The sequence below is a fragment of the Anolis carolinensis genome, chromosome 2 (assembly GCF_035594765.1).
Source record: "Anolis carolinensis isolate JA03-04 chromosome 2, rAnoCar3.1.pri, whole genome shotgun sequence".
NCBI classification, from domain to species: domain Eukaryota; kingdom Metazoa; phylum Chordata; class Lepidosauria; order Squamata; family Dactyloidae; genus Anolis; species Anolis carolinensis.
The window spans coordinates 279,352,729-279,496,907 of NC_085842.1; the positions used below are offsets into that span (position 1 = coordinate 279,352,729).

Below are 144,179 nucleotides of genomic sequence, written 5' to 3' on the forward strand. Positions count from 1 at the left end.
CGTGTACGGTTATTGGTGCCCAGCAGCCAGGGATCTGACAAAAATAAAGGAAAAAAATACAAGAGAATAAGCAAGTTTGCAAAATGATATACAGTCAGCACTTGTTAAACATGTGAAAAATCAAATTTGGCTGTACAGTTATTATAGTTTAACATTTCTTAGCCCTCTAACTCCACACCCATAAACCCAACCCCCATGACACCCCTCAATATGGATCACATAATTAACTAGCAACTACCCATATATCTTCTTTCACTAAATCCTCTTTGTCAACTCTACCTTGGTCTTCTTTTCCAGATACCCAAGTACCAGCCCCCATTTGTTTACAAATTCTTCATGATTTCCTCCTCTGCTACTATTTGTATTTCTAAGTTAGAAATACTTGACCATTTGTATATAATCTATTAATTTATCTCTCCGATCTTTAATAGTTGACTCTTCCCCCCCCCCCCCGCCATGTTTTAGCTATTATTAGTCTTGCAGAAACAAGGCAATATTGACAAATTTCTTCATCACCTAAACAAATACGTCTTCTAAATAGTTCTAATAGGCACAATTCTGGGTTTTTCTTGACCTTTTAGTTGATCATATTGTTTGTTTCTTTCACCCCTTTTTTCCAAAATTCTTGAACTATATTACAGGTCCACCATACGTGGAAAAAATATCCATTCACCTTATTTCATCTCCAGCAAGTTCCTCGTCCTGTATTTTTTTTTCTTCCTATTTTGGCCAGTAGCTCTGGAGTTATGTAAGTTCTGTAAAACATTTTAAACATATTTTCTCGAATTGAACAAGCCACTGAAAATTTAAACCATTTTTGCAAAGATGTTCCAAATATGTTCCCAATCTAAACCAACTAAAATTTACGGCTTCATAGTAGTATCTGAGATCTGGCAGTGCCAGACCGCCTCTGTCTTTCCCATCAATAAGGTTCCTGTAGGCAATTCTGGCTTTTTTGCCTTTTCATATTAATTTGACCAGATCTCTCTTCCATTTTTCAAATGCCTTTACTCTCTTAATAATCAGTAAATTGTGAAACAGGACCAACATTTTAGGTAATACCATCATTTTTATTACTGCTATTCTCCCAAACCAAGTAATTTGAAGTCTTTGCCAATTGTCAAGATATCCTTTGATCTCCTTCTACATTTTGCCATCAAGATTTTGGTGAAGTTTATGTTAGTTAGCCATAGTCTAAGATATTTTACTTTTGGCACTACCTTGCAGTTAGTTAATTTCTCCAATTTAACAATATTGCTTTAAGTAAGTTCTTAGTTAGAAATACTGATTTCTCCTTGTCAATTTAAAACCTGACACAATGCTAAATTCGTTGATAATCTCCAATAAAGTATGTATGCTTCTTAAAGGGTCCCTTAAGAAACAGACCAAATCTTCTACATATGCCTTCCCTTTAAATTCATACCCTTTAACTTTAATTCCCTTAATTTCACTAGCTTCTCTAGTTCTGCTGTTCAAAATTTCTAATATCCAAATACAGTAGAGGTGACAAGGGACAGCCTTGTCTTGTCCCTTTTTAAATTTGATATTTGGTCATTTATTTTTTATTTGGCCCTTTGTCTTGAATAGATTGCTCCTATGGCCTTTCTAAAGTGTTTAATAGTTACCCACTCCAAAATGGTCCAATACTTTAATCATATAGTCCCACCTCACATTATGAAATGCTTTCTCTGCATCTAGGAATAGTAATTTAATATCTTTGCTTGGTTCTTGTTCAGTGTACTCTATTATATCGATTACAGTTCTCACATTTTGGCTCAGGTGTCTACCTGGGAGGAAGCCTGCTTGATCCCCATGTATTATTTTAACTAAAATTTGTTTCAGCCTGTTTGCTAAAATTTCCACAAACAACTTATAGTTGTTATTGACCAACGAAATTGGTCTATAGTTCTTCACTTGCTCCATGTCTCTGTCCTGTTTGAGTAAGAGAACTAGTGTAGCTTCCTCCCAGGACTCTGGCATCTCTCCTTTTTGGAGCACTTGATTCATCGTATAAAGCAATAATGGGCCTAATTTTTCTTTATACCTTATAAAACAAAGCAGAGAATCCATCTGGATCTCAGGCTTTATTTAATTTGGCTTTATTTATTGCTTTATTCAATTCTGCCCATGTAATTTGTCTGCCCAGGTCTGCTTTCATATCTTCTGAAAGCTTTGTGAACTTCATATCAGCTAGATATTGGTCTATTTATTTAATATCTATCAGAGTGTTTTTTAGAGGTTTCTATAGTAGTCTTCAAACCCTTTTTGAATTCTTCTTATGTTTGTAATTCTCTCTCCTTTGTGCCTTATCTTGGCTATTAAAGGCCTCTTCCTATGACCTTTCACTTGTCATACCAGGAGTATTCTACGTTTATTTACATTTTCAAAGGAATTATGCCTATTATACATAATTATATTATTATATTATTATATTATTATTTTCCTTTCTAATTCATCTGATAAGAATAATTCATATTGTTGCTGCACTTTAGCTAACTCTTGTTATGCTTTTTTCTGTCAACCTTAGGCTTCTCTAATTCTTTCTCTTTCTCTCTGATTTTGGTAATCATCTCTAATTTCATATTGTTTCTTCTTTTATACTAAATAGCATGTTGTTGAATTAGTAAACTTCTTACCACCACATTTCTTGCATCTCAAACTGTCTTTTCCGCTATGTCCTCCTTACTATTCTCTTTAATGTAATTTTCTATTCCTAACCTAATCTTTTCCTTAATTTTGTGGACTTTCAATATATAATAATTTAGTCTCCAAGGATTTCTTTCCTAAACCCGCCTTTTAATTGTAATAGCATTGGATTATGGTTTGCAAACACTCTGGGAAGGAATTCCACCTTCTCTGTTTTGATTACGTACTCCTTAGTTGCAAAGATATAGTCTATTTTGGACAATGATCCATGTCTGTGGGAATAGTATGAATACTCCCTTCTATCTAGCTTTTATATCCTCTGGTCATATAATTCCCAGTGTTTTAAGTCTCCTAGTAGGGTGCCCGGAAGTCTCCCTTTCTTGAAATACTTTTTTCTTTTTAAATTCCTATCTATCTTTGTATCCATTACCCCATTAAAGTCCCCTAACCACGTTTCTTTCTCCTCTACTTCTGCTAGGATATTTAATAACTTTTTATAAAATATTTTTGGATTTGTGTTAGGCACATAAATCCCTACTAACAGAAAATGTTTGTGTTGAAACCTCACTTTAACAATTAGTATCCTGCCTTCTTGATCCTCATATATTTTCTCTGGTTTAAAATCCTTGTTTATATTGAACAGTACCCCATTAATTTTCTTAATATTACATGCCATTAATAACTGTCCTAGTTGATTTTGGACTAATAAGTGTGTATCCTTTGATACAAAGTGGGATTCTTGAATACAAGTTATGTCCACCTTATTTTTATATAAGAAGTGAAAACCCCTTTTCCTTTTTATACAGTGATTCAGCTGGTTCACATTCATAGAGATGATTCTTAATCCATGTGATTCCATCTATTAACAGTCTCCTGCTTCTCCTTCCCCCCTTCCCATCCACAAATGCTCCCCACATCTTATTATCATTTGTTATATACTCCCAAAAAATTAGACAGTATCAGAACCTGACTCTTTTTCTTCTGCTGCTTCATCATCTTCATCATCATCATCAAAGACTGCCTCCTACTGGTGGCTCTGTTCTTCTCCTTCTGTTTGCTGGCTCTGCGATGCAACCGAGGATTCCTGATCCTTCTACATCCTTTTTCTTTGTGGGCATAACTCACAAAATACTCACAATGTACCAAGCTTCTGAGGCCCTATGTAGACTGTAGGCTGCCTACTCATGATTTGGCACATTACTACTATGAATGGCATACCTGCCATGCCAAGTCCCCAAACAGAGTGGGCCTCTCAAAGAGCATTTACTGTATATGGTACATATATAATGCTCAAAACATTTACTCTATATGCTCCATTGTGGCCAATGGAGGCAATAATTTAAGAATTGTCTGCCACTTCTAAATCAAGTGTAGGCAAAGGTCTCAATATTTTTTTGAATCTTTAGCCCCTCCAAAAGTTCTTTTACAAGGAGTCACTTTCAAGCATTGTTTACATTTTTGGCAGAGTTGGTAAAAATATACAAAAATGGCCAAAACATGCACATACACACACACACACAGATATGTATCAGGAGATCCTGATGAGGAAAATCTTCAATTGATGAAATTTCTTACAGTTCAGGACATATTCTGTAAAATATTCACATGAACTCTACATCTGTAAGTTTGTACAAAGAAGAAAACACCACAAATGTAGTATTATATGATTGTTTTCTGTGCAGAAAATTTTGTTTTCTGCAAAAAAAATAAAACAAATTTTGTGCAAAATATGTCCTGAACTATAAATAGTTTTCAGAAACTGCACAGTTTGGAGAGGCCTTCTTGTAATGGGGAGAACATTCCCAAAATTACACATTGGCTCATTTAAGAACAATATTAATAAGAAATTACATCCCTAGTCTGTGGGCAGTTCCACACAGCCCTTTAATCCAAGAGCAACCATGTTTTTTTTTGTAATATTTTTATTCAAATGTTCAGGTAGGTTACATAAAAGGATCAGGGTACAATCATTTAGGAGAGAGAAGTCTAATAAAGGGAAGGGAGTAACTATTGGAATGCTAAAGGTTAATATAGGGAAATAGAAAAGATGAGGGAAAGGAGGGGGGTTTAGGGTTTTGGGTTGATTTTGTCTTCCGTTCTTTGCTCTTCACATTATCATCATTTTGTTTATTCTATATTATTCAGGTTTTCTAGACTCCTCCATATTTTATTTGCAGGAGTTTATTATTATTATTACTTTTTCTAATATTTTCGTTTTTTCCTGTATTCTTCATATCCCTTCCAATCTGTTGTTTTTTGTATTTTCCCGTTGTTTTCCCTTAACAAAAGGGTCAGTCTGTCCATATCATAAATGTCATCTAGTTTTTCTAACCATTGGTCTTTTGATGGTATTTCTTTCAACTTCCATTGTTTTGCAAAGGTCATCCTTGCCGCAGTCGTTATATATGTTAATAAAATGTCATCATTTTGATTCAGATTCGTTATGTTTTCGGTTAAACCTAAAAGATAATACTCTGGTTTCATCGGAAATGTTCTATTCAGTATTTTTTGTGTCTCCTCATGTATTAGTCTCCAAAATTTTGATGTTTCTGGACATGTCCACCAAGCATGATAAAAATGTACGTTCTTGTTTCTTATACTTCCAGCAGAGATTTTGAGCATTTTTATACATTATTCCAATTTTTTTGGTGTTATATACCAATGATAGAACATTTTCAACCAATTCTCTTGAAGATCTGTAGAATATATATATATATATTTAATTTTTTGTTCCATATTGTTTCCCATTCAGTTAATTTGATTGTATGCCCCAAATTTCTTGCCCATTTTACCATACAGTTTTTAATTTCTTCAGTCTTGTTGAAGAAATTTCTTCAGAGCTTGTTGTATATTTTTGTGATGTCTTTTTTGTCGTTTTTTAGGACCTTATCCCTGAGGCTTTCAGCATCGTCGAATCCTATCTAGCAACCATGTTTTTAAAATGTGATTGTGCCCAGGTTAAAGTCCAGAACATGTGTGCTTTTATGGGGCAGGTGTTCAGATGCCCTGCTGGGCCTTCCAGTAGGGGACCAGGACAGAAAGCACCCCCCCCCACACACACACACACACATACACACAAAAGCCCTAAAAAGTAAAAATAACTTACCTGGCACCATTAGGCCTTGCAGCACACTTCCTGGAATGTACCAATTATGTGCGAGGAAACCGGGGATTGCAGGAGCAATTTGGCCCCCCTCGCTTCCTGGACATAATTGGTATATTCCAGAAAGTATACTGCAAGTCCTAAAGGTGGCCGATAAGTTATTTTTACTTTTTAGAGATTTTGGGTGGGGGGTTGAGAAGGGGGTGAGGGCAATCTTGGACCTTTTGGGCTCCAGGAGCCCAGAAGGTGCGAGATGGGTGTGTGGACAGGCTGCAGGGAAGTCCCAAGATTCACAGAGCCATAGCCCATTAGACCTAGACCTTTCACAAAGGTGCAGGTCTGATAGGCTATCTAATTAATTCAGGATAAAGTAGGGTTTTTCTGCTTTGTCTTGAATTAATTCTCTTTTACTGGAGGTGTCATTTGGACACCCTCCATTTTGAACTGGGAGTGCCTGGGATAAAGGTACTGTCTGGATAGATCCTATATTGCCCCCAGAGAGGAAAAGAGGAGGGTACTAGAGAGTACCCAACAGAGTCCACAAGAAAAAGGAGGGAGATATGTCTCCAAGTACTCAGTAAGATAGTCTTTATTTTTATTTTAGAAAATGTTCTAGGTATTTTTGTGCTGAATTGGATTGTTCTCAGGAAAGATCAGTAAATGGTAGTTAAAGCTCAGTAAATGGATTGGTCAATTAAACGAGATTTTCAGCTCCAGGAATTTCTTCTATAAGACTGTATATTGCCCCTGAAGAAGGCCATTGAAATATATACATAAGCCAAAAAACATTGGGATTTTTCTAAACTAAAAAATAAATACAATCCACTAAACACTTGGAGATGTATCTTCCCCTTTCCCCCTGTGAATTGCCCCCTAAGAAGTACTATAGGTAGAAAACTGCCCCTGGTTCCATCCTAGTTGCTTACTACTGTTCTAATGTCAGAGACAGAACGCCAGCAAGTAAAACAAAACTCAGTTTATTGAGGTTACAGAACTAAAAACACCCGTAGGAAACAAAGAACAGGGCAAACACTTGACTTCAGTGTGATAAGTAACAAAAAACAGCTCAGTTTGAGCTTAAACGGTTCAAAGGGATAAACCGGGTTAAACAGAAGTATAATCCGGATTAAATCAAAAGTGCTTACTTCAGCCTGGCAAACAATGCAAACAAAAGAGGATCAACAGGAGTCAGAATGTAAACAACAGACTGGTGGCAGATTCCTCTCTGCTACTCAGAAACAGCAGGAGAATAAACCAGGCTTGTTTATTCCTTCCTGCAGCGAACAAAAAGCGTGGTCGTAGTCAGGATTCAGTTTAAGGTTCAGCGGCCAATGATATCCAGGTCCAGGCACAGCAGTCAGGGTAACGGCAGTCAGCAGGGTCCCAGTCCGGTCCAGAGGTCTATAGCCAAGCGTAGTCGTCAAGAAATCCAAAGGTCTCACCGATAGCCAGCAGAAGGGATAATCCGGAATCGAAGTCAGTCAGTCCAGCGTCAATCCAGTGCGAGTAGGTATTGCCCGTCAAAAAGACGACGGAGGTCCAAGCTATCGAGATTAAACACAAGTTGCACAGAGAAAAATCCCGCACAGTTCCTCCTGCCGTCAATGCCCAGTGTCCTTGGTAAACTTACGTATCCAGTAACGAATCACACCCGTCTTCAGGAAGTTCCCCAACAAAAGCCCAAGCATCCATCCAGATTACCTTGCCCAACGCAATTAGACATTGGTCCCAAACCCCATTTTATCCCAGTTCAAGCTCATCATCGCTGTCAGCTGCCATCCCAATTCCAGGCGCCCCAACATCATCATCCTCATCAGAGCTTAAGCACCTTTGACTACGCCCCACAGCATCCCCAGCTGTGGATCCCGCTCCATCCCTCCAGCCAGTCCATGGGTCTGATCCTGCAACCCGCCAATCACCTCCCATGCTTTCATTGCCTGTTTCCCCAACACCCAAATCCTCCCTCACACGAGTCCATTCCATGTCGTCCTCCTCCGAGCTGGCCATCTCTTCCTCCAAACCCTCAGAAAAACCCTCAAATGAGTCCTCATCTGTCGGGTCTGTAAACAAATCCCGGAGCCGTTTTCTTTCATGCTCCTCGAAAGAGTCTGACTCTCGAGGAGTCTTATGACCCCTTCTTCTATTACCGGAGCCCGAAGGCTCAACCATAACATCTAAACCATTGTCCTACTTCAGAACTATTCTGTAACAAGACAGATAATACTTCAATTTCATTTTCATAGCTTAATATGCTTTGCACAATTTGATAATTACATACCACTCTGCTGAACAATTTTCAGTAACAATAGACCAAAACAAAATCCCTCATACAATATTGTATATTTCATGACAACAGGGCTTTTGACACAATATTTTCAATTGGAGTGAAGCCTAGCTTTTCAGATCCTTCTCTCTGAGTGAAGTATGTTTATAAGTATTAATGAAGCCAGTATTGATTTGTGGAACATGACTTAAAATCTCAGCAATCACTGAACAATCCATGAGGAGCTCTCGAAAACTGAATGTATGTATGTAACTAGACATCTCAATTTAGCAACCAGACATACATTAAACAGCATTAATAGCCAGGCACTTAATGGATCAATTCCCACTGTTTGTGTAATGTGGAAATAAAAAAGGCTTATTAAATGACAAGCTTTCCCTGGTTTGTGCTAATTAATTATACACTGCATCTGACTGCTAATTTAGTGGGAAAATGCAGCCCAAAACCATGGTTTCTGCTTGAACTTTGCCTCAGATCTACCTAATTCAGCACAGAGTGCAGCTGCGACCCGCCACTGAACGACGACAGTATTAAATTAGAGCACAAGGCCATCAATTTAATAAGTACTGTAGCAGGTAATTTGAATAAGGACAGTATTAGTATTCTGCTGGTGCACAACTAAAAGCAGCTGACCTTTCAGACCAGAGAAGATCCTTGAACACATCAAGTGAATCAAAGAATACAGTAATAATCTGACCATGTTAAGAGTGCCAAGAGAGCCTTTTATAGCCCTAGACCTATTAGTGTGTATCAGTTGCTCTATAGTATATAACAATTTATGTACAAAAAAAACACCCCTAACCCCTTAGTGAAGTTATAAATAGAACAAAAGCAATACAAGAAATAATTCCAGTGGTACATTTGGAAATGCTCCTTATTACTTTGATTTATAGCATAAAGAATATAAAATTAATCCATGCTCATAAAGAAGCACTATGAACATCCGCATAACTATTCAATGACTTTTCACCACAAAATTTAGAACTAGGAACATATGTCGGTGTCTACTATATATCTGTACACTACAGGCACAGAGGATGGACAAAATCAGATAATGCTTTTCAGCTAATTGGCAACTTTTTCCAAAGGTTTACAACTGTAATAAATTCTTTACAAAAAGGTTTTCAGTGTGCAGAAATGTGTGTAAACTAATCCCCAGTTGTCAAGCCACCTTCAAATAATCAGAAGCAGCCACTGTCAAAACTACACATTTACCATATCTACACATCTTGTTGAGATTCTTTTGTTCCACTTGCCCTGCACAATCCGCATCTCATCAGTTAAGCAACTTGTTGAACTCAAGAGGCATGTATTCCCATTACAAGGAACAATGCAGCCCTTTAGTCCATAGCTCCTAGTATTCTTCGGCATAGTGGCTATATTTTTAAGGGGCTGCTGGAGCTGATTTAAAATGACAGAATTATAGAGTTGGAATAGGCTTCATGGGCAGTTGAGTTCACCCCTATGCTCAGTGCAGGATCTCCAGCTATAGCATTCCCAGTACCTAGCTGTGCAGCCTCTTTCTGAAGACATCTTGAGAAAGAGACACCACCACCACTTTAGATAATGGATTCCATTGCTGAACTGTTGCTAGTGTCAAGACGTTTCCTCTAATGTTTAATCAAAATCTGCTCTCCTGTAACCATTAGAATGCATCCTACCCTCTGGGGCAACAGATAACAATCCTATACCCTCATCTGTGTTACAACCCTTAAGATATTGAAGGAGGGCAATCATGTCTCCCCTCTTCATCAAACTGAACATACTCAGTTCCTGCTAATGCTTGCCTCTCTGTTGGAATAAAGCAAGGGTCCACAAACTAAGGCCCACAAGCTGGATGTGGCCCTCCAAGATAATTTATCCAGACCCCGCCCTAAACTTTAGACTTAGGGTCTGAAATGACTTGGAGGCACACAACAACAATCCTAATTAACTTTACTATCTCATCAGCCAAAAGCAGGCCTACACTTCCCATTGAAAGATTGGTAAGTTTATGTTGGTTAAAATTGTTCTTTATTCTAAATATTGTATTGTTCTTTCATGTTTTTTGCACTACAAATAAGGTATGTGCAGTGAATTCTTTCATTTTTTTTCAAACTGTAGTCCCCCCTACCACAACAGTCTGAGGGATCATGAACCAGCCCTCTGTTTTAAAAGTTTGAGAACCCCCTAGAGCAGGGGTCCCCAAACCATGGCCCACGGGCCACATGCGGCCCCTCAGAGCCATTTATCCAGCCCCCGCGTCGGTGGCTCCCTCCTCCTCCGCCAAGGAAGGTGAGTGTGGCATAAAGGAGAAGGAGAGAAATGTGTGCAACTTTCTCATCTCACTCGCCCCGTAGGCACCTTCCTCCTTGCCACCGCCACCAAAAAAAAAAAGTGTGCACGGGGCGTGGGAGGAGGAAAAGGCGTGCACATTTCTATCCTCCCTCACCCCGCATGCACCTTTCTTGCTACCACTGCCAAGGAAGCCGTGGGACTGCCGCCTCTGCAGAACTCAGACACAGAGTGAGGGAAAGGCATGCACCTTTCTTCCCTCGCCCCGTGTGTGCCTTTCCCGCTGCCGCCACTGCCGCCACCGAGGAAAGCGCTCATAGGGCGAGGGAAAGGTGTTTGCCTTTCCTCCATCGCTCTGCGTGTGCCTTTCCTGCTGCCACTGCCACCACCAAGGAAAGCGCTCACAGCGCGAGGGAAAGGCATGCGCCTTTCCTCCCTTGCCTAGCGTGCGCCTTTCCCGCTGCCACCACCGCCACCGAGGAAAGCACTCACAGGGCAAGGGAAAGGCGTTCACCTTTCCTCGCTCACCCCACATGCGCCTTTCCCACTGCCACCGCTGCCACCAAGGAAAGCGCTCATGGGGTGAGGGAAAGGCATGCTCCTTTCCTCCCTCACCCCGCGTGCGCCTTTCCCGCTGCCGCCACCCCCGCCACTGAGGAAAGCGCTCACAGGGCGAGGGAAAGGCATTCGCCTTTCCTCTATCACCCCACTTGTGCCTTTCCCGCTGCCACCACCGCCACCGAGGAAGGCACTCACAGGGCAAGGGAAAGGCGTTCACCTTTCCTCCCTTGCCCCACATGCGCCTTTCCCGATGCCACCGCTGCCACCAAGGAAAGTGCTCATGGGGTGACGGAAAGCCGTGCGCCTTTCCTCTCTCGCCCCTGTGCGAGCCTTTCCCACTGCCTCCGCCACCAAGGAAAGCGCACAGCGGGTGAGGGTTAGGTGTGTGCCTTTCTTCCCTCACCCCACTTGAGCCTTTCCCGCTGCCACCGCTGCTGAGGAAAGCGCTCACAGGGTGAGGGAAAGGCATGCGCCCTTCCTTCCTTGCCCCGCAAAAGGCTTTCCAGCTGCTGGCGCATTTATAGCATCAATGGAATGCAGCAGGAGGTTCCCTGGGCTGGTTGCTTTTGGAAGAAGCAAGGGTAATGACTTCTGAAGGGCATTTTTACTCCTTGGAAAGTCAGCGAGTATTTCCAGTGGAGGGAAAACAATGTCCTGTGGCAGCTTTAAAAGCAGAATAATGTATTATAATATGAGCTTTCATGGAACTTATAATCAAATAATTGTTGTGTTGTAGTAGTAGTGTTATTATTATTGTAGTAGAAGTAGTGTTGTTGTTGTTGTTGGTGGTGGTGGTCAGGGGTGCTTTATGTTTTGGTTCACAAAGGCAGAAGGGGATTGAACTATTTGGCCCAAGAAGTCTCTTCCAACCATGTTTATTATGGTATTATTATTATTATTATTATTATTATTATTATTATTATTATTATTAGGTGGCTATCTGTCAGGGGTCCTTTGATTATGGTGTGGTGCACAAAAGAAGAAGGGGGTTGGAGTAGATGGCCCAAGGCGTCTCTTCCAACCCTCTTTATTATTTTGATGATGATGATGATGATGATGATGATTATGATGATGATTAACATTGAGGCTGTGTTTGTTCCCTTTTTTAACTTCAAAATAAGATATGTGCAGTGTGCATACGAATTTGTTCATAGTTTTTTAAAAAGCTATAATCCGGCCCTCCAACGGTCTGAGGGTCCATGAACTGGCCCCCAGTTAAAAAAATTTGGGGACCCCTGCCCTAGACTGTTGATTAATGCTCTTGTCTATGCTTCTGACAGTTCTTCTCCTGTGAACATAGACAAGTTGTCTGCTGTGAGTTAAGAAGCTAGCAAGGTTCAGTGTTAACTTTCCTGTCTAGATATTTAGCTCTTTGAACAGTCTTTTACAACTTGACTCTGGTCCTGTGTTACTGAAGCTCAATTGCTCTACTGCTGGCACTAAAAGTTTCTGATCTGCTATTAATATTCTCGCTGCAACAAAACTCTATTGACAGATTTCTACATCTTCTTTACTAGTTTTTTTTCACCAATCATCCTAAGAGGTACAACTCTGGATTTTTCCTAACCTTTTTAGTGATCATATTATTTGTTTCCTTAATCACTTTTTCCCAAAATGTTTGTGCAAACTTACAGGTCCACCAGGCATGAACAAAGGTACCTTTCTGCACTTTACATCTGCAACACACACATGCGCACACACACCTCCCCCCAGTGAGATTTGTCTATTTTTAGCTATTATCTCAGGTGTTATACAGCTTCTATAAAACATTTTATACATGTTCTCTCTAATAGATCCCGCAACTGAGAATTTAAATCGTCTTTCCCATAAATATTACCAATTTTCTAACTCAATATTTTTCCCCAAAATTTTAGCTCACAAAATTATTGCTGTTTTTATTCGATTGTCTTATTGGTTGTATTCTAATATATATCTATATAATCTGGAAATTAATCCCTTATTTCTCCCCTTTAAAATATTCTCCAATTCTGATTTTCTTTTAATGAATTCTACTTTATTATCCTTTTAAAATATATCATATAATAGGTGGTATCAAAATCAGTCATTTATCTCTAATTCTTCTCTTCCTTTTAGTCTCCAATGCTCTTTTTCTTTAATTAAGTATTCCCCATAGGTTCTTGTTTCCTTATTAAAAATTGGATTTAACGTTGCTTCAAGGGGTCATAGCCATAACGGGGTTTTTTGTTTCATCCCCACTTTATATCTTTTCCAATTACTAATAGACTTTCTCTTGTGGGATGCCTATGGAAATCTTTATTAATTCTATCTTTCTTGTACCATAAATATGCATGCCAGCCAAATCTTAGGTTAAATCCCTTTAGGTTGAGTAAAGCTCAATTTTTTAAAATGTAACCCACTCCTTTGGCCAACTGAAGCTTACCACTTCATAGTAATACCAAGGTCTGGAAGAACTACATCCCCCCTCTTTTGGCATCTATTAGATAGTAAGCAATTATAGTTTTTTTTTTTCTATTTTATATAAATTTAGTCAAATCCTTCTTCAAATATTCAAAAATTCTCACTCCTTTAATTATCGGTTGATTATTACATATGAAATATTCCCATACTTATTAATAACGCATATATTCAAATATAAGCTGGGTTTTTCATCCTTTTTTGGGGGGGTGAAAAAGCCCCCATTGGCTTACATTCGAGTGAAACAGGGTTGAGCTCCAATGCCACTGCCTCTGTTACCAAGTTTTCTGCCGCCTGGCCTTGTCTTCGCCTCCGCAGCCTCATTCTCTGCTACATCTGCTGCGAGGCTGCTGTGAAAAGGAGAAACGGAGGTACATGCGTGCGTGCGGCAAGATAAGCAAGGAGGATGGCATGTGCCTCTGTTTCTCATTCTGTCACCACACACCTCGCTCCCTGCTTGTCTTGCTGAACACGCACCTCCGTTTCTCCTTTTCTTACCACATGCACAGCCTCTCTACTCTCCGCACAGCAATCTATTTTTATTTTTGAAATTTACCAGTAGCTGCTGCATTTCCCACCCTCAGCTTATACGTGAGTCAATAAGTTTTCCCAGTTATTTGTGGTAAAATTAAGTGCCTCAGCTTATATTCAGGTCAGCTTATACTCGAGTATATACAGTATGTAAAAAGCTTTGAATGCTTTTTAATGGGTCTTCTATAATGCATACCATGTCATCAGCATATATTTAACTTTGAATTTTTGTCCTTTTATTTTCATCCCTTTAATACAGGTGTCTTCCTTAATTCTAATATTTAATATTTCTAACATCCATATGAAAAACAAAGGTCACACAGGACACCCTTCTCTTATTCCTTTTTGGAATAATCTCAATATATTTTGACATTTGGTCATTTATTCTTAATTTAGCTTTTTGTTTTAAGTAGAAGGCACTGACCACACTTTAAAATTGCTGACCCACCCTATAGAAAACCAATACTTTCTCTATAAACTCCCAGCTGATGTTATCAGAGGCTTTCTTCACATCTTATTATTAATAGCAAAATCATGGAAAGGAGAAAAAGAGCTATTGCTAAAGGACTGGAGAGAAAAATTATTAGAGTATACTCAAATGGCAAGCTATTCAATGCTATATGGAGCAAAAGCAATGAAGATTTTGTCAAGAAATGGAGGCTTGTATTTGGATATCTAGAAAAAAAGACAGAAATAGATTTCAAAGTAGTCTCAAGGGGAATTTATTAATGTAACATAAGGGTAGGGGTTTTTGAGACACTAGTTTCACATTAAGTGGTGCCAGAAGTCAAGTGTTGTGGTTCATGGGTGTGGGGAGGGGTGGGGTTCAGGGGAATGGCATACTTTTATTATGTGTGATTGATTATCTGTAAATGTTTATTTTTCTTATATTCTGCATGCCATTAATTCACTTAGTAAAAACTTTTTAAAAATTAAAAAATCAAAATTTCTGATATGCTGAACTGCTGTTAATGCTGTTGTTGTTACTTCATTATTTTTGAATGCATTTCCCTTTTTGGAAATTACACACACACCCAAACAGAAGTACATAATCCTTCCAGGTTTCTAGGTGGGTCATAGCACAAGTGGACACACTATCACATCACTTCACACTGACACTAATGGGGTCTGAGAAGGTAGCAATTGAACAGATAGGAATTTGGTAAACATCAGGGGAAGGGAGCAAGGGGCTTAGACAAATTCATGAGGGATAAAGTTATCTGTGACAAGTACCATGATGTTTATATTACACCTCAGAGCCAGCATACCTAAAAAAAAATAGTTTCCAGGGAACAACAATAGGAGAAAGCTATACAGTCATCTCTCCACATTTGCAGTTTTAACTTTTGTGGATTTGATTTTTCATGGAATTGCTCAAAAATGTTTGCTTTAAGAATCTCTTTAGGAATCTTTAGGAATCCTTCAGTGTGACTCTATGGCGGTGGTGGCGTACCTATGGTACAGTTGCCAAAAGAGGCCTTTTTGTGGCACGCCCACTCCCACTCACTGTCCACCCAACTCGCTCCCCACTCAGTCATCCACCCACTCACCTTTTCACTTCCTAAAGGCATGCCATTGTCCAATATAGGAAACTGGATGTTGGATTAGAAAAGTCTTTGTTCTCTTCGAACAGAATTCATTTTAAGCAGGAAAAATAATATTGTTAAAAAAAGAGAAATTCAGCACATTAAAAGCTAAGGGAGTTATATATGCCGAGATCAGAATACCTTTGCTACCTTATTTTGGCCTGTGTAAATCCTAGTCTATGTCCTCCCAAAAATATATATTCTAGAAAAGTTTGTTTTAATCATCATTTGCTGGGTAAAATTATCACCAAAAACAGAATATTTTTTAAAATTAAGTTAATAATGGTGCCCCAGTTTTTGAGTGGCATTTGCCTATGTCTTTAGCATCTTCCAGATTTATCCTCTTCCACACAATTTCTCTTCTTTGACACAAAAGGTTCTTCTCATAAACAGAAGTTGTAGCACAATCCACAGAAAAGACAATGTCTGATCTCTCCATTAAATTTATACCACATAAAAATGGAGGGTAAGTGGGACATGACTCATTCATGAATAGAGCCCTTAGTCTGATTTGTGGCAGTGAGCATGGTGTCATTGGCATACTTATTGCTAGGAATGTATCAAATTACCATTGCTGCAATTATTAAAATTCTTTTTCCACCTTCCAAGTGAACTTAATTTCAAGTGCCAAGAATCTCCCTAGTGAGTTTCCCCCATCAAATATTTCATAACTAAAACATTAAATACATCTGCTAAAAGAAGAAAAGTAATAGTATAATCCATTTTATTTTTAAAAGGCATGCAATTTCAGAAAGCACTAATACTAATAATATAACCACCTACTTTAATAGGACTCTGCATAATACTGCACCTGCCAATCTGCTTATCCATCTAGCACCACAAGACCTTTGTAGAAATACAACTCTGTACAATTGTCACAGCGCTTTGCTAAAGCTTTTCTGTGGTACTGAAAGAATGTTAAACAGCAGCAGAGAGCAGAAAATCATAAACACTGCACAAGATAGCAAGATATGAGAAACTATCTTATTCTGAATCAGACCATTGGTCCATCTAACCTGGCGGTGTTTCTTATGAAAAATGTTGATTACTTGGCAGCATTTCAAAGTCTTGAGAGCCTTTTCTAGCAGAGCTATTGAGACAATGTTAATTAGAAACTACACCTGCAACTGTATACTTGCAAACATATATACCATCTCTATATCTATCCTCTAAAATACAGAGACGGGGGTGGGGGTAGTACATCCAGGGCTTCACCAGATGTTTCACAAATGCACGTATTTGAATCCCAGAGTCTGTTTTTAATAAGGAAAAGCAGTTTCAGGTTATCACAATTTTTTTACGGAGAAGCAGGATGGAAAAGAGGAAGTACTTAACATTTTTCCATGCTGACCATTATTTCAAATTATTCTCCCCTTTTTTTCCCAGGTCTATTCCAGATATATGTATTTTGAACCCTATGTGTGGAAAAACCTATGGAAGAAGATTACTTGGAATAAGAAAAACTGAAGGTGGGTGAAAATGTTAAAAGACTTTCCTTTTCTCCCCTCAAAGCTACACTTACCACACTTGCTTTATATCATTAAAAGCAACTGATGATGTATTAAATATATAAAATGTAACATTTAGTCAAGCCCACAATGGGTTTTGTACCGAGTACTCCAGTGGAAAAGAGGAATTGCAAAAACATCAACTTGCAATGGTCATTTGCTGGTATTTCATATATGGTTTCTCATAATGGAATTGAAGAGTACCCCTTCATGTGCCCAAAGGTCAAGCTACATTTTGTTTTGAAGTTCATCCTTGGAGCCTATTTGGAAGTGCTGTCAATTCCCTACTTTGTAAATGAGGCAAAAAGTTTGCAGTTGCAAAAAAGAAAAATAAAAGAGCAGGGAATTTTATTGGGAACTCCAGCAGAAAGAGCAGTTTGGCCCTAACATTTGAGCCCATCTGTCCATCTAGAAAGAATAAATTAACTAGGCAAAATTACAGCCAAATTTTCAAATTACCTGATTCAAATTGAATCAGGCCTTGCAAATGTCATTCTGAGAGCCACACTGGAACTATATCATGAGTTAGAGAACTATTGATAATTTGCATATTTAATTATTTTAACTTCCAAATATTTTCAGAAATATAACTGATTCCTAATAATTCTATATTAAGATGTTGCTTTTACAGATATCTGATTTCTCACAAACTAGTATGCTATGCCTAAACAGCATGCAGCTATCTATTCAACATAACCAGGGGAAATAATAATACAGTGATACCTGGAGTTAAGAACTGAATTCGTTCCGTGACTGTGCCCTTAACTCAAATGCTCTTATTTCAAAGTGAATCTTCCCATTGAAATGCATTGAAATGCTATTCATCTGTTCCAGTCCCCCAAAAACCTTTTTTGTTACTTGTTTTTAAATAAGAAAGTGTACTTTATAAATAACAAATAATGTATAAATGCACATTCACATGGAACAATAAAAAAGGAAAGATCAACTTTAAAATGGTAGAAGCACAAAGCTGTAGCAAGGAAACACATTTGAGACAACAAAATGTAGACTTGCGAAAAAGCAAAGAAATTTTGGAAAGAAATCCACGAGGTATCACAAAATTTCTAAACATTAAATACCAAATGAGACCAGAACATATATTATTAGGAATTTCAGAAGAAAATCTAAAAGAAAACGACGAACGTCTACTTAACTATATGATGACAGCAGCGGGAATTATCTACGCAAAGAATTGGAGATAAGAAAAGACACCGGACGTAGACCAATGGTTGTTAAAATTAATGGAAATAAAGAATATGGACAGACTATCATATTTATTAACCAAACAACAAGGATTACCAAAGAAAAGTATTGACTGGCAACCCCTACTAAACTTTTTCATAAAAGAAAAGAACATTAAAATAATACAAACATAGAATACTAGTGACACAACAACAAGAAAAATACGGAGTATAGGGAAGCTACAACAACAATGGACAATAAAAAAAAACATTGGGGTAGGCCCCTTTACAGACTACAGCCAATATAGATAAAGATAGAAGTCAACAGACCTCTAACACCTTTTTTTTGTTCTTTTTGTGTTTTTTAAATCTTTTTTGCTATTTTCCCTTTTTTAATTTTTTTTACTGTTTCTCTCCTTCTCTCCTTCGCTCGGCGGCCAGATTAATTACAGGGGCGAGCTACAGGGAGAGATCTACTCCCCTGTTCAAAGAGCTCCACTGGCTGCCGTTCACCTTCCGGTCCCAATTCAAGGTGAATACCATCATTTATAAGGCCCTAAACGGTTTGGGACCCACCTACCTTCGTGACCGTATCTCCTATTATAAACCTGTTCGATCCCTCCGCTCATCCGGGGAGGCCCTTCTTTCGCCACTGCCTTTATCCCAGGCCCGTCTAGTGGGAACGAGAGAGAGGGCCTTTTCTGCTGTGGCCCCCCGACTGTGGAATTCATTGCCCTCTGAGATCAGGCAAGCCCCCACCTTATTGGCTTTTAAGAAAGATCTAAAAACATGGCTTTTTCGATGTGCCTTCGGGGAGTAAATGTTATATACCTTTTTGATTACTCCCCTTGGATTTTATCCTTTGGACTGTTTGGACTGTTCCATCTTATACCCCTGTTCTCTTTATTTATATGCCTCTCTCTCCCGAGTTTTTAATTAAATGTTCATGTGGCCCGCCCTGTCTGCTCTGATTTGTGTTGTAATGTATATGATTATTTTTGTACTATTATATTGTGTTATGATATATTGTTTTATTTTGTTATATTGTATGGTGTCTGGGCATGGCCCCATGTAAGCCGCCCCGAGTCCCCATCGGGGAGATGGTGGCGGGTTATAAATAAAGTTTTATTATTATTATTATTATTATTTCTCTCTTCTCTTCCTTTTTTTATTTCCTACTTTACTATAAACCACAATGTTTCCCACTTTTATTGTATTCTTCAGAAAAATCAAAAAAATGTATATGTCAAAATGAAACCCAGGATGAGCAATTGCTTTTAACTCAAAATGCTCTTAAGTTGGGACACTATTAAGTAGAGTTTCCACTGTAATTAAAACTGCATTTCCACTCTTATTCTATTAGAGTGCATTTACATTGTACAATTAACACAGTTTTAATACCACTTTAACTGCCCTTGCTCAATGCTATGGAATCATGGGATGTTCCAAGGCTTTCAGCCTTCGCTGTCAAAACATTTTGATGCCTCACCAAACTACAAATCCCAGGATACTAGAGCCTTGAGCCATGGCAATTAAGGTAGTATCAAACTGCATTCATTCTACAGTGCAGATGCACCCACCATGGGGCTCTTTTTGAAAAGGGAGTAAGCATAAAGCTGTTACACACACATTTATGCATACCAAGTCCCATAAAATGAAGGGAACCTGCTTCTCAAATGAATACCATTATAAACTAACAATCAGAGTGTTGGACTAGAGCTCAGGAGAACTGTGTTTAAATTCTCATCAAGCCGTCAAACTCACTGGGTAACCTTTTTTAGTAGCTATTTCTCCATCTAACCTAATTCACTGGAAAATGGAATTCACTGGATTACTGTAAGGAAACAATGGGAAGGTCCATCCTGAACTCTTTGGATATAAATGAATAGGATATAAATATAGCAGTGAAAAATAAATTCTTATGTACACACTGAACTGAGAACTAAAACTTAGAAATAAGATCTGAAAGGAGAGCAAAACACTTCTTCATGTATTTGTTATGTTTATCTAAAATGATGTTGGAAACCAGCTACTAAAATACTGGTTCTTGACTTTTAGCTTTGCGATGAGGAAATGCTATTACAAATGTTATAAATAAAAGCTGGTCCACATTCCATTCAGAGACATCGAATGCTCTAATACCAAAAGTCATCAAGTTCTCAACTGCACCTTCTTTTCAATGGGCAAGGGAGTGTAAGAACTCATAAATGTGAAAGATCTTAACAGCTAGGACCTGAAACAAATCATTGTGAAGGATTTCATCCAAAGCTCAGATTATATACCTTGTAGCTGACCTGTGACAGAACCCCTGTTATTCCTCTCCTATAACTCTGCTGAGGAAAGACTGGCAATTGTGACACATACGACAGTCGTTTTCCTGGTGCACACAAATGGGGACATGGATACAATCCAAGTTATTTTTAATTGTAACCTCTGCTTAAAATTGGGCCTTGGAGGTGAGAGGCTAGTGAACTACTGGTACTGATAAGACTTCTACAAGTGTGAATTTATTTCTTACTCAACCGAGATAATGACAGAAGTGCAGGAAAAGAGTATAAGCTCTAGTACACTGTAGAGTTGAGAAAATAACTGCATTATGGGTGCTTAGGACATGATCCTGTCAAAGTTAAAAGTATTTCATCCCTACTGTGTTTAGCAGGATGACTAAGCAGGTGATAAGCTGGTGTTTAACCTGCTCTCACTGGTACCAACAGAGCTGATGTGTTCTCATTTTTGATTGGACCACACTCCTTTAGGCCAGTGAAGACCAGTCAAATGACAAATACATTCTACAGGGTTTAGAGGTTTAAATTATTGCTTGCCTGATTTTTGCATGCAAGAACAAGAAATTCAGAACTGTTCTTCTTGTCAAAGGGACAAGATGTTTTCTTTTAGCCTCAAGAGAGTTTTTACATTTGTCAGAAGGATTTTTTTTTACAGAAATGACATACACTGTATAAATGTTAAGTTAAACTACAGAGAGAGATTTTCCCCAACAAATTTAAAAAATATTAAAAGCTTCAGATGGGAAATTTGCATATTTATAGTAATCAGCCTTCAGAAGTTCTGTAAACACATATTTTTGATGCATGTTTTAGAAACCTCAGTGAAAAGGAATGTGTTCACTGACTCATCCCTGCGCTGGAAGTAAGGACTTTCATGGAGACTGGCAATCTCTCAGCAGACCATCTCGACATATTAAGGCAGGCTCTGTTGTTGAGAATGAGAATTTTTTGCAAAGATCTTCACATTCCTAAGAGTGATAGTGACATATATTATTCTTGGTCCAAACTTAATTTCATCCACACACATACACATACAATATACATTTTATTTATAACAATGTTTAATCACATTCTTCTTTTCTGATACAAAAGTAACAAAATGGCTTCCTACATAATGTAATAAAATATAGTTTAAAGCAAATCACAGCAAATTGAAGAGAATATTCATAAAATTTATGACTAAATTTATGACTAAAATTAGGGGTTAATTAATTTCCATCCAATAAACTGAAGCTGCCTTAGTTCCTTGTGGAGCTTGAAAGAAGCAAAGTGTATCTCATGAAATCAAACTAACGGAGGCGAGGCAATAATTGTCTTGAAGTGCATTAATTATTGTGCAATGCCAACTGAGGAGTCCTGAGCATCAGTATTGAAACCTGTCCAAAACATATTCTGCAGGAGTCTCAATGCCACATCTGAAACACCTCTGTTATTCCTGGTAGAAAATGGCAGATTTCCCATTCCTGTCTCTAAAGAAACCATCCAAGTGAACAGATCCCCTAGATAGGGAATGGATGGATTTCTGTGTGACCCCATCTCCCCAGATCTCACTTGCGTCTGTATTTAAAATTTAACTCATCAGAAATAGGTAAAGAGCACTCACCAGCCAGATCATCATCAGAAATCAGCATGAACACTCAATATTCTGGATAATAGAGAAGTTGAAGTTCACCAACCAGGTGATCAGGAGCAGAAGTTTCAGACCTCAAAAGAAATAATTGGTATACTAATAACAATTGCTAAATTTGTCTGTGTTCGGTTTGGTGACAGTTTTAGAGATTGTTAAAACCAACTTTTAAACTGAAGTGAGCTTTAACTAGTCCTTAAACTTTCTTCCAGCTTAGATCATAAATACAAAATGGTAGATTGATCCATATAACTTACACAAACAGATATATACATGCTTCACTAAGGCTGTTGACATACTGTCTGATTAACAAAAACGCATCCAGAAATCCAGAAACCTGTTCATGAATAACAGTACCCCTCCATCTTTGATATTCTACCTTTCTGAACAAGCAACATCAATCAAAGAGAAACTACCACCCAGATGCTGAATCTTTTGGAGATGTTTCATAATCTATTGCTCCCTCCTACACTACTCAGTTTCCATTGAGTATGGCTGCAAACAACAATAACTATGAAAGAAAATGCCTATTCTTCTTGAAGAGCCTCAGCTGCATAGATAGGAGAATGCATTCATCTGTATGTTACAGAGATATACCAGAACTCATTTTAGACCAAAAATTCACGAGTTTTATTTTTCTCCTGTGACTATCCTTCTTCCTTTTCTTACCCTGCTGCATTCTAGTAATAAAATAATACTCTTCCTTGCGTTATTCCCTGTTTAGAAATATCTAGCTTCAGATATGCCTGAAGAGACTAGGGTGTTTTTTATTTTTAGCCCTTATATCTGAGAAGAACAATCTTAAAACTGTGGAAAACTACAAAATGCTATATAAATGGAAAAAGGGTCTCCTGGTATTACTTGAAGAGAAGGGGCAATTCAAGCAAGAGATGAAGGGAAGGTAAAGAATGACGAATAACCATTTTTTAATTATGAGGTCTATTGGGCTTCCTTTTGGTCCTTCTTCCTGTGTGGATATTCACTATAAAAATGTGATTTTGTTTCTGCTTTTTTCTTCCTGAAATTTCAGCATTCCAATAGATATGGAAAGATGAAGGATTGATTATACTCACAGGAACACCAGTCTTTCACTTGATTATCAGTACAATCTATGCATGTTATTAGAATTATGGCTAGAATTCATTAGGATTCGGTCTCAATTAAATGTGAATAAGATGATAGCATGTAGAGAGAGCAACAATTTTATTTTGGAGTTAGCTTGAGAAAGCTATGCTAGGGTGAGGGGACATTTATTTTCATGGATAATTTCAAAAAACAGACATTACTCTCTGTGCTGAACAGTATTGAACACAAAGTGCTTTATTGAGTAATAAAAAGGAATGGGTACACACACAAAACCACAGTTATATAGTACACAGAGTTTTATGGATAGTTTTTAACATTCTTTTTTAAAAGTAGTAACAGATGAAATTCTGTAGCCAATCTAAAATAAAGAGGTGAAATAATGTCCATGTTATTCACAACCTTGGTGGAAGAATTTATTTTAAAATTTACTCTGCTATATTTTTACATTATGATGATTTTTACACAGTACTTATATTATGCTGGAGGCTTTACCGAACAAATAAAAAAATATAGTTGCTACACCCCTGGGAATTTATGACCTAATTTTAGACATGACATAAGTGAGAGCAAAAGGACAGTGCAAAAAAATTGAAAAGGGGGAAATAATCTAGATCGTATTGCATTCACTTCTCTGAATTGTCTGTGTTTAATAAGTCTAGCACCATATTTATTAAAATCCCATTTGTGTTCTTTCTGTTAAACCAGGTCTCTTGAGAAATACTTTCCTGGTATCCCCAAAATGGCATGCTAGGAAAACAGCACAACATTTTGGATGCCTTTACTTACCATTAGGCAGTCCATAGTGCTACCAGACTTGCTAAAAAAGATATTTATCTGTCATATTTTAAATCTAATTGTGAATCTTCCTAAACAGGTCTTGTAAGTGCTCTTCTTCACGAAAAATAGATAAGTGGAGAATCAATTTGTAATAAGGTAATGTCTCATTCTTTAGGGCAGATCAGGAACTTGTTGTTGGACTGCAATTCCCACCAGATCTTGTCACCTTGGACCTGAGGAGAGCATTTGTGAGTTTAACTTATTTTTGGATCTGATTATTAGCAGATTTGATTTGATTAATATGCTAATGCTTGGAATCCTGAGGACCTCCAATTTGACACGACGGTCAATCTCTGCAGGACACTGACCACAGAGGTGCACTTTTCAAAGTATAAATGTAGCATTTCAAAGGATTCCTTGACATCCCACCAGAGATACTAATGCTGCTGAATTTAGAAGGATGCCAAATGAGGTGGAAAATCACTGTAGCTAAGTGATAATGCTGCTCATAGCAAAAAAGATTTAAATTAATAAACATGAATATATTAATTCACTACACCCTGAGTAATAAGTTGTGTTGATGTTTCTTTTGCATAAAATGCCACTTAATAATGTGACAGAAAATTCAACCACTTGGGAAAGGAAGCTGCAATATTGGAAAGACATAAAGGATTATTCCAGAAGGCTTTCTGCTAAATACTCTGTACAAATGACTGAGCTGGAACGCATCATGAAGCACATACTCAGGTGGAATCGATACATCCCCTATAAAATATTTGTTGACTATTGCAGTCAAAGAAGGACATTTAACCAATATGTCCACCACAGAGTCCACACTTGAGTTTTGGTATTGAGTACTTCAGGGATATTTAATTTAGTTTGATCAAGCTGTTATCCTTCTAATTTCACCCCCATTCACCCCCATGAATTAATTGTGCAAAATTGTATATCTATATGGTGTTTGTTTTTAAATAAACATTTTGCAACTGTCATATGATTTCCTAGCATTTCAGGAAACTGAAACTAATGTAATGATGTTATCAAGTTGTACAATTTACCTGAATGCAGACAGAGCAAGGCACAATTACAAAGCCTTTTGAATGAGAGAACACAGTAAAGAAATAATGAAGAAAATAACAAAATATACTCCACTGAGATTTCTATAGTATGTCATATAACAATTCAATACATTTTGTTACAATAAATCAAACCAATACATAATAAAGTCAGAGAGGCTACTGGGAGACAACTTTCAAATCATATGCTGTATCCATGAATGCCTTCAAGTAATTTTTTGACTTGGATTGACCTAAGACAAATGTCTCACAGGATTTTCTTGGCAAGATTTGTTCAGAGTAGGGATTGCCAATGCCTTCCTTTGAAGCTGAAAGCGGGTGACTTGCCTAAGATCATCCAAGATATATCTACACTGTAAAACTAATGCAGTTTGACATTGTTTTAACTTCCATGGCTCAATGGTACAGAATAATGGAGGTGCCTCACCAAACTATGATTCTCATGAATTAACTGCATTAATTCTACAATGTGATCCGGTATGGGCAAACCCAGGCCCACAAGCTGAATTCGGTCTCTTGGGATCTTTCTTCCAGCCCCAGGCCAGGTGCCAGGTGCATGTCACACCCTCCTCTTTGCAAGAGAATGCAGCAACCTGCCACGTCCTTCTGCTGAGGGGAGGGCCCTGCAGACACATGTGGCTGTGCAGGGCACTGTGCCAATCTACAGCCTCCCTCCACCCCCTCCCTCCTGGCCAGCCCAGCCCACAATGTGACCCCTATGTGAAAAAGTTTGCCCATGCCTGGTGTAGATGCACCCATAGTGGTTTCCACAGCCAAGCAGTCTCCATAGTACAAGTTCAACAGCTAACCACTACGCCATGATGGCTCTATCATATGCTGTGCTGCCCTTAAAATCTTTTTCTCCAAACCAGGTCCCTGAGATACAGTCAAACCTTTCTACAGCAAGCATCTCAATGTATCCAGAAGGGACTACTACATCAAAGAGTATGGATGTTTTGTAGTTGACTGGGCCAAGAATACATTGAGACTGTAACAGCTTCCATATTGTCCCAAACCACTCCAGAAACTACAGCCTAAACAAGTAAATCCCATCATATCAGTGTACATAACTAGAGTTCTCACTGCACTTGGTATGCATAATATACACATAACTTGTGTGCACAATGATGTAAATCATTAAAGAGGAAACTGAAATGGCATTGTCAGATCACACTTTCTTTATTCAAATCCATGGAACAAACACATCTGGAGCACTGTAGAGAGGGTCACTGCATCTAAAAAAGGATATTTTAGATCTGAAAAAGATGCAAAAAAGGAGAAGCAGCATGATAAAATAACTGGAACAACTGCCTTATGAGGAAAACATACAATATTTGAACTGTTTATCTTAGAAAAAAGTGATTAAAGAGAAACATGATAATGATGCATCAAAATGTACATGATGCAGTAAAGGTAGACCGGCTTTTTTCCACCTCCCTTTATATAACACAAAAATCATATTCATCCACTGAAACTAAATGGTGGGAAATTCAGGACAGATTTTTTAAAAAAACATGCTTATTGACACTGCCCAGATCAACCATGGACATACTGCTAAAAGATGTAGAGATGGCTTTCAACGTGGATGGTGTTAGAAGAGGACTGGATAAATTAAGCTATTGGTTTCCAGGGAACACAAGATGAAGGAAGCAGTTGCACTCAAGACTTGTTGCCAAGTTTCCCATGGGCAACTGTCTGACCTCTGTGTGAACAGAATGTCAAACTGGATAGGTCTTTGGTCTGATCTAGTGCAGTTGTTTTGATAATGTTACATTATTAATGAAGAGAACTTTCAGTTTACTACAGAAGAAGTCATCTTCCCTAGGGGCCCTTTCATGCTACACAAGTACAGCACTATGATCCCACTTTTATGTCATGGCTACATCCCATAGAATGATGGAGTTTGTAGTTCAATGAAGCACAGATATTTTTAAACTTGAGAATTCTAAATACCCTTTGCCAAACTGCAAATACCAAGATTTAATAGGATGTAGTCATGGCCATTAAAATTAAATTACAGTGCTATAACTGTGCAGTGTGAAAGGAACCCAGTCTTTAGTACAAGACTTGTACTCACGTTCACACTAAACTATGGCAGTTGCCTACTCTTCACCTGATCTTCCCAGAATTTCCAAATGCTCAAGGCCCAATTTGTAGGGCCTCAATGCCTTTTCAAGACCCTTTTAAAAACTGTTTTTTGGGGTTTTTTTTAAATGGTTACTGTATTTATCCCTATTTACAAGAATGGTCCTAAACATGGCCCTGTTCCATAATTTTTATCCAGTTTTCTCATTATAAAGATCAAGACCTAAATGTTACATAGATTGATTTTGTTTTCTTAATCTTAATCACTTAAGATCATTCTCTGTAAATATTGAATCAACTGGTGCATAATTACACCAAAACCAGTGCTTCCTCCTATCTGACTTGTGGGGCAATGGGGATTTTCTAAATCCTGACTGGTGCCACTTTTTCCCCCATTGCCTTTCTCACTGAAGTTTTATCACCTGTGGTTGAGGTAAAGTTGCACTGAACATCCCCATTTGCTGATGCCTGTTTAGGGGAATTGTTCAAGAGTGACAGAGACAGCTCCATTGCGTTGTGAGAGCTACAATGTTCTTATTGTTCTCATTGTTCTCAAGTCTTGTATGGTAGCTGGTTGGACATCTTGCCTCACTGGACTGACTGACAGGTTGAGAGGAGATCCCAACCAGCTTCTGCTACATCTTTCCTGTCAGCTGACTCCTTCATTTCTCCATGCTGTGTTCAATCCATCAAGCCTTCCTCCTTCTGGGCAATCCCAGTGGTCTTTTGTAGGGTTCATCAGCCCTCTGGCTGTTCCTCCCCATGAGGTTTTCCTACTTCTGGGTAGCCAGTCAAAATTTTAACATCCATCAGTGATGTCAGATGCAACTGAAAACCCCATTGGGATATCTGCAATGGTCATGTGGAGAGATCAAGATGGTACCTGAGTGAAATGAGGCTCCACTACACAGGCAGGACAGAATTTCAGTACCAGAAAGATGCTACCTTTGCAATGATGACAAGGTCTAAATCAGGGGTCCCCAAACTAAGGCCCGGGGGCCGGATGCGGCCCTCCAAGGTCATTTACCTGGCCCCTGCCCTCATTTATAATATAATATTTTTAAATCAGTTTTAATAATATAATATATTGTATATACATATAATATTGATAATAATCTTATGTTATACAATATAATACTAATAGTAATACCATATAATAATATTAATTATATGTTATATATTACATATTATATAATAGTATAGTATAGTTCAATATAGTAATATATGATGCTAATACAGTGTTATGCTAATAATATAATATATTGTATGTACATACAGCTGTTCTGAGTCCCTTTCGGGGTGAGAAGGGTGGGATATAAATATAGTAAATAAATGCAGTAAATAAATAATTAATTTTACACTTAGGCTCGGCCAAAGTCTGACATGACTTAAAGGCACACAACAACAACAACAAACCTAATTAACTTGACTATCTCATTGGCCAGTAGCAGGCCCACACTTTCCATTGAAATCATAATAGGTTTAAGTTGGTTAAAATTGTTTTCATTTTTAAATATTGTATTCTTTCATTGTTGTTGTTGTTGTTGCACTACAAATAAGACATGTGCAGTATGCATAGGAATTTGTTTGTATTTTTTTTCAAATGATAATTTGGCCCCTCAACAGTCTGAAGGATTGTGGACTGGCCCTCTGCTTAAAAAGTTTGGGGACCCCTGGTCTAAATGGTCAGTCATTTTTAAGCATGGTTTTTAATCAGTTGACTAAATAATTTTAAACATACCATATCATGAGATAATTTCCAGAATGCTCTTCTGAGTATGTGGTAGGTATTCTAATGGCTGTTGTGATCACTGTGCCAACAGCAACATTATTAATGTAATATTGCTTAAGTGTACTATGATTATTTAATAATTGTTGTACACCAATTAATATTACTGTGGTATATGAATTGCAATTGTATTATATTTATAATTAGTTAACCATAATAAATATCTATGTATAATATTTCATCAATTTATCATGTTAGTTACACTGACAATATAAAAGCTGAGATTGCAATGCTATACACAGTTACTTGCAAACAGGAACCACTGAACTCCTTGCAATGTATTTCTGAACAGACATGTAAGATTACACATCCTGTATTTTAAGATACATTAAAAACATGTTTGCAAGAAATAGTAGCAATTGTTCTACCTGAATTACCAATATATGTGGTATTTAAAAAGAAAAAGAAGATTCTTTAAGCATGTGTGTGTACAACCCAAAAGAAATAAGTGTGTGTGGGATGACTGCTCATAAAATGACATTGTGGCTTGTCTGAGACACCATAAAACATAAAATTCCTTGACCTCTTCCTCAATATACGAAATTGTAGAACTCAACATCTGAGGACCATATGGAGGTTCACTGAAATGACCCCTTTCTCCCCTCTCTGATAAGAAATATCAAGATTTGTTCACCAGACTTTACATTTTATTTAGAAATGTTAAAAATATTTACTAGATTTTTAGTGGCCCTGCTATAAACTGCTCAATTTATTCTTTTTTCCTCTTTCCTTTGTAAATGTAAAATGTAATGGGAACTTCTGGCAGTCTCAGGATCTAAGTGTTATAAAATCTTCCTTACTTGTACATTATGAAGCTCGGCAGCACCATGCACGCTGTAATAAATGATTAGACAAGAGAGGAAAAAATAAAATATACCTTTGTGATATGTTTCTGAAGTTTATGACAAAAGCTGCTCCTTGCGGTTTATTAAACTCTAATCATTTTTCTTGAAGGATTAGTAGCAATTATCATTAAGGTTCAAGCATTTAACTGTGACTGCTGCAATAAATCTTACTGAAATAACTGAAACATACTTTTTTTTGCATGTGGCAACCTGTCTCTGAATCACAACCATCTGTACATAGTTATTGCCTGGTGCACACAGATGGCAGTAAAATCACTATAAAGCTATACCATTCTTTAATCATAAGTTCTATCAGTTCCAAGCAAAATGAAATCGCAGTCAAGACTATTAGCATTTGAAAGACTATATGATCACTGTAATTAACAAATATGTTTTCAAATCCTGGTACAATACTGTTTCATTTGTTTCCCCATTGAACAGTCCTCCCCCCACACACTCACAGAACACTGCAAACCTCAGAATTACTTATAGTGCGCATCCCCTTGTTTTAATCTCAGACATTTCATTAAAAAATGAATGAAAACACATGTTAGCAATAGAACAACAATCTTTCAACCTTTCACCATGCACATTTCCTTTGCAGTTCTAAAATGATCCTATGTGGTAGCAGGATAATTGATTCCTTCTTGTTCTGGGTGCAGAATCATGAGTACTTGAGGTCAACAGCAAGATGGATATACTAAATCTTTGTCATTTCAATTGTTCACAAAGAAAGCATTTGTTCGTGCTTACCCCCATGAAAACTATAAGAAAGTATATATGTCTAAACAGATCTATTTGTCTATAAAACTTTTAAGAAAATCAATCTGCAGTTCACTTTCAAATGGTACACCACTTTACCACATTATGCAGCTCATTACACAACTCACCATCTCTCCCTTGCCTCCTGTGCATGCATTGCAATTGAGGGCTACTAGTATGGCCCTCATCTTCTCCATGCAGTGCTAGTTTCTAAGGTCCTGAAAGCCAAAGAGAAGTAAAGTTGGGAAAAAACCTATGACAGGGGCAGAACTTTCCACGCATTTGGATTTGTCTTGTATCATCTAATCCCTCCAAAATTAAAACTACTTAACAATAAGTAGGACTACATTTTTAATAGTGAGAAGAACTACTTTTATCATATAGTAGTGAACTCTTGTCAACTCCACAGTTATTGAGGCTGAGTTATTAGTTCTAATCACTGGTCTACATTGTTGTTGTTGTTTATTATTGTTTAGCTCAAGTGTCGGCAGTGGCCAGGAGGGCCTTTGCACAATTAAAACTTGTGTGCCAGCTGCAACCATACCTCGAGAAGTCTAACTTGGTTACAGTGGTCCATGCTACAATGCTCTCTACGTGGGGCTGCCTGCGAAGATGGTCCGGAAATTCCAAGTAGTTCAAAGGTCAGCAGCCAGGTTTCTAACTGGTGCTGGTTATAAGGAGCATACAATGCCCCTATTGAAACAGCTCCATTGGGTACCGATAAACTGCTGGGCCCAATTCAAGGTGCAGGTATTAACCTATAAAGCTCTAAACGGCTCGGGCCCTGCCTATCTCCGTGATTGCATCTCCCCCTATGAATCGGTGCAGGCCTTGAGATCGTCCGGGGAAGCTCTTCTCTCGTTCCCACCTCCATCCCAAGTACGGTTGGGGATAGGGTTTTTTCAGCAGTGCCCCCCCCCCCCCCCCCCGGCTCTGGAATGCATTCCCAAAAGAGATCAGGCAATCCCCTACCTTATCCACCTTTCGTAAGGATCTGAAGACCTGGTGGTTTCGGCAGGTTTTTGAGTAATTTACTCTGTATACCTCCGACCTATGGCCTTGAAACATGTTATATAAAATTTATCCATCCCTAACTAGATTGTTAGGATACTTGGCTAATGATCCCTGTCCTCTCGATTATGGCTGGCTTGTAATTGTTATTTATTGCCTATTTTAATTGTATAGTTGTATCTGTTTGAATATTGTCTCTCAATTGCTGACTATGTAATGTATGTTGTTATTTTGATTGGAAACTGCCCTGAGTCCCCTCGGGGAGATAGGGTGGTATATAAATAAAGTTTATTATTATTATTATTATTATTATTATTATTATTATTATTATTATTATTCATCTAGTTGCTTCCAACTCTTAATGACCTCATCAAGCCCGTAGCCAGGATTTTGATTCGGGAGGGGGGCTGGGATTTTGGTTGGGGGGGGGGGCTGAGTCTGAGTGAGAGAGGATCTACCTTAGCAAACCTTTTGTATTGTTATCCCAATACCCCCATGCATATGGGATATATTGAGCATGGTGATCAGATCATGATATGAATAAACATAACAGTTTAAATAATAAATGTAAGACCTTCTCACGGACCACCCTGAGAATTTCGGGGGACTGAAGCCCCTCAAGCCCCCTCCCCCTCCCAGCTACATGCCTGGACCTCATGGACCAGCCCACGCCAGAGCTCCCTATAGGCTGTCGACACCATCAGCTCCTTCAAGGTCAATATACTTTTTCATGCCTCAATTGTGAGCCCTGTTTCTGGGTATATCTGACCTGCTGATTCCAAAAAAGGCATTAGTTTTCTCCTATCAGTTCTAGTTTTTGGAATACGGAATATAATCACATTTCAGTTGCCATCTGCTTGCCCATAGAAAATCATGATAACCATATCTGAGAAACTAGAGCTGATGGAGTCTATCCAATGCAGTTTTCTGAATCAGTGCCCTGAAATAACCCCAGGAACACGCCTAAAAACCAAGCTACCAATAATTATTTTTAATTGGGCTGTGTAGTCTATATTTTAAAATACAAAAGCTGGTCCTCTCCGATTAGGAAGATTGTTCTCTTTTGTGATACATCAGGTAATTCTCACTGTAGCACTCCTACTCGGAACATTGATATCTTTGTGGCTTGTCATACTGAATGCATACTATTTTGGTTTTCATATGCAAAAATAACTGAGTACATTTCATGTTTCTTATGCTAGCAGTTTCATTATAAAATTATTCACCAAGATATATCTTATGTCTGTGTTTCATGGTTGCTTTTGTTTTATATTAAAATCTGTGACTTTACAACTCAACTCTTCCATCAGTTATGAACACCAAAAAATATGAAACAGATGAGATGAGTGTAACATGAATCTTGCAGAGCATAGCTGTGCTTTTTGATGGGTTTAGGGTAAGCAGTTGCCCTCCCTAGGGCACATGTTAACTGTTTCAGATTCACTGCTGCCAAATGCACAGTTTGCTATCTGCAGGAAAATACAATTGGCAGGGAACAGCTGGTACCAGTCAATAGATGTGCCATTTCTATTTCATCTATAAGAGCTGTAGCACAGCAAATTAGCATAGATCCAGATAGCATATCTGAGTTTGAGCTTCTATTAAAGACCACCAAGCTTCTATTCATATGCATGTATTTAGATTTTAGACCCTCTCACAACCACTCCACCAAAATACAAGATAATTTCTGAATTGATAACTAGTAATTGATACCTAGTAACCATCATATTTTATCATGACATTAAAATATAGCCATATTGGTTTTGTAGCTTTCCTAAACTGCTACAGGTCGAGTATCTCTTATCCAGAACTCAGAAATAAAAAATACAATACTCCAGAAAATCTGAAATTGTCCACATTGGTGGCTACAATACTCCTTTCGGTCCACATGGGATTTGTCAACAGGATGACAGAGACAGGGTCACCTTTGTTTCCTGATGATCTGTTGTACATAAACTTTGTGTCATGCATGAAATTACTTTTTAAATGTTTATATAAAATTACCCTCAGGCTAGAAGGTATATATGAGACATAGATGAATTTCATGTTTAAACTGGGTTCCCTTCTTCAGGATATCTCATTATATAGATATAGATATAGATATGCAAGTATTGCAAAAGAAAAGAAAAACCAAAATCTGAAATAGGAAACACTTAGGGGCCTAAGCATTTTGGATAAGATACTCAATCTGTATATGTGATTCAATAGATCCACATATATATTCATCAAGGTATGAAATACGTAGAAGTACATAAAGCTGTGACGGAGCAAACATACCTTCATGTTGGCTAGCATGAGGGAAATGTTTTTGACAATGATAAAATCAGATCAGCCCACATTTTTTAAAAAAATCTAAATAATCATGCTATATACAAAGTTATATACTGACATAGTTAAAACATGCTAACTGGGAGATGACAGTATCATACAGGATTTTTACATGGCAGGAAGAACTTTTTTTGAATGTTGGCTCCTACTATAGTAATAATAATAAGAGCAACTTTATTTTTATACCCCATCTCCATCTCCCCGAAGGGATTTGGGGCGGCTAACACGGGGCCAAGCCCAGATAATCACAATAAAGCAAGATAAAATACATACATACTATTCTATTGTGCCAGGAGGAGAGACAAATCATGATCACTATTGATATCCCATAATACTACTTTATATCTGAAGGCCTCTTATTAAATATACACACCACCCCATTTATCTGCCAACAGCAGGCTGAAAGGAACAGCTCCTGCATTCTTAAAACAATTTTGAGTGGTGGAATTGGCTAGAAAAAGTTGCTAAGAGACTACTGGCAAACAGTTCTGACTACTGACTTTTAGGAAGTTGGTGAAGTGGGCTGATCATACTTTGCCCTTGACAGATGGCTGGTGTTTAGAAATATATGCCCTGGACTGTACTCACAAGAATCTTGATACTGTCAGTAATAATAGCAACCTTGGGCCCTGTCACATTGCACGATTAGCACACTATGGTTTCACTTTAAATGTCATGGGTGCTTCTTAGCGGGGGGTTGGACTGGATGGCCCATGAGGTCTCTTCCAACTCTACTATTCTATGATTCTATGATTCTATCCTACAGTATCCTCATGTTTGTAATTTGTTCAAGCACTAGAGCTCTTTAGAATTCTAAACACCTTTCTACCCATAAAGTTCAAATTTCAAGATTCCACAGAAAGTTGCCATCATAGTTAATGTAGAATCATAGCACTAGAGATATACCTCATTTAACAAATGGATGTGTTCCCGGGCATTACATCTTTAATAGGAGGTTTAGTACCAAAGATAGGTTCATAAGCCACAAAAAGGAAGAGCAATTCTATTTGTTTCAGCAAACCTATTTTTCAAAACTAACCATATGCACATGTCAAATTAAACAAGCATGTCACGTGAGCCTAGCATGAGCAAACCAAAACACTTTAAGTTTCTAGAAACCACTTGAAGGTTTATTCTCCATAGTGCGCTCAAGGATTGATGTTGTTGTTATCCATTTTCCTGCACTTTTCTTAAGAGTTTGATTTTGTTAACCAAACTTATAGATCTAAGGTGGGCTTTTTAATTGTAGGGCAGCAGGTGAGGGTTTTCCTCTGTTTTGCTATCTATACATGCTCAGTATGGCATTGGGGAGGCAGCCACACTTGGATACTACACCAGAACATGGATCCATTTTAAATCTAGTTTCTGCCTCCTGCAGAATTCTGGGGTTTGTAGTTTAGTGAGGCCCAGGACCTGCCTGGCTGAGCAGTTTAAAGGCCCCTCCCTAAACTGCAAGCCCCAAAATTCTGCAGGATGCAGAAACTGGATTTAAAGTAGATCCATGTGATGAGGTGTAAATTCCTCTCTTTTCAGACAAACTATTACAACCTGGCATTGAAAATCTGTGTTTCTCCACTTCAACCTTCCTTCAAAATCCTTCCAAAGTTGATCCTACTAAAAGTTTCAAGACAGAAAGATGATAAAGAGGAAAAGGGGGCTGGTTGGGTCTAAAATTACTTTGTAAAAAGGAACTTTCTTATTTAACTGAGCTATTGTCGATATAACTGGAAGCGTGAAATGACCCCATCTCTTCTTCAATGTAAAGAAGTAGTTTTGATAGAGCTGTTTTTATCACATATATGTACTGAGGATCCTGTATCTTGGCTAATCTAAAGAAGTAGATAACTATTATGCATACAAGGAGACTCCCAACGGAATACATTATATACCACAAACCAGAGGAGAAAATGGAAGTGAAATTCTCTTCTAGCCCTCAAACAGATGTAAGCTGCTCTTTCACTCCCTCAATGGGCATTCAATCAATGTTTTTTTCCTGTGAGTCAGGTATTTTCATTAGTTTTTGAGAAAAGGGTCATAGCAATTGTTACCTATCCCTGTTTTAAGACTAGCAGTGATAGGTTATGTGCCTGCATTATTGTCTTCTAGCAAATATATTGGTCTCTCTATAAATAAACCAAGAAAGTCACACATTATCTTTAAAACTAATCTTTTAACATTTTCTTGAAATGACCAACTGCTTAGGGAAGCCAGGAGGGTGCTGCATAATAGTGTTTTGAAGAAGGGTTTGGATTTCATGTTAAAAAATATATAAACATATTTTATAACCAAATTTAACATGGAATTAACATCATATTTTAATATTTTAGCCACATACAGAGCCAGGAAAGGAGAGACAAGTGCTTTCAGAAAGCCTTTATGAAACAAGCAGAGTGAATACTGAAATTTCCTATGTGTGCAATGAACTCAAACTGACCAGCTTGCAAATCTGTAAAGACAGTGTTGACCTAGCCTGATTCACAGATTCAGTATCTCTGCATAGCTTTGGCTGAATGAGTAAAATAGTAAAGGTAACTCCACAAAGGATCACAGCAAATTGAAATTCTTTCGACAGGTACCATACATAAAAATTGTTCAGTGCACTAAACAGAATATAACTCCCTTATCCATAGACTCAATGTCCACATACACATGCTCCAAAATATTTCCTCCTCAAAGTGTTTGAGGGTCTCTCTTGGTCCTCCAGTGCTATTCTATTGTATGCTCCAGGCCCAAGTAGAGTCGAAATGTTCACTTTTCAGTTCACTTTATATGTAGTTTCAGGTACTCATGGCAGCTGTTGGAACCAGTTGATCCCCAGTTGATACAAGGTCCATACTGCAAAATACAGGGTGTTTGAAAAAGAACTCCCTATTCACTATTTAATTTAAATGATGAATAGGGAGTTCTTTTTCAAAAACCCTGTATAAAACATCAATTTTCAAACAGTTTTCATTGTATCTATCAAAGCAACACAGATCCGAATTCTATTGGTAGTCCCTTTGAGACAAGAACCATTAAATCAGTTGCTGACTGATGAGTCATCATTTATGTAAATCCTATTGATTTAATAGGTCTACTGTAGTTAGGACCATCCAACAGGATGTTGAGCATTATAATTTAAAATACCTGGTGACATTTCTGTCTCAGAAATAAAAAATAGCACACATGCAAGCAGAAAGAAAGATTTCAACACAAGTACAATGAGGTGATACGGAGTAGATAATCTTTGTTGCATGGTTTCTATTACAGTAGAGTCCCGGTTATCCGAGATAAAGGGGTGGGCCCAATCTTGGATAACCGAACTGCTCGGATAAACTGGCAATCCGGTTTAGGGAAGCACCCTGTGATCACTGCTGCCTAACAATGCTCGCAGGGTCCTTCCCAAGGGGTGAGCCCTCGCCAAGGGACGTCTCCCCAGATCTCCCTTGGCCAGGCCCTTCCTGGAGGAAAGAGTTTCCTCCAGCAAAGGCCTGGCTGAGGGAAACCCGCGGCACACTCCTCATTTCTCAGAGGGACAGGCCCTTGCTGGAGTAAGGGCCTGTCCCTCAGAGAAACGCTGAGCACGCCCCGGATCTCCCTCGGCCAGGCCCTTGCTGGAGGAAAGTTTTTTCCAGCAATGGCCTGGCTGAGGGAGATCCGGGGAGATGTCCCTCAGCAAAGACTTGCCCCTTGGGAAGCACCCCATGAGCGCTGCTCCAGCAGTGATTGCGGGGTGCTTCTGGGGCGCTTCCTCCTCCCTCTCCCTCTCCTTCTCTTGAGCTCCCTTCACTCGAGCTCCCTTCACTTGAGAGAAGAATAGGGAGAGGGATGGGCGCTCCCAGTGGCACCTCGGATAATACGGAGGCTCGGTTAACCGGGACTCGGTTAACTGTGACTCTACTATACTTACTTTTAGATGCTTCCGCTATTGCTTCCACTGTTGCTCATCTTCATGATACCAAAAGACATCATATCATCTTCCGATGTCTAATGATGAAGATGATTAAACAAACAGCACATTGCCATATATCTATTTTACAAGTTATGCTTGATAAATATGAAATGCAAACAGGCTTTGATGCAGTAGGCAAGGAGCTGCCTCTTGCCATAGTCTGAATTCATTGGCAGGGTAGGGCATGATATCTGGAATCCCTTGCCATCTTGAAAGATGTCAGTCCTGGAATTTTCCTTTGAAATCCTTTCCCCTTCTGCTGACAAGGAAAAGATATAATTATTGTATTGAGGACAGCAAGCAGTTAACTGTCTTGTTTACATCTGCTGAATGGGGACTCTGCCAAACTGGTTCAGACTGGTACAGTTTCCAAAGGCTGAGCAATACTGTTTGTATTTGAAAAAAAGCAAGTGTCTATACGTGATTGGTTCTGCCTCATGTGTGCAACTCCATTGTTTTTATCTCCCCAAAATCGATCTAAGAAGTATTATTATTATTATTATTATTATTATTATTATTATTATTATTATTATTATTACCAGCACCCAGAGGCTGACAGCTAGAGATCATATTTAAAAGTGCCCTTTGCACACAAAATTTTTTGCACATAAGGCACAACTTTACACTCATCCCTTTAAGCACATGGGGCCTTTTTTGAATTCTCCACATTAAGGTCAAGTTTTGCCTGACCCAAATGTGTCTCCATCACTCCTGGTGATAGCCTGCAAGTTAGTAATGGGTTAAATATTGGCAAAGGAACTGAGTGAGGAAGAAACTTCAAAGATCCCACATACAAAGAGAGGTAGGATTTCCAAAAGGGAAAAGCAAGAGAAAATCTCCAAAATCCAACAGAAAAAGAGGCAGGATCTCCAAAGGCTCCAAAAACAGAGGTAGAATCTCCAAGGATGCACAGAAAGAGGCAGAATCTCTAAAGGAGCCACAGAGAAAGGGACAGAATCTCCAAAATCTCGACAGAGAGAGGAAGAATCTCCAAAGACTCAACAGAGTCATATTCTCCAAAGACTCAACAGACAGAGGCAGATTCTCCAAAGAACCCATAGAAAAAGAAGCAGAATCTCCAAAGTCTCCATAGAGACACAGTCCCCAAAAGACCCACAGAGAAAGAGGGAGATTTTCAAGGCTCCACAGAGAAAGAGGCAGATTTTCAAGGCTCCACAGAGAGAGGTAGATTCTCCAACGGCTCCACAGAGTCTCCAAAGGACCCACAGAGTGAGGAAGAATCTTCAAAGGACCCACAGAGAAAGAGGCAGAATCTCCAAAGACTCAACAGAGACAGAGGGAGATTCTCCAAAGTCTCTACAGAGATACTGAGTCTCCAAAGGACCCACAGAGAGAGGCAGAGTCTCCAAAGGACCCAAAGAGAAAGAGGCAGATTTGTTAGTCTCCACAGAGACAGGCAGAATCTCCACAGAACCTACAGAGAAAAAGGCAGAATCTCCAAAATCTCTACAGAGAAGCATGTCTCCAAAGGACCCAAAGAAAAAGAGGCAGATTCTCCAGTCTCTACAAAGAGAGGCAGAATCTCCAAAGTCTCCACAGAGAAACACAGTTTCCAACGTCTCCACAGAGGACCCAAAGAGAAAGAATCAGATCCTCTAAAACCTCCACAGAGACACACAGTCTCCAAAGGATTAAAAAAGAAAGAGGCAGAATTTCCAAAGTCTCCACAGAGAATCTAAAGGACCCACAGTGGGAGGTAGAGCCTCCAGAAGGGTCCCCCAAGAGGGAAGGACTCTCCAAAGAGATAGAGTAAGTCCTGGGAATCTTCTTCACATGATCCCCTTCATCAAGAACATATTCCCCTGCTTCTTCAGTTGATATTGCTGTTGCTACATCTTTGTCCATACAGCTTACTGATCTCATCTTTGCATTGGAGGGTGAGAAATATTTGTGTGTACTTAAGGGTACATCTACATTTTGGAATTAAGACAGTTCAACACCACTTTAACTGCCATGACTCAAAGCTATGGAGTCATGGGAGTTGTAGTATTAGAAGATCCCTGCCTAAGAGGACTGGGCCCTCGCCAAACTACAAATTCCAGAATTCCATAGCATTAAACCAAGGCAGCTAAAGGGATGTCAAGTTGCATTCATTCTTCAGTGTAGATGAACCCTTAGTCTGTAGGCCCTTATGCTTAGCTGCACTCTTCTAGCCTCCTTAGATTGGTCAGAAGTAAGGTTTTTAGCACCTGCTTTTTCCTTTGAGAAACAGCTTGCAATGAACACAGAGTGTTTTGTTGGATGTCTACTGCTATTTTTCTGTCTACTTAATAAAGAAATAATTGTTTTTCCTTCCAAATCAGTTTGTCCTTGACCTGATTTTACCTCTTTTGAAACTGCTCCGGTTAATTGCCTGTTTTTAAACCTTTACTCTGTAAGATTCTGCAGAGCCTTGGAGAACTTTATCCCCAAACCGGTAAACCTAGTACATTGCTCCTATCAGCTATGGTTCATACAGCCAGCTCCTTCATTAAATCTGAATAATGTTTCATCTTTCATGGTGTATGGAAGGGGGTTGAATGAAAACATTCCAGCTTCTGATCTCAATGCAAACAATGAATGTGTATAGAGTGACTAAGGCGGATGCTCCATGCATTCCATGAATGTGTATAGGCTAAGGATGGAGACTCCATGCCCTGCTCTTTCATTGAACAAGCCTTGACTAGCACAGAGCTGAAGTCGTCACAGGTCCAGTTGTCTTCAGAATTTGCATGCCATAGCCTGGCTGCACATGTAAAGAAAGCCAGTGCCTTGATTAAAATGGGAAGGTGTTTTCCTTGTAAAAGCACACCTTACAGAAAAGCTATTAAGTAGCATTCCCAAAGGTGCTGGGAATGCTATCCTCCACTTGCTGTATTTAGCTATATATCACAGCTCTTTAGCTTTCTCTGCCAAAGAGTTACAATCCCAGAATTCCAAAGGACAGAGCCATAGCAGTTAAAGTGGTATCAAACTGCATTAACTCCTCAGTGTAGATGCTTTCTCTTTCTCTCTCTCTCTATTTCTATTAGTCATGCTTATTGTGTCTTACAATAGTCTCCAGGTTCACTGTGGAAGCTAGTACTGAAAAAGAAATTGCCATATTATATTCCTTGGAAATGACCCATTTAGGTGTGTGTATATGCAATACATATATATGTGTGTATGTGTATATATATCTTCTCTCATCATACTCGTACCCAGATGGCAACCCTTGATCAGAATGTGCAATTTCAAGAAAACAGATGGAAAGAAAAGCTCCTAAACCTACTGAACTAGGCCCAAATCTGCCATAATTTACAACAGTGAAACAAGCAAAATTCAGAACAGCACACAAAAAGAACATGGGTGAGTCAATGGAGGAATATATTATCAGCCTTGTAAATATGCTAGATGACAGAGGTCTTCAACTATCCCCTCTCTGTCATCTAGTTCCAACACAATAGAAACCAACAAGGAAAAGAAAACTTTTGCTTTCTGTTCCAGATAAAGGGATAGTGCTAAGAGTGAGTCATAAGGAATGAACAGCATGTAAAGTCAGATGTAGAAGTGTCACACGTGTATACAGCCAGGGGTCTGCATGCATTTGGTCCTTCAATTAATAGTGAGTGCTTCGACTCAATGACAGCTACAGCATACAGAGCAGAAAGGAGGAAAGAACTTGGGTATATTCATGACATGATTAAAGAAAAGATTCAACAGATTGACTCTTCTTCAGAATCCTGGTTCAATAACAACATTTTAGTCAATTAAGCATTACAAAGCCATGCGTTCTGGGAGACAACTGTAGTCCATGTCCTAGAAAAAAGATGAGCCTTAAGATACAATTTGGTGATGATTTAATAGTCCATCTAAAGGTGAAGGCACTTCTGGATTAGAAGATATGTACTGCCAGGATTTTAAATTAGCAGCTTTTATGTTAACTTTTGTGTTGTTGTTGTTGTTTTTTTACCAGAATTGTGACTTGACTTTAGGCATACTTCAAGTAACAAAGCCTCTAACCTTTTTTACAAAGTTTTTTTTATGCCTTTTTATGCCTTCCTTTTCCTCATCCATTGTCTCTTACTGAGCATGCAGGGAATGCAAAAGAGGATGACCAGATAAGACTGTCTTATCAGCTCCCCATAAAAAAGAAAGCACAGGTTACAGAGATGATGGCAATGGCCAGGTACTTGGATGGAGATCTATGGCCTGCCAGGAGTGTTGGGAGTGACAGCAAAATGGGCATAATCCATTCTTTTTCCCTGCATTGATCAGCAAACTCTGGATTATCCCCCATCCCGCAACTTTGCCAAAAGCAGGGGAACGTCAATTTAAAGCAAAACAAAAAACAAAGGTAAAGATAAAGCTTTTCCCCAACATTAAGTCTAGTCGTGTCCAACTCTGTGGGTTAGTGCTCATCTCCCTTTCTAAGCTGAAGAGCCAGCGTTGTCTGTAGACAACTCTAAGGTCATGTGGCCAGCATGACTACATGGAGCACCGTTACCTTCCCACTGGAGTTGTACCTATTGATCTATTCACATTTGCATGCTTTTGAACTGCCAGGTTGGCAGAAGCTGGGGCTAACAGCAGGAGCTCACCCAGCCATCATCCTTTCAGTCAGGAAGTTTAGCAGCTCAGAGGTTTAACCCTCTGCACCACTGGGGGCTCTGGGAGAAAACAAAACAAAACAAAACCCAACAACCCTGGGATACTTCTGCTTTTGTCTTGGAGACTCCCAACAGTCAATTAATGTTGAGTGTAGGGTTTTTAGGCCTTATGACACAGGGAAATTGATTCGCACTATAGAAAAAGAGCTTTCTCTTAAACACTAGGAAAAACTTCCAGACAGTAAGATCTGTTTGATAGTGAAACATGGTGCTTTGAACCATGAAGTCTCCTTCTCTGAAGATTTCTAAACAGGCTGGATGGTCATCTGTCAAGAGCGCTTTGATTGTGTATTCCAGCATAGCAGAGGATTGGACAAGATAGCCCTTTTGGTCTCTTCCAACTCTGGGATTCTATGATATAATACATTCAGTTTTTACATTTCCCTATAAGTAAATGTTTAATATGATTTCTCTATAAATCTGCTGAGAGGCCACACTTAGCCCTGCCTACTGATGTGATCATTTCATGTGTTTACAAAGAAATACTTGTCCCATCGGTAAAACGAGTCTTATATCTCCTCCATCACATCTGCCAACAGTCCTAAAATCTGAGACAGACATTTAAATGGAAGGTTCTTTAAAAACACCCGACTTAATCATATTTTCTCTTTTATTTGCTTGAAAGACCAAGGTAGGTAAGCCAGGTGTTACTTAAGTAAAGAAAGACTGTTAAAAAAACAATCAAAAACTCACCCTTCAAAATTTGCCATGCAACATTGTGGCAGTGTAGTCTTGATTCATTTCATAATTCACAACACATTTGCTAGGAATAATTTCACAGATTTTACTCCTTAATTTCCAATGATGGTTGGGTTCTTATACAAACATATGTTGAACATGACACAGACGTAACATTTGGTTCTTATTATATGAATGCCTTATTAATGTCTAATTAGTGTTGATGTCTTTAAAAGTGATTTAGCATAAGAGAAGCAGACCTCTCAAAAATGTGGTGGCAGCCAGAAAGTTAAGCTGGTATTAGAGAAACATAAATACTCTTGGCCTACGATTAACCTCACAACCAACTAAGCGCAAAAATTGACCACTCAGCTTACATGTTGAAATTAAACAGAGTAAGAAAAGAGAGTGAAATGTGTTCGTAGCCACCTTTTCTGGCTTTATTGGCCATGACTGAAATTTAAGATGTATTTCATACACATTTCTAGCTTAAATATGCTTTTTTATTTCATAAAGGATAGAGACAGAGAGACTTTTTTTCTTCTTAGATCATATGTTTGCTTTCCCAGAGATGCCAGCTACCAGACACAAATGATTCAATACCACAAAGTGAAAAAATATTAAACTTTTATATTTTTGAATTCATGCTTCTATTTTTACTTGTGGTTTAAAAGCCGCAGGCCTTTTCTTTGTTTTGTTTTTGCTACCTGCCAGAAATGTACAGACAATAACATTCAACAGCTCTTAAACACCTGCAGCATTAGCAAACTGAAGGGAGAAATATCAAGCAATGCCGGTGATGTTATGTCTAGTCCATTAATATAAATGCTTCTTTACATTGGCCTAATTACTTTTGACCAGAAACATATTATTTTTATTGCTTATACTGCCAGCAGCTCAGCATTATGGGAGGGGATGCCTGGAGCATTAGGCTCCCTGCAGTGAAAGACGGTAGAAGTCCTACCTGTCCCCAGTTTTACCCTGCACATCAAGGGTTCAGAAGAAAATGGTCCTGACACTGACCTCTCAAAGACCCAGCAGCTGAAACAGCCTTAACAAGGTATTAACACAGCAACATGCTCCATAAACTATTACCAGCTGTAGGAGAGGTAGGGGGAGACAGAAAGGAGAGACGGAAAGGGCAAGAGGGAGATTGCAGAGCATAGAAATATGGCAAAGCCAGTTTCACAGCCAGATGATACATAAGAGTCATATCCCAATTAGAAACGAGTACAACCTTCTTTCACAGCCTGTTCCTATGGGAGTTTACTCCCCTCTAGAGGCAATTCCATCTCAGCTAAGTAAGATTTCTTCCCAAGCGTACATAGGATCTTCTTTTTCAGATTTTAGGTATTAGTCTGAGGAACACACAGTCTCCAAAGGACCCACACCAGAAATCGGCAACTGATTTCAATTTCCCTTGTATGGTTGGACTGCTCTGTACAACTTCAAAATAAAAAAAATTAAAACAGCTTTAGGATAATTTTAAACCTTCTCATTGTATCCAAGGATGGCCCTATGTCACAGTGTGTGTTTAGCATGCAGAGAAATATAAACAAATTGTGATCTCAGAGCTAACCGTGCTCTTCACCTTTGGGGCACAGGAGTGGAATCACTACCTGAGTGCATTCCTAATAATTTCTAAATCATGGAAGACTTTGAGGCATAAGGAGCAAGTAAGGTATAGTAGTTTTGAATGCTAGACTGGGAATCCAGAAGACCAAGATTCAAACCTCCACTTGGACATGGAAACCCACTTGGGCACATCATACTTAGCTCAACCTGAGAGGAAGGCAATACCAAACAACCTGTGAACAAATTTTGCTAAGCAAATCCTTTAATAGGATTGCAGTTAGACAGAAATTATTTCAAGACACGTAAGAAGAAAAACAGCTATATATATGTTTGTTGTGTGTTTGCTGGATTACAAAAAGATATTTGCAAACCAAAGATACAAGTATTAGTGGTATAACTGCTATAAGCTATTACCTTCTCTTTGTTTCTTTTTAAAACTAATTAATACAAAACCTACATATAAACATCTAACTAACAAAAATAAAGTTAAAAATACTTTTTTAAGAATAAAACAACATTCAAAGCATCAGAAAACATTCACTACATATAATCTACATTATCTAATCTAAGGGCTTTACTGTCAGGACCCAGGCTGCAGAGCACCAATAACCATACGCAGAGGCCAGAATCTATCTAATATCTTTATTAAAGGAATATATAAAGTCAATAAAAACAAGTGTAGAATATAGTTCAGAAGTAGACCTTTCAGGAAAGGTCAAATATAGTCCAGGAAAACAATGTCCAATATATGATATTAAAGTCCAAAGTTATAATCCACTTCACCGAAACACACACTATTTGGCAAGCAATAGTGTGGGGAACTGTCCATAGTCTTTGAGGCTTAAGGTAAATCTGAAGGAATGGAAAACAAGGCTGGAATCCGAGAAGCAGGGTCCGTGGTTTAAAACGCAAGGCAAGGCAAGACTTGAGACTTGGCAAGGTCCAACTTGAAACAGGGCAATCGTGGAACAAGAACTGAGTCCATAGAAATCCGTGGAACAAGGCAGGGCTGGGAACTTGATTCAGGAGCTGGGAACTGGAGTACGAAGTCTACACACGATCTCACTCCACGAGCTGACGAATTGACTCCGCAAGGGTTCCTTCGAGAGCAAACACCTAAATAGGATCTTGTTTTCCCGCCAAAGAACACTTTCTCTGGGGAACAAGAAACGAAAGCCATTCTGTGTCCAGATGCTTGACTCCTTAAAGTTTCCCAAGGGAAACAGACTTAATCAGCTAATTGTCTGGCAGCTATCCTGGCGCTCCGGCGAGTCGCCTCGCGAGCGCCTCTTTGTTGATTATAATAATCTCGGCGAGAAAATGGGGGAGATTTCTGCTCAAGGCTTGTTTGGCTGACTTCTGGAGGGCAAATATCCTGCAGGTGCAAGGGCTCCAATTCTGGCTGAAACGGTGGGAAATCCCAAGTTTTCCTCTTCATCTGTCACAATAATACTAGGAACAGGACTACATGGCCCATGAGACATCACATTTACATTCTCTGTCTGATGCAGGGCCGTAGCCAGAGAGGGTTGGTTTAAAGTTCACCTCCCCCCCCCCCCCCAAATGTGTCAGGTTTAAAAAAAAACTGGTTTACTCGTAAATTGGTTAACCAGTTAAAATTCATGAGTAAACCAGGTTTGGGGGGGGTTGAACCCTTTTGGGGGGGTAGAACCCTTAACTCCCCCCCTCTGACTATGGCCCTGGTCTGATGGTTATAGTCTCTCAATATTTTACATCCATTAAATGAAAAAGAACCATTGATACATCCTTTCCCCACATAATGACACTCTTCTAGTCCAAAAAAAAAGTGATGGAGGTCTGACCCCATCTCTGCTGGGGTAACGCAATTAAGGTGCTCCAGTTTTTCTCAAAGTTGGTTAGAGATCTCTACTTGATTAACTTAGGGCTATTCCACACAGCCCTATATCCCAGAATATCAAGGCAGAAAATCCCATGTTATCTGCTTTGAACTGGGATATATGGCAGTGTGGACTCAGATAATCCAGTTCAAAGCAGATATTGCGGGATTTTCTGCCTTGATATTCTGGGATATAGGGCTGTGTGGAAGGGCCCATAGTAAGTTTATCCATTTCTGCAAGTTCACTTATTTTCATAAGCAAATCTTCTTGCATTGGAATAATTGAGTCTTTCCATCTTTGAGCGTAGGTAATTCTTGCTGCTGTTGTCATGTATAGCAATAACCTTCCACATTTTCTATCAAGTTGATCATCTAACATCCCAAGGAGATAGGAGTTCAGGTTTCATTTCAAATCATCTGTGTTTGTGCCCTGTGTTTCTGGGCTCTTATACCTGACTACCACTTTTGGTAAAAGGTGCCCACCTTTTCCCCATATTTCCATCAATCATGAGAACTATTTTTATACATCTTAGCAATCCTGATACCTCATCTATACATCATTTTATAGAAATTTTCTTTCAAGTCATTACTTAATGTAAATTTCAAACTCTTTGTCTAGAGCTTTACCCATTGTTCCACTTGTATTTGTTTACCAAAATTTCCTTCTCAAAATTTCCTTCATCATGCAAGTTAGTCCAGTGTAAATCTGACCCAGAGCAGCTCTGGATCCAGCACATACATGTTGAATTCGGGGTAGCACAGATGACCCATTCTAATATAACAAAAGTGGATGTGAAAACCAAATGTTCACAGACAGCTCCATGGCCAGCCAGGCTGGCAGCAACATAGAGACGAGCCATTCCCTTTCCCTGTGTTGGTCAATGCAAGGAAAGAGTGATGGCAGCAGTGTCTATACGTATTGGGATGAAACAGATCCGATCCAGCTGATGAGACTGCCACAAAGACCTCAGGATACTTTAGTATTTCCAGCAATTCCCCTACTTTGCCTAAAGCAGAGCAGATTAAAGCTAAAAAAAAAAAAAAAAAAGATGCCCATTGGAAATCACTAGGTACCATGAAGACTACCCAGAGGTGCAATTTGAGGTTTGGGACCAGTATAGACAATCCCACAGAACTAAATACAGTAGAGTCTCACTTATCCAACATAAACGGGCCGGCAGAATGTTGGATAAGCGAATATGTTGGATAATAAGGAGGCATTAAGGAAATGCCTATTAAACATCAAATTAGGTTATGATTTTACAAATTAAGCACCAAAACATCATGTTATCCAACAAATTTGACAGAAAAAGTAGTTCAATATGCAGTAATGCTATGTAGTAATTACTGTATTTACGAATTTAGCACCAAAATATCATGATGTATTGAAAACATTGACTACAAAAATGAGTTGGATAATCCAGAATGTTGGATAAGCGAGTGTTGGATAAGTGAGACTTTACTGTACATCATTTCTGGCAATGTCCCCCTTCCATTCTCATCTTGTTGAGGTTCAAGAGAGTTTAAAGGCCAAAGTTTATCTATCAATGCTTGAGTGCCAATATTTATTTATTTTTTTCTCTTTTACACAAGAGTAAATGGGTTAGCACTAAGCTGACACTACACATTTCCACACCAAAAACAAGTATGAGTAGCTCATTGATCCACTTTACTTGAATGGAAATACACCACATGTAATTCCTGGCATGCAAAACTACTAAATGGTACAAAAAATACTTTGTACCATTTACTTCTTCAAGACCACTTTATTCTAGTGTTCAGCTGCAAAAATAAAAACAAAAAAGCAAGATGATACTTTGTGCCATTTAATAGATTTTAATAGTAGTTTCAGCCTGTATTATTTGTTCTGTTCAAATGTTTTCAGATATTCAATGTCTCAAGTTGTTTTGTGTCCTTGCAAGTGATAAACCAAAGTAACAAAAAATATTCAGCTAAAATAAACAATTGCAAATCATGTGCTAGGTTTGAGTAAATTGTCCGTCTAGTGCAGAAAGAGTAGATTCAAGACATAATATATAATATTTGTATACATAGCTATATCTTTGTTTAGCACTATCAATGTTTTATTATTATATAGGTACTATTAACTGCAGTAAAGGAAATTGCTAGCGTTTTGGGTGTTGAGGTGATAGCCAATTTGACCAAAAGACAACAGGCTGGCAAACTGTAACATATGGTGGTATTTTTAAAATATTTTTTCTAACATATTGCTTTACATTCTATTTTAGTTATTTAGTTAGTTGTATAGTGGGTTTGAGACAGATAATAGAACTAATGGCTTTATACAAACTTTCAAAGTTCTGAGTACATGGTGAAATATTGTTCATGTGTTTATTGTTGTTGTGTCCTTTCAAATAATTTTAAGTCTACTATCATAGTGTTTTCTTTGCAGGAATTGTTCAAAAGAAGCTTGCTATTGTCTTCAGAAATAAAATCAATTAGATTAAATGAGGGTTTTTTCTTAAGGGAAATACAGTGCAAACAGAATTTGTTGTGTTTCTTCAAGTCACTTCTCACTTATGGAGACCCTAAGGCAAATCTATTATAGGGGTTTATTGACAAGATTTGTTCAGAGATGGTTTGTTTTTGCCTTCCTCTGAGGTTGAGAAACTGTGACTTGTCTAAGGTCACTGGGTGGGTTTTCATGGCCAAGTGGGGATTCAAACCCTGATCTCCAGCACTCCAACCACTATACCATACTGGCTGCAACTTTAATTATTAAGGAGGATATCAAAAATAACCAGTAATAGTATGCATCATGAAGGTATAAATAAGCAATAAATACAAAATAATTCAGCATTGCCAAGAAATAATGAGAGGAATATACCAGAGAAGTCCCTAATTAGCTTTTAAGTATATGCAGCACACTATTTTTCATTGGCCTTAAATTTTAGATATACAGTCCAACCTCACATACGTGTAGAACCAATATATACATGGTTTCACTTATCCAAAGTTTTACTTATTCACTTAGGTCCTCCTATACAAGCTGCACCAGGCATGGGCAAACTTTTGGCATTGGGGCCGCATTGTGAGCCCAGGCTGTGGCGCAGGCAGGAGAGCAAGCCAGCTGCAATTAACTGCAATGAATCACTCTGACCAGGAGGTCATGAGTTCGAGGCCCGCTCGGAGCCTATGTTTGTTTGTCTTTGTTCTATGTTAAAAGGCATTGAATGTTTGCCTATATGTGTAATGTGATCTGCCCTGAGTCCCCTTCGGGGTGAGAAGGGCGGAATATAAATGCTGTAAATAAATAAATAAACCCAAGGACCGGGCTGGGAAAGAGGGTGGCCGGGCATGCACTGGGTGAGACAGGCCTGGGAGAAAGAGGGCTCGTGAGAGAGTGGGGGAGGGACAGGGCTCTGGTCATACTCAGGTTTTCCTCCTGCAGCTTCCCCATCCTTATGCCAGGAGGAAAATGAGAGATGCGATGACTGCCCTGATCTTCCTCCCACAATCTTCAGGCTGTTCTGTTGGCATTATGCTGGGAGGAGGGTGAGACAGGTGATGGCCAAGAGTGCTCTGGGGGCTCTCAGCTGCTTCATGCCTTCTTTGGGCCATCCTCTTGGCATAAAGATGGGGCCGCGTGCATCGTCCTTATGCTGAGAGGAAGACAAGACATGTAGTGGCTGAGAGTGCTCCAGAGGGCTCTCAGCTGTTGCGTGCCTTTCTCCCCCCACTATTCTGCATAAGGATGCGGTGGGCCTCCGTGTCCTTATGCTGAGAGTACAGAGAAAATGCATAGGGCCAGAAGTAAATGCCTTAGTTTGCCCATGCCTGAGCTACACTCTCTTCTTAGTGCCTCTGCCAATTGACCCATTGAAAATAATTGGGTTTAAAATCATCTGTGATTTCACATATTGACACAAAGTCCAGGAATGTATCCTTTATAGATGTGTGGATCATATTTCAGTAAATACTACTGACAACTTAGAAAAACCATATCTTTTTTTAACAAGAACTTTTGAATAATGTGCTGTCTATAATATTTAGAGATTTGTTTTCTGCAAAGAAATTGAAAACAAGGTCCCAATAACTTCATTTCCAGAGTGAACTCATTATAAGTTGCATGTACCTCCTATGACACCCTGATCCTTTTTTTAAAAAACAGAGAAACAAGACAAGATGATCAGATTCAAAAACCCATGTTGTGACAGCTAAACTGAGAGCCTTCTCTTTGTCCTGCAGTGACACCTACTGTCAAGACAGGGGATGTCACCATAAAGGCATTATATAAGATTGATCGTTCTTCAGTGTAAAAGTTTGAAGAGCGAGTTCTCATAAATGTTGGCAAAGATTATGGGGATTTGGGAAGACAGTAAGCTTTCACAACTTAGCACAATGGAGAGTTCCTTAAATCAAGGAAGATATTGAACGAACAGCAAGCTTTTCATGCAAAATAGCTCCCTGAATGCTGTTTTCTTTGGAAGCCTGTATCTTCTGAATCTGTTTTTATTGTACCTATTGTACCTTACGGTATTTTTATTGCCCCTGCTTTTATTGCTTAACTGAAAACTATATAAATGTTTCCTCCCTATCCGTGGATTCTGCATCCAGATTCTACCATCCACAGCTTGAAAATATTCCTCCACTTAAAACAAAATCCCAAATACAAACCTTGCTCTTGCCATTCTATATAGACCACACTATTTTACTATGCCATTGTATATAATGAGTCTTAAGCATCTACAGATTTTGGTATCCATGGGTGGATCCTGGACCCAAATACCAGTAGATACCAAGGATCCACTGTAATTAATTAATCTATTGTGGGCCCTTCCACACAGCCCTATATCCCAGAATATCAAAGCGGAAAATCCCACATTATCTACTTAGAACTAGGATATATGACAGTGTGGATTCAGATAACTCAGTTCAAAGCAGATATTGTGGGATTTTCTGCCTTGATATTCTGGAATATAGGGCTGTGTGGAACGGTCCTGTATCTGTTTAACCACCATGATGATTAATAAGCATATTAAACTCATAATTAAAGTCTGTAGCAACCATAAAATTATCTCTTCTCTTCAAAATAAATAGCTATTTACACTTTAAAAGCAAAGGAAAATCTCCAAATGACCTGCCAGGTCTAATATTTCTCTTGAATAGTCATTATTTAGGCTCCTTCTACACTGCCAAATAATTCAGGTCATCACAGCAGAAAGTCCACATTATTTGATTTGGACTGGGTTATTTTAGGGCCCTTCCACACTGCCATATAACCCATAATATCAAGGAAGACAATCGACAATATCTTCTTTGAACTAGGTTATCTGAGTCCACACTGCCATACAATCCAGTTCAAAGCAGATAATTGGATTTTATACAGCTGAGAAGAAGGTGCCTCAGTGCTGTGAATCCAGAACTCACAGCACTGAAGCTCATACTTAATATGAAGCCTATTTCCAGTCCCTAGAATTGCCTCTACCCTTAGATTTTTCTCATGTTGATTTTTCACCACCCTCTCAAAACAAATGAAAAGTCAGGTGAACAAGGAGAAGGTACAATAACCCCAGCAACTTCAGTAGTTTGGATTGGGATAAAATGGGAAAGCAAGGGAATAGAAAGCCGAGAGTGTGTGGAGATGGCATGGTGGGTAAACCCATGAAAAGGGGAAATGAGAAAGAGTGCCCAAATCCTCCCTCAAAAATAATGGAACTGACATTCACATTAAGGGCATGTGGTCATTTGATACCTCTATCATTTTCACCAGCATTTGAACCAGAAAGCCTATGCTCACAATATTCCAAAAAGAAATGATGAACTTTTTAACTAGACTGATTTTGTTTTTCTGATGTGACATTAAATTAGTTTTTAAAATGTGCCTCTTTGGTCCAATTCTCCTGACGTATGAGGCGACAGCCACCAGGTCCTCCTGTGTTCAACAGGCATGGCTCATAAAGGCCCTCTATTCATTCAAACAATCTGTAACCTTTGATGTCACTGAAGGGGCACGGAGCTACAGAGGGTCATGGGGACTTGACTTTGCACCCACCCTTTCCCATTCATCAGAAATTCATCCAGGCCATGGGAACTTTTTTTAAAAAAAAAATCATTTACAATACGTAGGCCTCGGAGCACCAAATGGCATGGGAAATTTAATAAAAACTGTAATCCTCCTCAGAAGCTATTGAAAGGCTCGAGCAAAGAATTCTGTATGTAAAAATTCTGCATGGAGCTGTTTACCTGGAGCTTCTCTTCCAGTTTTAACTGATCCAGTTTCTTTTTCAAATGGTTGTAATGCTATTAAACAAAATATTTTTCTAGCTACTGAAATGGTTAAAAACACCTTTGCAAATGGGCATTTTTCTTCTAAACCTCCTCATTAACTAGCGTTGTATGATGAGTCTTAGCACATAAGACAAAGGTTGGTTTCTATAACCTTGGCAATACTTTATGACACTAAATAACTCCTGAGCAATTTTCACAGAGTTCAGCTTGTGCTAGTATACGATGTCCTGGCCAATCAACTTGATACTTTTCACAACACAAATATTTTGTCAACATTTTGATAAATGTCTTCAACAATATTTATTATAAAATGCTTATTTGATTGGCTCTTTGTTTATCATCATCATCATCATCATCATCATCATCATCATGTTGTTACTTGTCTCCCCTCACAGCTCGAAGCCAAGTGCAGCGCAGTCAAAACACAATAACATAAAACACATAAAGATACATTTATTAAAACACATTAATATAAAATATGCATATCTATACATATGGTTCTTGTCTTGCTGCCCTCTTCAAGCCAAAATGTCAGATTCACTTAAATTTTTCTTATCCTCTCCTGTTTTAAAAACTAGAATTTGATCCCATGTAACAAATCAAAAATATCTATATATCTTGAGGCAAAACCAAGAGGTAGGGGAGAGAAAGACGATGCATTTCATTGAAGCAACCATTTACTGAGTATTAGTAGCAATAAATGAACAAATCCCCTTTTTTTGAGCTTTTGAAAAATTGGGTGTCACTTTCAGTATGTGGCTCCTGTAGCAAAGCAATTTAGGGTCTCAAAGAAATATCCTATTATACACTTGTGACAACTAAAAGAAATAGCCACTATATTGTGGTTCTAGTTTGCCACAAAATCTATTGTGTATCTAAGCCTCCAAGGAGAACACACACATCCCTGATTCTTTTTGGCTCGCACACAGTGAGATAAAAAGATGGTAACTAGATCAATGTCACGTTAACCTTGTATTATTTGCTAATGCTACAGGCTTATATTTTAGAAGAAACATATATCTTATATTATATTAAGATAGCATTTTTAAAGAAACTGCTCTTCTTGTCTTCTTCCAGCAGACTCAGTCAGTAGGGAATAAACTTCTGAAATTATTTGTACTTTCATGCAAGAAAAAATTGAGATTTACATCTCTACCTCTACCTAAATTAATGCAAAAAAAGAAACCTCCCTGTAGACCAGTTGTGATGATTTCCCATAATTCAATATGTTTTGTGGAACATTTGCTTATGAAAAAAATCACATTTTTGCAGAAAATTATACACACACACACACACACAGTACAACGTTGTTTTCTCCAACAGCAGTTTATGCAAAACCCACATGTTTATTTTAAAAAAACAAAGGTTTTGTTGCAAACAGATTTTTCACCCCAAAACAATCCCAAAGTATGAAAAGCTTTCAGCAAAATAATCACCAACGTTTTTGTAATCTCACACTTCACAGAGAAAACTTTTTGAAGTATTCCTTCCTGCATGCATAAACAAAATAAATGCAGATTTACATCCCTCCCTGTACCTGAATTAGTACAAACATCTCCCTTTTGACCAATCATCCTAGAAGGTACATCCTGCCAAAGAAATTGTGATTTCAGAATCACCTTTTTAAATGTTACTTTTGCAAAACATTGAAACATCCAAAGGGAAATTAGCTATGCAGTAGGAATTTCATTTTAAATAACGAGTTGGCCTGGGAAGACTTGGGAAACAAGACACTAAGATTTCAATATTCTGATATGTCTATAACTTACCCTTATATGTGTTAACTCTTAAAACTGGAGATTTTCTTTTGGGTACAAGCACCACTCTTATAAATCTCACATGCGCTATTGCCACAACCTTATTATAAACATAACCCTAAGCAAAGAAAGTGAACCAAGGGCTAGACCAAAATATACCCCTAAAATAAAATGGTTATTAATTGACCATCCAGACTATATCCTGCTTTCCAGGCAACCACTCACTATACAGTAGGTTAATTGGAAAAGCCAGACATCATAGGTGGCTGATACAGCCAACCAAAACATTTCCCAAATGCAGAGGTGCTTGCCTAAGAACCCCATGAAATGTTTGATTCATCTTCCAGCGTCCGTGTATGTGTGGCTGGGATGGGGCCTTCCCATTAAAATGCAGATCAGAGGTTTGTTTTAAAGGGTGTAAGTGTGCATGCACACTTTACTAAAATAACAAAATGCTGAAGTATTGACTTCACTAAATGTATAATAATTTGCCTCATTCTCTAAATTACTATACTTACTTGTCCTTACTAACTAACTTACTTACTAACTTACTAGTCCATTTTATTAAAGAGGTAAAAGAAGAAACTGTGCAGAGTCCTTTCTCAATTCCTATGCATATCTATTTTGGGGGTTATATAGATGCTGCAAGATTGAATGTGAAAAAAAATCTGATCTGTTGTTGAGATAACTAATGAAAGGGATGCATGGTTATGCGGCCAAATGAGTTAGCATAATTTTAAAATGGTAAAACAGACAGAAATATTTCAGACTGGTGATATTTCATCTTGTTTTAAATACTGCCTCATGTACAAACCATACCGACATACAGTAAAATAAGAATACCAAGAAAAAGTTTTCACATGCTCTATCCTGGCTTACTAACTCATATGCTTTTTTGTAATGTATACAATTCTGAATGATCTGTCTTATTGGAAGTAGTACTTTATCAATCGCAGCCAGTTTATTCTGCTATATGCATAACAATCTGGAGAAAATCTGAGGTAGGAAAGTGATCTATACCACTTGAAGACTACTGTTTAAGAACATCACTTTTTAAACATCTCTGTATGCAAAAAGAAATGTACCAATCTGAAATTTACAAAGCAAGGGAATGGGCAGAGACATAATTCTTTTCCTTGAGATCCTAGAGGAACTAGATTTTGTACAAAGGGAAAACAGGCAGTTTAGAAAACATAAAAACATGTGTTTTTATCCAAAGCTTTGTGTGGCATGAATGTGTAATCCTCCTAATGCCACCATAAAACACCGGAAGTGTATATGTACACATTCTTAAAGTTAATATGGAAAGCCACACAAATGTGTCTTCTGAAGCTCGCTTTGCGTAATAAATAGATGTCCATTACTTTGTTGCTCCAACTAATGCCATAATTTATAAGTTTAACAATGTAACAATACTGAATGCATCCACAGAGAGCAGGCATGACTTTGAGATTAAATGCCAGAAGAATTAACTATTGGGCCGTAAATCACAACTAGGAAACATGATACGCAATCAGCTGTGACCATAATCCACATCCACTATGCTGACCAACTTTTGTACTTAGAGGCATTGTAATATGAGGGCAGCCAGCTAGAAAAGTCAAGAAGATTTATTCTACAATCAAAACCCTAGCATTTTCACAAAGTTTTTAACATTTTAATTAAGAGTGTTAGAATTGTTATAGAAACATCAAGGCAATTTCAGAGGAGGGAAATCACTCAAGTTTTTAAAAGCAGCAGCAAAGATCAGGAACATTTTATCAGAAAGGTTCATGATTCTGATAAATATTTAAGTGTGTAAGGCAGAACCATTGAGAACAGTAAATACTTTATAGCTGGCACTTTGTCAAAACTCTAAGTGGTTCTGCCTTAGAATTTTACATCATCATTGAATTTACAGTCATTTGATAAGTGGCACAAGGTAAGAATTACTTCTTTTTAAATCTAAACCAAGCTATAAATCTAACACAAGAGTTCCTCTCGTTGTCCGTTACCGTCCAATGACAATGCCTTTTACCTTCATTGTCTTGACAGAAATATGATATGTAAAACTGTAATGTCACATCACTCACTGTGATTTAACACCATCCAGCCCAAACCATTTTAATCAATCAACATTGTCGCTTTTTAGTATAATGATTTTGTGGTGGATTCCCGGTGTTTAATATGATATGTAAGTCATATCAGTGACTTGATTTACTGTTTTATTCCAAAGTCTAACAGCTCAGAAGGCCATTTTTGCCTCCTTCAGAAACCTTCAGAATCAGAAAAAGACTAATACCTAATGTACTAAAAAAAAAAGTGCAAACTAATTGTCCCAGAGATAGTCGATTATCAGGAAGGAGAAAATAATGAAATATTTAAAAACTGAAAGAAAAGATAATCAATGAACCTTCTTGTGTAAATGACAACAAACTTAGCCTAAAACTTTATTTCTAACCATATTTTCTCCAGTACGGGCTTCACTGAAATCAATAGAACTAATTTCAAAGTAAACATGCATAGAAGCTGATCCTGACCATAAGCCTGAGTTTTATTGTTGTTGTGTGTCTTCAGGTTTTTGATGACTTATAGGGACCCTAAACTGAAGCTATCACAGGGTTTTTTTTATGGTTTGGTTTGTTCTTAGAGGGTGTCCTTATCTTCCTCTGAGGCTGAGAAAATGTGCCTTACCTAAGGCCACCCATTGAATTTCCAAATGGCCAAGTTGGATTCAAACCCTAGTCTCCAGAGTCATAGTTCAATCCTCAAACCACTGCTCCACATTGGTACAGACTGTTCAATATATAAAACAAACAAATGGCTACACATCAATGACTAAATAAATAAACCAATAAGAATCATAGAAAATATTAGCATGCTCAGTTTACTATCAGATGAGGAAACAGAGTGTGTTAATACAAGTAGTATTTATTCAAATTCTGTCACACCAATCGCATTTGAATTCTGCTCAACATGGATGAAGATAACACTGCCCAGCACACATTTTGTTGCCTCAAATGTTAAACCTGTTCCTGGTTATATTTGACCTGCTGATTCCAAATATGGTACCAGTTTTCCACTTCAGCTCTGGTTTTTGAGATACAGAGCATATGCCATATACCAGACTTCATCTGCTTGCCCAAAGACAGTCATGATAACTCTATCTAAGAAACTAGACCTGATGTGGCCTAGCCAATGCAATTTTCTGAATCAGCGGCCCAAATAACCCTAGGAACAGGCCTAAAAACCAAGACGCCAAGAAAAAAAAATTGAATGTGTAGTCTATCCCATCTTGAGCTGTGATGATACTATCTGTGATGACACTGCCTATGACAACGGTTATGGCTGAACTAGCTGAAAAATATGCAGTTCAATGGGGTATCCTCACTACCGCTTTTAGGCACACTACAACATTGTCATGCTGCAAAGGGGAATTCATTACTCACCATATGTACTTCGCCAGCTCAGTCCTCTCCATTTGACCACTTAAATTAAGATGGGTAAAGGTCAAGTAGACATATGGTAGCTCCCCCTCCTGCATGTATCCTAACCATATAATTTGGGTGGCATAAACTCAAAAACATCCAGTATTGGTTTCATAAACAGGGCTAAACCCTATGTTTGCTGGATATGAACAGCATCCAGGATGAAAGCAATTATCTGCTTTTATGAAAAAATGGGCTATCTCTGCTCATGAGAGAGAATAATAGGCCCATTACGACAATAACTCTGATTCTGAATGACTCTGTACAGTCACAATGGTTGCAGAGACCCTGTTTGCAACAGAGTGGGCCTATTTGGACTTGTTCTGTGTTTTCTGCCAACATCACTCCAATAGCAATCTACATTTTTCATTGCCACCAGTTCCTTAGGAAACCAGAGATTTTGGCTCTGTACTGAGGACTGATTGTGCCTGAACAAAAGCTAATTCCTGCTGCCGGAAGTGAATAGGGACTTTGGCAGAATCAACTGTTGAACAAACAGAAATCTCTAAAAGCCTTTGGAAAAACTATTCAAATCCATTAGCCTTTTGGGGATGGCCAATATAATTGGTTTCCTGCACCTACAAAGGTTTCATATTTTAGTGGGTTTAAAATCCAGGTAGAACCTTCTTCCCTCACATGTCCATTATGTGTGTACACATTCTAACATTGGAACTCACACTCACAGCTTGTCAGGACCCAGGCTGCAGAGCACCAATAACCATGCGCAGAGACCAGAATCTATCTAATATCTTTATTAAAGAAATATATAATGTCAATAAAAACAAGTGAAGAGTATAGTTCAGAAGCAGACCTTCCAGATGAGGTCAAATATAGTCCAGAAATATATTGTCCAATATAAGATATTAAAGTCCAAAGTTATAATCCACTTGACCGAAACACACACCTTGCCAAGCAATGGTGTGGGGAATGACAGGGTCTTTAAAGTCCAAGGAAGCTTGACAACAAGGCTGGAAAATAGGCTTGAATCTTGGCTAGATCAAACTTGAAACAAGGCAAACATGAAACATGAACTGAGTCCATAGAAGTCCGTGAAACAAAGCAAGGCTGGAATCTTGATCCGTGAAACAAGGCTAGGTTGGAAACTTGATCCGTGAAACAAGGCAAGGCTGAGAACTTGATCCGGGAAACAGGGAACTGGGGTACGAAGTCTACACACGATCTCTCTCCTCAAGCTGAACAAATTGACTCCGCAAGGTTCCCCTTGCGGCAAAACCCCTATATAGGGTCTTGTTTTCCCGCCAACAGAACACTTTCCCTGGAGAACAAGAAAGGAAACCCAACTCTGTCCAGATGCATGACTCCTTAGAATTTCCCAAGGGAAGCAGACCTAATCAGCTAATTGTATGGCAGCGATTCTGAGGCTCCGGCGATTAGCCTCCCTGGCTCCTCTATCTCTATTATAATTATCCTTTCGGGAAAACGGGGGAGAATTCTGCCCAAGGCTTGTTTGGTTAACTTCCTGAGGACAAACATCCTCCAGGTGGCGAGGCTCCGATTCAAGCTGGACCGGTGGAAATCCCAAATTTTCCTCCTCATCAGCCACGATAGCACCAGGAACGGGACTACAAGGCCCATGAGACATCACACAGCTTGGTGTGTTTCTGTACAGTAAAAAAATTCTTCCTGGACTCAAGACTTATTATCTCAATTTGTTAATAGAATGAGGTAGCCCAGTACCACAGTTTACTGTTGAAGTGCTATGACATACCATGGAATGCATCAGGTGGAAAGGAGCAGAATTTAGATGCTAGTGGTTGATAATCAAGTAGACTAATGTATTTTCCAGTGCCAATACACACCAAAGTCAATGCGGGCAGATGTCAAGTGGTCAACCTTGGGAGATGTCTTCAATCCAAGCTAGGCAACATATGATGTCATCTCTACCATGTGGGACAACCTATACAAGTAAGCACAATTCTTTTCCCATTTAGTCTGAAGTAAAGTGGTGAGTAAACTAAGCAAACTAGGACATAGTCTGATAAAATAGCCACAATTTGCCACCTATTTATATCTATGTAAGCAAGATCAACCAGCATCAATAGATCTGACAATGAGACATGTTCAACACAAAGATTTTAACCTTTCTAGTTAATTATAATCTGAAAAGCAGGTGTTTAAAGATATAAGTACACTGACAGACTACTGCTGGCTTTATAACACTTTCTTAGCTCTAACATCAGTGACTCACCATCGGCTCAAAACTAATCTGGTACACTGACAGACAATTAAAACTATCCATGTGAAAGCTAGATAGGCTTATTATGGATAAAGGGTGCACCACTGTCACTTTGACGAGAAGGAGCCTTCAAGTCCAAGTTGTATGCTTCTTGAAAACATCTCCACAATGAGATGAAGGAAAATGGATTTGGTGGTTTGATCCAGCAAGATTGTTCTCATATTCTTAATACAAACTTTCTGCAGCTGAGCTTTAGGCCTATTTTCATATTACTCAAATGAAACATTTTTCCTGCCATTGAACATATTAGCATGGTTGTCACTTATGTGTTCCAGCATTGTGTAAAAACTCTTACCTGTGCAAATTGACCATGATGCCTGTATAAAGATCACTTGCAGAGACAACTCATATGTACTCAGAAATCTTACAAGAGCCACATAAACCAACTCTAAAACTCAAGTGGAGATGAGCACCCAACTGAAAGTTAGGTAGTTATACTAGGGATGACAAAAGTGTGGCTCTCCAGATGTTGTAAGGTGGCTCCCAGCTATTGATAAAACAGCCAATAGTGAGAAATAGTGGGATTTGCATTCCAGTGAAATCCAAAAGGCTATAATATACCTATGCCATATTACAACAAGAAAGAACTAGAAGCAGAGAAATGTGGAACAACTTTCTTCAGTATTTTTATTATCGATTGAAGTGACTGATATCTGTTAAGGTCACGTTATGCATCACAAAGGCATCACTGACTCCTTCAATAGGACTGATCAGTCAGCAATAGCTAGAATTGCTGAGCTCAAAACAAAATTGTACTTAACAAAAAAAATCCCATATAGAGTACTAAAGTCAAAAAGCACAAAGAGGGTTTCACCTACTTAGTCAAGATCAGCTTGATAACCATGACAGTTTTATTGGTTTTCAATGCACCCTTACTTGATCAAATTGAACTGCTGGAGACAGAACAGAAAACTGTTTGCTTTCCATAGGATTACAAGTGTCCAAACTAGTTCCTGAGGTTATATTTCTTACTCTTAACTGGTTTGTTCGAATAGTAGCCACAAGGTCATATTTTTAATCAAATTTGATCTTCTTTCATGCCTCTTGGCTTTGTTAAAAGACTGGAACGTGTCTTAGGATCATCAAATGTTACTGTGTCAACTATGGGCAGATTTCAAATGGAAGATTAAACATTAAATTATTCTTTGGCACTAGGAAATTATATCCACAAAGAAGTTAAATATATTTCAGTCATCTGCCTTTTAAAAAAAATTGTAGTTTAAACCCGTTTGCATGAATTGGTGATGTCGATTTGTACAAAATGGAATGTTATTAATGTCTTGTCCAACTAAAGCAACAGCTATGAAAATATTTATATTTCTCTATTGCACTTCCAAGGGCGAGTAAGTTGATTTTGGTAGGAAAGTGGTCTGAAGTCAAAAATTCCACGGTTGATCCATAAAGAGCAACTTCAAATTATGTTTGATCAGGGTTTCTTTTTCTTGGAAAAGTAACAAAAAGTCATTAACTGAGTAGAACATGCTAGATTGTCATACACAAGCCTATAAAGTAGAAACTAAGCAAATTTTGGATGTTGCAAGACACTGTAGCTAAGATGTATACTACCACAAAGTCATCGCTGAGGAACAGTTTATATGTCTTACAAAATTGATCCTCAGTATGGGAAACTGTTAGTGTGAAAACTAAACATTAGCTATGGGATGTAGCCCTTAAGAATTTTAAATAAGCCTGATATATCAGCTAAGCCAGTGGTTCTCAACCTGTGTGTCCCCAGATGTTTTGGCCTGCAACTCCCAGAAATCCCAGCCTGTTTACCAGCTGTTAGGATTTCTGGGAGATAGGTGACAAAGCATCTGGGGACCCACAGGTTGAGAACCACTGAGCTAAGCCTTATATTCATGTAAAACAGTAGTTCTTCTATTCTGGTCTTCCAAATGTTTTGAATTTTCTTTTCCAAAATTCCCAGCCAATATGGGAATTCTAGGAGATGAAGACACTGCTATAGTCATGTAAAGTTGTCAATGACCTCAGTCTAGCATTTGGATCCCTGATATTGATGGCGATTGCAACATATTTATAGTTATGTTGGATTGTGTAGCAAATAAATCAGCTATTTAGAAAGATAGCACACTGAAAGATTTTGGGAAAAAATGATTAGATTTCCCAAAGGGGAACCTAAAAGAACTGTGAACCTGTGGGGGGAAAAAACATATACTGTGTTGAAATATTGCACTAATCACATATATTCCAATACTGACCTTCTAATAATTAAAAATTGATGCTTTGAGCATAATAGCTTGGCAATCATATTTAAACTTAATAACTTCTTGGAAAGAGGAAACTTGTACAGAAAGGTCACAACACACTTTAATTGCATGACAATCTATTTACTCTTTATTCCCAAAGAGAAAAAAGTTTAATTTCTAAAAGACCAAGCCAATAATTACATATTATGAAACTATTTTAGTCAATACCTAATTTCTAGATATCGATTAGTGTTTAGGCATTTAAAAACATACCCCATAGCAACAATAATGTATTTATCAGGCTAGACTTCTCTCCTTACTGCTTCCTGTAAGTATTAATGATATTGATCAGAAGCATATGACGAAAAGGTCAAACTATTGGAATGATTATAACTTTGAGGTATAATTATTTTGTTATTTCAACAACACAGTTATTTTTAAAGAATAAGGCCTCCTTTCAGGCTGTCTGTCTCAAAGAAACATTGCAAAATATACCAGAAGCAGTACTGAGTTAAAGATAGCAAAACTGAAGAAAGAAAAAGAAAAAGTAATAATTGGATATGAAATGTAAAATTGGAACAAAAAGTTGTGCTGGCCTTTTAATTCCAATTTGTGGGGAAACTTCTTCACAACTAAATATGAGCCACTTCAACATTTGTTACCTAACCAATTTCAAGCATAGGAGCTCTTTGTATAAATAACTGTGGACCTTTGGGACAGTATATATCATACCAATCAGGAATATATTGTGAGAGAATGATAGGAATTACTTATTATATTGACAGCACATTGCTTTGCAGCTGCTATTTTAAAAAGCATTGTCAAATCATCAATATAAACAGCATGAAGAAAAACAAATCATACAATGCTCAAATAACCTTTTGCTACATGGGTAGTTTGAGGCTGCTTTCACATGACGAAATACATGACTATTGAATCTTCTCTTCTTCACATACAAAGACATCTCTTAGTGAGGACACCAGCTTCAGTTAAATCGTAGTTCATAGTTGTATGTTTTTAGTCTACGAGTCACAGTTTATTTGTATGAATGTTATATCCTGCCTTTCTGCTTATCAAAGTAACATTGAGGTGCTCTAAAATTGGGGTCTTGGGCACATTCTGGTAGATTTGGGCCAGCATCCTATTGTTGAATCCCACCTAAAGTAAACCCACTGAATCAATTCTTGAATTATGTATGAGTCAACATATAAATACATTCCACTGATTCAATGAGTTCACTCTAATTGTAATTAACCATTTAATGTAGATTTCTGTTACCCAGATGACTTTAGGATTCAGGCCCAGTTACTGCAACAACACCACAAGACTCACTTTAAAAATTAAATAATTTGCAGAGGCTGAAACACTCAAATTCAACTTGCAATGCCAGCAGCTCTCTTTGCCAGTCTTCCTGTTCTGTTCCAGTTTTCAAATAGGATTCCACACATATATCACTTTTTCACACCAACCTGCTACTGCACTGCAATTCTGTTAGTATGAATACATACCACATTGCGCACCTTTGATATTGCATTTTTCTTTAGGAGAACAATTGCACTGATTCACCATTCCATTGTCCCATGACCATAGTTCTGCACACTCTTGTATCTCTTCCTTGCTGCACTACTGAGGTTCCTTATTTTTAAATGTAATATAATACTGGTTTGTCTATCTTGTGTGATAAAGTCCTAAAACTTATTCATTAAAGTGAGCAAGACCCATGGCAATATATAAGAAAAATAAAATTTAAATGAAGAAATGTATAATTGCCCAAAGTTGTCAGATATAAAAAAGACTCCAATTGCTCCTTCAATTTTTGTCTAAACTGAAAGCTATCTTGATATTCCTGCCTCTTCTGAAACTGTCTTTTTAATGAGGAAATGCACAAACATCACATTTCCAGTAACCATTGGTAGAAACAGAAGAGGCATTCTAGATTTCTCTTTCTCTGGAATAGACAGACTGCAGTATTTTTTGATTTGTGGGATTAGTAGTTATTTATGGACCCATCCTTTAACCCAAGGCCTTTAACCCAAGAACTGTCTCACTTTTACCAGAGGCATCCAATGATGCTTCCGGTAAAAGCAAATTAATGGGGAGTAAACTGGGGTTTTGCCAGTTTTCTCCACATGAATTAAATATCTAATTAAATCCGAATCTCAGGGAAAGATCCAAGTCTAATGAGATATTGGGTCTGTGAGGATTGACGTGTCACACATTTCCCGGGGATCAATCTCCACAGCCACTCTGCACCTTTGGGCCCCTGGAGCCCACCCTTCCCCACAGCCCTCAATTTACCCCTAAAACTTACTGAAAAGGGTCCCTGGCAGCCATGGTGTTTTCTCACTCCCAAAATGACCCCAAACTGATGGCAGTTTACATCCCCAAATGGGCATGCAAAAATGACACAATGCCTGAGGCTGATCATCTATCACTAAATTGCTATGTACTTACACCTTCCACATTGGATACATTTATTTATAGCTGGTTTTGGAGGAAGTGTTTAGCAATGCCCCTTAACTCATTTAAATACACCACACAATACTTACGGAGTTCTTTCTAAGTTACTCACTTTCAGAGAATTAAGTTGCCAATTTTCTCTGTGTTCTCCGTATAGTGCAGTGAGCCACATAGGTACAAAGCTGAAATTCTTACGATCATGTCACCCATCTGCAATAAAAAACACTTTGATATTCCCTATGAGTTTTACTTGACAAGAACATTTTATAGTATGACAGATATTTATGTGTAAGTTTGTATAAAAGAGAGAAGTACTTTGTTTGAACTTTGTTGCTGTTGTAAAAATGTTTCATTAACCTTTACAGTTAATGTCAATATGGTTTTACTGCATTCTGCAAATCCCTTTGGTACCAAGTGAAAATTCTTGAGACTCTTTTATAACGTGATGAATAAGGCAGCTTACTTTTGGTTTACTCAATCCTGTCTTCTAAACCAATTACTACCAACTGTGCTTTGTAAAAATATAATTATGTGGTAATTTCTGGTCTTTACATATTAATCTTCTACCCCACTATCAAAACTTCAGTGCTTTAGTTCAAAAGCATAAGGGCAACTGCCTACCTTCCAATATTTCACAGATGAAACCAGGGCACATATGTCTCAGCTGCATCAGAGAGTGGTTAAGATGGCAGAGATGATTAATGAGGAGCAGTGCATGATACAGAAGAAGTTGCAGTGGTTTGCTTTTGCCTGAAACAACTGAGAATGGCAAAAAGGACAGTATAGCATAGTGGCTTAAGTATTGGACTTGGATTTTGGGAAACCAGAGTTCAAATTTTTGCCAGTCATGGAAATCCACTGGGTGACTTTGGGCAAGGAAAACCCAGCAACAGAAGGCAGCAATGCCAAGCTTCCTCTTAACAAATGTTGCTGAGAAAATACCCTGCTAGTTTTGCCTTAAGGCCATCACAAGTTGGAAATGAGTTCAATGCATAAAACAACAACAATAACAACAACAACAACAACACAAAATAATCTTCTGGGCAACCTTCACAGTTTAAATGTTTATTAGGACTATTTTAGATAAGATCTATTAGTATGTTATTAAACTGTGATCTCTAGGATGCCTTTTCTTGTAGCCACTGTGTACTACAAAACGTAGTTAGCAGTAGAAGTAAGTTAAAAAAAAATACAAGTGCATAACACAATAAAATGCATAACTGATAACACTATGTAACACAATTTTGTTCCTGGGTCATAAATGTCATTTCTTAATTAGTTCTATCATAAAAACATGATTTTTTTAAAATTAAACTGCGGGACATTTTGCTATAGTTTTAACTATGTTTACCAATTCAACATTTTTGGCAGCCACAAAAATGAAGTTTCTGGGGTATAACAACTACTTTCAAATTAAGTATTACACGATTAAACAGGAAATAACACTTTCAAACCAGAAACAAACAAAAAAAAATCCAAATTTTGCTACATAGTGTTATGTTCTTTTCACCAGGATTGCAGTATTTAACATTTGTGCCATACTTGGCAGTAGGTTTCTTTGAATGCAATGGCATTGCATCCAAATAAGTATGCATAGTTTTGGGCTACATGCCAATATCCCTTTCTTGGGGAAAAAGTGATAAGATAGATATTCACTCAGAGATGGGTAAAATGTATCATAGACTATGCATGTTCACCAACCTCTTTTTGCACTTCCAAACACTATAGAGATTTTTGAAGACCCAACTAAGTACGGAAAATCTGTGTAGGTTGCTGCTGAAATTCAGAATTCCAGCAGGAAATCAGGGAATTCAAGCTAGGCTGCATCTAGTGCCAAGGGTGTTTTAGCGGCTCTTGAGTTCTCAAGACTTCTTAAACATCCCTATTTTTGGCCTCAAATATTGGTCTTCCTAGGATTCTCCAGATATAATTATCCACCATTTGAAAAGGTGCAAAAAACCCCTGTACTATTTGACATTTTAAAAAATGCAACACATTTTTTCAAAACTGGAAGTAGATTTCTGACCACTTTTGATTTTATCTTCCTTGTTTTGAGGCAGTCCATAAAACTCCTGGAACATTCCAGGGTCAGAAATCCCACTTCTGCCTAAATGCTCTAAAATAGTGCAGTTGACTGTCATAGTAAATGATATTGCCAAATACCAGTCTAAATACAAGGCACACAGGGTGCAACAACACTGTAAAATAAATGCAATTTGATATCGCTTTATCTGCCATGGCTCAGTGATATGGAATCAGGAGAGGCATCAGCACTCTTTGGTAGAGACGGCTAGAGACCTTGTAAAGCCACAGCTCTCAATATTCCATAGTATTGAGCCATGGCAGTTAAAGTGGTATCAAGCTGCCTTCATTTTACAGTATAGATGCACCCATAGTGTAAATGGCCAATCCAGTTAATCGTGCTCTTAGGCCCCATCTACACTGCCATGTCATCCAGTTTCCGGTCGCAGATTTTCTATTTTGAGCTGGATTGTATAGCAATGTAGTCTCATATAATCAAGTTCAAGACAGATAATCTGGGATCAGATACTGGATGATATGGCATTGTAGATCCAGCCTCAGTTACCAGTCTTGTTTTGCAAGAATTTCATAGTGTTTCCAGGGTCAAATGCAATGGGAAGCCTTTAATTTGTTCCTTCTGAAACCATTGATATATTCAGTGCTTTTCTACTATGGCAGGTTAATACAAGTCAATTAAAATTATTTTATAATTCTGTTATTCATTCTAAAATGAAGAAAAAGCACTCTATGATGAAATTAATTTATTCTTTAATGATTTAATGTTCATCCTAAATATGTGGTAATTAATACAAGTAATATAATAAAGTAATCTTTTTTTTCAAATAAAAATTAATTTTTAATGGGTTTAGTGGTATTTTGTGAGTTCACATGAAAATGTATAATATCAAAATTCATATTGTATAATTATATTAAATAAAAAATAACTGGATTTATATGTATTTTGCCAATTTTGTATATGTAAAGTCCTCCTAAACCTTTCTTACTCCTCCTTAGGCTACACCTTAATGGTGTTCAAATGGAAGATTGACCTCAATTGCCTGCCTGGTTTGAATAAACATGTGGCCTTTTTATATCAGACCAGGGTCTGTTCAATTCAGAGCTGGGGAATGTCTGACTCTTCAAATTTCAGGAGGCACATCTCCAAAGCTGTAGCCACCGCTGTCAATTTTGAAGGATCACGGGAGTTGCAGTCCACAACATCCGCACAGCTATGGATATTATTACTGATCTAGTTTGGCATTCTTTCTCCAAAATGAAACAGTCAGATGCCTCTGGGAAACGTGTAACAGAGACATTCCATTTTGCTTTCATACTAAATAGTAACTGACAAACCTATCCCATAAGGTTATTTTCCATTCTGTTTGAAAATGCTCAAAGAACAGCTATGTAGCATAATGCACAGATTGTTTTCATAAGCTATATCTATAGGTGCCCCTCCATCCTTTCTTGAGGAATATTTTAAAGTTTGACTTTCATCACTGAAGACAATCAACTCTTATTTTAGATTAGATAACCTCTGTGCTCCAGAAAAGAACTCTCGAAACCCATCTAATTGATTTTATCACATGACTCTTTAGCACAGGGTAGCTGCTTCTGGTAGCTAATTGAAAAGCATCTGTGGACATGGCTTTGGCAAAGGAACCATTGTTTCATCGTGCATAATGATTTGTAGGCTAAAGCTGAGGCTGTGACAGATGAAGGTTACTCCCTTTATTAATTGTATTTTAAAGGATTCTATTGACATACAATATTAATGTGCAGATTGATAGATGCACTTTACAATTTATAGATGCACTTTTTGGCAGCGCTCATCGTCTTACTAGCTTGCTACAAAATAATCAGTAGCACAGCAAGAAATGCCTGAATTTTATGACATTGCTGGAATTCTCTCTGTCTTGGGAGCTGCAGACTAGATGCACGTGGTAATGCATGCATTGCCACAAATGACTAATGAGGCAAGGTAAAGAAATTTTTTTTAAAAACCCTTTCATTCCCTCAACATACAGCCAGTATACGATGCCAGACATAAAATCATTGATGTTCTTGCCAAGTTCTCAGGATCATGTCATGATTTATTCAGACTGAGATAATCAGGATTAGGCCAATCATTTGAAAATGTCTATATTCAAGGAGACTGGTTAATAAATAGGAAGACATTGTTGTAAATAAAACATGACGCATTAAAAATCACACACAAACACAGATTTTTTTTCCAGATCACAACAGTTCTCCTATGAAGAACCACATAATGATTAATGTTTCTTACTTCCCGCACCCACACAAAAGTATATATAATGATTAAGCTCTAAATTTGTAAACCAATTAACAAAGTAAAATTTGGTAATTTTAGACATAATACATATATAGAGAGAGAGATAGGAAGGTATTCAGTCTACTCTGGGGAAGTCCATAATAAACAGATGTGGATGACTCCTTTTCCTACTGTATCATCAGTCCTCATTTCTTCTCATACCTGATGAAGCTTTCTCCATCCTCTCTTCCTTCATAGCTGTTTTCTTCCCCTACTTTCTCTTTGTAGATGATCACTTTCAAGGGATTTTTAAAGGAATTGTTAGTGTCTGTTCATTTTCTCATTCAAATGACTCATGAGTGGAAGTTTCTCCCCTACACAGAAAAAAAAAATAAGGAAATATACAAACACTTTGACATATCATATTCTTTCATTAAAAGACATACAAAGTGTAGAAGCACTTTTGGGAATGACAGGGAAGAAGTTTATAGCATAAGCTTCACGGACACTGTCTGCTTTTGATTCAAGCATTTGTCAAAGTCACTTCAAATCTGAATGTGTTCTTATTTGGTTACTAAATTATTTCTCTCTTTTTGTTTCCACTGAGGGTTCAAAAGCTAAGAACAGGTGTACATTTGGATACATAAGTGTTACTGGGCCAAAAAATGCTTTATTTCAATTCGAGCATTGGCTGCCATCAGCCAATATCTTTCAGTGTGCTTTTCTGTTTCCCACTGTTCATCTTATTAAAATGTTGTCTGTCCGTCGGTGTTTCTTTGTTAATACATGTAGCTTTTTAGTTCCCTCCATAGGTATGTTGATTAGAATGCTAAAAGTGCATACTCTGGAAGAAAAGGGTTTGGCAAAACCCTGAAAAGCATATCCCATGTGGAAGAAAAGTTTAGGCAGGACATCTCAAAGAACAGCATGGTGTTCTACAGTATGTAAATAATTATCCTGTTCCATTTAATTGGGCAGACAAAAATATGCTTGAATATTATGGCAAAAAAGTGGAGAGACATTTTTCTCTAGTATACGCTATGGCATGTGCTTTCTGTTGCTGATGATATAGTTAGGATGTTTTTTACTCTACCGTGGCATAACACGCACTTCTTTCTTTCCAATGCTAAACTCTTTTTTTCTGTTTAAATAGAGGCGACTGGTGAAATGCACCAAAGAAATCTTAGCATTTTTTCAAATTATAGTTTCCCAGGGAGCAGGGGAGTTTGTCACAGTTACGCTGATACTAAATTGATACACTACAAATGTATAATAGGGACTTAAAAGCCTGGCATTTCTCAAGTTATTATCCCAGGCGACTGTTAAATTGTACTTTGAATGAAGGCAAACCAGTGGGTGTCATAAATACACTATGTGAATGGTCTTGTATCCTGACCGATTTCATGAAAGGTCCCTTCTAACACTTACGGAGTTGTACTTGGCAGCATTCTTCAATGGGTTTCCTTTAACCACCCAGTGGGAGTGCAGCTGTGTGTCTTGCAGCTCCCTTCTGTATATCCAAGGAGCCCTGGCATCTTTCCAGCATCTTCAGCGTTTGTATAATGCTTCACAGCAGGTGTTCCTCTTTCATCTGCAGCTGAAACACTTTCTTCCTGCTACACTACAAGATTATCGCCTGCAAGTGGTGACAGACCTCAAATCACTCTTCTTCAGACTGAAGTCTTGGAGAGGATTTGTTTTGAAATGTTATTGTTGACTTCATTCTAGACAGTCCCGGTTCTGAAAACCGGAAAAAAGAAACGAAGGGCTAAATTACTGATAAAAAATATTTCTGATAGAAATACCTTTCTGATAACTCCATGGATAGAATAAAAGCTACATTTGGCTGGTTTCATCCTATTCAAAGGAAAGCTCAACCTCTCCAGCAACTTTAATTTGGAGAGGGAGACACATAATTTTCCTCACATCTGAATTCATCACATTTTCCACACTCTCCAATTCTTAATAGTAATAATATAGTATATAGTATATAATAATGCCATTTGGATTTTTAGTTGGAGTTAATGTTTTTTGAGCATAAGTATAGCACACATTTCCTTTACCAATCTTTTTACATCACACTTTTTAAGTAAGGAAGTAATTTCTTACTACTTTCAAAGCTACTTGAAGGACCTTGGGGAAAACATAACAGGACTTAACTATAGTGTGCAATTGTTTTTGAAGAGGTTAATACTAATTATTTATGATTTCCTTGCAAACCTAAGAGTGTACGTTATTAGACTGCAAGATAAATGTCCTCAAAGAAGACAGGGTCTGCTTCTGAGAAAAGCCTAACCCCCCCCCCCAAAAAAAAATCATTGAAAAACCATAGGCAGGGTGTTCAGCTTGCTCAAAGACAGGTGAAGCATACAGATACAGACCTCTGTAATCTAATAATACAAGTCCAAAAACACAGCAATAGATAACCAAAATGAAATGAGTTCTCAGTTTTTTCAGAAACATTTTTTAGCTTTCTAAATTCAAAACCCATTATCAACCTCTGAAGCAATTGGAACCAGTTACATTTTTCTACATCTCCCTGTCCTCTTCTCCTCACATCCCCATATATATCTACTAGGGTTGTCCGATGGATGGAAAAATTGTTTCAATTCTCGTTTCTAAAGTAGGGGGTGCCGGCTCTTCGTTGTAGAAATTATTTCTAAATGTTTCACCCAAAATTTTTGGATATTTACAAAAATTCGTAATGTTTCTAAAATGTTTCTAAAATGGCGGACGCGCATGCACAATCGCCAAAAAACAGGAAACCGGGGGGGACTTTTCTGGGGGTCTCCCGCCCTCACTTCTTGAGCTATTCTCATCAAATTTGGTACAGTGGGAGAACACATTCCACACTCTTTGCTCAACAAATTGCAGAATGTTTCCTGTGTTCTATGATTTTTGGCAAATTTTTATAACTTTTTATAATATACTATTTTTTTATATTTTAAGAAACCTGTTCCTGTTTTGAAAGTCTTACTTCCTGTTCAATTGGGTTCTTCACTGTGAAAGTCCCTCTTTTCTATTTGTGTATATTTGTTGGCCGGAAATCAGCGAAAATGGTGGTCATTTGCAGAAACTGGAAACCCCCCGCTCCTATCTAAAAATAAGGTGGTGATATTTCAGCTTCCTAAGACATGGGAGCTCATGTCCCACTCCCTTGTGACCTGAGCCCCACACCACACACCCTGCCCCTATCTAATAAAAAGTGGTGGCCGGGTTTTTTTTTTTTTTTTGTGCAACAAGGAAAAGGGGTGCACACACTCCTTTGCAGGCTTGGAAAGCCTTATATGGGTTTTATTGCTTTCTTCTAGAAAACTTTGCAAAGGAAAGGCAAAAAGTCTACCTCAAAAAGGAAAACCACCCCAAATCTCTGGGGTTACAGGGAAAGAAGCAGTGCACACACTCCTTTGCAGGCTTGGAAAGCCTTATATGGGTTTTATTGCTTTCTTCCAGAAAACTTTGCAAAGGAAAGGCAAAAAGTCTACCTCAAAAAGAAAAAGCACCCCAAAAGCCCCAAAGCTAGCGGTTACAGGGAGGGACGCAGACTCCTTTGGAAAATAAAAATTCCCAACATCCACAGCAAGGACTCTGCCCCAAGCCCCAAGCCAATTTCCCCCCAACACAATATCTAACCGGCAACAACCAGCCACTTTGCCCTCTCAGCTTCACGGCGCGTGCGCGAACCACCCTCTCTCCTCGGTATCTCAACCCAGAGAATGGCTTGGCTCCGTGCGGAGGCGATTTTTATAGCGATTCTACATGTCGACGGGAGGATGCTAGCCCCCACCTTTTTTAGCCATCGTGGAAGACTCTGATTGGCAGGGAGCGGGAGCCATGTTAGGCTGCGCTAGGCTCCCGTTCATGTTAGGTTGCAGAAATATATATATATATATATATATATATATATATATATATATATTTAAAAAATATTTTTTAAAAAATTGGAAGGAAAAAAATTAACGAAAATTTGAAGACACAATTACAGAATGGGCCAACGATGGATCGTATTACATTGCCAGTTGCGCCCAGGGAAAACGTTTCAATACTCGTGTCAAAAAACGGGAACATAACGAAATTATAATGGTATGACAATTTTTACGACGATATGGACAACCCTAATATCTACATAGTAAATACATCTTGAAGATCTTACACAGGGCAGGATCCAGTAGGAACTAGAATAGGGATAATTGTCTTTCCATTGCAGACCCTCCCCCTGTTATCCACTAAACCATTTCTGGCACCGTTTACATGGACAAAAACAAATAATGCTCAACCTCATATTGTCTACTATCCTGCCACACAATGTTTGTGACCACTCACATCTCAACTGGTTCCTTTGCCCTTAAACCAATGGTTCTCAACCTGGGGTCCCCAGATGTTTTTGGCCTACAACTCCCAGAAATCCCAGCCAGTTAACCAGCTGTTAGGATTTCTAGGAGTTGAAGGCCAAAAACATCTGGAAACCCCAAGTTGAGAACCACTGCCTTAAACAGCTTTTAAATGAATTGCCTTGGCTTTTACCCACATTTTGGCTGAATATCCAAATGGGTTCTGGAATATTTTTCTTGAGGCCATACTCAACAAGCAGCTATGCACTGGAGCTAGGGTAGGACTTAGGGGAACCCAAAATGGTTGGTGGGAGTTGACAAGGGCTAACAGATCACACAATCGTCCAGTTATTGCTGAAACTGAAATGGTTTCAATTTTTTTTAAAGAACGTACATGTGGATAACTGCAGATCAATTCCTCATATATCAGTATTAGCACACATCTGTATAGCTGAGTGGCTAAAGAAATCTTGCGTGGAAATACATATATTCCCATGCATGCCGGGAGGAAAAAAAGTAAAGTGACCACTGCCATGCAGCCACCAATAGTGCAAATGGAAGGAGTTTTTCAGAAAGATGCTTAAAGTGTGGTGATTTCACCCAGGAGGTATCTATGGATAAACTCACTACAATATGGTTGCTACATGTGGCACTAATGCGGCAAGCATGGAATCCATGCGGATTTAGAAAATATAATGTGAATAAGGGTTTGCTTGTTTTTTATATATAGAAAGTTCATTAGAAGGCCAGGGGAATATTCTGCCATAGAGTTTTGAGTGAATTACAGGGATATCATTATTACATTTCCATTCCAAACAGCTGTCCTAAACTAAAACTTTCGAGATTTGGAGGAATGTCATATAGTGAGATAAAATCTGTGCAGACAGCTTATAGTGTGTTTTATTTATCTATTTATCTATTTATTTACTCTGCCTTAGCGCACATGGTTTCACTTTGCACATTCTCTAAACAAACCCTCTGCAAACATATTCTCAGCCATCTTTTTTTAAAAAAAGTAATACCAAGAGAGGAATTCACTTTTAACCCATCTTTGATCACATAGTTGACCAGTTGATCTAAAAATCATGGACCTATGAAGCAATCTCAATAACATTTAGCACACCCTCAATAGCAGGAAAACATGCACAATCTAGATATCGCATGATGTATTTGTGTTTTTTGAGAACTGTGTCTGACATTTTCAAAAGTATGTATTTCTGCAGGATTATTTCACCATTCTGGAAGTACAAATGTTGTATGCCAGAGAACTGAAATAGCATAGAAAATATTTCCAAAGGCTTTATTAAAGAAAACTTTTTAAATACTGTAAGAGTTATGCAGACTAGTATGCTTTTGAAAACCATTATGAAGAAACTTTTAAGGAGGTGTTTTGTAGGAATGTATTACCACCATTTGGCTCTGAACAGTCTATGCTGTAAAATCTCTCTTTGGGCAGTCAATTAAAATCCGCCCTTTTCAAAAACTTGAAGAATTTTTAGTATTTTTAGTCTTATGAGAAATGTTAAGTGGGAAAAATTGAGAAAAATCACAGAATGCCACAATACTTAACATTCAGAAAATGAGTCATTTTGAAATAGTTTGCATGGACGATGGGATAAATATTCCAAGGTACTTGAAACCCTTTGGGGAAAACATAACAGGGCTTAGCCATGGTGTGAAATTGCTATTGGAGTGGTGAATACCAATTATTTATGATTTACTGTCATTTACTTGCAAACCCAAGGGCTTACCCTAAAGCAGTGATATATGTATTAAATGAGGCATCAAGGGGTGGAGATATGAAATATACTAGAAGGTGGTAACATCAGAGAGTTAAACCATTTTCACATTTATGCAATGGTTTTATGGGGAATCTAGCATTAACTATTTATTACTGAATGGCTAGGGCGGAAAAATAACTTGGGGAGAGAATGTGGTCAGCATTTTTCTTTTATCCATGAGACTTTACTTTGGCAAAGGTACTAGCATATGTAAATTATTTCAAAGAACTGAAAGAGGAAGGATGCTATATAATAGCTAGAAAGAAAAATTGCGCAGCTGTTGTCTGATCGATGGCCAAACTAGACATGATGCAAGAGATCTACAGATGGGATTTTTAAAATGTTCATAGCAATTGCTGGGCAGGATTTGGATCAGGACCTCAGTTATAGAGCGCTTAGATGTTTTCCCTCCATTATTTTCCCAGTTGCGATTGCACTCCCCTGGCAAAGGTGAAAAATATTAAGCGGGTGACTGTAAGAGAGGAAAATGTTACCAACGTTATAGTTCACATACAACTAGAAACTCAACATAGCTATTACAATTTTGCAATCCTTTTAGATACATCTTGTTCACAGATCTCCTTAGCAGACATGCATAGAATCAATCCGCATGCTAGAAAACACAATTCAAACACATCTAAGGACACGTCCACACTGGTTGCTTAATTTGGGTGCAGACTGACCCTGTGTTGATGGTGGCCACAAGCACTGGGCTGCATTGAGCAGCCTACAGGGAAATGGGCGATCTGTCCTGTGTGCACACGCACAGGGCAGATCGCCCATTTCAACGGAGGCTGCTCAACGCAGAAGCAGATCGGCGGCGATCTGCTTCTGCGTTGAGCAGGCAGGGCGGAAATGGGCGATCTGCCCTGTGTGCACGCGCACAGGGCAGATCACCCATTTTCCCAGAGCCTGCTCAACGGAGGCGCAGATCACCGCCGATCTGCACCTGCCTTGAGCAGGCAGGGCGGAAATTTCCATGGAGGCTGCTCAATGCAGAAGCAGATAGCTGCCAATCTGCGTCTGCGTTGAGCAGCCTCCAGTGAAATGGGCAATCTGTCCTGTGCGCACACGCACAGGGTAGATCGACCATTTCCACGGAGGCTGCTCAACGCAGAAGCAGATCGGCGGCGATCTGCTTCTGCGTTGAGCAGGCAGGGCAGAAATGGGCAATCTGCCCTGTGTGCACGCGCACAGGGCAGATCACCCATTTTCCCGGAGCCTGCTCAACGGAGGCGCAGATCACCGCCGATCTGCACCTGCCTTGAGCAGGCAGGGCGGAAATTTCCATGGAGGCTGCTCAATGCAGAAGCGTCTGCGTCTGCGTCTGCGTTGAGCAGCCTCCAGTGAAATGGGCAATCTGTCCTGTGCGCACACGCACAGGGTAGATCGACCATTTCCACGGAGGCTGCTCAACGCAGAAATCCAGAAAAGAAATTCAGGACCCTTCCACACTGTCATATAATCCAGAATATCAAGTGAGATTATCCACAATATCTGCTTTGAACTGGATTATCTGAATCCACACTGCTGTGAATTTTATACAGATGTGTGGAAGGGGCCTCAATAAAGGTAAGAAAAGAAACTACTTAAACATAGTCAATAGCAAAGCAGCAATAGATTTTTCCAATGTTCCAGTCTTCCCAGTTCTGTGGAAACACATGTGTAGTTCCACTTCATAGGTCCTTGTAAACTACTGAAATGCCAAATTAAGGCATGTCAACACCAGAATTTTTCCCATGAGGTTGTGTATTGGCATTCTTTCAAAGAGCAACCACACAGTAGTGTCTTCATTGCACTCATAAACAGACAGCTCACCAAGCAGCTCCATTCTGGATTTAACCCAACTGCCTTAGCTTTAGCATGGAAGGAAAGAGGTTAATACTCCATTTACAGGTACTGTACATAGTATTTTTTGTATGCATTTGCCCAGTAGATTTATCATCCCATTGCAACGACATCCTGATATTAATCCTTTTCAAGAAGGAGGACATAATCTTGAGTTGTCTTTGTACATTCAATTCCAGCAGGTATAACATTGGAAGAAGGAATCTAGGACAGTCTCCATTTCCTCATCCAAAAATAACATTGAATGAATGTCCTGGTACAAATATAGTTACTGGGAAAATTAGGGTGGCCCAGCACAAAAGAGGGCAGGCTTCTGAAACCTTTATACTTGGAGAAGAGGGAATTTCAGCAGTATCACCTTGTCAGTTAATGCCACACCTGATAAAACTCTATTTTTACAGAACTATTAAAGGCTCAACAACACTATCTTCTTTTTTGTTTTAAGATGAGCAACCTACTAGACACAGATATTTTAAACCTGAAAGCCAAGCACACGGAAGGCACTGCGTGGATTGCATACGATGGTTGCAGAACATCTTGGAACCAAACCCAATTAATAACCCACTGAATCTTATTCATGGACAGTTAACATTAGTAGGCATCTGGGCTCTCTTGAATTCCATGCTATACAAAGTATCTTAACAGGTGGTTTTATTCACATGCAGGGGACAGATTAAAAGGCTACTATTCTTCCAAGGTTTTCATTTGCAATTTTTAACATGTGACTTGAACTATGTATCAAATGAATGATTTTATACATTGTGATTTTAGGTAGTTATTTTGTATGTAAACATTTGTAGTTCAGGGGGTTTCCCCAATTATTACCATTCAACCTTATATTTAGCTAAAACAATAGCTGATCATTCCCTTATTATGCATCTCAAAGCAGAGCATCAGTTGCACTTGTTGAACTATTTCAGAATGGTAGAGGTACTTGGATGAAAGAAGTTAGCAGTTTTTTTATGCTTCAGTTGATACATAGGTAGCATACTATTTTATGCTTTTAATGTATTGTGTTTAATATGTATGATTTTTTGAGTTATATTATGTTTATTTAATTTAATCCTTAGCTAATTTTTGGTTTAGATTTATTGCTTGTCTATATCTTGATTGCTATGTGTCTGTTCTTAGCATTGAATGTTTGTTATTTTTGTTATTCCATGGAAACCACCCTAAGTCCCCTTGGACAGAGAGGGTGAGTTATAAATAAAGTGTTGTTGTTATTACATATTAGTGAAAATCCATGCTCTTAACGTATGCTGAGAAGCACCTGGACCAGAGGATGACTATCAAGACACATCAGGAACACTAAAATATAGACACACATCCAACAGTGCATCAATACCAAAACGAAATGCATAAAATAGTACAAATCAGAAATACCAGTTCATCAAAAGTTACAAATGCTGAAACACACAACTATGGCTTTCCTGGCTGATATTCATAGAAAACATATCAAGCAATTACAAACCTCACATATCTGTTCAGATATTTTATAAGCTATCACACAAATCTTTTCTATTTTTATATTAATTTAAAATGCAAATTTATATCTTCTGGTTGTTTTAGGCCCCTTCTACACAACCATATAAATTCCAGATTATCTTGTTTGAACTGTATTATATTAGTTAATACTGCCATATAATCCAGTTCAAAGCAGATAATCTGGATTTTATATGGCAGTGTAGATGGAGACCTAGAAAGCACTGGCCAACACACATTTGGTGCCTAAAATGTTAACCCTGTTTTAGGGTATGTTTCACCTGCTAATTCCAAAAATGGCACTAGTTTCCCCCTATCAATTCTAGGTTTTGAGATACAGGACATATAGCATATACCAGTCACAGAAACCCACGATAACTATATCTAAGAAACTAGAGCTGATGCGGTTTATCCAAGGCAATTTTCTGAATCAGTGCCCTCAATAACCACAGGAACTGGCCTAAAAACCATGACACCAGAGAACATTTTTTGTTGGGCCATGTAATCTTTTAACTGTAGATGATGGTATTGTCTTTCAAATAAATTATCCTAAAGAAGAACTGGTCATTGATCTTAATAAAAGTTTACTTACTTACTACTTACTTACTTACTATCTTAAAGAAGAAAAACAATCAAATTGACTTTGTTGGTTCCAACTGTAAAAACTATTTACCAGAACCAAATTTAAAACTATTTTTAATTCATGCAACAGATTAGTATGGAGGAGTGAAAGACAAAATAGCTGCATGTGTTTTCATAAAGGCTAATGCTTCATCATTGGGCCTAAGCACCCAAAAGGCATCAATAACCCATCTGATCTTGGAAGCTAGGCAAGGTCAATTATGATTAGTCCTTAGACAGGAGATCACCAGCAAATACCCTGTGATGTAGGATGCATTTCAGAGGAAGGGATTAGTAAAACCACCTCTGAGTATTCTGTGCCTAAGAAATTGTTAGGTACAGTCGCTATAAGTAAATAGGTGACTTAAAGACACACATGCAGTGTTTTGTCAGTAATGGTTAAAAGGAGTGCTCTCTGATTAAGTCTATTTTTCCTGAATATAAGCTTGGCATATCAAATTGTACATAGTGCTTTATTCTTACTGAAATCTAAAATATTGAGTAGAACACAATTTTGCAGCTACAGATTCAACAGACTTAAGGGTATTTTTGTTCTATTTGTTGATGTCCTTATTCTTCAGCTGTGGAACATATTGCACTTAACGTCTTTGGCAGCAACTCTTATTAGTCATATAAAGCATAGTCGGAAGGAAAAAGGAAGAGGGGCCAACCAAGGGCAAGGTGGATGGGTGGTATCCTTGAAGTGATTGGCTTGGCCTTGAAGGAGCTGGAGATGGCGACGGCCGACAGGGAGCTCTGGCGTGGGCTGGTCCATGAGGTCACGAAGAGTTGGAAGTGACTGAACAAATAAACAACATAGCATAGTTGATGTTGTCGGATAATGGCCAACAATATCTGGAAGGTACGGGTGTATTCCATCTTTTGATCTATTCTACAAGGACTCCATACAATTCATAGAGTTTTCTTAGGAACTAATTCTCTGAGGTGATTTTGTCAGTTGCTTCCTCTGAAACAGCCTATAGCACCTGGGATTTATTGTGGTCTCCCATCCAAATACTAACTAGGGTTGATTTTGCTGAGCTTTCAAGATCAGATGGGATCTGGTGCCTTCAGGAGATTTAGGCCCCTGTTTTAAAGTATAATTAATCTAAAACATGTAATGCTTACTTAATTGTTTTAGGCTGACTGATTTAATAGAAGTATTTTCTGAATTCTGCCACTGGGTGGCACTGGATACTAGTTAATGTAGTAGTAGTTCATACTGTTTGGCCTCTCACTGAACATGGAGAAAACCAAAGTGCTCTTTCAGCAGGCACCAGCCAATCCCTCTGCAGTGCCAGAAATACAGCTTAATGGTGTAATGTTATAAAATGTTGACCATTTCTACTAGCTTGGCAATTACCTCTCCACAAAAGTCAACATTGACACTGAAATACAACCATCTGAGTTCTGCGAGTGCCACATTTTTTGGAATGAAGCAGAGAGTGTTTCAGGATCAGGATATTCATAGGGACACCAAGGTGTTTGTTTATAAAACTATTGTCCTCCCAACCCTGTTATACACCGGCAAAATGTGGACTGTCTACAAACGTGACACGAAACTTCTGGAACAATTACATTAGCCCTGCCTCTGAAAAATCCTGCAAGACAATTGGGCAAATGTCAGTGTGCTGGAAGAAGCAAAGACCACCAAAACTGAAGTAATAATCCTCCACCATCAACTTCGCTGGACTAGCCATGTTGTCCAACTGCCCGGTCACCGTCTCCCAAAGCAGTTACTCTACTCCCAACTCAAAAATGGAAAACAATGCTGGTGGACAAGAAAATAAATTTAAAGATGTGCTCAAAGCCAACCTTAAAAACTGTGGCATAGACAGAGAACTGGGAAGCTCTGGCCCTTGAGTGTTCTAACTCGAGGTCAGCTGTGACCAACACTGCTGTGGAATTTGAAGAGGCAAAATGGAGGGCGAAATTTGTCAAGAGGAAGGCACATCAAGCCAACCCTGACTGGGACCACCTTCCACCTGGAAATGTCCTCACTGTGGAAGAACATGCGGATCAAAAACAGGTCTCTACAGTAATCTATAGAGACCACCAAGATGCTACACTTGAAAGGCAATCATGCTCAGACATGAGTGATCACCAATGACTGAGTTCAAACTGCTATTTCTAACAAGAGGATTTGAAATATAAAGTAACCCTATTCACAATTTAGACACACAGCAATGATAATACAGTAGAGTCTTGCTTATCTGACCTCCGCTTATCCGACACTCCGTATTATCCAATGCCATCTTGTGGCGGATCGGAAACATTGCACCCTTTGATAGGTGCTCCTTCATTCAATGCACGGTGAGAGCGGGTGGCTCCCTTTCCCATGCGAAAAAATGGGGAGGAAGAGGAAAGTACATCTCCAAAGAGAAAGGAGGGAAGGGGGTCGGTGAATCATCCCATTGGGGGCCATTTGTATGCAAGGGAGTGAGGAGGGGGGAAAGGAAACGCGATGGCTCTCCTCTCTCTCTTTCTGCTCTTGGCACACGCAGAGCCTTGCTCCCCTGCTTTGGAGGCATATCTCCAAATCAGTGGGGGGGAAAGGCTCATGATTGGAAGGAAGGAATGAGGGGAGAGAAGCCAAGGCAGCAGGCCTGGGCTTGGGAAAGGGAGCCAAGGCTAGTGAGTGGGGTGGGGGGGGGGAGGGCTGGCTGCCTTCTGTTGTCTCCTGACCTGGCCAGGTGGGCAGAGGACCCCCCTTTCTTCCTGCACACACACTTTGCTCCAGATCCTCTCTCTCTCTCCCTTCTCCCTTCCTTTTTCTCCCCTACACACTCTCTCTTCTTCCTCCTCCCCCCTCTTTTACCTCTGACAGCCTTGCAGCAACTTGCATTTCTGGCCTTCTTCTCCTCCTCCTTCTCTTCTAACCCAAGCAAGGATAATTAGAGGCATAGAAACCTAGAAACGCAAGAGACCCCCTCCCTTAAGAGGCTATCCAGTCCAGCCCCATTCTGCTAGGCTGGAAGGCATAAGCCAAGCCTTTCCAACACAGAGCCACCCAACTCCAGATGAGATTTTGAAGACAGTTGACCAATATCAGTGTGTTGGCAAACGTTGGTTTTCCAGTGTTGCCATTCCTCTATGCTCAATACGGGATTCTAGACACGGTTAATCTACAGTATATCAGTGTGTTCCCAACTCTGGCCTTCCAGGTGTTTTGGATTTCAAACATGATGTTTTGGTGCTTAATTTGTAAAACCATAACGTAATTTGACGTTCAATAGGTTTTTCCTAAATTCCTCCTTATTATCTAACATTTTCACTTATCCAGCGTTCTGCTGGCCCGTTTATGTTGGATAAGTGAGAGTCTACTGTACATGAAATCTCTAGCCTATATACAAATATTACAAATAATGGTGGGAATGAAAAAATATATATGGTCATCACTAGTTCCCAAAGAGAAAAAGCCCTGTTATCTTAGATGAAATGAATTGGGAGAAATGAGGGAACTGAATATTTTAGAAAGATCTGCCCTTCCCTGTTACCAAGCCAATGTGAAATGAGACCTGCACCACCACGAAAGGAGATTTTTCAAATCCTCTGAAAATGGCAACATATGACACATAAGGCAAATCCTTGGAACAAATATTCAGTAAGCAACCTTAATTAATTAGTTATTGATTTAACCTAGATCATGCAGAAATCTTTGTTTAAACTTTAATTACGGTTTATTTGCATAAATTGGGTCCTATTTTTTTCTTATAAATAAGCTACAAAAGAATATTCCTAGATACTACTATTTATGGTGCATCCAGACTGCAATTTTATAACATCAGTGCTCATCTCTAATATTTTGTTTAAAATTGGATTACATACTATGAACAGAATAAAGACATTTATAATGAATTATTGTTCACAAGTGCTGCTGCTCAATGAACTTTAGATTTTTTCCCCATGGACCATATTATTTCAACCTATAGCCGGGAAGTGGGAGGGGGAGGGTAACCCTATTTTGCTCATAAGATACAGATCCCTCCCCCTTTTTGGCTTCTGTTGAGTTACGAAAACAAAATACAATGGTTTGAGATTTTTTTTGCCCACTTTCAATTAAAGTTAAACCAAGAGTCTACTATAAAGCTGCAGCCAGTAAAACCACATAACTACAATCAAGCAGAAGTTTCAGCACAGACATTTGCTTACATTGTATATCGATGTTCTCATCATACAAAGGTCTCCCTGTACTGTTTACATTTGCTTAGCAAACAGTAAGGGACATGTTGTAATGCTCAGGCTGTCTCTAATCAACAACACTAATCTCTATTACATTTCTGTTAATACAACCCAATCACACCCAGCAGCAAAAGGAAGAGAAGTACAAACAGGAAGTGAGAGGAATACTTTACTAAGAATGTTGCCTTTTGTATACAATTAAATGCCACTGCTGTGTCTGAAGGGGAGTTGTCTCATTTAATTGTGTCAGAACTTTACTGACATTATTAACATCACTCTTTTTGCTATAGCTAATGCCGATTACTATCAAAAGAGTCATAGAATCATAGAATCATAGAATCATAGAATAGTAGAGTTGGAAGAGACCTCATGGGCCATCCAGTCCAACCCCCTGCCAAGAAGCAGGAAATCGCATTCAAAGCACCCCCGACAGATGGCCATCCAGCCTCTGCTTAAAAGCCTCCAAGGAAGGAGCCTCCACCACAGCCCGGGGGAGAGAGTTCCACTGTCGAACAGCCCTCACAGTGAGGAAGTTCTTCCTGATGTTCAGGTGGAATCTCCTTTCCTGTAGTTTGAAGCCATTGTTCCGTGTCCTAGTCTGCAGGGCAGCAGAAAACAAGCTTGCTTCCTCCTCTCTATGACTTCCCTTCACGTATTTGTACATGGCTATCATGTCTCCTCTCAGCCTTCTCTTCTGCAGTCTTGTGCAACCAATTTGTTGCAGCATAAGCTTTTATGAATTAGAGTCTTTGCTGTATGTTTGTGTGGGATAATTATTTAATAGGGTGGTTCACAGTCTGCAGACCCCACTGCTGTTCTGACACACCCAACAATCCCTCCATTACCAGTTTTTTATAAATTCCACATAGACCGCTATTTCTGGTTTGGAAAGAATAATCCATGTGAGGATATCTTGGGGCAAGAATGATGGAATTTTCTCCATTCTTTCTCAGCAAAAAAGACCACTGAGTTGTTTGCATATGCATTTACAATTCCACAGTCCCGAGGGAGTAGAATATTGTCAACTTGCATATACAGGCAGTCCCCAGATTACAAACAAGAGAGGCTCTGTAGATTTGTTCTTGAGTTGAATTTGTATGTACCATATATACTCGAGTTTAAGCCAACCCGAATATACGCTGAGGCACCTAATTTTACCACAAAAAACTGGGAAAACTTATTGACTCGAGTATAAGCCAAGGGTGGTAAATGCAGCAGCTACTGGTAAAATTTTAAAATAAAAATAGATATCAATAAAATTACATTTATTGCAGTATCAGGAGGTTAAAAGTTTTTTGAATATTTACATAAAAATGTAATTTAAAATAATAAGACTTGAATAAGATAAGACTGTCCAACTCTGATGTATGCACTCGAGTATAAGCCGACCCAAATATAAATCAGCCACGACCCTCACTCAAGTATACAGCCGGGGGGGGGGCTTTTTCAGCCCTAAAAAAGGATGGAAAAACAGCTTATACTGAAATATATATGGTATGTCAAAACAGGTACATTTTTAAGTGTAACATATACATATACATATACAGAGAGAGAGAGAGTGAATGCTTTGGATAGCATTGGGAAGGATTAACGTCTCTGTGGTATTTGTTTTGCTGTCTGTGCTCCTGTTCATATGATTTCACCTCACTTTCTGTCGCTGTGGTAACACTATGTAACAAAATTATGTTCCTGGTTTGAAAGTGTTATTTCTGTTTAATTGTGTGGTACTTACTTTGAAAGTAGTTATTAGTCTTGTGCATTGATATAAAATCGCTACCCGTTTCTGTTTGTTCCATTCGTATGGTCCCGTTTCCATTCCCGCTTCTGAAACCGGCGCTGTTGTAGCCCAGCCTGCACCTCAGCTGTCAGGGGAGCCTGAGGTTGGGTCTGTTCGGCCTGTGATTGTCCCTGCTCCTAACTCTGTGATTGTTCCTGCACTTGACTTGTCAAAGGATTCTGGGTTTGGGCCTGAGGTTCCTATGCAGCTACAGTTGGAGGAAATGGCTATCCCAAGGCTGCCAGAGTTTGGTTTGAAGTATTCTGGGAACAGGCACACAATGGTTTCAAGCCAGCAGCTTGAAACACATTCCTTGAAGGAGTCAAGGTCAGGCCTTCCTTTGTCAGATGGGCATTTTAGTGAGGATTCTAGTTGTGATAAGGGTAATGAGCTTGACAGAAAGAAAGCGATTTATCAGCAGAGAAGAGAAAGGGAGGGTTTCAGGCGCAGTAAGCGATTGCTATTGAGAAAGAATAATGAACAGACTTCCCATGGGAAGAGGCCTTGAGCTTACCCTTAAGAAGAGCTGCTTCTCTGAAAGATTCAGAGGTGGTAACTTTGCTCATCATGAGAGATATCTCTGTTTCAAGAATCTTGTTCTATGTTCCTGTGGATTTTCATGCCAATTCATGCAGCCTTGTGCTTTGAGTCTTGTTCCAGTCATTATTCCTGCTCTTGTGGATTTTTGGATTATCCAGGCATTGTTCCTGTGAGTTTGCAGTTTGAATTTCCTGCTCCAGTCAAGATCCTGTCTGGTGTTCCAGCATTGATCCTGTTCCTTGGACTAATCTTGGTGCTTTGATTCCTGCATTCCAGTTAGATCATGTGCCTTGGACTGCTTTGATACCTTGTTTGGGCTAATTTTAATATCCTGTTTGGACTTTAATCTTTTGTGTGACTTTCGTAGACTCTTGCTTCAAGATTCTCAAGTATTTTGTACCTTGTGGACTGAAGTCTTATTTCATTGACTTTGAACTCTGATTTGCTACTGCTTGCATATAATTGTCAATAAATAGCTTGTTTTGTTTATGTTCTGGAGCTCCAGTGTGGTTTTGAGGTGCCTGCGCAGACTAGGGGTGAAACAGGGGCCCATCCAAATGAGCTCTTTCATTTCACTATCTGAATATACAAATGCATTCAGCCCATTGGCGGCAATGGACATGCTGCCCTAGGCTCCCCTTCTGAAAATACTGTTCTCTTGACACTTCTAAGCCTGAGGCTGCGAGTGGCTTTCTTCTGTGGGTGGCAGTTCATCTGCTAGATCCAGGTGGGAAAGGGCAGGAATAACCACTATAGTTGTAGAGGATCTGACATAGCTACTTGGCTTATGACTCCTTTGTTACATCATGACTGCCCAACTGGCAGGCTGTGAAAATACGGCCACAATGCTCACAGAAAGGTGGTGAGGATTGGAAGGTAACACAATTAGTAAGTCAAGCACAGCTCCAAAATGTCTTGTCCAGCAGCTGTTGAAAGCCTCTCCCACTATTGTCAACTACCATTCTGCTGGCTACTGAATGGGAGGCAGCTATTGAGCCAGACACAGTTCCATCATGTCTTATTTATTGCATCTTATTTATTATTACATCTTATTTAGATTGTAAACCTGAGGGAAAATTAACAATTTCTAACCTGCTGTCAGACCCCTCGTGGCTGAAAAGCAAAATATAAATACTCTAAATAGAAAAGCAAGCAAGCAATATTGATAGCAATGCCAAGATGGAAAAGAGAAAATTCCATCTCTTTTCTTCAGTTGTTTATTTCATAAATGAAAGCTCCCCTGGTGACATCTTGTACTTTGCATTGTTGAATTCTTCCACAACAGGTTGTTTTGTAGAGATTGAGTGTTAACCTTTCCTTCAAATTAGTGCAGCAATGCACACGGAAGCAAAAATTACTGCCTTTATGCTGGCACATAAAGACTTTAAAGATTGGCCTGGCAGCATATTTTTGAGGTGGTTGAGTTTAATGAAAATGTTTACTCAGTGCACAGCTGTGATGACAAATACAAAATGCCATGATAAGCAATGTTAGGGGAAGTGGTTGATTTTTCTTTAATGACATGTAGTATACTTCTGTAAATCTATGTTAGGGCCACATTTGAAACAATGTGTGCCGTCATTGTCAGCCCACACACACAAAAATACTATAGAGCTCGAAAAACTATTGAAATGAAAAGGGGCAAGGAGAGAGGTGGGAAACAAAGATATGGGCATTTTTAATAGTATACAGGCTGTGGGGAAAGATGAAATAATGCTCCATGTTTTTCTATGACATAAAAATAGAATCATCCAACTGACTGCAGAACGTTCAAGACAAACTAAAGAAATCACTTTTTAATGCAATACCTAATTTTAATTGCTGGCTTTTTTTCCTTCCTTGTATAAAGTATTCTACTATATGACCCCATATTCATGGGAAACACATTCCTAAATGTGTTATTTCCTGTTTTGTACTTCTACAAATTGCACAATTTTAAAGAAAAAATACAAAACCCCTATTGACAAAGGAATACTGAGCGGGGTGAAATGGGAGGAGAAAATAACTACCCATGTGATGAAGAATAAAGTACATGGTTTAACTAGAAATTCTGTGTGATGGTGGTGAGAAATTCTCCATGTTCTTTTAAGACTGAATGCAACAGGAAAAAGATATCTCCTGTGCATCCTCCCCTTGTTGGATGAGATCATTAGAGAGGTATCTAGGGTAACTTACTATATTATAACATTGGATGGTACTATACCACAAAATCACTGGAGAACCTAGAAAACTCCTGGAGAGGACATATTTTGTCAGATGCAAGTAGATAAAACTGTGTGTACAGGAGTCATAGTGAACCCACAGTTGTAACTCCTACGTCCCCTCCATGGGAGTAGGGCATCATAGCACTAATAAACCATTGTTTATCAATGAGGTACAATCAATAATTCTCTTCATAATTTTTTTTGTCCCAAAGCATTGCTCAGCTTTGAATGTCCAGTACTGACAATCTCTCTTCTCTAACCAACTTTCTCTGGGCAAGTCTACATAGGGACCATCAAATGCAGCGCCCAAACACAAATCAAGGAACATGGAAGGCACTGCAAATTAACTCAACTAGAGAAGTCAGCCATAGCAGAGCACTTGATGAATCAACCTGGACACAGCATATTATTTGAGAACACAGAAATGCTAGACCACTCAAACATCCATGATGTCAGACTACACAGAGAGGCCATTGAAATCCACAAGCATGTGGACAATTTCAACAGAAAGGAGGAAACAATGAAAATGAATAAAATCTGGTTACCAGTATTAAAAAACCCCCATAAAACCAGGAAATGAAAATGAAGAAAATCTGGCTACCAGTATTTTAAAAACTCTAAAATAGGAGCGTAAATAAGGAAGAACACTCAGAAAACTGAGGAATTCCAGGCATGAAACAATCAGGGCCAGCTAACACCCCCTAACAAAGGATTTCCCCAGGCAGGAAGCAGCCAGGCTTTGAAGCTGAAAGGCCTCTGATGATGCCTGCCCTAGATGTGGGCAAAATGTCAGGAGAGAATGCTTCTGGAACATAGCCATACAGCCCGGAAAACTCACAGCAAGATAAACTTAAGTAAATTTCATAGTCCAACATAAACTACTACACCTTGCTAATGTATGTTCTGGTATATGAGGACTTAAAACTTTAGGAACATTGAATACTAAAGTCATGATCATTCATGCCATATTTTCAGTTTTTCTAGGTGGGGATATGAAAGTTGAACAACAAAGAAGGCTGACAGAAAGAAAAGCAAATTTTAAATGTAGCTCTGAAAGAGTTCTGCAGATACAATGTTGTTTTGTTTATTCATTCAGTAGTTTCCGACTCTTCATGAACCATGGGTTGCTATAAATGTGCCTAAGAGCAAATCCAGCTGGAATTGAGGTCATAATTTGTGGGGGTCTGTCATGACATGACATTGACACAGCTCTGGGTTTGCATTAACAGCTCTCTGAACCAAGTTGTTAATAATAAAGGGGGGGGGGGGGGGTTGAGGTCTCTCATTTCTAGGATTACCATATGTCAAAGCCAACTTAGCAGCATATAACAACAAAACCCACCATTTATCTATTTATTTTGATGATGAGATAAGTGATATAAACAAGTCATCTGTTTTGTTCTATTGCTATAATTATTCTATCATAGGGGATAATAAAATATGTGGTGATATGACTTGAAAACAGTAACACCAGTCTACCACAAGGTGGCATGACAACACTACAATTTTGGAAGAGGAAAACAAATCCCCAAATTATTCAAGATCTGTTATGATGGCATGAATGGAAATAGTATTATGGAAAATTATGTCAATGAGGAACTGTAGAACAGTTGATCCTTCATAGAAATTAGGCACAAATCTTTTGGATTTCATTCCTAGGTATAAATTTTCTACTGGAAAAGTTTAAAACGATAACCTCTTTTGAGGATCAGATTTTAATCTTTTGTGGGCTTCCTTTAAAATGAACATAAATGGATTCCCAATTGAATATTACTTATTGGGTATGGGGCAGTGATGCCCACCATTCCTGGGAGTAACAGATTTTGTTTTTGCGGCAGGAGAAGCCCACTGTGAGGTGTTTGTGGATTACAGCTCCTTGAATGCTTCTGTATTGGCTATACAGTCGTTTTTTGATATTTGCGGTTATGACTTTTGCTGATTTGATTATTCATAGATTTGATTAAAATTTTCTCTCTTGGATTTTCTAGATCCTCCAGTGTGATTCTATGGTCAAATTCCTACAATCATGCTAGGAAATCTAGAGATTCCCAAAAAGAACACCTTTCTGGGAATCTCTAAATCCCCAAGTGCAGTTCTCCATGGTTATTTTCCAACATAAATCAACCACAGTCATGCTGGAAGACCTAGGAATTCCTAGATACTTGTTCTCTTAAGTTAAAAAAAAGTGCAATTTCCGTATTCACGGTTTATCACTTTCACGGGGATCTTATGCCCATAATCCCAGCGAATATGGAGGGCTGACTATACTAGTTATAGCTGATGGGTTGTAGGTTAAAATTATCTGGAGAATCACAGTGACCTACCCCAGTTTAGAAGGTGCAGAACAGACTATGCAGCATATAGCTGTCCTTTAACACAGGCTCATGGTGAGAAGACTACCACTACTGTCCCCCAGCTGCCACTGAAGATAGTTGTCTAGCTCTGTCTAACGAAAGGGGCAGAACTACATCTGACTGAGAGTCAGTGGCCTCCAGGAATACAGATTCAAATGATGGTAAATGCCCACTCTATACATGGATGGGGTTACACTCAAGCCCACAGCATTCTCCCAGATTCAAAGTGATAAGTGAGGGAACACTGTAATGGTTATGACCTACAAAGGCCTATGCATTTTGTATCCTGGCTATCTGAAAGATGAATCACACTACAGAATTACAGTACAGTCCCTGTATCTGCAAGGGATGTGTTCCTGAACATAATGTGGAAACAGGAAACTGGATAATAGTGAACCCTGTTAAAATGAACAACATCTGTTCGAAGTTACAACAGAAGCATCCCAGAGGACGTAGAAAATCACAAACACTCTAAGATGTACTGTTGACTACAAAAGTGATATTTATGATGGGATCTTGCAGCAAATATATATATATATTGAGGCACCTTAAGGCTACAAAGTTTTATTTAAAGTGCAGTTTTTATGGCCTAGACACTACAGCCCAAGGTATTGTAAACTTACTCCCCCCAAAATAAAACAAAATACTATCTGTTGAAGTAAAAACAGCAGAGCCTTAGTCTGTTTTGAGGACTATTACTTTGTCATAAGCTCTCTGAACTACAGCCTGCAACTTCAGGTGGGTCACTTTGCATCTTCAGAAGAGAGCTGCAATCCAGAAAACTTCTGCTCTTCCTCTCAAAGAAACAAGTAAATGCCACCTTGCTATGTTTAAAGATACCACAAGATGTTTCATCCTATGTTCACTAGCATAGTGGGAAGGAGAACAGGCCTTTTATAATGCACTGGAGTTTCATTTAATGTTATTGTTTTGAAATGGTTCATGTTTTAATTGGTTTTAGTTTTGGATGGTTTAATTGTTTTTTTTAACTGATGTATATGCTGGTTTTACAATATGTTTTACCATTTTAACTTTGGGGAAACACAAGAATTTTTGTTATTGTCATTTCTAGCAGTACACATTGACTAGTAAAGTGGAAACCAGTTTGTTTTTCAGTTGTTTAACAGCAAAGGTCAAAACTGGTTTTCTTTGCTTTTTTTTTAGCTGCGCCCTTTGAAAACAAAGATGCCTTTGTTTTTACAACATCCCTATCAAGATTTGTGTGTGTGTGTGTACACACACACACACACACACACACACATGCATATGTTCCATGTGGAACATATATATATGTGTGTTTCCAATACTGTCTAGACCAGGACAAAGAAGGGTTTGCCAAAAAGTCCTCACTAGCTAAATCACTGAGCTGTCAGCCATATTTAAAAGAAATCAGAATATGAATCCATTAACTGCCACCACAGGGAGTGTCAGGAATATCAATTAAATTATTGGAAATGAATGGTTGTCACTAGCCAGAGAGTTCTATTTCCCACTGTGGCATTTTGCCCTTGTCAAACAATGCCTTGTGGTCAGGAAGATCACACCAATAGGGAAGGTCACCTCTGAGACAAGACTGGTCAACCCAATGTTTTTATCTTTTGTTAGTCAAAATATAGCTATAATCTCTCCTCTCTGAACCAGATGAGCCTGAGTTAGCAAAATGTGACACAGTCCAACATTTGTGAAATATGTGAGCCCATTTTTCCCTACCCAAAAAACCACATAAAAAACTTAAGTACTGAAAAGCTTAATGTAATGGTATGTAATGTTCTACCTTACACATTTCAACTGGATATTTACCTTTGCCTCATGCCAAAGTCAACTTGTCAACAATGACTGCACCACCATGGGCAGTTAATGGCCAAAGAGAGCATAGGATGGGCAGGCAACATTCAGCTGGACTTTCTGTAGCTAGGAGGAAATAACAGGTCATTTTTTTTTCATAATACTAGAACCTAAAGTCATCCACTTAAGCTGGATGGTGAAAGATTGGGCACAGATAAAAGGAGATATTTATTCACACAAGATATAGACATACTATGGAACTTAATACCAGAAGTTGTCAAGAAGACAGTCGTAACAGTTGTAAAAGAAAATAAAGAGAAATCATGTTTATACGTACTCTGCATGTATCATTTGAAAGCAATAATACATTACAGACCAATAACATGCATCAGCACATTACAATTTTGTATTTATTGGTTTCGCCACAAGATGGTGCCTAAACATAAAGGGTATCACATAAAAGCACTGGAATTTCCACCAGGTGTCAACCATGAGAAATACACATATTCAAAACAAAACATGCTATGAATCTACCCTATCCTATAGGCTATCTCAAACAAGTTTATTCAGAAACAATTCCAAGTTGGAATGGTGGCAGTACAACAAAGTCTTCAATATATTCACTCAAAAGGCTTAGGGTGCACATGCTTATTTGTAGAGAAGCACCATTGAATTCATCTGTGCTATAGTCAAAGTAAACACTCAATTTTTAATGCAGAGGTGGCAATTGTCTGCTTCTTCAGCAGTGTTTAACTGCTACTCCAAGTATTCTTAATGACAGTGGTGGAAGCTCCTTTCTTGCAGGCTTTTAAAGAGAGGCTGGATGGGATGGCCATCTTTCAGAGGTGCTATGATTTTGCTTTTCCTGCATGGCAGGGGGTTGGACTAGATGGCCCATGTGATCTCTTCCAACTCTATTATGCTATAATGCTATGACTGCCAATGGAGGCTAGGGCTTGCTGGGAGTTATACCACATGAGGGTATCACAATATTCCAAGCCCTGATTTATTAGAACCAGGGCCCAAGCATAATCTTGAGGGATCAGAGCAAATTTGCAAATCATAACAATTCCTGCATACATTGGGCCCATATTATCCACTGCGGTTTGGTTCCAGGACTTTATAGACACCAACATCCGTGAATGCTCAAGTTCAATTGTATTACATACAATGACATAATAAAGGGGTGTTTCTTATATAAAATGGCAAAAACAAGATTTGCTTTTTGGAATTTTGTTTCGAATATTTTCAAGCTGTGAGTGGTGGAATCAGCCATAGATGTGGAGAGCACTTCAAACAACAATTATTTCTCATATAGTTTAATGATGTAAGACTATATACACATTCATATGGTATATGGCTGTGAAGTAGACATTTCCGCACATCTGTTTAGATCTTGTGAATCCTATCAACGGCCATGGTTTTCACCATCCCTAGGAGTAATGTTTTCTTGTGGTTTTTCTGTTTCTTCATGTTCCAATAAATTCAAAAATTAGGCTTTATTGAGGATACATGTCATAAAAAGAAGCATAACCCTTTCAATCAAATTATGCACTTTCTCTTGTTCTAAAGAAGAGCATGGGCAATATGAATGGATGGCCCAGATTCAATTCTATCTACACCAGTTTTCAAGATGACAGATAGTATTTCTTCTGTCCCATTTAGTCCAGAACAGGTTTTTTTTATATAAAATATGTTTCAAATTACTAAAAATATCACAACACAGTATTATACAGCAAGGGTATGAGGTGTGAGAGCTACATTTTTAATGATTCACTTTGAAGTGCTTTTTCCACATGTACTTTGGAACTGGTAGAAAGTACAACAGCAAATATATTGGTTAAAGTAGGACCAAAATGCCCCTTGGAAAGTGATGAGACACAAGAACAGACTGTTTCCTACAGAAACATTTGGGAAAGGGTGAAGATGACTATGTCCCACCTTGCCATGGAAAATCCCATTTCAAGTTTCTCAGCATTTGAATTTGTTTGACAACCACTGCATTTTCTAGTGATTTTTCTAGTTGGGGAAAGGGGTCAGTTTTAAAAGAAATGTTATATGTTATTTATTTATCATGTCAGAATTGAAGCGAGGGTACAGTTGTAATGTATTTAAAAACACAAACACATTTTTTAACTTGGCATTATACTAAATGCCCTTTGACCAATAGCTGGCCACTTGGAGCGCCTCTGATGTTGCTGTAAGAAGGTCCTCCATTCTGCATGTGGCAGGGCTCAGACTGTGTTGTAATAGGTGGCCTGTGGTTTGCTCTTCTCCACACTCACATGTTGTGGATGCCACTTTGTGGCCCTATTTCTTAAGGTTGGCTCTGCATCTCATGGTGCCAGATCGCAGTCTGTATGGACCATTTCAGGCAAGGATATGGATTCTGGAATGGACAATAACATTAATAATGTGAATTAAGTAAGTCTGAAATGTTCTTTCTCACTCCCCATTGCTCTTCTTCCAGAATCCACACTGTTATATGTGCACTTGTTCTGTTTTGAGATTGCATTTTGACTGACAGTAAATCTCACACAATATGGAAAGGAATATATAAATACTGGGATACGTGTTTCTGCAAATACCCCAAGTACCACCTACATTTTAGCCTAGTTGTTTTCACTCATTATTATATGGGACTATTCTACTGAACACAGTTATGAGTTGGCCCTAGGTATCTGTGGATCCTGCATACATGGATTCAACTATCTATGGCTTGATTTTTTTAAAGAATTTCAAAAAAGCAAACCTTGAGTTTGTCATTTTATTGCAAGGGGCACCACTATACTACATTATTGTGTATAATTGGACTTGAGCATCCATAGATTTTATTAACCATGGGAGTCCTGGAATGAAATACTGTACTGCAAGTCCACTTTAACTATTTCGGTAGTTAGGGATTGTAGTTTGATGAGGCACTAGATACCATTGCCTTAATGTATTGACTCTTAGCTCTGCCTACCATTAGCCTCTATCTCAGTAGTTCCCAACCTTTGGGCCTCCAGGTATTTTGGACTTCAACTCCCAGAAATCCCAGCCAGCTTACCAGGTGTTAGGAACTGTGGGAGCTGAAGTCCAAAACACCTGGAGACCCAAAGGTTGGAAACCACTGCTCTATCTATTGTGACTTTGGCTGAGGATAGGGAACTTCCTAGTCTAATTTTGCCCATCGAGAGTCCAACACAATCACTCTGCCATTAAGGAGCCTCTGGTGGCCTAGGGGATAAAAGCCTCATCCTCTTTATGGTATATGCAGATGTCAACAAACCAAAATCAAAATTGTTTCTATTTTTAAACATTTCTTTTGTCATTTTTTTTAAAAAAAATCACTTGTCTTTCTTTGCAATAGGCTACTGCTGGAGGAAAAAAGTGGGGGAGAGACAGAGAAGTGTATTTCCATGTTCTGATGTGGCTCTTCCAATTCTGCTTTGCAGGTTGCTACTGGAACAGAAATATGTGGAACTCGACTCATTCTTATATATTCTGTTGAAGGAACTGCTGCTTGAACAGAATACAAATTTGAAAGAGTACTTTGGGTTTGCTGTATCCATGAGACCTTTTCTTCCCTTTGTACTCACAATCCTAAAGTTATTTGCCATTTGAAGTAACTGTCCATCAGTGGTTGTAGCTGGCTCCCATGGGTGCAACCACACTGCTGAGCTAATACAGTTGACACCACGACCCAATGCTTTGGAACCCTGGGATCTAGTTTGTCAAGAAACCAGCACTTTAAGGCAGAGAATTCAAAAGATCTTGTAAAACTACAATTCCCATAATTCCACAGCATTGAGGCATGGCAGTTAAAGTTGTCAAATGCGATTTGAATGCGATTTCCTGCTTCTTGGCAGGGGGTTGGACTGGATGGCCCATGAGGTCTCTTCCAACTCTATGATTCTATGAAAATGCATTATTTCTACAGTGTAGATGCATCCTATGCCAGTGAAATGGAGAATTTGTTCAGGTTTTACTCTGAATTTTAGAATTGCTGTCAACACCACTGAACCTTATCCCCAAAAAGGTTAAATACCTTGGATGTCTTCTTTAAGATTCAGACTAGAATCCAAAGTGAATTCATAGCCTCACTGACATGAGAGACATCAGCCAGGACTACTTTGCCTATGGATGTTGGGACCACATAACCACTGGCTTTATTGTGACCTACCTTTGACTCAGCTTACTGTACCACTTTGAGAGCCAGTGTGGTGTAGTGGTTTGAGTGTTGGACCAAGACACTGGGAGACCAGGATTCAAATCCCCACTAGAAACCCACTAGGTGACCTTGAGCCTCAAGGAAAGGGAAGGAACCAGTTCTGCCACCCCCACCCCCACCCCATGTTAAGTCCGCCTTGGGGTCTCCATCAGTCAGAAATGACTTGAAGACACACAACAACAAATTGTGACTCTCATCTTCATCAGCCAATTGACACTTAGCTCCACCTATGATTGTCTCCACCTATTGTGACACTTTACTCCACCAACCATTAGCTCTGCCTATTGTGACTCTTGACTTGACGTCCCATTGGCTCCATTTACAAGAAGCAACCTGTAAGTGCCATTGATGGGGCACCAATCACCAATGCAGCAGACAAATCATGATATTGAAAATACAAATCCTGTAAGGTTTGGATTATTTTACAGCAAATGTGATAAACGGTTCTGATGGTTTGAAGAACCTTCCTTCTTTTGGCAGATCCAATAATACCTGCCGTTTGAGTCTGGAAGCTTGTGGTACCAATAAAATTGTTCTGTGCCACAAAACCAATATTTTTTAAACCCAGTGTGTGTTTAATTCTTCAGACAACAACTGGCCTTCTATATTTAAAGAAACAAACAAATTAAGAATTACAGCATCAAATACAGTGGTCCATCAGTATCTGTGGGATTTCATACCAAAATCCATGGATACTCAGGTCCCATAATATACAATGGCAAGGTAAAATTGTGTCTTTGATATAAACAAGCAAGATCAAGGATAGTTAAATCTATGGATATAAAAGCTGTGGTTATCGAGCGCCAGATGTATGCTCTAAAAAGATGGCAAAGCAGAGGAATTTCTCATCGTCTCTTGTCTTGCTCCACCTCCCTTTGGAACAATTGAAATGTTTCCCCAAATCATTTCATTCCTGGTTCTTGAAAGTTTCTTTGAAAAAACCATCACATCTCATGCTTATGGTAATACACTGCATTGCATGGCAATATTCAAAATGGAGGGGATGGAGTTTATTTGTTAGTTTTAGTTGGGGGCGGAGCAGGGATCATGGATTGGGAATGCTGTGGGGTTATTTTTGTATTTGACTCTTCTGTTTATCTTATGATGTAGAATGAATGCAGTTTGACACCACTTTAACTGCCATGGTTCAAGGCTATGGAAGTACGGAAGTTGTAGTTTTACAAGGCCTTGAGCCTTCTCTGCCAAAGAGATCTTTAGCCCTCTCTACCTGCCTGGGGGAATCCTTTGTTGGGAGGTGTTAGCTGGCCCTGATTGTTCACCCAGGCAGGAATTAGTCAGGCCTTGAAGCTGCAAGGCTCTTAAGTGCTAATCAAGGTGATTAATTGCAGCATTCATACTTGCCTCCAACAGACAAAGAGTTTTTTCTCTCACTCTGGACCTTCCACAGATACATAAACCTTCCTTGCTTTGTTTCCCATATATCTCACAACCTCTGAGGATGCCTGCCATAGATGTGGGCAAAACGTCAGGAGAGAATGCTTCTGGAACATGGCCATAGATCCCGGAAAACTCACAGCAACCATGTGTGTGTTTAATTTGTTGGATTTAAATTAGATTTCTGAAAATATAACAAAAATATTTTTTTTAAAAAAGACAGGACAACCCTTGTCAAACCTTCCTTTCAAACCTCATTACAGCTTTGTTTTGGCTAGAGTTTTGTTTTGTTTAGGCCTTTCTACCATGCCTTTTGCGAGCAGTGCTCTTTCTGCTGAGGAATGCAAAACGAGGAAAAGAGGGGGAAATATCCTGGAAGTTAGGGCAGCAAGAAAGCAAGCAAGCAAGCAGCAGAGTAGGGCTGTCTCTTGCTTCTGCAACACACCTTCAGCATGAGAGGAGGCGGGGGAGAGCCAAGGCAGACCCGCGCCTGCGCAGTGGGGTTGTTTTTCACAAAGCTCTCCTTAAAGTGAGCTGGCAGCGGCTGGGCTTTCGTCTTTGTAAGGAGACCAACCGAGCTGCAGAGTCCCTTTGCAGGAGTCCCGATGAAGCGCTCCTAGAGAAACCACGCTGGTCCTGCCTATTTTTCGCAGAGCAAGATAGATCAGTGTCAAGGGAAAGATCTCGTATTTTTTTTTCTATACATATGAGATCTTGACTCTCCCCTCCTCTTTTTTTTCTTCCTAAGAATATATTTTTATAGACTTTGCTATCAAACAAAAACAAAAAATAATAATTTCAACATGGTGCTGGGGAAGGTGAAGAGTTTGACCATCAGCTTCGACTGTCTGAATGACAGCAACGTCCCCGTCTATTCCAGCGGGGATACAGTCTCAGGAAGGGTGAATTTGGAAGTCACGGGGGAAATCCGGGTGAAATCCTTAAAGATCCACGCCAGGGGACACGCCAAAGTCCGCTGGACCGAGTCGAGAAACGCGGGATCCAACACTGCCTACACGCAAAACTACACGGAAGAAGTCGAGTATTTCAACCACAAGGATATCTTGATCGGGCACGAAAGAGGTGAGCCTGGCATTTTCATTCATTTTATTATTTTTATTATTTCCCCGTTTCATATGGCTTTCTGGATTTTATGGCAGTGGGTTGAAAAGATGGTTACTCGGAAATAGGACCCATTGAGTGAAATGGCACCAGTTTCTCCCCAATGAGAGAGTTTGGCGTTGCAGCCTTGTGGTGCATAGCTATTTAAATGGGTTGCAAAGACCATCCACTTTTCGTCTGCAAAGGGAAGACGTTTATTTTCCAGTCTCTTACTGAAAGGCATACTCCAGTTGAGTGCAATGGCACCATTACTTCCCGATAAGTGACTTCAGCATTTATAACCTTGGGGGTGCATAGCTATTTAAACGTCAGTGGGTCGTGATTACCATCTGCAAAAGGGAGACTTCATATTTTTCCGGTCTCTCCTTTTTAAAAGGCACACTTTCACCTAAAAGATGGTGAGTCAGAAACAGGACCCATTGAGTGCAATGGCCACCCATTCTTCCCCAGTGAGCGAGTTGTAGCATTATAGCCTTGGGATGTAATAATAGGCATTTAAAAATAAAAACATGGGTTTCTGTAAAACACGGCCCATTGAGTGCAATGGCACCCATTCGCCCCAATAGGTGAGATTGGGATGTAGCTATTTAAACCTATAACACCATCTGCAAAGGAAATACTTTATTATTTCCCAGTCTCCTTTTCCAAAAGGGACACACAGTTGGTGAGGATTTTCTCTTATTACTCCTTGGTTTTGCAAATTATAGGTACCCATTGAAAACAATAACACCAATTCCCCCAATGAATTAGTTTAGAAAACTGGTAATCGGTCTTTACAATCTATTTACATCTGCAAAGGGAAGACTTTTTTTGATTTCCCAGTCTCTTTCCAAAAGGGACACTTTCACCTGTGCATCCAGTTGGTGAGGAGTATGGCTTAATGCTTTACTTTTAAACTACTTCTCCTTATATCAAGGAGAAATATAGATAGTGACCCCCTCCCCAATATCAATATACCTATATAGTGCCTTATTAAGATCACTTATGGGGCTTTCCGTGGGTGATGTCCTTTGGAGAGGGTTGCTGGGTGAGAAATAGGTTCCCTGCGGTGCGTTTTGACACTTGCTTTCAGCACCCCACGTGTACCTCTTGCATTCCGTATTAAACTCAAGCAAAGTTGCGGGGAAAACGTTGTTCCGGAATATTTCTTCCATAAATGTGGGTGCATAATGGAGGGAGGGGGAGCCCCCCCCCCTCCACTGAATAAGATCAATAATTGAATTATGATCAGCATCCTTTCTAAGTTGGGGCGGTCAATGGAAAGCCCCCATAGAGCTCTGCAAATGATGCGTGATGTTGGCCAAGAGAGTCAAAAATGGATCAAACCTTCCCAAAGGGGTTCCCTATGCTTCTGACTGTTTAATCTGTGGATCGCTATGGCACCCAATGTGGAAGTCTAGGAGAGTCTAAGGTTGTTTTTCTGAAGTTTCCACCCTTTGTTCGAAGCGGTTCAATCCTGTTTGGGACCAGTCCTAGGGAGAAGGGAGGGGGCTGCGCCTGCTCCTCCAAAGCCTATTGGCTGCAGGCGTCAGGTGGTGGCGATGACTTAATTCCTAGCACAAGAAAATGGGGAAACCGGTTATGTAATTGTGGCTTGCCCTTTTATATATATATATATATATATATAGAAAGGAGATATATAGCCCCACAAGCATATATATGAATATATATATTTACACATATACATACATACATATACATCTCTCCTCTCACTATATATATAGACCACCTTTCTCTATCCTCCTTTCTCTGAGTCTCCTCTCTCTATATATATATCTATCTATACTTCCCCCCCTCTCTTTTTCTCTCTCTCTCTCTATATATATATATGCAGGAGATTTATAATAATTATAGTACTTTATTTCTAGACCACCCTCTCCCCGAAAGGACTCAGGGTGGTTTACAGACACAAAACAAAAAGGCAAACATCCAAACGCCTCAAATGAGTACAAAACGCACCAACATAATACAAGATAATGCACAGTAACAACAGTAAACCTACTACAAAAAATTAAGCATCAGAATGAAAAAATCAAAATCCAATAAAACACAGTAAACTACACATTACATTTACCCTAAAAGCAATTAAGATACAATTGCATTAAAATGGCTAATATTGTGAAATAAGTAAGCCCAGTTTTTCCCTACCCTGCGTATATTCACTACATATTTACACAGATTTGCTGCATATATATGAGAATTTAATATAAGCAAGTTGCAAAGTATACATTCCCTTGCTTTCAAGGCAAGTCTTTTCAGCTTCTTTTTTTGCCAAAAGATGGAAGAAGATAATTTCTGCATTGAGATTAAATGGCGTTTTTAAATATCTTGCTATACAAAGTGCACATTCTTCCCCAGGCATTTGTAGTCTTAAAGGGGTGCTTATCCAGAAACCAAAAAAGTGCAAAAGACAATGTCCAAAATTCCTGGTAGGAGACAGGAGTTAGGAGTAAAAGAGCCGACTATTTTTCTCCCTTTTGGACATAGGGGACAAGGCAAAGTGAGGCTTGCACCTGCTAATGTTATAAATTGTGTTGTAAGCCTTGCTTGCCTTTATTTGGAAGAAACAAAAAGCCAAGGGGAGTGAAGTGAGTGGGTGAGCATCTACAACGAATGCAGTTTGCCACTGTAACTGCCATGGCTCAATGCTGTGGAATCATCTTGTAGTTTCCAAGGTCTTTAGCTTTCTCTGTCAGAGTGTTGGTGCCTTGCCAAACTACAACTTTCAGGATTCCATAGCTCTGTGCCAAGGCAATTAAACGGGTGGCATACTGCATTCATTCTACAGTGTGTAGATGCACTCTGGCTTAGATATGAGGGGGCCCTTGTTTGAATGCATGGAGGACTAGAAAGTTTTCCTTTCCAAATGGCTCGGCTCATTCATTTCCCATGGCCACTATCATCCTGTGCCCTGATTCCAATGACTTAGCTAGGGAAGCAAGGCAAGGCAGGCAACCTGCAGCCTAGCGTGCTCCCTGAAACCCCGCCCCTGTGCCCTCATTGGCTTGCTGGAGTTTGTTAGCCTGTTGCTAAGGCAATGCCAGGCCTTGATTGGCAGGTGGATGGATGGGGAGGGGGGTGGAGGTGGAAGAGATAGGGAGAGCCAAGGTCCTAGTTCTCAAGTCTTCCAAGTTCAAGAGTGGAGCTTGCTGTGCGTTTCCTACAGCGGGATTTCCTTTGGCTGTATCTATCTACACTTTAGAAATAATGCATTTTGACACCACTCTTGTTGTTCATCCACCACATTGTTCCAGTTTGATTGCAATGTACAGTTTGACCCCATTCCTGTTAAAAGTCTTTGCTTTTTGGCTGCCTTAGGGTCCTTCAATACAATGTCTTTATTGTTTTACGTCAGACTATGACATATATGTGTGAGGTCTGTGCAGCAGCCCCTTTAAAATCTCACATCCTGCTGCCTTCAGCAGAAGCCACTCATTGGAAGCCTCAGTGATGTCGCAAAGGCATTGGGTTTATGGGTTCAGAATCCCTTCACCAGAAGCATTTTAGATTTTGGAATAATTGCATATACAGTGGACTCTCAGTTAAGCAGAACTCAGCCGGAATTCTCAAATAACCTGCAAAAAATCAAAGAAAGAATACTTTAAAGAAAATAAAATAAAATGCATATATAATACAGTAAACCTGTTAAGTTAAATTATGTCTCGATTTGCTTTTAATTACTGCTTTTCAGTATTGATATCCAGATTTTATAGTATGGTATAGTTTGGGAAATAGTATTAGTTAAAGGTAAAGCTTTCCCCTTGACATTAAGTCTAGTCGTATGCGACAATGGGGAGTGGTGTTTATCTCCATTTCTAAGCCAAAGAGCCTGCGTTGTCCTAGGTCATGTGGCTGGAATGACTGCATGGAGCGCCGTTACATTCCCACCAAAGCAATACCTATTGATCTACTCACATTAATATGTTTTCGAACTGCTAGGTTGGCAGAAGCTGGGGCTAACAATGGGAGCTCATCCCATCCTGCAGATTGGAACTGCTGACCTTCTGGTCAACAAGTTCTCCCGCTTAGTGGTTTAATCACACAACCACAAACTACATTTATCCAGTACCTACCAATCTCCATGGGTCCCGGTTAGCTGAGAGTCTGTTGTATTTTGCATCTACACTGTAGAATTATTGCAATTTGACACCACTGTGACTACCATGGCTCAATGCTATGAAATCCTGGGAGTTGTAGTTTGGTGAGGCACCAGAGGGAGAAGGCTCCAGACTAGGCCTGGGCCAACTTCAGCCCTCCAGATGTTTGGACTTCAATTCCTAACAGCTGATAGGCGAACTTCGGCCCTCCAGGTGTTTTGGACTTCAACTCCCACAATTGGAATTGCGGGAGTTGAAGTCCAAAACACCTGGAGGGCAGAAGTTCACCTATGCTTGTTCCAAACCATGTTAAACTACAGCTGCCATGATTCCATAGCATTGTGCCATTGGCTATAAGAGCCAAGCTTAAACACACAATCCAGTTGTGTCCTACATTGAAGTCAATTTGACACAGTATTGTATAGAATTATGTTCATGGGAGCGAGTTTGACATTCTTTCAAACTGTGTATGTGTGAAACCAACATTGTCTGCGTTGGGCAGTCAGAAAGGGAAGGTGTCACTCTCTCAGCCACTTCTGTGGACAATGTTGAAGAAACTGGGTGTTAAGTTTTCTAGTAAGCCAAGCAGTCATCTTTTTTGCCTTATGTTTCCCCCCCTCCCCGGCCCTTGTTTCTCCCTCCCACCCCTTAATTTAATTAAGATCCTGACCAGAAGCCCGTGCTTGTTGTCACGTTCCCTCTGGCCAGCTTTCAGGGAATTGCCCAAACCGGAAGCTGGGGGAAAGGAACGTCTGTTCTGCTCTTTCCTTCCCTCCCTCCCCCGCTCCTTCTCCCTCTATGACGCCTACGACGAACGGGTTAGGTTGAGCGCCCGAGCGGCTGAGCCAATAGAAAGGCCGGGGCGTGGAATGTATACTGTATGCATATGAGCGGCTGGCTGGAGCAAGCTCAGCTCGCACCGGTTTAGGCCGGTCCTCTCCTGCTCGAGTCGAGTCTGTGATTGACAGCTCAGCAGTTGTTTACCACAGCGCGGCGGCGGCTTCTCTCGCTTGCTAAGGCTGCAGGGAAATTGCTGAGCTGGCAAGAAAGAAAGGAGGAAAGAGAGAGAAGGAGACTTTTCTCCCCTCAGAATGAAATACACAAGAGGCAAAGAAATAAAATGTATAATATCTGAAAGCTAAACACTCTTCACCACACAGATTTTAAAATAATTCCATGAACATCCCTAACCCAAGAATTCTGAAACACTCCCAAATCCAAAATGGCCCAGAAGTGGCTGAGAATATTCTTTTGGAGTACAGTAGAGTCTCACTTATCCAACATACAGGCCAGCAGAATGTTGGATAAGCGAATATGTTGGATAATAAGGAGGGATTAAGGAAAAGCCTATTAAACATCAAATTAGGTTATGATTTTATAAATTAAAGCACCAAAACATCATGTTATACAACAAATTTGACAGAAAAAGTAGTTCCATACGCAGTAATGCTATGTAGTAATTACTGTATTTATGAATTTAGCACCAAAATATCACGATGTATTGAAAACATTGACTACAAAAATGCGTTGGATAATCCAGAACGTTGGATAAGTGAGACTCTACTGTATTTTCACTATTAAAAAAAAAAATAGAAGACACACCATTGCTTTCTGATGTTTTGGTATACACAAGGTTTTATTCATACCCCGAATTAGGAAAAATATTGTGTATCAAATTACCTCAGGTTATATGCACAAGGCATAGAGCAGGCATGGGTAAACTTTGGCCCTTCAGGTGTTTTGGACTTCAACTCCCACAATTCCTAACAGCCTATGGCTGTTAAGATTTGTGGGAGTTGAAGTCCAAAACACCTGAGATTGGGTAGCATGACTTCCCTGGATCTAGACACTATACTCCTATTTATGTACATACATTTTTTAAAAATCGGGAATCCCAAACATTTCTGGGCCCAAATGTTTCTGATAAGAAATACGTGACCTATATGTATGTGTATGTGAGCATATACAGCATATGTGCGCAGATATACAGGTTGAGTGTTGTCTATTATTCTCCTGTTTCACTCCTGTAATGATTGTGAAGACAATTATGTCAGCGAGATACAGATCAAACCAAGCTCTTTGTCATTTAATGAAGGCTGTCTTCTGGAATCAAGGCTTCTTTGCCTTTATGAAGGAAGGGCTGTATTTATTTGCACCTCCAAACTTCAGGCTTAGGGCCCTTCCACGCAGCCCTATAACCAGAATATCAAGGCAGATTGTCCACAATGTCTGCTTTGAACTGGATTATCTTAGTCCACTCCCATATAACCCAGTTCAATGTGGATTTTATACAGCTGTGTGGAAGGGGCCTTAGTCATTGCCACAAAGTGTAGGGTATTGTTTGGTTTTAAATTTTCCCTTACCACCCTCAGTGAAATGCATTTGAATTTTATAGGACTTTGATCTAAGGGGGGCCCTTCCACACAGCTGAATAAAATTCCACATCTTCTGCTTTGAACTGAAATATATGGCTGTGTGGACTCGGATAACCCAGTTCTAAGCAGATATTGTGGGATTTTCTGCCTTTATATTCTGGGTTAGATGGCTGTGTGGAAGGGCTTTCTGGGATTCCAGTGGTGGCTGATGCCCACTGGAGATGCTGAGGTAGAGCAGCAAATCCAACTCTGGCCGTAACTCATAATCCAAAAAAGGACCATTCAAGGCATTAAGTAAACCTGAGATTAGACATGGGCAAACGTCAGTCCTCTCCCTGCAGGTGTTTTGGACTTCAACTCCCACAATTCCTAAAAGCCAAAGTTTGCTTGTCCAAGTTTATGTCTGCCTAAACTGCTTTCCTGCATATTTAAAATCATATTAAGTAGCCCTTCAAAGGACTGGGGTTGCGCTTTAAAGCAAACCTGAAAGTCAAACCAAAGAAAAGCTTTCAGATATTTTCAATTACTATGCAGAGATTTTACAGTGTGTCACAGTATTCACTTGCTTGATACCTTCAACGTACCCTTCAGACCACAAGAAGGTTTGTATAAGATGGTCTGACTTTTTGTTAGCAGCCTGCCCTAATTTTTTTTCAATGGTGTAGCATATTAGCTTTATTAGGACTTAATAACCTGGTTAGCAGGGGATCAGTATTATTTTGAATTGTGCTGCTAAGTAAACACTGATAAACGGCTTTTACAAAACAATCTAGGGTAGTGATCACATTGCTATATATTTGAAAGATAGCCGTTTTTGCCCCTGAATAGCTTATATCTGCATTTAGATCGTAGGAAAGAAAATGGAGGAAGGCAGGACTGACAGGATTTAGTGTACTGTTGCTACTTACTGTCTGAATTTAAAGATGCAGGCAGTTCCTGAGCTACAAACAACTCATAGTTAAGATCAGGGGTGAGACAACAAGAAATGAGAGGAATCTGCCCCTCAGAAAGGAAATTCAGTTATTATCATGGGGAAAAGGTGTCTTCACTGAAGCTTTATCACCAATCCTTGTTTTCACAATGTCATTTTTTTCAAAAGCCAATGATCAAAGGGACAGAAAGTGAGGTGAAATCTTCTAAACAGGCACAGATAGCAAAATTAACACCACGGGGTGTTAACCCTTCCATAACCTAGCCAAAGCTTGAAAATATACATTTGGATGGAATTACATTTTAAAATGTACCTGTTCTGACTTACAAATTCAGCTTAAGGATAAACCTACAGACCTATCTTATTTATTTATTTATTTATTTATTACATCACTTCTACCCCGCCCTTCTCACCCATCAGGGGACTCAGAGCGGCTTACAATATAAACATACACATCAAAAAACAGCTTTCATCAAATTTAAGAATCATCGAGATTAAAAATTACAATAAAATTAAAAATATACATTAAAATATACATAATTATACATTGCCTGTATACCAAGAATGTCTAATGTGGTCAAGGTAAAATTCTTACTGGGAATGCATTAAAATGCCAGCTATTAAGGTCAATGGAGTGAAAGGGTCAAGTGAAATGCAGCTTTCCCCCTCCCTTGTAATATTATCTTTCTTAGTCAATAATATGAAAGTTATCCTATATAATATATTGTGATATGTGTATAATGTTTACAGGTGGAATAGCATATTGGGTTTTTCCCTCCTAGATGATGATAATTCTGAAGAAGGCCTCCACATCATTCATTCAGGACGGCATGAATATGCATTCAGCTTTGAGCTTCCACAGACGTAAGTATATGCTATACCTGAGCTATGCAGCAAGACCAGGCATGGGCAAACTTCGGCCCTCCAGGTGTTTTGGACTTCAACTCCCATAATTCCTAACAGCCGGTAGGCTGTTAGGAATTGTGGGAGTTGAAGTCCAAAACACCTGGAGGACTGAAATTTGCCCATGCCTGAACAAGACTATCAAAAGAACACACTGGCAGAAGATCTGTAGATAGAGAGCTCATATGTAGAAATGGAGCAGGGGACAGAAAAAACCCTTTTCAATGGTCACACGGATTGCACTTGAATATGCTACAGGGACATTGTCCTCATTCAACTCTTTAGAGGTTGCTTTGATTCAGAGAGGAAAAATCAAGACCAGCTCCTGTCCATCTTTTAAAACTCTATTATTAAATCCCTTTAAACCTTCTTAAACATCTATAATATCACATTTGCTCTGTGCACATAGCATACTTTTCTCATTATAAATGAGCACAGAGAATTGATCATTAGGCCTTTTCAAGCTTCTGGCATGACATCCTGCTGAATTTCAGGCGAGATCTGGTTGCTTCAATGGAACATGTTGAAACAGATCTGCCAGATAAGGCATAAATCAGAATAAAATCGAATAGAATGAATATGAGGGAAATGTTAAGTGAAGGCATTTGGGGCTATATTTATAGGGCATTGATTATTTAAGGAATGTTGGAATTAGGCGGATGGATGGGAGGAGCAGAAACTATTAGTTCAAAAGCAGGATAATACTGCCCTCCTGAGTTTTAAGATTATTGATAAGAGTGAACTCTCTCTTTATATATATTTATTCATTGAGGATTCAAACAATGAGGTTCACTGAAACATTTATGTAAACTATGTAAGCAGTGGTTGATTGCAGGAGGAGATCAAGAACTCCTGATGCAAGCAGTGCAGTTTTTCAGAAACGAGGCTGTATATGACAATCAAGATAAGAAAACTGCACCAGTCTGGCCCAGACATTGCTTCAGTGTTAGACATTCAAAAGTGACATCTAGTCAAGTGTTTGCAGTGTACTGCCTTTGTAGGATTTGCAGGTATTTGGCATCATACAAGATTGCTTCCCAGAGAGGCAATGTAATAGAAATTGCAATTGATACCAGCTGCAACAGCATTATTTTGAAAACCCAAATGAAGTTCTAGAAATCTTCTAATTTATTTTTCGTAGTGAACTTGTTTGTTAGAAGTATAACCAGAAGTTTAGCCTTTTGGCAGAATTAAACTACTATAATTTTAGTTTAGGTACAGTATTAACATGAAGAAGTGTCAATAATTAATTCTGGCTAACCAGAACTTCAGTTGTCTTCAGTAAGAGACCAGAAAACAGAAGATGCTGCTGTCTACTCTGAAGATTTTGAGAAGCAGCTTTAATTTTATGTACAAATATACCATTAAAATAATTTATGTGTCTAAACACCTTTCTCATGTTAGTAAGCAAGATAATATATGCGTAACTACTAAAAAAGCGTAAAGGCTAACAAAGTTGAAGCGCTATTCCCTGCAGACATGATTCTGATCTTGAAAACTTGTATTAACACAAGTTTTTTTTTTTACTTCCATCCTGGTCATATAAAATGTTGACCCCTTTGGAAGTCAGTTATTTCAAATAAATCTGTTTCCCCCCCTACACTATTCCTGTTTTCCTATTCCGCTGATATAAAAAGTGACCTCTTGTAAGATTAAGGTACCTCTTGGCCAGATACTCAATGTGGTTAAACTGGAGTACTTGAATTTAACCAAGTTTAGCTTCCCTTCAGTTCAGTGGGTCTAATTGGTGGAAATTCAAGTACACCAGTGTAACTAAGTTGTGGACTGTGCTAATATATCCTTTGTAGCATATTACAGTGCAATTCTGATACATATACAGTGATATTTTGAAATCTACTGAGCAGTTTAATTTTAAATACAGAGATATTTCTCCCAAACTAATTGAACTTGAAAATCCTACAAACAAATTATCCTCAACTGCATACTATGATGCATTAACAGTACAGTACAACTTATTATTACCTGGATTGAGTGTATACTTAATGTACAAAAAAAGAGAATCGGAGAGACTTATTTAGTGTTGACCTTTGTGTCCTGAACAGACCACTTGCTACCTCATTTGAAGGCAGACATGGCAGTGTGCGCTATTGGGTGAAAGCAGAATTGCACAGGCCTTGGCTTCTACCAGTAAAATTAAAGAAGGAATTTACAGTCTTTGAACATATAGATATCAACACTCCTTCATTACTGGTAAGAATTGACAGAATTACTCATTCTTTTTTCCTAGTATTTTTTTAAAAAATAGCAATACATGTTCTCTGAAATATCAAAACATGTAATGACAATTCAGTATAATGAAATATTTAAAGTATAAGAATATAATGACCCAGCAATTAGTAAGTGGTGCCATAATGTATCATAATTTAACCAGTATTTTCAGGCTGCTTGTTTTTAAAGTAATGCCATTTAAACTGTTCATGTAAATATTAACTTACTCTTATATGGAACAGTTCTAGTCTTGTAAAAAACTTCAACTTGAGAATTTGCAGCTTGATAAAGCAATGCAAAAAGAAATTGTACTGCAGTGCATTATTCATTGTTCTACTATATTGATAATTTACATATCAAGTGGGGAGAAATGATCATACTTCTGTATGTTATCATAAAATTTTACATTGATAATCAATTAAATACTTAATAAGTTTTTGTTCAATTTGATCTAAAAACCATATATTCAACCTTGGTTTTCAAATTAAAATATATGAAAATGGAATACTTAAGTAAACGTCCATTGAAACAGGGTTCTTTTGCTTCTGGCTAAAAGGGCATGTTACAGGGGTGGCATAGAGGACCTCATCCTAAAACCCACAAAAATCAATATGAATGTTTCTGTTGCTTTTTGTGAGTTTGGGCGAAGTCCTTAATCTACACTTCATGTAAGACAACAAGAATAACATAATTGGGTGGGGTGGATGTTGAAAGATGTAAGTAGGGACAACTGAAATCTAAGGAAATGTTGACATTCAAAAATTAGGAACATTACTTCACAAAGCCAATACTCATTGAAGCCACACCTAATTTTAAGGATTCTATATTAAGGCTATGTTTTTAAACAAAGCATACTTGAAAGTATCACTGAAATTAATTAAAATTTCAAGGAAATTGTTTAGAGTTCCTTTTTTGTGTCAGGAGTGACTTGAGAAACTGCAAGTCACTTCTGGTGTGAGAGAATTGGCCGTCTGCAAGGATGTTGCCCAGGGGATGCCTGGATGTTTTGATGTTTTTACCATCTTTGTGGGAGGCTTCTCTCATGTCCCCACATGGGGAGCTGGAGCTGACATAGGAAGCGCATCCGCTTTCCCTGGATTCGAACTGCGGACTTGTCAGTCAGCAGTCCTGCTGGCACAAGGGTTTAACCCATTGCACAACTGGGGGCCCTTAAGTGCCAAAATTGAAAGGAAGGACTATACCCCAGTGTGTTACAATATATAGTAAAGACATACTTTCACTACTTAACCCCATGAACCACAAACTACAGATTTAGAAACAAGTTCCATTTATCACAATACAAATATTTAGCTGCCATGCAACTAGGCAGCCCAATTGAATGCATGTGCATTTGGCAGGAAAATCACTGAATTTAGTGAGGCTTATTCCCAGATATGTAAACAATATGGGAGTAAACCTGATCAAACACCATAGAACTTCATATTGAATAAACATTTACAGAACTCAGCAGTACTTTTTATTTAGAACTGTGGACTAAACCTGAAGATTTAAACCAAGATTTCTAGTCTACTTAGCTTGTGAATTTGGCTTTAAGTTAAAACTTATTGCACTTTTTGTATTCTAGGATTGTACTCCCTAGTTATAAAGATTCAGAAACGAGTATTAAAATGAACAGCATCTATATTCAAGTAAACTTTATTAGGATCATGCTGCAGGTCTATTAGTCCTGTTACTTTCAACAGGATCACTGTATATTTTGTTTACTTTACCTACCCAGTAAGTCACATAAAGGTTACCTATGCTCCTTCCTGCAATAGAACACTCTTATTTTCAATGAGTCTCATTAATTCCATACTGTCTATACACACCGTCAGTTACTGTCCACCCTTTTGGACAGGAATCTTTTACATAATGACCTGGAGATGTCATGCCTTGAGCAACTTGAACAAAGAGTGTGACAACTCTTTCCAACAAACTTAAGTGCAGAGTTCAGCTGGAGAACTGTAGACAGCTTGGAGTTTTCTCTGTACAATAGTTTCCTTTTTTGGATTAATGCTAAAATAGAATTCATAGAGAGTTTATATAGTTTGTTCTCATAGTAAGTGCATATTGGAGACAACACATTATTCTGGAGTATTATGGTACTTCCTTTTTCAGTTATAGCAGTAACTAGCATTGATCTGACAGCCAAGCAAGTGTCAGTGTCCAAACCTGTGCACATAGCTGCTACTCCAGACAGACTATGATGATTCACAAAGAGGGGAGCAGCAACTATCAGTCCAAACTCCTAAGAAAGAGAATCACTTTTCAAAGATTCTTCATACTTTTTTGTCCTGTAATTATATTCACCAAAAGACTAAACCCTGCATAGTCTTTAGAGCTAGTTAATATCTCCAGAGCTAAAAATGTCATTGTGAATATCTCTCTTGTTTTTCTTTCAGTCACCCCAAGCAGGCACAAAAGAAAAGACTCTGTGTTGCTGGTTTTGTACCTCAGGCCCAATATCCTTAAGTGCCAAAATTGAAAGGAAGGGCTATACCCCAGGTATGTGAAAGAAACTGTTTTGTGTTCATTCTCTCTCATTTCTCTCACTTTCTCAGTATGTGTTTATGATCACAATGTAAAATAGTCATAGGTGGATTTTTAATTATTTAGTAAAATAATGTCCTGAGTGCTAGCTCATCTCTAGAAGTTTCGTTGAACTGCATTAATGTATGGGTTGTATGTGCAGCACAGTTCAGACTTCAATTAATATGAGTTTGGCAGCTGTCATGAATAGTATGAAGTTTGCAGATCCTCTCCTAATTTTGATAGGGTTGATCCTGAGTGTTTTCATCATTGCCCAAATGCTCAAGAAGAATGTCATGCATTGCATTATTATTTTAATTTATTTATTTATTCAGTTTATACTCTACCTTTCTCATGCCATGAGATCCAAGGCAACTTAAAATAATTTAAAATAGAAATTAGCTCAAATGCAATATTACAGAAGTTAAAAACAATGGAACTACTGTTGTATTAAAAACAGAGAGTTAAAAACAATTTAGAAAAAAAATTAGACATAATTGTAAGACTAAAGTGTAGGAGGAATTCTTTTGTTTTTATCTAACCTGGGTGTTTTATGTTGTGTTTTTCAAGGTGAATCAATTCAGATCTTCGCGGAGATTGAGAACTGTTCTTCCCGGATGGTGGTGCCAAAAGCCGCCATTTATCAAACACAGGCATTCTATGCCAAAGGGAAAATGAAGGAAGTAAAACAGCTGGTTGCCAACTTGCGTGGAGAGTCCCTGTCATCAGGAAAAACAGAAACCTGGAATGGCAAACAGTTAAAGATTCCACCCGTCTCCCCCTCCATCCTTGATTGTAGCATAATCCGTGTGGAATATTCACTAATGGTAGGCAGTTTGTCAAAATTTCAATCTTTAGCACCAATACTCATTTTTGGTTTGTTTGTGGGGGGAGGGGCTGATTCAGATTTTTAACAACTTCTTCTTGCTTATATTTTAGGTATATGTGGATATTCCAGGTGCAATGGACTTATTTCTTAATCTACCACTTGTCATTGGTACTATTCCTTTACATCCATTTGGCAGCAGAACATCAAGTGTGAGCAGCCAATGTAGCATGAATATGAATTGGCTTGGTCTGACACTGCCTGAAAGACCAGAAGGTAAATTTTATTACACATAACACATAATGTTTACTCCCTAGGCCTGTAATTCTATTAACATCTTACCAGTATGAACCTACATGAACCTTTTATGCAAACAATACTCAAGGAAATCTTCCAAGACTCTCCACATTATCATTCCATGAGAGAGACATCAAAGATAAATGTCCTTGCAAAAAGAAAACACATGCAGAACCTGAAATAAGTCTGAGCTGATGCCTAATTTGTTAAATAACTGAAAACATTTATTAGCTTAATCTATATTTCACTGAGATCAAGGAATATATGTGATTATTCCTCTTGGTCATTTAATCACTACAACTTTGAGAGGAAGGTTGGGTTGAGAAAGGATTTCATGGCTCAGTCTGGACTTGGATCTAGATCTCCAAAGTCCAGTATTTTCATTACACTGATTTATAGGCAGAATAGAGATGTCTTAGAGCATAAGTGCTTTGTGGACAGAACCTTCTATTTACACATGGTTTTATTTATTTATTTGTATAGCACCATCACTGTACATGGTGCTTCACAATTAAATTAACAAAATAGGTTTTACCTAGATTCAGAGAGAAGACAGTACTTGGCCTCCTCCCAAGAGAGCCGTGAAAAAGAATGTAGATTTGGAGCTGTATGGTCAAACCTAGTGGCAGACCTGTTTTAGAGTCTGACTAACTTACCAGGACTGTCCAGAACAGTTAAAACTGAAATACCAGCAGGAATTGAGCCTTTCTGACTTCTACCTTGTGCAAATCACCATAACTAAAGTTTAATATATTTGTCATGTTGTATATCTTGACATGCATAAGAACATTGTTCGAACTGCGTGTACTTTTGCCTTCAGCACCTCCTAGCTATGCAGAAGTGGTCACTGAGGAGCAAAGACAGTCCAGCCTAGCGCCTGCAGCTGTATGCGACGACTTTGAAAGAGCACTTCAAGGACCATTGTTCGCCTACATCCAGGAATTCAGATTTCTGCCTCCACCACTTTATTCTGAGGTAAGATTTTACGGCCACAGTTAAGCCTCACTTTCCTTTTTTAAAATTAGAGAATATTTTTACTTTCCTGGGAACGGTCCTAGAAAATAATGTGATAGAATCTACAGAGCATCCTAAATCAGTGGTTCTCAACCTGTGGGTCTCCAGATGTTTTGGCCTTCAACTCCAAGAAATCCTAACAGTTGGTAAACTGGCTGGGGTTTCTGGGAGTTATAAGCCAAAACACCTGGGGACCCACAAATTGAGAACCACTGCCCTGAATGATCTTGCTTTTTTCCTGCAGAATCGTGAGAAAACGGGAGGGGTAGCTTTTCTCTCCTCACTCAGACCTCTTGTATATCCCAAAACCTGATCTGGAGGGGTTGAAAACATCATTTGGTTCTTCTGAGGAGACTAGAATGCAGACGTGTTGTGCTGATTTTCCCCAGGCTGCAACCCTAATCATTTAGTAGAAGTAAATGAAATCAATAGCAATTTGAGTCAACTTGTTTAAAATTGGACTATTTTTGTTTTGTTGTTCATTGGTACACATTTTTCTATTACAGTAGTAGTAAATGAAGATTTTAAATACTTGCATAGTATTCAGTATTCTATGATCAAGCTTTGCTGCCTTATTTGTTTGAGCTATAAACTAAGAGTTACAATAAAAAAACGGACAAATATCTGTATAAGTTGCTTTTATTTTTCTTAAAGTCAATATAAACATAGTTTAAAGTGAATATCCCGCTTCATATGATTTTCAAGTTAGCAACTTTGAGTGGGGTACCCTTAATGTACCTGACCTTCCAGTTCTAGGAAACAGTGGCTGAAACTTTGCACAAAACGTTGATGGAATCCCATGTTGCATTGTGTTGCTTATAGTTCTCTACATTGATACATGATGGTTTTTGATAAAATATTTCATAAAGTAAGACAGGAGTGGACAGGTTTTTTTCCTGTCCTTTTCTCAATATAAGAAATTATTAAAGAGAAACAACATAAAAAAAAAGCAAAACAGTATGAGAGTATAATACTACTGTAGTTTTATGATAATATATTACTGTATCTCAATATATTTCAAGTAATGTTATCCTTTTAATCACTTGTGTTAGAAAAACCATTCATCCCTTGTTTTCTTCCTGTTTTTCCCAGATTGATCCAAACCCAGATCAGCCCTCAGATGACACACCATCTTGCCCCTCTCGCTGAAGGAATGCTTCCTAAAAGTTGGTTTGGGTCAGGATTGCATTTTCACCATGTTGAGGATAAAGGCAGCCACGGAGACACACTTTACAAAGGAAGGTGTTGCCTAAAAGGAAAGGTGAAATAATGAAACAACCTGTGATTATGCTTTTGAAGCCTACAGCAAACATCATAGGACTGCTCTTCATGCTTGAAGATCTGAGTTTCCCTCCCTGTTGTATACTGGCACATACTAAGAGCAGCCTTAATAGCCTACACTCGTGTGTCAAAACACTCACCATGTTGCAAGGGGGATAACTTCCTCTTTTGATTTGAAAATTTGCACATGCTCAATGCTTTCGTTGTGCGGTTCAGTGTCACTACAGCTTTTTCTCATTTATGTTGGACTGTTGTTAACCCCTTCTAACCTGTTTGTGGTCCGCACAACAAGGAGCGAAAGAAAGCTTTTAAAACTTTATGACAAATGCACTGATTTTTTTATTTAGAAAAAAACAAACAATATAGTCTGGACTTTCCTGCATATGCTCAGAATTGTCCCAGTAAGACTGATTCATGCATCACCTCTTCAGCTTGGATCCTGTTGTGGATTTATTACAAACATCAAATGCCTTCAAGCCAATCCTTGCTGTATGTTTTGCAGCCTACTGTAGTAGACAAGCAACAGATATGTGAGGCGAAAATGAACAGAAAGAGGAAACGATAGGAGTCTTTGTCAAGATTATATACATTCTTGATTCCTTTTTTAAGAATTCGTTGCCTTTCTACTATTACCACAAAGAAGAATTTTGTTACAGACTGCCTAAAATCACTTAATCTCAGGTGAACTCATCACTTGCCAAAATGTTGAAATGCTATTTGTGTTTATGTTGCACTGCTGAGTTTTTTCTTCTTCTTTCTCTTTCTGTTTTTGTTACTTCATTGTTTTATTTGGATGGGGGACTTGGAAAAGGGACATACACAAATTAACACATCCTATTATTTTTCCAAAACACAAAACACCACTAAGAAAAGTGGGAAAATGAAAGTGTATTTAGAAAAGCTGCAGGAGCTTAGCACCCAACATTTTATCTGCCAAGAGTTACTGGAGAAAAGTTGTGTGTGGTTCACGTAGGAGTTTCTTTGCAATTAAGGTGGATAGGGAAAAATGAATTTATTTTTTTACATAGGTATCCTATAACCACTTGCTTGCATGGAATATTGTAGTGATCTTTTAGTCAGGGATAGAGGGAGCTTTCTCAAAAATAGACATTATTATGTCTTAAAGGATAAGAAGAAAATAGCTTTCAAAAAGAAATTCCCGTGAGCACTACTAAGATTGCATTCCCTCCTAGACGGAAGAATCACACAGAACAAAGTTAGTAGTCATAAATAATTGGTAGAGAACTGCTTTGATTTTGAAATTCAGAGCAGGATTCAGCCTGCATTACAAGGACTCAGTGGATGATGGGTGTTGAGGCTCTTGGCTCAAATGCTAGCTTTTCGGCATTAAATATATTAATTGACGCACAACTGTCCTCTTCAGAAAGAAACTTTTTGATTCCTACCAAAATCAGCCATTCTAATGTTCCAAGTGACAACTTGGGTTACTTGACCCACTGTGATAACCAGATTAATATAAAAGTTGCTTTCTCTGGGCTGGGAACCCTCTAATTCAAATCTTCGTTGCTGTTGAAGCTTCCAAACAACAGGATAGGCTTTTCCATAAGTGGCCTTTAAGAAAACATGGACAGAAATTCATGTTTGAACAATAACAGGGTGAATAATAATACAGTATACAAATGGGTCACGTTTTAAGTGATTCACTTAAAAGAGTTCAGCCTTCAGCAAGCTAACTGCATATACTGGATAAGAAGATAACAGAATAATGGAACATTTCTTTTTGCATATTTTCAAGCAATTTTGTGAATGTCCCTCTTCCGCCGATTTTTTTTTTAAAAAATGTTTTAGTGAGAAAGTGGCATAACAGGACATTTGGTGGTGTCTTTCTTTTAAAGGGGTTCTGTATTTTTGTTTCAACCAACTAGGGAACAATTGCTGTTATGCATAGCATTACATTTATCACCACACAATGGATGTTTCCATATAAAGCAGGATTGACCAATATTGTAGTAATTGGCATTGCATCACATACATTTTGTGATCAGACTAAAAGTTGTAGACACTATGAAAAAAATAAAATAGCTCTTACAAGAAAAAGTTAATCTTTTGTGGCATTACTGTTATCTCTGATTTCTGAAAATATTGGTCAATTCTGGACATTGTAAAATATGAGGTTCAGAACTGTAGTCCAGTATTTGAAAATCTAATTTTAAACAAAAAAGGGGGACAGGTAAATAAAATCCAAAATGTTAGAAAAAAACAAAGTGCAATATTTAATGTTTGCTTTATAGATTATATTCATTGGCTGTTTGTATTATATTTTCCTTTTTATTTTCTTCTTTTTTTTAGTTTGGTGCTGAATATGTCCTTGTAGACTCTGTTTTTTTAAAAAAACAGTATGTGGAAAACAATTAATTTTTTCCTATGGCTCTTCCTTGTGGATAATAAACTCTTTTTTTACAAAACAGATCTTTTGCTTGAGGTATTTTATGTTAAGAAATGCAAAACATTGAGTTTTTATACAATTAAAATAGGTTGAATTAACTGCAGATATGGCATTGAAGGCACTTACATGAAAATAGGTCTCCTACAGATGAAATGATACTTTGTTCAATTTCTTAATTCTTTCAGATTGGTTTGCGCAAACCATATATTTATAAGATCTAGGGCAGTGGTGGCAAACCTATGGCACATGCACCAGAAGGGGTATGCAGCGCCCTCTGTCCTGGCACGCATGCCATCGCCCCAAGTTTGGGCACCCCATTTCTAAAAGGTTTACCATCAATGGTCTAGGGCAGTGGTTCTCAACCTGTGGGTCCCCAGATGTTTTGGCTTTCAACTCCCAGAAATCCTGCAACTGGTAAACTGGCTTGGATTACTGGGAGTTGTAGGCCAAAACACCTGGGGATTCACAGGTTGAGAGCCACTGGTCTAGGGAGTACATAGAAAGCTAAATGGATTATCCCTGTATTTTAAAATGTAGTTATCAGTTTAAAACACAGCATACCAATGAAATGTAAATAATGGTTTTATCCTAACTCAGGTTGCTTCAAGGTTTGGAAGAATATCCATATGCATATTGCCTGCTGTGAAAAAAAGCCACACTCTTTACCATTATAAAGCTACAGCCCCCTTTGACTTTGCATTCCCCTGCAATTTCCTTGCTCCTTTTATGTCCATTCATTTGGGAATTAAGGGGACTCCTATAGGTGTTTATCAGTTTCATCTAGCAACAGAATTCATTGTCTATTTTTGTAAACCGCTTAGTAGCTATAAACCACAAAAACATGCTAGCACCAGTAATATACAAAGGGGGGATTTGGCAGGAGTGAGCTACTAGGATAACAGTATGGCAAAGCAAGCTTCAAATATAATGCTCAATGAGACACTAAAACATGCCTGCCCAAGAACTGAGGCCCTTTGAAGGGACCTGCTTTTGACTCGCCACAGGTCAATACACTCTGAAGACATGAGAGAAATAGGGCCTTCTCAGCTGTGGCACCCCAATTGGGGAATGACCTCTCCTTGAAAGCAGTAGCCTCAATGCTGGATTTCCTTAGGCACCAAATTAAAACATGGTTAATCACTAAATGCCTTGGGGACCAATTCCTTCACTACAAAATATTCCTACGTGTGATTTTAAATTGTTTATTCCATGATCTGCTTTTAATCTCTCAATTTTTTTAGCATGTTTTAAATCAATCTGAATTATTTTTACTTTTTTTAAAAAATGATTTTTTTAATAATGGTTCTACTTGCACCCCACATCCCTTGAATATTTTAATAAATAATAATATATATACATTGCAGATGATCCTAGGAGCTGGCTCCCTAATTGAGTTCAGACAAGGAATGGTGGCTATCACAGATAAGAGTATCCATAATCTTTCTGCATCTAGTCATCTTGCCTTGATATGAGCTGCCTTCTACTATTTTTAGAGATAGATCCTCATGACCCGCTTGAGCCAGAGGGGCAAAGCAGACACTACTGTGCAGAAGCCAAATGCTACATTAGATTGTGTCTGGCTGTGTATTTTTGACCTGTCAGGTCTCATAACAGAAAGAACAGCAAGCCTGTGCTGGTTTCAGAAAGAACATTGTGTTGTGAATAAACTGAAGTATTCTGAGATCTTGTTCCTGAAGGCAGCAGCAGCGAAAAGATCCCAGTTTTCCATCATTTCTCATTCCTCCGCCCTTTATTCTTAGTTTATTCCTTATCCCATGCACTGCAAAAAAAAACAACAAAAAACCAAAGAAAAGCCAGGCCCCTTTCCACACAGCTGAATAAAATCCCGCATGTCCTGCTTTGAACTGGAATATATGACAGTGAGGACTCAACCCAGTTCAAAGCAGATACTATGGGATTTTCTGCCTTGATATTCTAGATTATATGGCTGTGTGGAAGGGCCCCCAGAGGCCTGAAATCAGAGAGAGCATTTATCCTTGATCTGCCCAGCACCACGTGTCATTTTGCATGACTATGCAGAGCTCTGCAGAAAATATATCTCTACTGAGACATTTGACTGAAAATACTTTGGCACTATCCCTGAAGTCTGGTGGTACTGTAGACCAAACCAGAATAGACAAAATTATGTAATAGTGGAAGTTATTTTAAAACTGGTGATGACAAGTGATAGTTTTAGGTGTGAGTGAACCCTATAGCCTTGATGCAAAAGAAGTGCTAGATAGAATTGACAATGCATGAACAACACAGTTGGATCCAAAAGAGAAGGACATATTTTCTTACAAGTATCCTTGGTCACAGAGGAGCAGTCAGGTTGTTTCCCGCTCCAACTGATTTTCATATACAGTACATGCTACTTTTGTTCCTGAAAGCAATACACAGTCATCATGACCAGCATCCACTTCAGAGTCTTAGGCACAGATGTATAAAATCCACATTGAACTGGATTATATGTCAGTGTAGACTCAGATAATCCAGTTCAAAGCAGATGTTGTGGGCTATCTGCCTTAATATTCTGGGTTATATGGCTGTGTGGAAGGGCCTTTAGCTTCAATGCATTTATCTTATGGAGGGATGAGCAACACACTGGTCACAAGCAGCCCCCAACCTGTTTTCATGTCCTCTGCTGCCCCATTTGTCACTGTCAATTTCCCCAGTGCAACAGTGTGTGTATTTGTACCTTCAAGTCACCTGTTGATGTGTGGTGGTTTTGCTAGTTCCTTCCTTTGAGATACAGCCCACAGGATCTGGTATTTACTGGCCATCTGCCATCCAGGTATTAACTATGACCAACCCTGCTTAGCATTCAAGGCATGTGTTTTTTTTTCCTTTTTTTAAACCTGCATTTTTGTTCTAAATTAGGTCAGACAAAGAACATGTTTTAAAGGAGAATGATACTTGTGGGAGTCCCCAAGAAGCAGTGTTATCCTTGCAAATGAGGCCGGGAATCAACTTGGCATTCAAACAATGTTGGACTTCCATTTTACAGCATGCCTTACAATTATCTGTGATTGTTAGGACTGATGGGATCTGCAATCCGACAACAAAGTGCACACTCCTCACTTGCCTTGTTTTCACTCAGGTTTCTGACACTGTACTACCAAGTTATGATGACAGTAACAGGGTGCAGTTCTCCATGTGATGACACTAGTCCTTTCATCTGCTCAACCTTGATCTCATCAAAACTGAATTGTCATGTTTATATCCCCTCCTTTTGTCACCAACCTTACCTGGCCTTGGAGGGAGTAAGGGACTCAAAATCAACCTTTTTATTGATAGCTTGGTCATGTCTCAGGATATTACATAATCTTTTACAGGAACTAAGTATAACTTCCTTCACTCTAATCCAAGCAGCAAGAGAGAAAAAGAACTTTGCATTGCATGCAGGAAACACTAAAAGATAACTTTCCTATCCCCTTGCCTTTTAAAGCTGCCTGGTATTTTACAACAAACTGCAGATTGCAAAACTAGGTCTAGTCAATGCAACCCACTTTCGAAAAAGAGCTTATCAGAAGCAGTAAGGGCTTCCTCATTTTATAGAATGAGATTGCTTCTAAAAGGGGAAAGGGGAAAGCAAATATATATTTATATTTAGTGCTATTCAAATCCTACCTGAAAGAGAAGACAGATTCTTTGGCCCCTGCAAGAGGCCCTGTAAAACTGAAGTAGAGTGGCGTTATTGGCCACACAGAATGAGCAGTAGCTTCATTGCAGGATTTTTGGCTGCTTATTAGTGACACAAAACATTATTCTCTCGGGTTCAAACAAGGACTTTCAGGGCTTGGGCACAGTGTTGTCTTTTTTAACCTTATAAGAAGATGTTTTGTTTCCCTTGCTCATAGATCTTTCTAAATATGGTGACATTTCTAATAACGAGTAACAAAACATTATTATGGGATTATTTGAAGTGGCTCGGAATTTTACCAAGAGACTGGAAGAGAGCGTGTTGGCTTTTGTTTTGTCCTTTGGATTGCTCAGTTTTAATATAAACTCTAGACACTAGCTGAGGCAAACAGCCTGACAAAATGAATTTGTTTTAAAGTTTAGAAACTGGCCATGGGTGAGAGAATACACAAAACCTCTGTACTTTTCCCTCACCTGGTAAATATCAGCTACTAAAGTTGTGGTAAGGGGTAAATGGAATGAACTGAGTAATCTTGCCCAAGTAGGACCGAAAAAAGGCAACTCAGCAGGGTGCATTAGGAAAACTCCATTGGAATCATGCAAGGAAACGATTGCAAGGAGTGACTGTTTATCACACCAGCATCATCCATATTGAAAGGCAACAGATGCCAGCTGTCATGTCTCAATGTCATTCAAGAAGGCCAAGGAGTTTGCAAGGACAGTTATGTAGCCAGACAAGCCATTACTTGCTTGATTTTTGGGGAGGGGGGGTGTTTTAGAGATGGAACTGATTATACACACATACCCCAGCCCAAATATTTTGTCTTGGTGCCTTCGTTTTTAGGCCTGTTCCTGGGATTATTTGGGGGCACTGATACAGAAAATTATATTGGATGGACAGCATCAGCTCTAGTTTCTTAGAATCATGGTTGTCATGATTCTTTATGGGCAAGTAGATGACAACTGGGTATATGGCATATGTTCTGTATCTCAAAAACTATAGTTGATAGGGGAAACTAATGCCATCAGCAGGTCAAATATACCCAGAAACATGGCTCCCATTTGAGGCACCAAAATGTGTGTTGGCTAGTGTTATAAGCATCAGAGGTGTCCAAGAGTTTCTATTTTCTGTCGGACTATTATAATGCATAATAAACTACATAATAGTTAATACATAATAAACATAAACTACTCATATTTCATTGCATAATTGTCACCATCACATAATAGATCCCCTTTTAGGGTCCAGGCTAGGGTCCCCAAAGATTCATTGCGTAATAGTTGCACCCCCACATGCACGCACACATGCTTGATCCTTGGAGCAGCCCATCGTTCTAAGGGAGAGGTGAATAGGCAGGCGAAGGTGAGAGGGCTAAGAGGCTTCCCTTGGCTGCTGCCCACTGTGTTTGGCAACTGCCCAGACAGGTGAGGCCTATGGGGCTGCCAACAGCTGAATAAGGCCCCCTGGCTCTTAGCTGCTGGCACAGGTAAGTGAGGCCTATGTGACCTCCTTTGGTTACCAGAAGCTGAAGAAGGCCACTTAGGCCTGCCTCGCTGGCACCCAACTGTAATTCCCTGCATAATAGTCGCACCCCCCTTCCCCCCCAGTGGGGGAGTGTGAGTATTATGCAATGAAAAATGGTAGTTCTTGGAACACAGATTGTAGGGGTTTTTTTCCTTTTATACAGATTGGGTTGCCTGAAAATCTGCTCACAGCAATGTTACATCAGGAACAGGTAAAGTTGGCTATTTTGACAGCCATTTACCCCTTCAGGCTGCCTGGCCCATCCCCTTTGGCAGCATATGCAGCCCCCAGAGATTGGGGAGAATAATTGGCCTCAGATTCACCACAGTTGCTCAGCCTTGTTTGAATTGGAAAATTGATGATTCTGGCCCACATGAGCAGGCAAAATGCCTCACTGTGTCCCCACAACCAGGGTCACATATCTGTTTACTTAGATTGGCTTTTGTGGACTTGGCCTGTTTGATAGTATTCACAGCTGATGTTTCTCTTTTCCGGGATCTTGTTGCTTCAAATAGAAAGAGGGAAGGTAGGAAGAGGGCCCAGTCATTTCAGGTATTTATATAAACAGCTGATAAGCAAGCGGCTTTGAGGAACAAACTGAAAACAAAACCACATAGTTTCCCTTTTCAATTTACCTACAATTTTTTCTCTTTCAGCTTTCCTATAAGGACATCCTGTATCAAGTCTACATTGCAGCCCATGTACATGCAAATAAATGCATTTCTACAATATCATAGTCTATGATGTTTATGGCAACTTGCTAATATAAATGTACCATGGGAAAAAAATGAGCAGAATTTTCAGGGACATCTCTATGATGTCACCCCTGTTCCTCTATTTACTACTGTTTGGCTTTGTTCTCACAAAGCTAACTGATGGACTGCTCTTTTGCTATTACTTCAAGGAAGGTTTGGATTGCCACAAACATCTCTATTTTTCTTTTGGATAAAGAAAAGGCACATTGGATAGATATATGATAGGTAGATAGGAAATCAATCACTGCAAAGAGATGAAATCAATAACTGGAATCAGCTTCAATAAAAGGACCACTTCACTATGAGCACAATGTACCGGTGGCATTCAGTATATCTCAAAATCAATAGCTTAATCTGTTTCCGTAACAAGTATTGTTTTTAGTCACCAATTGTTTGGATCCTGACTTAGACATGTGTAAATGGGCTGAGGGATGCAAAATTTCTTGCCTCTTCTTTCCCTATTAGTCCCTTAACTAGTTGTTATTAGACGTGTGTATCTAATAACGACAGTTTCTTCCATTTCTTTTGTGTCTTCCATTTATTTGGAAGCATGAAACAAGAAGCCCCCTCCCCACACAAAACTCAGCTTGACACAAAAGCCTGCTTTTGTGTGGAGCCAAAATTCCATGCATGCACACTTCTTTTCCTTCCCCTCCTCCCTCCCTCCCTCATGCCCACAATGCCCCGCATTCACTCACGGGAGTCATGGTCGGGCAGCCCCACATCCGAACCTCAGCATCAGGGTGGAAGGAACTACCTCCCCTCCCTCCTTTCTAGGCATGTGCTGGCACTCGGTCTCACAACACACACACTCTCTTTCCAGGAAGTGTGTCTGTGTGGCGAGGGGCATGCAGGCAGGCTTGGAAAGCTTGCACATGCCTCTCAGTGCTTGCCTGCAGCCAAGTGCCTGCACAGTTACAGAACCCACCACACACACAGACCCCCGCCACCCACCACACTCTCCAAGTGGAAAGGAGGGAGGGGCGGTGGTTCCTTCCTGCTTGCTTGTTGAGGTCTGGATGTGGGGCTGCCCAGTCATGACTCCTGTGAGTTAATGTGTGGTATTGCAGGTGCGAGGCAGAAAGGAAGGAGGAGGAGAGAGAAGAAGCGCAGTACGTGCCAGGCAGCCGAGTGCCTCAGGAAGGGGAGCCAGTGGGAGGGAAGCCCCTCTCTTCATAATGGGCCGATTTTCGGGCCCCAAAACAAAACAACCAAAAACAACCCTCCCAATTTCGGGAGGCTTACCAAAAATGGATCAGGTCCCGCAAAGAAAGCTGGAAATGGAACAGACAAGATTTTACCCGAATGCATGCCACTAGTTATATGCTTTCAACTGAACTCAAGTTATGGTGACCCTATCGTAGAGGTTTCTTAGCAAGACTTATTCAGAGAACGTTTGCCATTGTCTTCCTCTTACTGGGAGAGTGTGTCTTGCCCAAGGTCATCCAGCTGGTTTCCACAGCTGAGCAAGGATTCAAAACCTGGTCTCCCAGGGTCCTAGTCCAAGTAGCATTTAATAAAATTAATGCAGTTTGATATAACTAACCACCATGGTTCCATCCAGTGGAAACATGGGAGCTGTAGTTTTACAAGGCCTTTAGTTTTCTCTGGCAAAAAATGTTGGTGAATCGTCAAATATAAATTCCAGGATATCATAGCATTGAGCCATGGCAATTAAAGTGATGTCAAACTGCATTAATTTAAATTTAGAGCCATCCTCAATCACTCTAAAAGTAAAGGTAAAGGTTTCCCCTCACGTTAAGTCCAGTCGTGACCGACTCTGGGGGTTGGTGCTCATCTCCATTTCTAAGCTGAAGAGCCAGCATTGTCCATAGACATCTCCAAGTCATGTGGCTGGCATGACTGCATGGAGTGCTGTTACCTTCCCGCCGGAGCGGTACCTATTGATCTACTCACATTTGCATGTTTTCGAACTGCTAGGGCAGGAGCTGGGGCTAACACCGGGCACTCATTCCGCTCCCGGGGTTTGAACCTGGGACCTTTCGGTCCGCAAGTTCAGCAGCTCAGCGCTTTAACACACTTTGCCACCAGGGCTCCCACTCTACTTGGCCAATAATCCTTAAAATCCCACAGAAGTACCTTCAAATCAGAACTGCTCCAGCTAGCATTGAAGAATTATCCACAGGAAGCATGTGTCTAAATCTAAATCAAGCCCACTGTCTTTAGTACCCTTCTAAGAATGTGCTTAGAAAAGTGTGCATGCACCCAAGCACAGTAGCAAAATGTTGATCCTCGTGATGGAACAAGGGCTACCAAGTGAAATAATGTACAGGACTCCTATTTTTTTACTAGTTCTGTAAAAACAAGAATCTCGGCAAGTGTTGTTTCTTATGTCAGGTGTGTCTGACCAATTTCCTCTTTTACACAACTATGGAACCTTGTCTCTTATTTCACCTGGTAATCCCAGTTGGAGTTACACTGTATGTTACAACTTGGAGTGTATCTACACTGCAAAATTATAATACAGTAGTTTGATACCACTTTAGCTGTCATGGCTCCATCTCTGGTGAGGCACTAAGCTTCTCTGGCAGATAACTCCAAATATCTCATGAAACTGCAAATGTCAGGGTTCCATAGGATGTTGCCATACAGTTAAAGTGATATCATGTGTTAAATGTAGATATGCCCTGTTACACATAAATGTAACAGAAAGAAATGAGAGACATTTTCAAAGGCATCTGTTAATTGTAACTCCCCTTTGTCCGTTTATTGCTGATGTTTGTGTCAGTTCCTGCATTCCTGGAACTGACAACAGTAAACTCAGCTGACTGGCAACCTTTTTTTTTTTGCTAATAGTAATCCATTGCAAAGAAAATTGACTACATTTGCAGTAAAAAAAAAAAAGCACACACACATACACACACAATGTAAGCTAGCAATGTTCACTCTCAGCTAATTCCCAATTAAAAGTTGTGAATAGTGTTTCCCCAACTCATAACTAATGTTGTTGCCAGACTTTTCCATTGGCAAATGAGTTCAAAGAAATAGATGAAGCTTGTCCTGGCATGAATAAAGTTTTGAGAGAATCTCTGCATTGAATAGTTTGTAATACTAGAGTACAGGTTGTAAGCATGCAACAAGAAAAAGTTGTAAACACACAGACCACTTCATATTTCAACTCATTTTGAATTGATCAATTCTTTACAGAATGAATTGATTGATTTACATAACGACATGAAGTTCCAAACCTGTATTAGATTTCAGACTATCAGTCCCAAAGTCATAGAATCATAGAATCATAGAACCGTAGAGTTGGAAGAGACCTCATGGGCCATCCAGTCCAACCCCCTGCCAAGAAGCAGGAAATCGCATTCAAAGCACCCCTGACAGATGGCCATCCAGCCTCTGCTTAAAAGCCTCCAAAGAAGGAGCCTCCACCACACTCCGGGACAGAGAGTTCCACTGCCGAACAGCCCTCACAGTGAGGAAGTTCTTCCTGATGTTCAGGTGGAATCTCCTTTCCTGTAGTTTGAAGCCATTGTTCCGCATCCTAGTCTGGAGGGTAGCAGAAAACAAGCTTGCTCCCTCCTCCCTATGACTTCCCCTCACATATTTGTACATGGCTATCATGTCTCCTCTTAGCCTTCTCTTCTGCAGGCTAAACATGCCTAGTTCTTTAAGCCGCTCCTCATAGGGCTTGTTTTCCAGACCCTTGATCATTTTAGTTACCCTCCTCTGGACACATTCCAGCTTGTCAACATCTCCAATTGCGGTGCCCAGAATTGGACGCAGTATTCCAGGTGTGGTCTGACCAAGGCAGAATAGAGGGGAAGCATGGCTTCCCTGGATCTGGACACTATACTCCTATTGATGCAGGCCAAAATCCCATTGGCTTTTTTCACCACCGCATCACATTGTTGGCTCGTGTTTAACTTGTTGTCCACAAGGACTCCAAGATCTTTTTCACATGTACTGTTGTCAAGCCTGTGCTATCAATTTACATGTCCTGTTAAACTTTTCTACAGACTCAGGAATGTCTGATGGAAACAGAAAACACCTCATTGAGCCTACAGTTTAAGAACTGCCGTGTTCATTCTAAAACAGATGATAAAGGAAAATATTGGACACAAAGCAAATGGAACATTGGGGTGATAAGGTTTGGCTTTCTGGATCCCATCAGCGCTCTAAGATCACTGAGAACAGCCCTTCTCTTTTCCTACTATCTTCTCAGTCTTGTTTGATGGAAACAAGGCTTTCTTGGTAGTTACTCCCAGGGTGCATCTACACTATAGAATTACTGCCGTGTGACAACACTTTAACTGACATTGCTCAATGCTATGGACTCATGGGAGCTGTAGTTTGGTGAGACACCAGCACTCTTTGGCAGAGAAGGATAAATACCTTGTAAATTAGAACTCTCATTATTCCATAGTATTATGTCATGGCTTTTAAAGGACCTTGTCAGACATATCGCTGGAACAAAGGCATCTTGCAACGTCCTGGTGGCAATCGCACAGAGGGCATGGAAATCTCTGTTCCTATGACCTGCTCCATCGTGACTTCTCCCCTGCCCCATCACATGGAGGGAAACCTTTTTTTAATGGCTTGGCCCATCTTTCCCTATGAAAAGACAGGCAGTCTGCTGCTGCAATGGGAGTTTCAATTTCAGCCACAGAGCCACCCTGGAAGTAGTTCTCTGGGAAGTGATGGGAGCCATCGGGCTCCATGGCTGCAGTTGTAAACTCCCAACAAAAGTGTGAAGAGGTACAAAGTGGCTCCAGCTCATCAAAGGTCACCCCCCAGACCTTTGTGCTCCCTCCCTAGAAGCCAGAATGGCCTTGTCCTTGCTTTCATTCTGTCAGGGATTCCATAGTTTTGTGTCATTGGCTTTTACAAGCCAATTATGTTTGGGTTTTTAATGCTGTTTTTGCAGTGCTGTTTTTAAGGTTTAACATTTTAAAAATCTATTGTTTCAATGAAGTAAATGGCTTGTTTTTCAATCTTATATTTATAATTTTATTAATATCCTCATATAGTTTTTAATTTGTCTTGCTTTAAGTGTGCTGTTTTAGCTTCCTTGAGGCTCATTATTGGGAGAAAGGTAGGTTATAACTGAATAAAATCACAATAAAATAATATTAGGAAAGGGATGCTGGAAGCCCTCTTAAATAGATCTAAAGTCTTGGGGTAAGACATAAAGAACACAAAAAAGGATTACACCTCTTTCAGGCACATGTTATCTATCTTAATAGTACGTTGGCATTGAATGTTCATGATTCAAGATTCAGATGGATTAAGGAGAATTAGGATAACTGCTGTGTGTATTGAAAATGTAGTGATGCTAACCAAAGCAAAGCAAGCCAAGTCCAACTGCTGATATGAACATGCCACTGGATATACAAAACCAATATATGCTCAAAATTGTCATTTTTTCTCAGAAGAGATAGGATCAGGGCTGTGTGATGCCCATGACTATAAATATAATCCGTGCTGCTTAAGACTTGTCATTTCTGTACATATACATTGATCCCAAAATAAATTCATACAAATCAGAAACTAGTATATTGTACAGTATTATATGAACTGAGGTAAATCCAGAAGTTACCATCTAATTTAAAAATAATTCAATACAATTATAAGCGAGGAAGAGGAGGAGGAAAAAAAGAGGAGAGACAACATCCAGCAAGTGTTGAGCCTTGATTTTTTCTTTTCTCTTCAATAGGCTCTAGATCAGGACTGGGAAACATATAGCCCTCACAGTATTGTCTGACTGTAACTCCCAGCAAACTAGGCCAATCTAGCCAATGAGGACAGAGCTGAAATCTAACAGAATTTGAAGGATCCATGGCATGGACCTTGAGAATGAAGAAAATCCCATGTGTGTAGAAAGTGGTTAAAGGATACACACTATAATAGGGAATCATAAAGGTCAACCCAATGTCCTCATTTAAATTTCTCTCTTTGAAATTATATAAGCAGAGCTTCTAAAAACTATCTTTTAATCTCTGAAATAATTTTTCCATGATTTGATCTTCAGGGTCCTTTGATTTTTTTTCAAAGTTATGGAACTCTAAACAGCAATTTATGTGGCATAGTTTCCACCCTTCATATCCTTCAGCATATATACTATTAAGTGAAATTTCTGAAGTTTTATGGGAGGGAAATTCCTAGTGGAAGAAGCAGCGGTGTCTTTTGCTGAGAAAAGTTACTCAAATTATTTCTTCATTATGGTTTTTCAGTTCTGCTTAAGTAAAGGGAAACTGGGTGGTTACAGTATTCAGTAACACATTAATTTGCATGCAGCTTGAAATGATTAGTACAGTTATGCTAACCAGATGTACATCTAGGGACGCTTGAAGAATGTATATAGTCTGCCTTTTTAAGAAGGCTGGCCTGATTTGTACTTTTTGACTACTACATTGATCAGAATATAATCATTTTACTGTTTTCTGATTTAACAATATTGTTCTCTGCTAAAAAAAAAAAAAAGGAGAGAGCAACAAAATGTGTTTATAAATGCTTCTTTTAGGGCAGTGGTTCTCAACCTGTGGGTCCCCAGATGTTTTGGCTTTCGACTCCCAGAAATCCTAACAGTTGATAAACTGGATGGGATTTCTGGGAGTTATAGGCACCTGGGCACCCACAGGTTGAGAACCACTGTTTTAGGACTTTGTGGGGGGAATGTGTATTTGCTTTTAAAAATTAATAAAAGATTGATGCAGAAATAGAATGTTATGAATTTAGGATTAAACACTAAAACAAGAAATCAACGATAAAGCAATTAAACAATAAAAATAAGATGGGCCAGACACAGAATGACCAATTTTCTCCCCATGTTCAGCCACATTGCAAATATTTCATATTTCAAAATGTCATGAACCAGTCCTATGCAATTCCATTGGCAGTGCATGGAGTGTGGTCTGATCCTTCCTCCTCAGTTTATTTTAAGTATGTAGCCCACATTATAGGCTGGTCCGGTTGTGTAAACTGGTTTTAAGACAGTTTTATCACTATTAAGCCATAGTCAAACAGAACAAAGTGTGCAGCAACATAGGACTTAAAATGAACAAATGCAAGCCAGAATCCTGATGACAAATCAAAGACTTTCCCAATAAAGGAAAAAAGCAAATTGCCATGTAAACAATATCCTGGTCTGCTGTCGAAGGCTTTGTGAGTTTTCCGGCCTGTATGGCCATGTTCCAGAAGCATTCTCTCCTGATGTTTTGCCCACATCTATGGCAGATATCCTCAGAGGTTGAGGGGGTCTGTTGGAAACTAAGTAAGTGAGGTTTATATATCTGTGGAATGTCCTACTCTCTTTGTCATTAGAACTGCACATGAATAGCTAGAAATCCAGCACAGCCTATACAAGTACTAATTTCTCTGAGGTGCTATATTTCTAGGAGTCTCCTTGTGAATATACTCTACTTTATAAATCATAGAATTGGAAGAGACTGCATGGGCCATCTTGTCCAACCCCCTGCCATACTGTTAAAGCACAATCAACATACCCCTAACAGATGGCCATCCAGCTTCTGTTTAAAAGCCTCCAAGGAAGGAGCTTCCACCACACTCCGAGGCACAGTTCCACTGCTGAACAGTTCATATGGTCAGGAAGTTCTTCCTAATGTTCAGGTAGAATCTCCTTTCCTGTCATTTGAACCCATTGCTTTGAGTCCTAGTTTCCAGGGCAGCAGAAAACAAGCCTGTTCCCTCTTCCTTGTGATATCTTTTCACATATTTATATATGCCTATCATGTCTCCTCTCAACCTTCTTTTCTGCAGGCTAAACATATCCAGCTTTTTAAGATGCTCCTCATAGGGCATGGTCTCCAGACCTTTGATCATTTTAGTTGCTCTCCTCTGGACATCTTGCAACTTATTAATATCTCCCTTAAATTGTGGTGTAAATGTTGAGGAGAAAAAGTGGAGAAGCTACAACCAGTGCTTACATAGACAAATTCATGGTACCGGAATCCCAAAATCCAAGAAATGCAAAATAAATAGATGGCTTCTTTCAACCATCAATTTTAGCAATCACTGCAAACAGTTTGTTCCCCTGCCATCTCCCTGTTTTGAATCCACATGTTCCTTCTTTCAAGCTAACCAGTCAAGCAGGCTTGAAAGAAGAGACATTTAATCAACTTGATTTACTTCCCTGGAGCAGAGGATTCATTCTCAAAAGAGTGCCGAAAGGAAGGCGATTCCCTCATATTACTCATGCTGGGTCTAAGAAACTATGATGCTGTAATTTTGATTATGTTGAGCAATGTTAAAATGAAGAGCAAACCCAAATGGTATTTGGTTACAAGAGATTAGAAAATTCGAAGTAGGAAGACTATTTCTTATTAACCAATGGACGTAATTTCTTCCTTGGCACTTCTGGAATATGTCTATGAACCTTCATATTTGAACACAGCCTGGGAGGAAAGGGATGCAGCCAGCTATGTGTGTCAAGGAATGCAATAAGGGCTATTTACAATTAGGATTTACTTGTTCTTAACATCAGAAGCATTTCATAGTTTTGTACAATCGGTGGAACGGTTAAATTGAATGGATTGCATCAGATCATTTTGGGGCCTGTCAGAAACACTATTCTAGTAGAACATTTAGTAAAAGAAGAGTACTCTTGCCTTTTATTTCACAAAGGTTACATGCATGTTTTTGGTGAATTAATGAATACATACTTATCTATTTTTGTTGTTAGCTACTGTCAAGTCAACTTTGACTTATAGTAACCTCATGAATGGGAGCCCTCCAAGTCATGTTGTCAATAGTCCTGCTATCCAGATCTTGCAGACTCAGGACCATAGCTTCCTTGATTGATTCTATCCGTTTAGAACAGGGGTCCCCAAACTAAGGCCCAGGGGCCGGATGAGGCCCTCCAAGGCCATTTACCTGGCCCCTGCCTCAGTTTTATAATATAATATTTTTATATCAGTTTTAATAATATAATATATTATATATACATATAATATTGATAAAAATATTATAATGTTATACAATATAATACTAATAATAATACCATATAATAATGTTAATTATATGTTATATATTACATATAATATTACAGTATAGTGGTATAGTTCAATATAGTAATATATGATGCTAATATTGTGCTATGCTAATAATATATTTTATGTACATACATCTGCTCTGAGTCCCCTTCGGGGTGAGAAGGGTGGGATATAAATGTAGTAAATAAATGTAGTAAATAATTAATTAATTAATTTTAGACTTAGGCTCACCCAAACTCTGAAATGACTTGATGGCACACAACAACAACAATCCTAATTAACTTGGCTACCTCATTGGCCAGTAGCAGGCCCACACTTCCCTTGAAATCCTGATAGGTTTATGTTGGTTAAAATTGTTTTCATTTTTAAATATTGTATTGTTCTTTAATTGGTATTGTTGTATTGCACTACAAATAAGACATATGCAGTGTGCGTAGGAATTTGTTTGTATTTTTTTTTCAAATGATAATTTGGCCCCTCAATAGTTTGAAAGATTGTGGACCGGCCCTCTGCTTAAAAAGTTTGAGGACCCCTGGTCTAGAACAATGGTTCTCAACCTGTGGGTCCCCGATGTTTTGGGCTTCAACTCCCAGAAATCTTAACAGCTGGCAAACTGGCTGGGATTTCTGGGAGTTGTAGGCCAAAACACCTGGGGACCCACAGGTTGAGAACCACTGATCTAGAATGTGGCCTCACCAAGCATTATGTTTTTACTCAGTTATATCTTCTCGTGATATGTGCAAAGTACAACAGTTTCAGTTTAATTATCTTGACTTCTGGGGAGAGTTTAAGCTTGATTTGGTCTGGGACCCATTTATTTGACTTTTTAGTAGTCTGCAGTATCTGTAGAAGTCTTGGTATCTATCTATCTATCTACCTACCTACCTACCTACCTATCTATCTCCAGATGCTGGATCTTCCTCAGTGACCCAAGGTTGCAAACTCATGCATACTCATATGGAATTAAGTTGAACTAGAAACAGCAGGACTTAATTCTGGGTTCAAAAAACAGAACTGTGCTGGAAGACAAATGGTTATCCTGTTCCATACACAATTAAGAGGCTAAAGAGTGTATTATACATCCCCAGTAAAGTGATGTCATCAGCATTTCCCAAACAACTCAACAACTGTAGGGACATCTATTGAAGGAATGCCATCTAGATATTGCTGTAGCACAAAAAGGAACGACAGGATAGGAACGTGTATATAACAGGAAACAGTGGTTTTCTATATATGTATATGCCTCTGAAAAGCTATCATTTTTATGTGACAAGATAGAATCTGAATGCTGTGGCAAACTGCTGCGTAATGGTATTGCACGAGAATTTACTCATAGAAGCCAAGCGAAGTTTATTTGAGGCCTCTCCTACCCCTATTTTGTCTGAGTCATCACAGTACTTACATATCTGCCTACTGCCAGGATTACTGAAAACAGCTGATTATAGCAATCATCCAGATACCATATGTGGCAGAGCTTCTCACAGCTTTCTCTCTCTGTGTGTATATACATGCATTTATGTAAGTGTGCTTAATATATTTTTGTTCCACAATAATTTAATTTAGAGCAAATTTTTGCTTCTTCAAGAGCCCAAAGTCTTACATCTTCATATCCCTCTCAATGTCAAGTACATTGTTAAGTAAACTAGAAAAATGTTTAGATGTGTAGGAAATCTGGAATGCCTTGAGTTAAAAGAGTGGATGGACAAGTATTACCTAGCACTTTGGATCAAATTTTGATAAAATATCTTAGATATCCATTTTGATATTTCTTTAAACCCTTATATTCCACCGTTCTGCCCCCACAGTGCAATGAAGGTGCCCTACATATTTCTAAACTTTATGAAATGATATTTCTTAATAATGACAGATTTATTTTTATGTATGGAATCCATAATTTTGAACTACATTTTAGCTTTCTACAAATATTTAATTTAAAAGCTCATTCACACTATATAGTTACAGCAATTCTAGTTTAATTGCCATGGCTGCATCCTTTGCAATCCTGCAAATTGAAGTTTAGGGAGAAGTATGTAGAATTCTCAGCCAAGCTATAAATTCCAGCATTCCAGAGGATGCAGTCATGGTAATGAAACTGGAATCATAGCACTATAATTGTGTACAGTACTGCCTCCAATACAGTGTATGCTTAAGAATCAATGGTAGTAAGTGCTGAACCGGCATGCATGGGATTGAGCTATAAAATGCATAATTGGATTTTCTCCCATACAAAGCATTAAAAAGACTCATGAAAAAAGCAAGTATAATCCCAATACAGAACTAGATGACTTTGAAAGACGGAGGCCAATAGAAATAGCATGTTTCACATTTTACATAGCAATTGTGTTTACTATTATTATAGGAGAAGTATACAGTAAGACCTCCTTATCCCCAGGCAATACTTTCTAAGATACCTACATGGATGCCTGAAACTACTACCGTGTTTCCTCAAAAATAAGACAGTGTCTTATATTAATTTTTGCTCCCAAAGATGTGCTAGGTCTTATTTTCGGGAGATGTCTTATTTTTTCACAATTCCTTTCTTGTACTCGATGGCTCCCTCCTCCTTTCCCTCTTTCTTGCCACACATGCCTTCCTCAGTGGAGGAGGAGGGAGCCACCACTGAGGAAGGCATATGTGGTGACAAGTAGGGAAAGGCGCACACTTTTCCCTCCTTCTTCTTCGTGTCACATGCGCCTTCCTGTGGTGGTGGCGGCTCCCTCCTCCTAGGTCTTACTTTCGGGGGATGTCTTATATTTGGCAATACAGCAAAACCTCTACTAGGTCTTATTTTCAGGGGTATCTTTTTTCAGGGAAACACAGTAAGACACCCCCACACACTATACTGTTACACTGAATGGGCAGGGGGAAGTGGTCCACTCCCAACTTTCCTCTCGTTGCTTCCTCTATAGATGTTTGCACAAGAAGGGGGTAGATCAGTTTCCAGCCCAAGCATGCCATAGAACCACAGTGGAGGACTGCGAGAAATCCACATATTCTTCTGGTAGCAGTGACTGCGGATAACTGAAACCACAGGTAATGTACCCATGAATAAGAGGGTCTTTTTGTACCACAGATTCTCATTACAAATATGCAAAATCTGGAAGTAAGAGATGTGTTCCTAAAGACATCATCAACATGCTCTGGGGAAGCAGAGGAAAGCAAGTGTACCTGGTGAGTGTCACAAGAAATATTAGTTTGTACCTGAGAACAGTCACACTGAAGCAAATCTATGTTATCATACAGTTGTGTCAACATTATGCCTGTTCTTCATGCTTTACATATTTAGAGTGAAAACAACAAAAATTATCACTGCTTGGTATGAACCTAAACTTAGAATATTAGAATTCTAGGAAGTGTTTGAGAAGTGTCTTGGAAACAGCACATTCTGAAGCAATGTGTTTCCTCCAATCCAACCCACACAGTAGACCTTTCTCCACATGTTTCATAGCATGTGCATTTGATGGAAAGGTGGTGAGAGAGATAGGGTCTCTCATCATTTTCTGAGAGCACTGACTGAACAAGAGGAGTTGTGTATAAAACAAGATTTATTATTAACACTTACAGTAGTAATTAGACTAAATAAGTCATTGGCAATCGATTTTGCTATTCTCCATGCTGTAATTAATTATATCATTAATTATCCTTACACACAAACAAGGAAGCAAACTAATCAGAGGTCTCTTCATTCAAGAGCCATTCCAGAAAAAAGGTAAAAATTGCCAAATGGAGAAGAATAGGTTGTATGGAAGAAACATATAGCCAGCAACCAACAAGACTTGAAGTTAATTTCCCTCCCTAATATTTCTACATTGGACATATGGAGTAGAACCTTAATATAAATGGAAATTTCCAAGAACCAATACAAACTGTAATGTTCACTTTACAGTAAACACTTTAGATTAAACATACATTTGTCTATCTATTAAGAATAGAGACATTTAGGTTTAGATTTACAATGGACTTGGTATCTAGTGGGATTGGGATATAGTTTCAGGACATACATACACACACATCCATGGATATCAAAACCTGTGGGTGCTCAAGTTCCATTATATACAATGTAATAATAAAATTGTGTCTTTTATGTAAAATAGCAAAATAAAGATCTGCCGTTTCGTTGAATCTGTGGATACAGGATCCTTAGATATGGAAGGCCAAATGACAATATAGTAAAGAAATCAACCTACCAGTTCTCAGTAGTAGGGAAAATTCTACTTCAGTGTAAAAAGTAGTTGAAAAGCATAACAGTTAGAAAACACATTATAACTGTGTGTCCAAGAGAAGTCAAGGAATACAATTCTACACAAATATCTTCCAAAATAGTTTCCAACATGTTCAAGGGGGTTTTCAACTGGATAAACATAGAAAGGCTTTCAGCCTTTTATGGTTGAAAGATGTACAGATTCTAAATTCATGAGTCTTTACCTATTTAAAACATTAGCAGTCATACATTTTTCTGTTTTTAATAACCGATCCATCACTATCTGCATACATAGTTCATTATTTGCCACAAATTAGAAGAGCTAGTGTCAGTTTGGGTGCATCTACATGGGGCACTTACCCTGGTCTGATCCAGGGTGAATCATTCCAGGTCTACATGGCCAGCAGTGGGAAGGTATCTGTGTGGCCAAGCTCTCCTTCAGTGGTGAAGGGAGTTCACATCATCCAATGGCACCAAATCTCATTCAGCACTACTGGACAGCCACCCTTACTATTGTTATCTTGTCAACATCATAGCAGCAATCATAGAGCACAAAAGTGCTCCTGATCATCGCTCATCATTTTTGCCAGTGCTTGCAAAGGGGAGATGGGAAAAGAGAGATTGAAAGTATCAGCAAAAGTGATAAGTGACAACCAGACATTGTTAAGTGCCATCCCCTGTCCTATGATGACCAAGCTTTGGGGAACAGTGGATATAAACAGTGGTGGCTGATTCCGAACTGGAATCAGTCCCACTGTTTACATTGTCCAAAATGCAGGAAAGCTCCAGGGCATTCCCCAACTTTAGCTAACGTAGGGCAAGAATATGTTAATCAGCCTTGCCCGGCTCAGTGCCTCATGTGGTTACAAAAATCCCACTGTTTAGCTTAAATGAGATTTACCTATGTGCTAATTCACTGCTCAGCAGTTAAATCATTGGGTCTGAACTAGTAAGTAGGTAACCAATAGTACTGCTAATCTTGACACAACATATCTAAACTTCAAGAACTGCAATTTCTCATCATTTTGCTAATGAACTGATTCTCTTGAAAGTTCTTAAGCAAACTTGGGGAGTGGGGAAAGGAGAGAGAACAAGCTTAAACTACTAGAAAAGGAAAATAAGTTTTTGTTATTCTAGGAGTTAACTACATTCCTAATATATATCATAAAATGTCATAGAACCACCATGATATCAGGCATTTTTTTAAAGTAGACATTAATTTGCCACCACACCTTACATTGTTTTATAAACATGCACAAAAGAATGAAATAAACAACTTAAAAAGGCCAGTGCTTTTAGTTTCATTACTAGTCGTAATCATATGTATTGGAGAAATTCTGTAGGGAGAAGCCTGAACAGTTCATCTTCTGGATGAGACTGGGAAAAAAGAACATGACAATGTATTCTGCTTTCAAGGGATGGGAGACACCTAAAAATCAAGATTTAGCAGGAAGTGACGCTAGTGATTCACAAGGTGGTGAAACTTTCTTCCTTTGCTTTGAGTAAGAACTGAGTCAGAGCAACTAGCAGCTGAGGGGGAGGGGGGAAGTTAGTCATTAAAAACGCCCCCACACTCTTGTGACATTAAAAGCTCCTCTCCAACTCCCAATGTCCTGGGATATTGTAACATGCTGCCAATAGTAATAAAAAGATTTGGCTTCTCAACTGCTTTTCATGTGATCCTTGAAATAATTGTAATTGACAGCCTGTATGTCCAGTGGTATATGTTTCAGATAGGAAAAAGCTATTACATATTTCAGGATTAAATGAGTTGATTCTCTTTTTATAAGCTTAACAGTTCCATTCAGTATGTTAATACTTGAAAGATTCTCTAATCTGGGGACTAGAAAACAGACAACTTTATACAGCACTTAAAAATTAGGAAGAGTTGACCATCCAATGATTCTGTTGGCACAAGACCAAAGGGATGAATCGAGTTTGCCCTGGTAAGCTACTGCTGGTATTCAAACTATGACCTCTCATAGAATTTTGTTTAGATCAAACCAGCATTTTAGAACTATTCATTTGTCAAGAAATTCTGATGGATCTCAAAGGACTACATGACAGATAGAGAAACTATGAATCCTTTGGTGTTCACACTGAAAATAGTGACTGTATTTTTCAAAGCCTGTCTCTGCTTGCAATAGAGGTGAGGAGAGAGAATAAAAACAGGCAAACAGGAAGTGATTAAACAGGTGAGGTTACTATTTCTTTTGTAGTTCTTAGGATGACCTACATGTTTGCCAGGGCAAACAAGGGTAGGGAGAGAAGCATGGCTATATCAAACATACAGAATGTTTGCCTAGGTGTATTTTCAGTAAGAAGTTTTATGGAGTGCTTATGTGTTCCATTTCACCTATTTATTTGTTTAGTTAGTTAGTTAGTTAGTTACTTTATATGTTGTTTTTCTGCCAGAAGGACACTTATTGTAGCTAATAATAAAATAATACAGATTAAAAGCCAAATTAAAACTCTGTGTTTTTATTATTGTTTCGGATCCCTCAGTGATGCAGTGGGTTGAACCCTTATGCCGGCAGGACTGCTGACCAAAAGGTCGGTGGTTCAAATCCGGGGAGCAGCTGAGCTCCTGTCTATCAGCTCTAGCTCCCCATGCAGGGACATGAGAGATGCCTCCCACAGAATGGTAAACTATCAAAATGTCCTTGGACAACACCTTTGCAGGTGGCCAATTCTCTCACACCAGAAGTGACTTGCAGTGTCTCAAGTCACTCCTGACACCAAAAAAAAGAGTTTTGCAATTCAGTATTTGTCAGATAGATTGAGAATTCCAATCCCTGCATTCTTGCCAAATGCTTCTAACATCTTCTCTTTTTATTAGCAAATCAAACCTTCTTTCCCAGCAAACAAATATGACTGTTTGGCTTGCCCAGTATGTGGGAATACATATTCCAATTAAAGTACATTCTGCAACAGACAGCTAATGCTGAAAAATCTGAACAAACAAAAAGATCTTCAACTGTCAGTGGAAAGAGAAAAGAGAGTGGGCCAAGCCAGTTTCTTTTGGAAGGGAATTCCATATCCTGAGAATCAGCCACTGATAAGGATCTCTCCTGGGTCCTTCTTTGTTTAAGGGATGGGGATACCAGTAGGTTTATATTGTGATATATAGGCCACATCTACACTGACCACCTACTGTGAAAAGTCCCCAAAACAGCTCCATTACCACCAAACTATGCATGGAGCTGATCTGGAGTACTGCAAGACAAAATCACCTTGACACAGCCTGGGCCAGAATTAGGACCAACCTGCAAAGTTTGGGCCCATGGAAACAGTTGGGCCAGGTCCAAGACAGAACAACAATATTGTAATCACAGTATAATGTTATTATACCTTAGGTAAAGGTAAAAGTTTTCCCCTGACTTTAAGTATAGTCGAGTCTGACTCTGGGGGTTGGTGCTCATCTCCATTTCTAAGCCGAAGAGCCAGCGTTAGCCATAGACACCTCCAAGGTCATGTGGCCGGCATGACTGCATGGAGCATCATTATCTTCCCGCCAGAGAAGTATTGTTCTACTCATATTTGCATGTTTTCAAACTGTTAGGTTGGCAGAAACTGGGGCTAAAAGTGGGAGCTCACCCCACTCCCTGGATTCAAACCACCAAGTCAGCAAGTTCAGCAACTCAGCGGTTTAATCCACTGCGCCACCGGGAGCCCCTAATAAAACAAAACTAAGGTATTATACCTAAGTTACTGGAAAAATAATTCATTTCAGATGTCATTAGCAACTAGTTACCTCCAGGCTCTAAATAATTTATACTTTTATTTAAGATCACTTGCCTAAAGCATATGAAACACATCATATTGGCTATGTAGTGTTGTCTGCTGTATCACAGTAGAATTCTGAGAATCTAGTTTTTTCTTTTAAAAAGACTGAAATCCTTGCATACTCTCTTGGAACTAAATTCACTTGGTGTTGAATGAGTTACTTCTTAATAAATATACATAACGATTAAATGTGGAAAAACTCACAGAGACATGAACTAAAAACACACTATCTTCTGTATAATAATATGAAGGCAAATTAAAACAATTCTAGACATTATTTTCAAGTAATGGTTAACAGCTTCCCGTTCCTGTTTTTGCTTGTCCTTAAATGTCAACTTTCTCACACTAATGACGTTTTTAGATGTTAGGAAATCTCTGAAGACTGAGGAAGAAAGCCAGCAATGTAATCCTGCTCCATCCAAGTGAAATTTCATGACATGTTTTTCAGTATTTTCTTTGAATTCAGAAACAAACAGAGAGGAAAAATCCAATGGATTTCAACATGCACATTAAATGAAGCTTCAAGTTCTGGGAACGAAGTCAAAGTCTAAGAAAATATTCTCTGATGGGATAGGGTGGGGTTTTTTTGATAGGCAGCCAGTTGTTCTCTGTTTTCTAATGTCAGTGTCCCTTGGCCAAATAACTAGTTTTTCCTTTTAGCATGTATTCAGCCATGCTGAGAATTATTTGTGTTTAAGACAGCCTACAATCCCATTGAAAGTAGTCCACAAGAGCCTGGGGAACATGTAAAAGCATTATCAAACACTGAGCCAGTGCACACAGAGGCTCCATTTTAAGGAATGGGCACTTCCATGTGAAGGCTATATGCATTTTTACCAGTGTTTTGTTTTAGATATTGTTAAGTATCTTTTCTAGGAATTTGCTAGGTCCCCCAATGCAACTTTATGGGAACTACCAGGGAAAATTCCTACATAGATTGGTTTTTCCCAGGTGTGGGTGTGTGAAACCATGGATGAGGTTCCACAATTATGGGAAGTCTTATTGTATATGCATAGGGGAGATGTCAGCATCATGATTCGCCAGCCTTTGCGGTGAATCTGGGTGACATGGGGGGCAGTGGGCAATCCCGGGACCCCAGCCGCCAGATTATGCTTTCCCGTTCCATATGGGAAAGCGTCGCCACTCTGCCGAAGCTCAGTTGTTCCTAATGGACACACAGGGTAACTTCTATGTTGACGGTGGCAGTGTTCCACCACGCTGCTGCCTCAGTTCACCCATGGAGCCCCACCGAGAATTGCCCTATGTCGTAAGATGGGATGTGGTGTGGGGCTCCATGGCCAAACGGTGGCAGAAGCATCCTAGGATGCTTCTTCCGCCCCATGTGATAAGGTGGATAATGTCTTGGGGTGACATTTACATTCAGTAAACTGGAGAAGGAAAACATTTAAAATCTTGGATCTGATTGATAGTCTCAATTGCTGAACTGATGACCATTACATAATTGTTGACTTCCTATCCAACCATTGCTTCAGTGGGTCTGTTATAGCTGGAACTATAGATAGGGCAAGCTGAAATATCACCTAAGAAACAAAACACAGCAGATGGTGATTTATGCCTTCCTTTCTCCCTTCAAGGCTCTCCAGTTCCAACAGCTGAAAATATTAGATGGAGGAGAATTCTGTTGACTTGAATAAGAACTTTTCAAATTAATATTCCAGTCTATAAGTGGACAGGAAAACGGGTGGGAAAGCGGTCAAAGAGGAAATATTTGATAGTGAGGTAAGGGATAAAACAACCCTTCTTATGCATTTAGAAGCATTCTTGCTGGTAGGTTCTTAAAGAAAAATGAAATATAACATACATAAGCTCTACCTTTGCACTGTAGTATGCTAAAGGACTCAACTGATCTTTTACTAGCCTAATGAACAGTATTCTCAAGCTTTGATGAGTCTTTGGGTTCCACAACTAACCAAGGAGCAGCTACTTAATTGTGTGCTCTCACAACACAGAAAGAATAGCAAGAAGAAGCATCCAAGTAATGCATCTCATGCTGTTTATATCTTATCTTTTAGGATAAGAAGCTGCATTCACTCAGAAAACCATACATACTTTGGGACATCAGTTTTGTCTCTGGGTGCACCTACTTGCATTCTTACAGTTCTTAGTGCACCATTCCCATGTTTGGATATATATTTTTAGTCCCCACAGATAAATATATACACAGCTCCAGCTGTAACTAGATTTTTAAACATGATTTCCTGTTAAAACTGCAATTAGAGTGTACTAACACAAGTTAATTTGCCTAAACAGATTATTCATATGCACAAGAGTGACATGTTATCCTGTTATGGATAATGGTTTACTCAGCTTTTTTTACATGTAACATGAGGCTGAAAAGTAGCAAATTCCTACAAAAGTACAAAGCATACAGGAAACTAGAACATGTAAGCATTCACTGGAGGTGATGTGTGCTTATGGACACTCTAATTGTGGAAATGTAAAACGTACAGCCACAAAAATATCTTTTTAATTAGGTCTAAGTTTAGTAGCTGCATTTAACTCAGGACAGAAACCCTTTAGCCCACTGCACATGCGTTTTCTTCCTAAGGCATCATAGCTGTGCATATAAGGAATATGATATACAGTAGAATCTCATTCATCCAAGCCTCGCTTATCCAAGTTTCTGGATTATCCAAGCCATTTTTGTAGTCAATGTTTTCAATATATTGTGATATTTTGGTGTTAAATCCGTAAATACAGTAATTACAACATAACATTACTGCATATTGAACTGCTTTTTTGTCAAATTTGTTGTATAACATGATGTTTTGGTGCTTAATTTGTAAAATCATAACCTAATTTGATGTTTAATAGGCTTTTCCATAATCCCTCATTATCCAAGATATTCGCTTATCCAAGCTTCTGCCGGCCCATTTAGCTTGGATAAGTGAGACTCTACTGTACTGTCAATTTTCTTGGAAATAAAGGACACCATTGAGAATTGTTACAATGATAGTGGAATGTACATACGGGCAGGGGGGTATTTACAGCCAGCACTTCCAAATATAATCTGAAGACTTGTATACATATTTTACTTTCTCACCCTTCAAAGCTTCCATTTTCTCTGCTAAAGAAAAAGAGAACAAACTCTCATCTTTTCATTTAAAAAGATATACATTAAATACATTATGTGCTGATGATAATCATTTAAAAGAGGTAAAGGAATACTTCTCTAGTATGCTTAATTTACAGTCCCCGAGTTACAGACATCCAATTTACAAATGACTCACCCCCGTTCATTACAAATGAATGGGGATGAGACAACAGGAAGTGAGAGGAAATCTATTCCTAGAAAGGGAAATTCATTCCTGGAAGAGTTTTTTTGGGGGGGGGGGGAAAGGTGTCTGAAGATTTGTCACTAATCCATGTTTCCACAACAACCCAACATTTTCAAAATGCAATTGTCACAGGGATAGAAAGTGAGGGGAAATCTTCTGAACAGAGGCACAGACAGCAAAACAAACATTGCAGAAATGTTAACCCGCCCCTATGCTAGCTAAAACTGAAAAGGATTATTTTTGGCTGGAATTAAAAATGTACCTGTTCTGACTTACATATAAATTCAGTTTCTATCTCTTCCA

At 38.8% G+C, this 144,179-nt stretch overlaps 1 protein-coding gene and 2 long non-coding RNA genes across 8 annotated transcripts; 1 reads left to right on the forward strand and 2 right to left on the reverse strand.

Moving 5' to 3' along the window:
• Positions 1–26,117: 26,117 nt before the first annotated feature.
• On the reverse strand, positions 26,118–96,669 carry LOC103277622 (uncharacterized). Of its 4 annotated transcripts, XR_010003538.1 has the most exons (9): positions 96,102–96,230; positions 92,087–92,197; positions 70,595–70,906; positions 69,389–69,540; positions 65,494–65,631; positions 64,985–65,082; positions 30,571–30,660; positions 29,636–29,669; positions 26,118–26,217 (listed from the first exon to the last, which is right to left on the reverse strand). It is a non-coding gene; the product is annotated as an uncharacterized LOC103277622 (long non-coding RNA). The 4 variants fall into 4 exon arrangements; XR_010003539.1 differs by lacking the exon at positions 29,636–29,669; XR_001729868.2 differs by lacking the exons at positions 26,118–26,217; positions 96,102–96,230 and adding an exon at positions 96,237–96,669 and having other exon boundaries at positions 29,077–30,660.
• Positions 96,670–98,216: 1,547 nt separating this feature from the next.
• arrdc3 (arrestin domain containing 3) lies at positions 98,217–117,711 on the forward strand. Of its 3 annotated transcripts, none has more exons than XR_010003537.1 (8): positions 98,217–98,762; positions 106,987–107,068; positions 109,171–109,318; positions 111,739–111,841; positions 112,436–112,692; positions 112,805–112,967; positions 113,774–113,963; positions 115,095–117,711. XR_010003537.1 is itself a non-coding variant. In XM_003216361.4 (8 exons), exons 1-8 carry the CDS (start codon positions 98,483–98,485, stop codon positions 115,149–115,151), a joined length of 1,245 nt encoding a protein of 414 aa, XP_003216409.1. In that variant the 5' UTR covers positions 98,222–98,482; the 3' UTR covers positions 115,152–117,711. The 3 variants fall into 3 exon arrangements, 2 of the variants coding, with proteins under 2 accessions (XP_003216409.1, XP_062828323.1); XM_003216361.4 differs by having other exon boundaries at positions 98,222–98,762; positions 113,809–113,963; XM_062972253.1 differs by lacking the exon at positions 109,171–109,318 and having other exon boundaries at positions 98,734–98,762; positions 113,809–113,963.
• Positions 100,640–103,752, reverse strand: LOC103277621 (uncharacterized). The gene is made up of 2 exons (XR_505550.3): positions 103,569–103,752; positions 100,640–102,376 (listed from the first exon to the last, which is right to left on the reverse strand). It is a non-coding gene; the product is annotated as an uncharacterized LOC103277621 (long non-coding RNA).
• Positions 117,712–144,179: the final 26,468 nt, after the last annotated feature.

Bases quoted from the DNA above. Each gene is read 5' to 3' on its own strand.
- arrdc3 (XM_003216361.4), top strand. From the start codon at position 98,483: ATGGTGCTGGGGAAGGTGAAGAGTTTGACCATCAGCTTCGACTGTCTG. The intron at 111,842-112,435 runs GTATGTGAAAGA...GTGTTTTTCAAG, and splicing joins AAGGAAGGGCTATACCCCAG to GTGAATCAATTCAGATCTTC. The intron at 113,964-115,094 runs GTAAGATTTTAC...TGTTTTTCCCAG, and splicing joins CTCCACCACTTTATTCTGAG to ATTGATCCAAACCCAGATCA.